The following is a 128295-nucleotide window of genomic DNA, read 5'->3' as shown; positions in this document are numbered from 1 at the left end:
GCATTAGTAGAAGCAGTCTCAATCCTTGTTATTATTATTTTAATAAGATTTTCATAATAAAATGTCATAGTATGTCTGTTCAGAGAATGTCAGTGGCAGGTAAAAGAACAGTATTTACTCATTATGGCTCAGATTTTGTCCAATCATTTTTTACTTTTATTTTTAGTAAAGTCAAGTTTTAAAGAGGTAGAAATACTTTAACTTGTATAAATTAATATAAAAATAGAGACAAACATTACCCTGAGCTTCATTTAAGGCTAATACAGATATTGCTACATCAATGGATAAGAACCTTGGGTAGAACTGGTAATGAACAGGTTAATTCTTTTGTTGCTGAGCCTGGTACACAAAAACGAAGCACAATAAATGGTGCAAAGCACATTCAGTTTTTATACATCTTTCAGATTCATTGATGCAAGATTTTAGTGCTAACTTTTTTGGGTTATTTTTAGAGAGGTACTTGAAAATTTTTGTTTAAGTAACTGTTTTCAAAATTTGTTTCTGAATAAGTGCCTCCCATTGGTACATCCAGATTCTTTCTTTGTGCCTTTTAAATATGCCATTTTTTAATGCTCTTTTTTTCTTTTCTTTTCTTTTCTTTTCTTTTCTTTTCTTTTCTTTTCTTTTCTTTTCTTTTCTTTTCTTTTCTTTTCTTTTCTTTTCTTTTCTTTTCTTTTCTTTTCTTTTCTTTTCTTTTCTTTTCTTTTCTTTTCTTTTCTTTTCTTTTCTTTTCTTTTCTTTTCTTTTCTTTTCTTTTCTTTTCTTTTCTTTTCTTTTCTTTTCTTTTCTTTTCTTTTCTTTTCTTTTCTTTTCTTTTCTTTTCTTTTCTTATACTTGTAGGCAAAGCTTTGAGAGCACAAACACCTCACACGCCCTGTGCACAGGCTTACCTTCTGCTGCTGGTTATTTCCATTTCAGATTTGCTGCTGCCATGCCTGGGGAATACCCTTTATGAAAGCTTTGTCAAAAGCAGGCAAATGAGGTTCCCCCAGAGCAGCCCACAACAGGGCTACAGCTGGCTGCTGGAGCAGAACTGACCTGCGTCAAATGTACGGTGTCGTCAAGAGACAGCAATATTCCTCTTTTAGAAATTTTATGTCCAATCTGAATAAGGTCAAAAGATATGGATGGAAAATAGCTCCTGATTTTTCTTCTCTTGTGTTCAATAGAGAGAATCAGGTCCCTTCCTGATATTAGTGTTCCTACATTAGAGTGAAACATATAAATAACCATCACACCTACCTGATATACAATGAAACCGTCAGAAAGTAGCTATCAAAAGGGCACACAGCAATTTATCCGGGGCCCATATTGTATTTATCCTAATACAGTTAAAATCTTGCAGAAAATACTAATTGTATTATGAAACAATGACACAAAATTTTTATTTATTTATTTTTTAATCACAAGAATCAAACAAAATACCTCAGCCGACCAATTATATTTTTTTAATTAAATGAGAACTTTTAAACGATAAACAGAAAAATTATATGTCTGGTCAATATCTCACAGCTGCTTTCTTTTTATAACTGGTCTTGGTAGAGGATTGGGCTGATGATCACAATGCACATGCTTATTTTAGTTTCAGTTGCGTGTTAAAAACCACTTTAGACCTGAATGCTGTTACAGTAAGTCCCATCACAAGAGCAAAGTTTCTTCTGTTCATGGAAACTGCATGCACGTGGGGGGAAGAGGTACATTACAGTTAGAGGGGAATCCAAATTATGCAAACTGCATGCAAATGGGCGAAAGGGGTATGTTACAGTGAGAGGGGAATCCAAATTATGCACTGATTATGAAGGTCAGTAATTATGATCTAAAGCATTTCTCACCTATATAAGAAATGTCACATTTCAAGTGGTTTAGTAGCGTTGTGCAATGAATCCCAGAAGACCCAGCGTAAAGATGGTAAGCAAATAATTAAAAGCTGAGCAAGCCACGTAACATTCAATTGTAGTAGAAATATTTTCAGCGGTAATTATAGAAGAGGAGTCTGTCATTGCCTAACTGAGAGTAATAGAGGCAAATGTCAAGAAATTCAAGGGTCACATGGCACTTAATTAGTATGAATGGAACATATTATAAAGACACTGATCAGCTCTTTCTGACTCATTTAAAATGAGATTAGTTTTGGCTTTAAATCTGAAATTCAATTTATTTGTTGTAGACAAAGGTTACAATGCATCTTCCTCAGTTTTAATGTTCCTAATGTCCTTTGTGTTCAAAACGGGTGTTTTGAGAATCCATAGGGATTCCTATTTGTTAGTTTGTTGCTTGTAATCTAAGTGGTGAAAATGTAACTTGGGATCAAACAGAAACCCGACAGGATTATTTTTAACCTCCTCAGACACAAAAATGACTAAATACAAAAATGTTCTGAGGGTCAGTGTATACAAAAAGTACTTGATGCTGATTTTCCCGAATGTTTCAGCTAAGTATTTTCAAGGAGCATGAAACATTTGGACATTTGTGGAGAGACACATTGCTTTTCAGTTTGTTAGATCAAAGGCAAATGTTTCATTTGGACTTAGTTTAACATTTTATGTGTACCCTTGAGCTGTTGAACAGCTTCCTGGCATTTATGCTCCATGTTCCAGTTCTTTCATGTCCTGGGTCCCTATCCCAAATTGTACTGTCTTCAATGGTAAAGACATTTCTGCATCAGTAAATACAATAATGCTTTGTTTTTGTCAGAAAGCAGAGGAACTTTGGCAAAATTGTTTCCCATGGAAAATTTAACTTTTACAGAAATGATATTTTCCCCTGAAAACACCACTTTTTTAGAAAACTTCCTACCAACTGTGCTTATATTCCAGGAGCGTCACTTTAACACTTAGGACTGTTAGCCTCTAATTTTTATTGTAAATAATCTTGACTACAAAAATACTTTTCAGACTCTGTATAGACAAGATTCATTGGGATTCCATGCACAAGATATATTGACCAGAATTTAGTTGCAAGTACAGCAATGCATTAGCAATTACACCCCATTATTACTAATGTAACTCCAAGCTTGTAGCCAAAATCTGAGAGTCTGTAGCAAAAAGTCTATTGCAAGGGGGAGGAGAAAATGGTGAAGTCAGCTGTGACTGTAATGCAGTCATGCCAATTTACAAGGAAAACATGACGTCTTGTTTTGCTGTGCAGAGGAATGAAACCATAGGAGGTGATGTTGCTTGGAGTTGTAGGGTTCTCTCAGCTCTCCCCCCAGCAGTTCTTTGATGTCTTTCTGGAGCTCAGTTTTAGGTAGAAATGGTTTTTGCACATGGCTCCAAGCTCATGTTTGAGGAAACAGCTTTGAGGAGAGCCCGTGGTCCACCGCTGTCCTTGGGAAACCTCTGCATCTGGATGAGCTGGGAAGATTGCTGCTCACAGCCATTGCCTGGGCACAAGCACAGCCTGCATGCCAGGAAATGCATTTTCCAGTCAACACATGCTTACCCCGTGGGAACCGGAGCTACCTTTGAACAGAAAAACTGGACGTCCTCCGTCCTTGTGGCAGCTGAAGTAACACATGACATGGCAAAATGGGATTGATGGCAGACAAGCTGTAGGTGATCTACTTGACTTTCTCCAAGGACCGTACTTGTGTAGATTGTTAAGACGACCACAATTTACTTCTACAGATTTTGATTTCAGCTTCCTGTTCTATCTATAGTGTGAGTAATTTGGCCTGCATCACGCTCTTTTTCCGCCCCTCTCCTAGAGTTACACAAATACATACTCATGCACATATGCTGCGTTGGTCAGATGTCTGGGTTTAACCCAGGCAGTAAGAGTTTCAGATCAAAAGTCTTGGTTAAAGCACTCTTTCTGCTGTTGAAAGTTCAGGTTTCTGTGTTCAGAGCAAAGAGATGAGACAGCCAAGTGCAACATTTGCAGGGCTGAGGGAGATAAAACTGGCGCTGTTGGGTTTGTGCTCAGGAATATCTGGCAACCCTAACAAGTACACATGCATATGCAAACAGTGCTAAGCAAAGGTCTCCACCCAGGTATTTCTAATTGCTTTGTTTTGTATATACCTCTGTTTTGGCTAGTAACACATGCCTGGGTTGGGGGGCTTTTCTTTTCTTTTCTTTTCTTTTCTTCCCCCGAGACTGTATATACTCTTCTTATCAGTTAACCCAGAGGAAAGGTCACTGTTACACTTGCTAATGTAAAACAGTTTATTACAACGCGACGATCGATTATGAACCAGGCCAGCCAGATTGATAACTTGGGTCCTTTAATGGAAGGCAGTAATGATGTGAGATCCAAACGCAATAAATTGTGACCATTCCTTCCCTCCTATCAAGGCCTCTGTAATTCTGTTGTGTGGACACATGAATAAAGAAGACCATACCACGTTCAAGACTTTTCTTCATCTGGTTGCTTAGTCCCAGCTATCACTTTTCTAAAATTACATGCCATCTGGCACTGTGATCAGGTTTGCCAGGGTGACTGCTGAGCAAATGAAGCAACCTTCCCTGAAGCAGAAGGAAATCAAGCAAGGTGCCACAAAAAGGTTATCTGATGATACCAGTCACAGCTATGCCCTTTTCTTCTGTACGTGCCTTTAACGTTGCTTGTTGATGGAGGGGAAAGAGGAGGCTTGGAGGAAAAGGAGAACAAAGAGAGGGATTAAAGCAAGAAAAGCCGGCATCTTTGGGGCTCTTTGGGGCTGATACTTATGGAGAGGGTGCAAAGGACATGAAGAGGAGCCTGGGCGCTGACAGCTGATGTGCTTGCGTGGGATGCTCAGACCTCAACATCCAAGTGCAGTGGAAAGGAGGTTCCAGTGCAGCGGGGAGCTCTTCAAGCCTCACTGCCTCGGCACAGAACTGTCTCCCCTTCAGCAGTTCCTTGACGTGTCCTTAAGTCTGCCACACGTTAGTCTCCATGAACATCAACTGCTAAAAACCAACCCTCTTACAGGAGGCTGCAGTCTCTGGCAAACCACGCAAGAACGCTAACCCTCTGAATTTTCCAGCCTGCCCTCTGCCAGAGATGACTGTTTCTGTAGCAGATGCAGCAGAAGGAAACGTGTCCATGCACCGGCAGCTGCAGTTCAGAGCCTGATATCTTATGTAGCTCAATACCTTCCTTCACTGCGAAGCTGATGTTAACAGGCACTGAATTGGGCTGAAATTGGTAACATGCTATTTTACCAATTCTGTTGTAAGGACGGTGATCTCTGGAAGTTGTTCTAAACCAGTAACACCTTCGACCACCACAGGAAGACCAAGCTAATCCGTAGGCTTGCTTCTGTAGCAAAGCCAGCTTAATTGAACCACCTAAGAAGAACAAGTAGCTTTCCTGTGGAATTGTATCGCAGCTCAGTTCCACGGCCTGGCTTATTGCAGGGTCCCACAACAGCACCGCGCTGCAGCAGGTAGGAATGATGCTTTGAAGGGGTAGGGAAGGGGTGATTTGGCAGAGTGTTTCAACCGGGTAATGCTTCTCAGCGTGGAACTTCGTCATGAGTCTGTTATAAGGTTTTATGGGACCAGCTACATCCATAAAGGCCACGCACCTCTTCACCGATGAAATTATACCTAAAGAGACTTTATTCTGTATATTTATTATGCTGTGAGGCTTTATACAACATACCTCAATTTGCCTTTGCTGAAGCAGAAGTTGTGATGAAGCAGAAGTTACACATGTAATCAAGGCACCAAACATGAAGACAATGCTCGATGAGGCTAATTATTTTTTCCTTATAAAGGATAGACACATATTTCCGCGTACAGAAGGTGTACGGAAGATATCCAGTGGCTTTTTTTTTTTTTGAGCATGGTAAGACACAATTTCAAAAGAATTTACTTTAAAATCTCTCTGTTGGGAAGCACTTTAAAAAAAAAATAGACTTTGAAGTTTAATTTTTCCTTTTTGATTTTATTGAAGCCCGATACAAAAGCTGAACAAACATTTTAAATATAATTAATACTAATAACAGGTGACATTAAATTAACTTCTTAACGTGGAGAAAAAGGCAGAAATAGCGCCCTTTCATGTTGTTGGCTCTTAATGCTTCGACCCTGCCAAAACATCCGATAACAGAAGGAGGAAATTTAAGATATTTTCTGGTCAGGACTGACCCCGAGGGCACCCCCCAGCAAGGGGGCACAGCCCGTGCCCCTCAGTTGTGTGCCCAGCTCCGCAGCGGAGCCCCGCGGTACGAGTTGCCGCTGACACACGACCCCACATAGCCCCGGGCGGCGTTTCGGCGTTTCACGAGGCGATTTTTGTTAAAAATAGTGCAAAAACGGCTGCGGGGAGCGCTCCCCTCAGCCCCCGGCCGCCATCTTCCCGCCGCTCTCCACAGCTCGCCCGCCGCCCTGCCCGGCCCCGCGGGGCGCCCTTCGCCCCGCCTCGGTCACTTTTCCCCGGCTCCGGGCTTCCCACCCGGCACGGCCCTTCCCCGGCGGGCCGCTCCGGGACAGGGGGGACGGCGGGCACCGCCGGGAGCCGTCCCTTCACCGGGGGTAAGCGCCGGCTGCGCCTACAGGTCCCGGCATGCCGCCGCCTCCCGGCCCCGGGGCCGCCGGCACCCACCGCCGCCCCCATTGTGCTCCAGCCGGAGCGAACGGCGCCGCGCTCCGCTCGGGCTCTCTCCCCCCCCCTCCGCCTTCCAAGTGGTCCCGTCCACAGCTCCGCTCGGCGCCCGGCGGAAGGTCCCATCCGTGGGAAACGGGAGGGGCCGGCGCGGCTGGGCGAGGCGAAGAGCGGAACGGAGTTCTCCCCCGAGGCCGGGCTAGGCGCTGATTAGCGCGACGGACGACCAATAGGATGTGGGAACCGGGGGGGGAAAGCCAATGGGAGGGACGCGGGGGCGGGCCTCTTCCCGAGGCCGGGGCGGCGGGTGCCGCGCCTGCGTAGGGAGGGCGGGGGAGGGGGCAGGAGGAGGAGGGGACTACGTCGTGTCCCTGTGGCGGCGGCGCCCGGGGAGGGTCGGGCTGGAGGGAGGGGAGATGGAGGGGGCGGCCGGGCGGCTCTGAGCGGGGTGGGGAGCCGGGAGCCGGGCCGGCAGGGCGAGGAGAGGCGAGGGAGGGCGGCGGAAGGGGGCTCGAGGCGGAGAACGAGCGAGCGAACGAGCGAGCGGCCGGGGCTGGGGGGCTCCCGCCCGGCGGGGCAGGATGAGCCAGGAGGAGATCCTGAGGAGGTTCATCCGGCGGGTGCAGTCCATGAAGGACACGGACCACAATGGGGAGGACAACTTCGCCTCCGACTTCATGGTGAGGGGCGGCCGAGGGGCGGGGGCGGGGGGGTCCCGGGGGGGCCTGGGCGACCGAGGGGGGCGAGCACCGTGAGATGCCGTCGTGTGGCCCCCGAGCTGGGCCGGGGCCCCCCACACTCATAGGGGTCGGCTGAGGGTACCCCATAGCTGGGGGGGCACCCCCATAACCGGGGGGCTGGCCCCATAACCGTGAGGGTACCCCAGTAACAGGGGGCTGGGCCCATAGTGGGGTTATCCCTATACCTGGGGCTGGTCCCATAACCGGGGGGGATCCTTATAACTGGGGGGGTTCCCTATAATTGGGGTTGGCCCCGTAACCGGGGGGGATCCCTATAATTGGGGTTAGCCCCATAACTGGGGGAGTAACTGGCCATAACTGGCCCCTATAACCGCCCCCCTGGGGGAGATGAGCCCCCGCTCCCCCCCCCCCCAGCCCCTCCCGAGGGGGTTGCTCGCGGTGAGAGACAATTAAACGGGAGCCCCCCCAATTAAACAGGAGCCCCCCAGCCCCGTCCTTCCCCCAGCAGATGAAGGGGACAGAGGAGGCTGGGGAGGGGGTGAGGGGGAGCCCCTCTCCTTGCGGGGCTGTGCGGGGCCAGCCGGCCCCCCTTGTCTGCCCCTTTAACACCCCCTGCTCCCTCCCAGCAGACGGGTTAAATGCCCTGAGCGTCCCTGGGAGGAATATTCCCCTTCCCTTCCCACCGTCTCCCCTCGCTCCCCATCCCCCATGGCAGCCCTGGCTGCATCCCTCGGCCTTTCTTCCTCCCAGCCCAGCCCAGCCCAGCTCCCCGCCAGCCCCTGCCCAGCGCGGCCGTGTGCTGGGGAAAAAGGGGGGGGGGGGGGCGTTTATCGGCGGATTTCCCCCCCTCACCGAGTCCGTTTCCCCCGTTTGATCGGGCTGGGAACCCGCTCGAGGTGATCCGCCTTTTGAATCGCACAACGATTGGGATCGAGCAGCCCCTGTTAAGTCCCTAAACAGCACAGAAAGCCCGGCTGGACCCGCAGGAGAGGGGAAGGCGAGCACCGCGCATCCCCCCCCCCCCCCCCCTCGGACTCGCCTTATTATTATTATTATCCTCCGGCGCTGTTTGGGATCAAACCCCTCTGCCAGCCTTTGGAGCTGTCAGCCTTCCCTAATGGTCCGGGAAGAACAAAAAAAAAAAAAAAAAAAAAAACGGGATGGAAATGTCGCATCGGGGCTGCGGATGTTGCGCAAGGGCTGGGAGAGGGCTGCGGGAGGAAGCGGGGCCGGGGAAGGGCAGCCCCGGGCCACCGAGCCGGCAGGGGCTGGGGCAAGCCCAGGGCAAGCTCAGGGCAAGCAGCCGGCCCGGCCCGGCCTGTGGGAAAAGCAGGGGGAACGGGGGAGCCGGGGGGCTGCGCCCGAGGGGGGGGCACAGCTCTAGGGCAGCAGCATCCTGGGGTAACGGGGAGGTTTAGGGATGGGGCAGAACCCTCATTAAGGGATGGGTTTAGCGATATAATTGCTATTAAACGCACGCTGACATCTAGCACTGGGGAGTCTGGTTCACGTGGACTAGAAAGGGTGGCCTAGGAAATGCAGGGCTTCTAATATCTCTTCTGTTAAACGCTGTGTGTATTAGATCTGGTAATCAGCTGCTACCATTTCGGGTCTGAAACGTAGCCTAACGTATGCAGTTGGACTGTAACAAAGCTTAAACAATAGTTTTGTCATCCTTTCTCCTAAATAGTCCCCGCTCTGCAAGGAAAAGTAGGTTTGGTTTCTGTTCTGTTCCTGACAGCGCATTGTTTGTGCAGCTTTTGGCTGTATAGTCGTAAGCTTTCCCTTTGCTCCAGTCGAGCAGTAAGGAAAGAATGCTGCTAAAAATGGGAAAACAGGGTCACAGAAACCAACTAGTGAGGCGTTCCGGGAAAAAGGTGTGTTACCTGCAAAAGTGTTGAATGCTTCGGAAAGAACTGCGTTCAAAATTTCTTTTGTGCTCTTAACGCTTTCTGTTTGCAACCCGCATGCTGCTTCTGCATAGGAAGTCATAGGAAAACCAGGAAACCGGGATGCTGCTCTTTGACAGGAATGTTCCCGTCAGTCTCAACGTTCACCTGCACGTACCAAAGCAGATACAGATTAGTGTAGCAATGAGAATCGTAATTACCAATTATTTTTCACTAAGGGCATGTCATTTTTGCTGTTGTTTCTTGTTGTTTTTTTCCAGACCAATGCTTAGATACTCATTAAAATGATCGGGGAGAGGAGGAGAGATGAAGGGGGTAAAAAGCTTCTGTATTATCTTTTCTGCAGGTTCCAGTAGTGATTTTCTGGGGAGGAATGATGTTCTCATTTAAGCGCAGGATGTATTGTTGCTGCAACGCAACGGCAAGTGTGTAGAAAAGGAATTGCTGTTACTCATCGCTTCATTTCCAAGTCAAAATGGAATCTAAAAATAGGAGAGGAATACTGAGTGAATGCAATTGAAAACAGTTCTTTATTTTCATGTCTTTATCGCCTTTGACTGCGTTGAGTAGTTGACTTAGAGAATTATATTTAGGACCGAGTGAATGAACTGAAGGTGCTTGATAGACAGGTGCCATGGAGTTCTGAAGAGGTGGCAAGAGAGCTACAGCTGTGTGCAGGTAGGCTCTGGTTGCCTGAAGGCTTCTGATTAGCCTGGCTGAATATTATTGAAAGGCCGTAGCTTAGATAAGTGTGACTGCTACTTAATAATGCCGTTGACATCCCTGAGAACATGCTCCACTCGGAAGGTGGAGAGGTGACTTAATTATTTATTTTCCCGCCTGCAAGATAAATTATATAGCGTAGGCATCAGTAACGAGTCTTTTACTGGCAGTCAAACGTATTTAATTTTAATTAGTTTGCACTGGAAAGTAAGCAGGACTTTATTAGTAGATCACTTGAGTATTATGGGTGCACACAATAAGGTGGAAATGAAGTGTGTCGTTTGGCAGCAAGGTATCGCTCGTTTGCCAGTGGGTCTTGCCAGTGAGCACACGTCTGTGGCTCTAGGGGCAAGTGGGCATTTCCTAAAGTAATGCACCTTAGGTATGGTTAACGTGTGGTTAAAGTGCATCGAAGCTGACACCATTATTAGGGCAAAATGGAGTACAGATTGCTTCCTCGTGGTGTTCTGTGTTGTGTCGTGCGTTGTATTGTTGTGTATTCACAAGCAGCCTGGTCTAGATTCCGGATTCCTGTAATGAACGTGTCTCGTCTCAAACAAGGATTGGAAATCAAAGGTCCACGTGGAGCAAACAGTTTTTCCAGCTTCCAGATTTTAGGAAGACTTCTGTAAATACTTTCACTGGTTTACATTTAATATGTTCATAGCTAACACATTTTTTTTTCTTGTGTAGTCGTCCAACAAAAGCATTGTTGCATTGCTAAAAAAAAAATTGCATTGCTATCAGTTCTCTGATGTAGATTGACATTGTTACAGTACAACTGAAATATGAACAGTATGAAGCATTTTGTTTAAAAAATCAATTTTTTTTCAAATGTTTTTCAGAGTATAACAATTTGACCTACTATTTTGAGTTACACCCTTGGAGAATCTGTTTTAATGGAGCACAGAGAATGGCTGAAGGTGTTTCTGGCTTCTGTTTTGGGTATTCTGTAGGAGACCCCTGTCTGTCTTCTGTTTAATCCATCTAAGCTCTAACTCGTAGGTTTTGAGATATTGAAGGGCTTGATGTGCTGTATTCTGAAGTATGAAAGGGATTTTGAATGGGTCATCCATTTGAAGCAGATAAAAGGTTGCCTTTATGATAGGTGTCCCTCTTAATCTCTTGGTTGTTTTATTTTTTGGATTTTTTATTTTTAAATACTGCTGCCTCACTTTTTTTTGTGTGTGTGAAAAAAGGGGAGGTGGGATGTGCTTGACTTCTAAAATACCCGAGACTATTAAAAATGAAATAATAATCTAGGCTACTCTAAAATACCAATCAAGATGACTGAGATATGTAGTAAAAGTCCATGTAATAATGATAAACACGCCATGGATTTTGTTCTAATTCTTGTACGGTCTAATACAGCATTAAAGAGATCACAAATAATACATTCAGTTTCAACCATAGCACTTATGAAAGACCCTTCTTAAAAGCTTGTCTGTATATTAATGTGCATTTGTGTGAACTTTCTCAATTCAAATACCACTAATGTACCTCTGGTGTATCTGTGAATGTATTTTTCAAATTTATAGAGCAAGTACACAATCAGGAAAATTAGTGGAGGAGGGTAAGAGTACTATGCCTCCAAAATTACATCATCAATTACTTGTAAGTTCTCTTAAAAATAAAAAATCAATGTCTATATGCTTATTTTTTATGTTGTTTTCTAGTATTTACTTACTGAATGAGTTCCATGCTCGTAACATGATCTGAAACATGAACTCTCTGCTTAGGCTTCTTCCTCTGCATTGTAAAACACACGGTGCCTTTTGAAGAGAAATAATTTCTATCTGCTAAGGCTCGAGTAGGAAAAACACTTGCGTAGAGTCAGCTAGACTTTCAAAAACAGGTTAACTGATATATATATATATATATCAATATATACATATACACACACACACACATGTACATATATATATATGCAAGATTTTAAAAGCGATTGGTGTAAAAACAGGTTTGGGGGGAAATTCACATAACCTGGGGGGATTTTGACCAGCCATCACCAGTTCTGAGCACTTGTCTTCCTGCGAGAGTGCTCCCCGGGTTGGTGGCCTTGGGGAGAAGGACCGTGAGCGTGCGGTGCAGCGGCACGTTGCGAGGAGCTCTGCTCTTACAGCTGTGCAATGGGGCACAGGCAGCTGGGGCACCGCTTTGAAGGGCTTTCAGCCTTAAAATTTCAGAGTCGAAATTGTCTCTGGTCTTGTCGGTCTTCCATATTAGGCATTACTTTGAGTGTTAATGTGTTTTTGAAGTGTATTCCTGCTAGCTGCGTTTCATTGACTGCTGTCGGTTCGGTCGGGGGTGTGGGGGGAACAGATTACTTCATTGTGAGCAATGCTAAGTCATACGGGCCGGCCATAAAGCTCCATTTATGTAGGCTACCTCTGGCTGGAGCAATATGACCGAATAATATTTTCGGTAACCCTTAACTTCAGAAGCTTCTGGAATTTCGTGAAACGCTGTTCTTTAAGTGTTACACAAAACGCAACTTTCTATGAACACCATTACATTTAAACCTTTTTTTCCTTTTGTCGTCTCCTGAGGAAACGAGTGCTGCTGCTGTTGTTTCAAAGATGCCACTCTGAATTTTCCTAGGGGTGCCTGAATACAACGGCGAAGCTCCTGTAGTCGCCCTGGGGTATAAGAACTTGCGAACTTGGCCTAAAGTTGCCGTTGTTCTTTCAGGCAGATGAAACTAAAACAACGCGGTTGGGCAATGCTCTGGGTTTTGTCAAATAACTTGCGTGGTAATAAGCTCTGTTTGCTCAGCCTCTGAAGACAGCAGTATGCAAGTCTCCTGTTCTTATGTTCTGAAGGTTCGTGTGCTCATTTTGGGTATTATTAAATTCTTCAGGAGAAGCAAGTGATAATCTTGACCTTGTACCTTGTGGCATACTGCACGCATCCTAAATAATTTTAAATGGTGTGTCAACTACTTACTTAGCTTTTATTATGATCTCAGTCCTGCAATAATTTTGGTGTGTATAAATATACATATATATATGTACACATACATACATGGCTATATGTAGATAGATGCATAAAGAGAAATCCATAGGTACATGTCTCAGGTGGCCATACTTCCTCTATGCTAGGCTCTAATCTATAGGTCTGTAGCTCTACATATGTGCAGATACATGTGTATATATATTATTGCACTTATATCTATATAATTTCTGCAGAAACAATTTATATTACACAGAAACAATTTCTTGTTTTGAGGTATACGTAACTAACCTTAAAGCTCTGATACGTTCGGGGTGTTTTTGCCCTGTAGTGTTACTGCGAAATGTAATTTACCAGCTCTGCAGCCCAGGAGAGGTTAATCTGAATATCTGCTTATCTAATGTGCGTACATTTGCTAATAGGAAGTTTTTGATAGTTAGTCCAAAGCTTTTCAAATTCATCTTAAAGGCATTAATTTGTCACAAACAGAAAACAGTGTTTGATTTTCTTCACTGTCAGTATATAAGACTGATGGATCTTGTGCTGAAGGGACTTGCACTGCTCTAGTAGTGCTGTAATACGTTTAGTATGTAGGGCACTTCAGCGCGGGGAGAATAGTAATGCGTTTGTTAGTGCTGGGGGAAGACAAAAACTGTAGTAGTGCCTTGAGTACACAATCTTAGAACTGAAGTCAGAGCCTAGATGACGATTTTCTTGGTTTCATAAAAATCCCCTTTACTTAGGGAGAGGCATCAGCGTTAAAGGTCAGATGTGGAATTGAGTAGAGCATAAGTTAACGGGTAGAGGAGAAGCTGTTTGTGCTGCTAGGAGGTACAGCGATTGTATCCTGGTGTTTTCCCTGGGCTGGTGTCACTCCACCATCGCTATGGTCATATGCGTGCAGTCTGGGATAGCTCAGCTGTGCGTATTTGCCGTAAGCGAGGCATGGATATGCGTTTCCATTACTGTTAACTAGTACGTGAAAGTTGGAAAGGGACTGAGCTCCTTGTTTTCCTGCTTCGTCAGACAAAAAAACTTACCAGTAGAAACTTAACTCATTAATTTATTTCAGAGAGGTTTGGTCAGAATGCATCCGTGGAAGGAGAGCGCTCTGATCCCGCTGCCGAGTTCTTGATCCGGAACCAGGAGTCACGGGGAGCGCTGCATTGGTGGGTCACTGTCTCAAATCCTTCTGCACCTCCCAGGAGCGATGCCGTGTTCTGACCCGGTGCCACCAGGACAGTACAAGAATTAAGCTAGAAGCCTGACGAGGAAAGCTGAGAGCACAACAGCAAGTTAAGCAAAAGATTAGCAGGAGAAGAGCATGGGAAGCCCATCCGAGTTTAGGACCGTCCTTCTGGGCTGGGAATCATTGTTTCATAGTATCTTTCAATAGCAATGTCAGGATGATTGAGTCACTGTGAGATTTGCATGGAAAGTTACAGCTTGTATCTCAGAGGGCCTCTGCTAGCTACTCTTTTGCCATCCACTTTAGCCGTGTAAGAATTTCGTTCATTCTAAAAAGATAAGGTAGAAAAAATTCCCCAAAGGTACCGGATAAATAGAGGTATAAGTGGATGACCTAGTTTGGTTGACCTAATTTTTCCTGTTATCTTGCTACAGACTGAGATTTTAATTCCTTTAAAAGGTAATTTTGTTGGTGGTAACCACTTTGTGGGAAGGCTTACAGCCATCGTGGCTTTAATGGGAGTACCTTGTGAAAGAAAAGCTTAGAAATATCAGCTGTAAAAAGTAGCAAGCTGATGTAGCCAGTAACTTCAAGAAGGAAAAATAACTAGCTATTATAAGAGGACTGAAGCTATGAATGATGTTGTCTCATGAACTGAGAGGTCCATGAGAACAAAGGAACAAAACAACTAAAGATAAGTTTCATTCATTCGGATTGCTAGAAGGAAGCATCAGCAGTTTTGAAGGAAGTTCTGCTGTGATACTTCTGACAGTTAATTGTTTTATTTATTTTACTCTGAGCTCCCTTAATATAATAAAACAATTGAATTGGCCAGCTTTATTAATGTGCCATGGGCAACTAAATGAGGAGACTGAAATTAGTAAGTGCTGTATGAATTGGTTGTCGTGTTCAGTTTTTAGTTCACTAACAGAGACATCCAACACAGTTAAGTGGTCATAAGCTTATCCATGTAATTTGGGTTCCTTTCTCTTTGGAGGAAGAGTTATAGCCTTAGTTTTGCATATGTTGGAGAGCAAGCCTTGATTCTTAAATCTAATATATCTCAGTAACATTTAAGTGTGTAGTGCTACTAGTTTTGGTGTCTAAACTAATGGGCTGGAAAGCGTCAGTCTCCTAAGGGGTAATTAACTTAGTTAAAGCCATATTGCTTTAAAGAACATATGCACGACTTTAATCTCTTACTTAGTTAAAATACTGAACTTGCAAATTTTAAACAAACTCATCTTACATTAACTTCCTTCTTAAGTAGTCTTTTAAGTTCTAGCTGGTGGTGTTTATTTTTCTAAGGTTTTCAGTGTTTCAGTAATTTTTCAGTGTTTCAGTGGCGTCCTCCTGAAATATTTTGTGTCTTGTTGCATTTGTCTAGTGGATCTGTCTTGTCTTGTCATTCTTATTGGCACATGTGGATGACATCTGCTTTTTCTTTTTATCTAAAAACACACAGATGTCTTGTCCCCTTTGTGATCGCAGGAAACGCAGCTTCTGCATGGATCAGTGAGATTAAGAGCAGTTCTTATTTTGGTTCTGGAGAGGCAGATGACCATCTCTCAGCTGTGCAGCAGGGCTACAATGGAAACGAGGGGTCAAGACTTCTTATTCGGGACAAAGCTAACAAAGGAAAATCAATGGGAGGCTGAAAAGATTGTGGCCCATGATTGGCATGGCCTGATCTTCTTGCTTTTGTTGGGAATGGGCTGTTAGCAGTGGTAGCAGAGATGTACTGTATATATCTGCTGTCAGGTCAATACTGGGGAGGAGAACTCCATTTCTTGTGCTGAGCTGGATGTCTGCAGCTGTATAGACAAGATTCTAGTCCATGAAAGTTGGGCTAGGCTTCAGAGACCAGTAGGCATGACTCCAAGCTACTCACCACCTTTGAGAGTTTCCAGGGGCAGTTAGTCCAGAATTTTTAACTTCTGTTCATTGTTTGATTTCCTGGATAGATGTTGTCTTTCCCTGCTGTTAGTACGGCATTATTCTTAACTGATACTTCCTCTGCTGGTACTTGGAGGACACAGCTGTCTGTGAACGACTGATTCCCAGTTCAGATGATGTTATGTGGGTGTCCCGACCTTAAGTGTTCAAGGGACTTGCCACGTACATAATGCGACATGTAGAAATGCCTGACTGCTGTGGGAGCTGCACAGCTCTTGAGAAGCACAAGTGGTGTTCCCCACTGCTTCTAAAAGCACTTTGTTCCACTCCGTTCCTAAGTGTTTCACTTCTTATTTGACTGCATTTGACTCTCTAATGCATAACCCTGTGGTGGAGCAGTGCCTTTTTTCCCCAAGGCACTCGGTGTCCTGGTAACACGTATGGTGCCTGCGTATAGCTTCCTCCTCGCACAGATTTTATTAGGTTTGTTGCCCAGTATTTGTTCAGTCTTTGCACAGAACTGAATAATTGCCATAAAAAGCTCAACAAACAACACAAGTGATATGAATAGGGCACTGCACTTAGATCATGGCCACCTTGGATTCATGAGGTGGTGACTGGCTGCCTTGGTGGTAAATGCATTAGGTTTTGCATTTTTTGCAGTGTACAGCTTTTTTTTTTTAACTGATTTTCTACATGTAGAAAGGCAGTCTTAAATCTTTGTTTATTTTGTACTTCAGTCTTTGCCCTCCCGTATAAAAAACGGGATTGCAAGTCAAAGCTCAGCTTTCATTATTAGTTACTGCCTCTTACATATTCTGATAATTTTAGCAAGTAGGTAATTGTTAATTGAAATGAATACAGTTGTCCTGTAGGAGCACTCAAGGGAACAATTTAGCTCAAAATAAAACTGGAAAATGAAGCCCTGTTCTAGAGGGAAGGGTATATGTAGGTTAGTTTAACTGCTTCAAGAACCTGGGAATTCCTGCAGAAATGAATTTATTCTAAATTGCCTCTCGGGCAGCAGCCCTATTGCACAAACTGTTAAAGGAAGGAAATAATCTGGTAGATATTGCGAGTCTCCCCAGATCACTGTAAGTATCTTTTCTTTCACAGGCTTTTTTTGAGACTTCCATTTTTGGCAGCATAGGTGGCTACCCAAAGATGCGTTGATTTTTATTATGACCAGACTAAAATGTAAAACCACTTCTAACTTGTTTCCTGTGAGGTAGCATAAATATAGCTGCGTGCGAATGTGAATGGAGAAAAATGGCTATGATTTTAGGCGGGTAAAGCACTTGAGCCACTCACTGCAATTGATTTTTAGTGAAGAAATGCCTTATTTTTATAAAAAGTTTTATTTTTCTGTTACTTCCACTCTTAGCAGAGTAGGCCCAGAAGGGGGATGTGTGACGTATTTTGCTTTCTTTAACAGCTTTTTGCTATAAAACTGCTACACCAAAGCTCTGGGCACAAGTCAGTTTTTCAAGCTGAATGTTCTGGTGTAAGTTGTTGTTAAGCTGGACATTGCGCCTGACAGTCGCAAATCAATAATCACAGCCTTTTTATATTTTTCTTTGTAAGTGGAAGAAGTTTTTCAAAGGCTATTCCATAGAACTGCTGTGGGAATTACCATGAAATTGTCGTAATATTCTGCAGAAACATTGCACCGGATGCTCTTTAAACTGGTGCCAGATATTTTCTGAATATTTTTATTAAGATGATGAAATTTGACCTTTCAATTCTTTTTTTAATTATAGTGAAAATGCTGCCTCCAAGTTATTTAGGACTTCAACTTACTGTTTCTGTTGCTCTGAAAAAAACAGGTAGAAACCTGAATACATGAGACTGTGGCAGAGGGAAGAAGCCTAGCTGTGTTTTTACAAATTACATGAATCTGTAGCTTGTAAATAAATTATTTAGACTGAGAGACCGCTAAAACTGCAAAAATGTGCGTATCATAATGTCAGCAGGCTGTTGCCATAAATCCATTTACAAACTGCCATTTCCTAAGGGGAAATATTTACTGTTAAAATGCTAGCTAATTCTGTGTCCAATTCTAATACAAAATATCCTGAACGAGAGCTCAGATTTGGCTGTTTATACGTTATTACACATGACAGCATTTTGGGTGCAAAGCTATAGCAACGCATCCTTCGAGCATTTAAAAAAGCATCGCGCTGTTTAAGTTGGTGATTGTGTGAAAACGAAGGCAGCATCCTGTTTGTACAGCCGTATAGCATACATAATAGGCTTCCCTTCCTGTATTCTTAGAAAAAAATGCTCCATGGCTGGTAAAGCAAGGCAGTATGATCATCCCGTGAAAAAACTGTGTGCGTGTCTAAAACCTCGGTGATTATTACGTTGTACTTCTGGCTCTTACGGATGAAGATAACTTCCAAACATGTTAAGTGTGCATCAGGCCAGGGTGCATTTAAGTTGAGAAAAGCAGTAGCAAAGTAAAAAGAGAATTCAGTCAGGGATATAATTAAGTAGTGAACTGACTGACTGAGAGAGAGACAGTACCTTTGAATTAAATGCAGCCGTGGTTTTGGTCAGGTGAAAGGGTCTTGTAGGGCTCGTCAGGGGGTCACTGGAATTAGTTCCAGTAAATAAATGTAACAGCGAGTTCCTTCTTGCATTTCAGTGCCTTGTCCTTTAGGTGTGATGTGGCTGCAGTAATAGCACTTCAAAACCTGAAGTCATGAGTTCCTTGAATTGTGCTCGTGTAGATTTTCCAGCTGCCGTTCCTTGCAAACTCTTCCAAGAGAAGTGAGAGTCACAGAATAGTCAATATTTACTTACAAGATTTGTATGATTATTTTTTCCTTTTTCTGTTAACATAACAGATTCCTGCTAGTGTGCTGGTGGAATTTATTGTTGACTGGCAACAACTGAAAACATGAAATGCTCTGTTGATAGGAATGTAGCTCACCAGTTCTACATGCTTGAAGTGAAGATTCGTTTGGATAGAGCTTGCGATTTTCTGTACTTCCTGTGTTAGGTCAGCTTAGTGGGTATGTGAATGTCACAGGGAGTGGAAAGTATATAAAAATAATGTAACTTATAAACTGGGCTTGAGAATGCCTCCAGAAGAAACAGTTTGTGGGGGAACGTAGCTTATGCCAAGTGTGTACTTTAAGGGCATCTCCAACAAAAAATTTTCTTCTGTGGCATGGAGGAAATGCTGGTGCTTGTGGGCTTCCTTTTGCATTCATCTACGGCTGTCTCTTGATTTGTCTTGAGGTTGTTGGATCTAGCTTCTGAACACTGTATAAACAAGATACCCTCTAGGAATTGTACATTTCTGTCAGCCAGCAGTTGGATCGCCCCTGCAAAGTGCGTCGTTTTCCACTGGGCTTAGTACGTGTGTCAGATCTTATGCAAATTTCCAACGTGTGTATTTGATTCAGCACATCTCAACTCAGATCTGTCTTGGATATCTTGTTTTCATTCTGCTTCTGAAGGCTTCTCTTTTCCTTTCCGCTATACTCCTGTTCTCCTTGCCACTGTAGTGCTGGGATGGTTTCCTCATATTTAAGCCATCTGTTGTTACTGTTTTGGGAATACTGATGCCGTTGCAGGGTGGGTGGAAGAAGAGAGTGGAAAACCATGTGAATGAGTTAAATGTCTTTGTCCATCCTCATCTTTGTCTTCCTTTAACCGGGAAATTCTTCAGAACAAGCACGAGGTTATACAGGTTATGGATTTAATGAACTGAGGGCAAGTAATTGTAGTGTAGTTTGGTACCCTTTTAGGCGGTGCAAGCATTAATTGCTTGATCAGTTGTTGGGTTATAACAAGAGGGAAGGTAATGAGTCTTTTTTTTTTTTGTCCTGTTTGTTTTACTTAACTAAATGGCCCATGTACAGCTGGCTGGTCTGTTTGAGTCTGGTTTTAAGTTCAGTACAGAACAGCTGAGCCATGCGTTTTGTTGGTTTTATTGTCCTCTTCAACAGAACGGTAGTTTGCAAATGCTGTTACCTCTGATCAACGTGTTTAATAAGTAAAAATCTTAGCGTATGGGCTCTGGACAGTGAGGCAAGAAGCCTGGGAAGCAGGACAGTGAAGCTTAACCGGACTGGTTAAAAGCAGCTCTAGGGACTGAAATAGTTTCTCCAGAGTTATTGTGAATGTAAGTCTGTTTTTTCTGTCTCGAAGCTGGGCTTTCTTTATTTGCATTGGAAAGGGCCTTGGTAAGAATCATCATGCACACTGTTCCCTATCGCTTTTCATGTTATGGCCTGTTCATTTCACCAGGATTAACCTCCCAGGGTTAGCATTGGACCAGTTGCTTCTGGATCCATCTCCTCCCAAAGAGGAGCTGCAATATTGAACCATATCGTCCAAGCTTGGTTTTCACCAAGGTTCCCAGAGACCAAAGAACTCGTTTGAGTATCTTGAAATAAACGTGAAGTCCTGGCAGCTATAAGGGTGCAGTCGACACTCAGAGAACGGCAGCGCAGTCTGCACTGGGGTGGTGATGCAAGCTTCTCGCAAGCAGCGTGTGCATCAGCGTTCAGGCACGAGGTGCTGCTCGCCGTAAGGCGTTCTGTACGGAGCCCTTGTGTCCTGGTGAGACGCTGATAAGTCAGTGCTGCTGTGGCTGGATTCATTTTGGCCGCCCTGTATGCCTTTCTGTATTTTGCATTTTAAAGCCAGGAGGTAGTAATGCTGCGTGTCTCATGCTATTACTTGTCATGCACTTACTGTCTCGTAAGGACAAATGTGTATTCCTGTCTGGGCTCATTAGCATTAATCGCCATTCTACTTACCCCGTGGAATACTGATGCGTGATGCTAGAAACTGGGAATGAGAAGAAGGTAGCCTTTAGGGGAAGGCACCACACAAGGATTAAGGAGGCCAGACCTTTAGAAAAACGCTGCTGTTCTTTAAAGTCAGGCTGCAGCAGATGCTTAACTGACTGTTGGAATTAAATTGAGACATTTTAAAACTATTGATTTTTGTTTGGAATTCTGCCTCTTGCATCAAGGGAAAACAAGATTGAGAAACTTGTGTCCTACTTACTTAAAATGTTTTAGTAAGTGTGGGGTGTTCTGGTATTTGGAAACAATTTTTTCACCCCAATCCAAACTGCACACAATATCTAGCTCGTTTCCTTGCCAGAAATATTGTAGTAGGCAGTAACCTCGTTAGGATTTTAGAAGTTTTATATTTTGCTGACTGAAGATTTACCTGTTTTCACACTGGAAAGCAAGTAGTTTTCATGGATGTAAGTAGCAATGCAATCTCTTCCATCTAAGTTATTCAGTACTACATAGCTTCACTTTCCCAGTTGTTGTTTTTAATGTAAAAAAGAAACCCATGCTTTGCTTGCTTTTACTGTTTCCCATCTTAGTCTAAAATTTTAGATTCCATTCTTGTCTAGCCTTTCCCAAGTGCAGCTGTGATAGATCTGTTCTGAGGAAGTAACTTTGTAATGCAACTTTCCTCGTTTGCTCTATTTCATCTACTTATTTTGTCATTCTGAAGAGCCATGACTAGTGGTTTCACAAACTTTTCCGTTGACTAAAAGTGTAATTAAGTGGTGATTCTCTAATTTTGACAGCTGTAAGTTCAGTGCTCTGTAAGATGCTGTAAACTATAGCTGTTCTTGCAGGAGATCAAAACTCTGTTGATGGAGAAAAAAGCAGCGAAGAGCAAAAGCTTTAGGAGGAAGACACTCAAAGGCAGGAGATGCCTTCCTATTTTAGCTCGCTAAAATGCAGCGTCAACTCCACAAGGTATTTGCAGCTTCTTTGCGTTAGCAGGTTAGCAGCCTGCTGCTCGTTCTGCAATGTATGTTGAGCAATGTACCGAGTTGAAAGAGGCAGCAAAAGGGTAGCAGTTCTGTTTGTGCCAGGAATTGTCACCAGTATTTACAATCAAACAAGGCATAACTCCAGTTTCTGCAGACAGTGAGCTTTGTGATGCTAATCTGCCCAGTGTCTCTCTTCTGATTTGTTGGCGGCCGTAGTTTCTCACCCTGTCACCTTGTTAATTCTGTATCTTTGGCTTCCGTTTTTCCAGAGTTAGAATGCGAATTTGACCACAGCTGTAGTATTTTCTGAGAATTTTTTGAAATGTATCTATAAACAGAGAAAGGAGGCATTTAGTATTGAGCAACTTCCCTGTTCCTAGATGGGCCAGCGTGGGCTGCAGCCAATGTCAGTAGCAAGTTAGAATAAAGGCAGTATTTGGGCTGATATGGGGAAAGAATTGCAATAAAGGAGATTAGTGTTTTAGGAAAAAAAAAAAAAAAGATTAAAGAGAAGTGAAATAAAAGGCTGAGGAAGAAAATGTTAAAATTGTCTGGGGCAACTAGTAAGTGATTGATATGTAAAATCTTAAAATTATTGTATAAATAGCAACTGTAAAAAACATAGTAAAAAAAAAATCCAGCTAAAACCTTTGCCTGCTTGTGGGTATGTATGAAACTGTGTCCTACCAGTGGTTTGTTGTGGCAGGAGCTGACCGGTCTTGAATTGAAGCAGCAGCATGGCTTATACCAAACTTAAAAAAAAAACAAACTACAGAAGTAGGACATACCTCTGTGCATATCTTACAATCATGTAGATCATCAAAAACTGTTCTTCCCTGTATTCCATTTTTCAGCTCCATTAACATAGGAAGGAGAGAAGTGGGTAAGTGGAGTTTGTGCACTTACTGCTATAGCCACTGGGAAACTTACCTAAAATATGAAGTCAGTCGTAAGAGTTGTATCTGAAGTGGTTACTTTCCTTTAGATTACTTCTGTGATGTGCTTTTTGAAATGTTAAGGCCTGGAATCTACTTCTGCTGTTGTATCTTATTTTGCAATACCTTAAAATAGGAAACTGAAGAGTTCCACCAAATGTCATTAATCCATTCGCGTTTGTAACTTACAGGGTTTTGATGGCATCTAAATATTTAAATACAGAATAATTAGTAAGATAATTATATAATAATAAGCTATGAAGGAGAAGTATTGCTTTGTGAAAACTACTTTTTGCTTTGTGAAGGCTGAGGTGATAGGCCTATTATTTGAACAAAGTAAATGAGTTGAATATTAACAACTCTAATTGTGGTGTTTGGGACAAAGGAATAATACGAATGAAATTATCTTACGCTGCCTGGAAAGGATCTTAAGATGTTATAAATATTTTTAGTTCTGGCTTGTTTAGTGGTGTTTAAATAAGAATCTGTCGTGCATTGCAATAAGTATGTGCTTAATTGGGGAGAAAGGTGAGTGGGTGACTACTGTTCAGCCGTGCCTCTGCTGCCTTTGACCAACCACTGGTGGCAGCATGGTGGATGAAGAGAGGGTGTAAATAAGACTTCTAGGAAGTGTTATTGGAGTTGGTATTTAGTCAGGATGCTTCCAGTATTGCCTTTGTTTTAAAGGGCCACTTGTTCATTGAAATTGTCAAAATAATTAGCTCTGAAAAAGAGAGAACAGCAAGCACAGCGTTCCTGTGGTGTGTGTATGCACCAGGGAAGAAAACCCAAGCCCTGAAATATTTCCATACTGAGGGCAGTTTGGGGATTTCTTTGGATTGACAGCATACGAACAAAGAGGCAAAACGGTACAAGATTGCTCAGACAAATAGGAGCTGGGTAGAAGGAAGGCTTCCTTAGAAGTAACTGCCTTATGGAACAATGAACAGTTGAAGTGGTATGAAAACTATCATAAGTACACCTGTGATGTTCAGGACAAAGCAGCATCATGAAGGAGACTGTATTATGCTGCCTGGAAAGGATTTTAAAAAAAGAAATCTGTGCATATAGTTAGCAATATATGTATTGCACTGAGGAGGAAGGGGAATAGATGAATTTTAGGATCATAAGGTATTACACGGTTTCTTTCAGAATACTAAATATGTCAAACGTGCTCCTAGCCTAACACTTTATTCTGACTAGTGAATACTGAGAGAAAGAAAGAAAAGAAGTATCCTCAGTTTAGTCAGTCTGCCACTGAGAGGGGTCCCGGGGCAGCGGGAGGTAGCGCTGCCCAGAGCATCTGACAGGCCTTGAGCTGCTTGCAAATGCTTTACTTTTTTAGCTCTGTATAATTTCCTTTCATTCAACTTCCTCTTTTTTTTTTTTTTTTAAGTTCCCATTTCTAAAGGGAAAAGTTGTGGTAAACTTTTTTTTTTCTTTTTTCCTGTCTGGCAAGGATACCAAATAGCACTAGAGTGGTTCTGCTGGAGCTGTGTCTTTAGCCGGGTCCTGTGCCTGCTCAAATGTATATACTAAAGGGTATTTTTTGCTGTGGGATGGAGTGAGAGATGTCTCTGGGAAACCAATGTGATACCTTCACAAGGAGAAGCCTGTACCTTGTAACCCACTGGGTCCCTTCCAACTTGGGGTGTTCTGTGGTTCTAAAATTAATTTATTGTTTTCTCAGCTTCATAGCCTTCCCAGTCACCTTCACAAGACCTGCAGGGTTTCTTGTGCCTGCTGTTGTGCCTGCTTCCTTGATAGCATAGGTCTTGCCCAGTGCCGGGTATGTAAATGTCTGTATTAACAGCAGCTCAGCCTGCCTTGCCTCCACACCTTGTCTGTGTCTCTGCCTTTGTAAAGTGTGTTGCTGCTTCCCTGCTGGCCTGGCAGTCTCATACAGCTTGTAGGTTGGCATTAGCTTCCCGGTGAGCGGTCTGACCATGAAGTTTAATGTTTCTTTTATATCGCTGTTCTCCTTTCAGACCCAAACTAAGAGCTGGTCTGAATATCTAGATTTAGTGCATGTGAATAGAAACACCCATTTCTTCCTCCACCAGGCACATGTGGGCCTGAACTTTGACTTCTGCTCTCTGCTTCTTAGGGTGTGGTGGTTTTATGCCTATCACGGAGGATTTCACACTGTGCTATGATCATATAACCTATTGCTTCTGACCTCTTCAGGCCTTGTTTCAGTTTGGTATAGGTAGATCCTATTCTTTTTTTTTTTTCTGTACAAAAACATTTTTTGTTGTTGTTGTTTTCTTGGGGGCAGGGGTGGGTAATTTAGGAACTGGGAAGCAGAAGTTTCTTTATCTTGCAGACTCTTTATTGCCAATTTTGAGTGCCTTAATATCTCTTGACCGCTGTGCTGTACAGTTCCTCAGTAATCGTCCGAGAAACAGCTCTTGAGCTTCACCCTCTCACCTTACTGGCTAAACCTGAGGACTAGGGCTATATTTATGTCCTGTGTACTCCTACTGCTGCCTCTGCCGTGGCCTAGGTGGCCATAGGGATGCTTTAGAAGGATTTCCTCCTTTGCAGTTGACCCCAAAACCAAGCAGTCTGGGCTGCCTTCTTCTAGGTGGCACCTGAGGCCTTCCCCTGCCGAGAGCACACTGACACCTAGTGGATGGGCTCCACAGGCACCGTGCGAGCCAACTGCCGCTTAAGCCCGTCTTTCTTTGGTACTCTTGCCTAAAATGTGCTTTTGTTTAGGTTCTTAGGGTTTTTTGGTAAGGAAAAATAAAATACAGAATAAAAAATCAGCAGTTTTTGTGTAACTTCTTCTAAGGTTTAAGGGTTACGTTGTCAGACTCGTTGCTGTTGCTTGTTGGGGATATTTTGCTCAGTCAAGTTGCTTGCGTATGAGCCTCAGATGTTTGTAAGAAGCTGATCCGAGGTGTTGCATTCCCTGGCTGTCCTCCCAGGCCACGGAGAAGATCAGTTACCTGCGCAGCCAGAAGAGGCAGAGGTACCAGTTCCTCACCTCTAGGCTGCCTTCAGGTCTGGGCCTATCCCCGTACCGAAGTTGAGGCCTGGTAACACGTGGTGCTGGTGCTCTGCAGCCTGTCTGAGGCATCTCTTGGTTTAACTGGGAACCAAGCAGCAGGACAAGCTTTAACAGAAATGCATTTTTTTTTCTAAAACGTTCCTAAGCAGAGGACAGCGTTTAGAAGATACTCATCAAAATGTTAATTCTGCTTAAAGATAAAAACGGAAATTTCAGGGGAATTAATAAAATCCAAACCTTTATGCGGTGTTCATTTTCTTTGTTAAACCTAATAGTTCAGTAGTTCGGTGTGGTACCTTCAGTTGATGTGGGCTGAGTGAAATCATTGTGCTTGGGAGCAGGTAATGCTCCTGCTGTGGGTCCCTGTTTGATCTCTGAGGATTTAAGGCATTCTGTACAGTAACATACCTTTTGGGGGTTTGCTGACCGTATAGTGACTTTCTAAATGAGGTTAAAAACTACTTTCGAGGCACTTAAAATCAAAAATGAAACCTCCTGGGCCATCCGTCCATGTTCAATGGGTGGAAGAGTTGTCAGAGAAAGTGTTGCCTGACACTGCTTAGAATGAGGGTGTTAGACTTAAATGTTTGGTGTCAGGATTTAAAAATGAAAATATTGGTTTCTCGTCAAGAGAAAGCATTGATTTTTATGCTGAAGGATGCTAAGATTATTTTATGAATTGCTAGACTGGCATTCATTGGTTACAGTAAAAATATCTTTAAGTAAAACCAGGCACTGACAACCAAAAGTATCTATGTGGAAAAAAAGTCATGTTTTATATGAAATACCAGGAAAATGAAACTTAAACACTACTAATACTTACATGCTAAAGGGCATTAGGCAATGCAAGCAATAGATAAGTTAAAATTTGCACATTTCTGTCCTAACAGGAAGACTTCAGTAGTTTAAAGTCGAACCAAATTTATTTATTTTGGACTCTGAAGAAAAATAGCATACGGTCCATCAAAAAAGAAGAATCACAGCCTCAGCTAGTCAGTTATTGAAATTGAGATGGAAGAAGAAAATAGCTTCTGCCTCCTTTTGGCTATTGAAAACTTAGATTGTCTTGTCTCTAGAAACATTCCAGCATGCTGGGCATAGTAGTGAATGTAGCTTGTTTGTCACTAAATATCCTGTCTTATTTCTTTGGGTGACTGCTGTAAACACTTAGGAATTGTCACTTAGTTAATTTAATTGTATACATGTGTCACCTTCATTGTTAGCTTCTGGTATGCCACTTTTTCAGCATGTTTTTAAGCTTGGTCTTTCTATTGTCCCAAAAGTCTACTTCCTCTCTTTTTGTAACATTGTCATCTTCCTCTTTATTGATGGCTTTCTGGCTTCGTCACCCGAAAGTCTGTTAGTATGATCTGCTTTTAGTGAGAAGTCATGAATGAAAATTCCAAGAAAATGCCCGAGAAGGTATTGTTTGTTTTTTTTTTTTTCTTTCTGTTTTTGAGAAGCCTCACTGGAGAAATTCTTCCAGTCAAATGATTTTTCTTTTAATGTTTTTCTCTGTAAAAGCAGACTGAAGAGGCTCAGGTCTTGCCTGAGTTCTTGTAAAAATTCACATACTCTTCTTTTGAATTGGCACCGTATCAAATCCTTACTTGAGGCTCGGATTAGAACAGCTTCCTTTCCCAAGAAAGGAAATGGAGTCTTATTGCTTTGTCACTTACCCCATAGATGAGGATTGTAGATAAGAATCTTGAGGTTAGATCTGAAGGTATTCCTGTACATTTCTGAAATACCTGGAAGTAAATCTATCATCCAGAACCTGGGGGTGGTGAATAAAGTTGTTTGTATTTCAAATAGAATACATAAGAACTAATGAGGGCTTGGCTATTGTTTACCAAACAAACAGTCTAGTTCTACATCCTGAATTGTAAATATGCAGCTTTTAAAAGTGGCAACAATTGAGGTTTAGTTGGAAAAAAAAAAAATCTCAGCGCCTTGATTGACAAGGCACTTGCCTGAACCAGATTCACTTTACTTGATGACTTTAGTACCTTTTAATTTGTTGAAACTTGGCACTGTAGAAGGGCTCTATTTGGCAAATTGTCTGTGTGACAGACGTATCCTGCAGGGTACAAACACGGAGAGGCTACTTGAGAATTCTTGCAGTGATTGAGTGTATACTTGGTATGAAGGAGACATTTCTCTGGTCTTCAGAATAGAAGGATTTCAGAGATAATTATAAATGCAATAAAGGCAACCTACAAAAGGTTTGGAAATTAATTTCAGGTTTGACTTGCAGCTTTGATGTACAGAAGGCAAGAAATATATATGTAAGACTTGACTTTAGAAATGTCAGGGATATAGGTTGTGAGATTTTTTAAGAAGACATATAGAAAATGTTTGTTGCTTGACCCTTTAGTTTGGTGCAAGCTTTTATACATTTTCAGAATTTAAAATTTCCTCTAGAACATTCGTGGTTTATAACAGTTAAACTATCAGACTAAAGCAGTATTTTCAATTGCTTTTAGTAACTTCACTGTAAGGTTCCAGCCTCTGAGTGTTCCTGACAGAAGGCTGCAGAACAGTCAAGTGTTTCTTTTGCTAGTCACTTCTGGGTTTACATGGGTAAATATAAAACCTGAGAATACCTGTGATTAAGGTTACCACTGGAACTTTAAACATAGATGGCATGCCAAAAATATATTTGAAATCCTTATGTTCAAGGATAAAACTGTAGCCTCTTCCTCTTTTAGAAGCAGCTCGTCAAACAAAATGAGGCGAGTATTTCCTGAATGAGCAATAGTACTCTAAGCTGGTAGAAGATGCTTCGTATACACTTACATTGCTTTTACAGAAGAGAACTGCGTATAGTAAGATGTGTGTGCACTGTTTAAGGGGTTTAAGGTGTTGTTTTTTTTAATTTGGCAAAACAATCTAAATCAGAATTTGTATTATTGAAGCATTTAACTGTGATACTTCCAGCTCTTGAATGTTCAGCCATTAAAACAAAAACTTTAATGGAGAGAAATAGCAAAAATTATTCTAGTGAGTAACTTCTTGTCTACGTTTGTTGTTTCTGTACTAGCCATTGCTGCTTTGGTTTCATCTGGGTAGTTGCTTTATAGCTTTGTGTTGTAAGTATGAGAATTTTGTTGGCCATTGCATACTCTGTTCTATCTCGTCTTGAAACCAGAATTGGCATCGTCTGGTTGAAAGGTGTATTCTTTTGAACTCACAGGGATACAGTAGTTAGCCAAAATTGGAGAGATGCTACAAATATGAACTAGGATACAAAATTCCTTGCCTATCCATAAATATTGTGATGGTTATTAGCTAGGGTCCCTACAATAGAAGTCTTAGTACAAGTTTGTATCTTTAATAAGGCTACTTCCTGGCTCTTAAAATTCTATTGAGCTCCATCGTAAATGACCTCTTTATAACTAGCACATTCCTTGGCTTCCAGACACAGCCTCAAAGAAGGGGTGAAAATAATTTTAAGCATGTTTTCTCCAGATAGCAAACGTATTTTCTCTTTGGTACCTTCTCCCCCCTCCTTTTTAAAAAAAAAAATTTTCGTGTCAACTGCATATTTACATCAACTCAACTGTAATTGTACGTGTTGTTGCACGGATGTACTGACTTGGTGCCTGTCAAAAGCTTTCTTGTTTGTGTTTGTCTGGAAACATTCTTTTTCTTGTTTTTGTGTTATTGGTTTTTGTTTTGTTTTTGAGGGGGGAGCAATCCTTGAAACCTCGTGGGTGTTCCACTTGCCAATTATAAACTAACAAAACTGTATTAACAGCATCCTCATCTTGCTTGCTGTTCTATGCATTCTAGGTTACTGAGATAGATAACTGAGATAGATACTGTATTTCTAGGTAAGGGTCCAGCCTGCTTCTGGGGGGAAAAAAAAAAAGACTTCTGGCAAAAGATGAAACCAGCGCATTTTTATTGGAATTGCTTGCCTGTCTGACATGAGTGTATTTCACCCTGAGCTCATGTCGTCGCATAGCAATTCAGCTGTATGCTAAAGGACGTCACCTAACAGAAAGGAATAGCACCTCTGAGTTCCCCAGGTGTTTCAGAAAGGTGATTTCAGTAAGGTAATTAACCCCAAACCAGATGTTGGTTGCAGTGCTTCTTAACAGCACAAACAGCTGTGCTTTTTGCCAGAGCATGTGCGAGGCTCCAGCTTTTCAGCACAAAGTCATTCTCAGTGGAAGGCTTATGGGGCAGTACCTCTGTTTCAGAAAAACAAATAAAGCCCAGCTGATAAAAAGCCTGACTGTCGTTTTGGAAGGCGCATGGCAGGACGTGCAGCTATAGCAGACTTTTTGTGGGGGCGAGCAGGGACAGGATGTAATACAGCTCAACGGCGTGGTAAAGGCAATAATGCAGACTGAACATCATGAAGCTGGACTAAGTATTTATTAAGTGTTGTTACTTGTATTGCTAGGGGTATAGGTTTAATAAAAGCATTACGGCTGTTCTCATGTGCCTTTATTTATGGCAGCTTTGGTACTGGGGGCCGGCAGGTAGGAAATCCTGGTTTACTTTTGTTGGAGTGAAAGCGCTGTGTTTCCTGTTCCAGTTGTGATGCTTTTCTTTTGCCTAATATGAATTGAACTGAAAACAATCACTGAACTCATGGAAACGTGTTCCAAGGCGTGGGAAAAGAGGAAGAGTCTTCGGCTGTATGAAGGAAGAGGGAGAAAAACTTTTGAAGTGTTAACTCCTAAGTAGAACAGATAACTGAGCAAAACCAAAAGCAAGATGTATCACCTGTGGCATCTGATGCCTCCTTCCACATACTGTGATGTCAATAGCCAGGGAATGGTAAAGACTGTCAGGAAGAAAACTTTGATGGTAATTGTGAAATTTCTCAGGGAGAAATAACGTGGTTAAGCTAAATATTCTCCAGCGGAAGAGGTTTAGATGATACCTATTTAGTTCCTAATGCTCCTTGTTTGAGTTGCACGTGGTTTGTATTGGCTGCATAGCTTCTCTGTTGAATGTCTGTCACCGTGTGCTTTTTGTTCGTTAAGGGTGTAGTGTGGGTTAAGGTGGAAGTGCTGAAATGAAGGAGCTGGGGAGTCACTGCCAGTGGTGAGTGGCCCTGCCCCTCTCAAAAAAAGCCTTGCTTGAGTTCCTTCTGGCTGCCTGATTGAGCTGCAATGAAACCTCTCACCTTTGGGGCGTTCTCAGTGGAGAAAGCCTCAAGCTGTCATTAGACACTTTCTTCTACACTTCCGTGACTTGTTCCTGGTAATGCTGTTACACCAGTGTACGTTTCTGTCACATCATAGCTATCGGGTTTTGACTTTCCCACCAAAGCTGAAATCTGACATAAGGGAGGTAGGACAAGTCTCTGCTTTGATCTTTATGTCTGGTGAAGGGCACGCTCCTTAGGAGTCTTCACTCAACTCGGATATTATGCTGACAGTGTCAGCATCACATCCAGGACCATCGAAATTTAAGTTGGACCTGAGAGCTAGCTCTGTCTCGATAGTAGGCTGTAATGTGGTCACCTCTCCTGGATCAATGAAGAAGAGGTGCCTGTGGAATGTTTGCTTGGACTTGTAATCCATTTCTGTCTTTCAAGCAAACAAAAGGCCCCCTCTGGCATCAGAGTGGGAAGTTCATCCCATCTTTCTCACGCTTGCTCTGCGATGTGCTCCTGGCAAGGCTTTTCAGCAGCCCTCTGCTGTGCTGGTGTTGGTGCTGCAGGTTTACTTCTCCTTGCTTTCGCAGACTGAGATGAGGGGATCTGTCAAACTGCTGTCTACATCTTTTCATTTTTGGTAAAACTCTGCTTAATATTAGCGAAACCATTTCATACTGAGCAGCTCAAATCACTGGGGCTACAACAAGATCAAGCAATCTTCCTTCTGGTTTTGGATGTCTGGTAGCAAGACGTTTGTATCTTGATTCAAGGTATTTGTGTACGCCACAAGCTGACCTGTTGTTGTGTTGTTGCTGAATCCCCCAGAGATTCAGAAGGCGCTGTAACCCTCCATTGAGTGCACGTATAGATGGCATCTTGCATAACAGCCACAAGAAATAACCTTTCCTGTTGTCCCCCTAGCGTGCCTAAACCCGATTCCGTAGGAAGCCCCGGGAGGTGGATGGGTTATTCATCTCTGTACCCTTGTGCAGTGGTACAGGGTTTTCCTGCTGCAGAGGAAATACGCATGTAATGAAACTGGACTGAGTTTGCCAATTCTTTTTGCGAGTTATTTATAGGCATTGTGTGATAAGACCTTACATTCCTGGCTCTGAGCTGAATGCGGATTCAACCTAAACGAGACTTAAAATGTGCATCTGTCAGTTTCTTGAACAGGTCAGCTAAACTGTTGAAATGCTGGCAGTGAAGTTGTACAGCACTAATAGAGCTGACATCTACAGTGCTGTGAAGAAAAGGCTGCAAAAAGGTGTAGAGGTGGGAAAGCTATCTTTTGCTTCCTTATTTCAAGATATATGTTGTATTTAGTAGGTTGGCATGCATAATTATTCAGCAGGCTTTAAGAGGTCACATTCGTCATTCATTCATCCAGAAGTGAATGGTATTAGTTCTTTTGAAGACTTGCAGAAGGCTCTATGAAGGACAGCTCAAGCCTTCACTTACTGTCTTAATTTGTAAGTTCAACTGCTTGTAAAAAATGAATCAGTGAGAAGATCTGGTATAGAAGGCTTACACATGAAGATACCTTAATTTATATGCTACAATTAACCTAGTTTTGTACTGTATTTCATAGCTGTTTGTTTACTAACAAGCTCTTGGATCTTTTTGGGGGCATGTGGATTGATTCCATTGAAACACTTCATTGACTGGAGTGTGGTTAAACCATTCTCTTAAAAATTATTCACCACAGCTTTCTGTAGGAGCATCTTACCTTTGTAATCCTATAGCAAGGTAAGATGAATCAAAGCTCTGTGTGTTCAAAGAGACTTGAAGGGGAATTCAAGATTAAATGTGAAGTTTCTAACATACTAGTGCTGTCAGCATGTAAAAAATACTGGAACCTAGGACTCCAGGAATAAGAGGAAAGTAGCAAATCCAGTAACTTGGAAATTACGCTCTTAGGCAGGAGAGTTTATTCTCTGCATGTGAGCCTTGTTTATTCAAGTGTTTTGTTTCCTTATGCTGCTGTTATGATCTGAAAAATCATTGTGGTCTGTTGCAAAAATTGGAGGCTTATTTCTGTTAAGAATTACTCCTGAATTCCTTCAGCACTATGAAGAAGCATGTTATGGTGTGCACGAACTTGAAATGCGTTTTCTGGTTTCACATTGAGATGTGTTTCCCAGACTTCAAAGCGAAGCAGTCAGACTATTTCCTAATCAGATGCTTTCAGGTTAATAGAAACCTTCACATTCTTCATTCATAGCCTGTAGCCTTCGCTGCTGGTGTTCTGTCAGCTGTGTTGTCCTGCACATTTTCACTTGGTGTGATGTGTTTATAGCAGTCCTTGCAATAAACTGGTTGTGCTAAGGGATCAGTGTGGTTCAGGGATAGAAAACAGGAGCGTGTGAAGGAATATGCAGCAGAGCTTTCTAAAATACCGTAAAGCATATGTTAATATGCTTATTAACTAAAACTTGATTATGCTGCAGTAATTTCATGTTTTGCTTTTTCTGCTTGGTTACTTGCTCATCAACAGGCCACGGACCTCTTCAGTCTTCTCCATCCTTGTGAAACTAGCCCATCACCGACAGTAGGTAGGGTGTTTAGCTATTAGGCTGAATATGTCAACTGTAATCGATAGTACTGCTAATTTAAGCAGGGATTAATATGCAGGTAGTATAAAAATAGTTTCAGAAGTAAGAGAGGAAAAGGGAGGCTTTTGAAGCAAACAGCCCAAGTTTTGACAATACATCTGCATAAAGCTATCCGTAGTTGTTAGTGGTGCGGGAGACGTGCTTGGCTCTAATATTTCTGTAAAGCAAAATGTTTTATGGGTTTGTAAAGATGGAAAATATTGGTCTCACTCTGGCATTACCTAATTCTTGAGAGCATGCTGTTCTTGTGTTGTTTTCTACCTGTTTCCAGTTTCACTGTGCTACTGAAGAAGGTAGGATGTACACCTTAGCTGGCTCCTCTCAGTACTGGCATTTGGATTTTTTGCATGGACCTGACAGTGCTGCCTGCTGTGACTAATGCTCTGTATTGAATCTAAATCTCTAACGAAATAACACAAATTCCCCTCTTTCTTGGGAAAATACCAACCTGAGTTAAGATGACGTAGAACACAATATACCATCTAATGCTGAAATACTGGTGTTGCCAGTTCCCTAGGTAATTTTGTGGGGGACTTTTATGGAGTTCACACCAGCTTTCTTCAGCACAGTGGTGTATTGTAGACTAGTCGTTGACCTGCTATGAAACACAGAAGATGGAGTGCCCAAGAAACCCTAGTTATCAGCCTCACGTGTTAATCACTGCAGGAGATTCCCTTGTAGGAGCGCCTAGAGCTCAGGAGCTGGTAGGCGTTGCTAGAAGGGAGTGCTAGGGTAACACACTTCTCTATCTTCACTTTTGTTCTTTCTATCACTTCAGCTTGCAATGTCCTGTCATGGCTTCATTTCAGAGAAATTAGTTAGATCTGGGCTATTCCTGGTAGCCAAAGGGGCTAGGAATACTCAGAAATAGCTGTTATTTGAAAGCTGACAGGAATATCTGGGGAAAGACTGACATTTACAGTCAGACAAGTATAAGCTGTTTTTCAAATACTCCTAAGGCAGAGTGGTAAAAGGGATACTCTCAAAAATTAAGTTTATCTGTAATTTCATGTGTGTGTTAAGTATTGGTATCATAACTATTTATTCTTTTTTTCTGTAAGCAAGGCATTTAAAATACGAATGTAAACCACAGATGGCTGGGAGATGTAGATGAAGGCATGATACCTGAAATTCTGTGAAACTCTGCATTGTTTGTGCTATTTAGCAATATTGGGTAAGCAGTGATGTGCCATGTGGGCCCTCCAGCCGCGTTTATTAACATCAGCTTGTCCCAGTGCTTTCCGGAGCTCTGAGTGGAAAGAAGGCGGCCCAGCAAAGGAAGCACTGGATGGGCTTGGAGGGACTCCAGACTAAAATACTTCTGAAACATCTTGGTTTTACCAAGTCAGAGTCCCGTTGGAGCGGTGCTGTGTCGGTCCGCCCTCGAGTTGCCTTTGGATTTCTGGCATCTTTGTGTTGATAACGTTGATACAGAATGTGAAAGCTGTTGTCTGACCATTGATTACCAGAGGATAGTCATTTTGAAATGTTTATGACAGTTTGGTTGACATTGCTCCCTACAGGTGTATTTTTCTCACTCTGTGGAAGGGCTAGGAATTGTATTCTGCCCTAGGAATGTTTATTTAAATTATTAGGATGAGAGCACAGCTGAACACAGTGCATGTTTTGCTTCTCCTGCTTCTAGTAAGCACAATGAAAGGTTCAAACTATGCTAGAAATAAATGTCTTAAGAAATGGGTGCATTAATGCAACATTTTTTAAAGTGTTTGCCAGTATCTTTTTATGCTTTGACTACTAAGTGAATTTTTATGGAAGGTTTTCTTCAATTTTCAGTTTTGTTTTTTTTTCCATGTTTAATACATTGAAGTGAATTTTTGCAAAGCAAAATATGTTTTTGTGTGATTGGTGTTATCTCACGCCTCCGCCGCCGTAGCTGTCCGTGGAGGACTTCCGAGGGCTGGTTGGTGCCCGCTGTCAGGCAGCGACCGCGTCGTGGGAGCCTCGGAGTGCTCCAGCAGCTGTGGGTAACGCTGGTGCACGCCGCTCCCCCAGGGCAGGCAAAACGGAGGTGTTTGCTCAGCTCTGCCTTTTGTTAACTCAGGTTCTGATGGTTGGAAATGTCGGATAAGTCTTAGGAGATTATTTGAGGGCTTTAAATAAGTGACATTATTTGTCACGCTTCCCTTGCAAAGAAGCCCGGAGAGGAGGCAGAAGAGCTTTTGTATCTTAAATAATGCTCGGGCTTTTAAAGCGAGTTCTTCAAATCTCAATAAGCAGTATAAATATTTTCTTTAATCCACAAACAGCATTTCTCTGGCATTAAGCCGTGCATCTTGACAGGCTTTCTAAAGGGTGAAATAGACAAAAAGGCTTGACTGGAACTCAGATGAGCTTCCTGAGCTGCCTGGACTATGTTCTCTTTGATATAGTGTGGTTCCACTTGCTTGATGTCAAAAGTCGGTTTGTTTTTTTCAAAAGCACTGTACTAATTTGTCATAATAAGCTGCTGTGGAGGCTGGAAGCGTGTTTCTGAAACTCAGGCTGCTTCCAAGGCTCGCCCCGACATCCTGTGGTGTCTGTCGCTGTCCCACAGCCCGCTTCGTAGCACGGTGAAACTAAACTCAGCACTTCTAATGAAATGAGACTGGAAGTTAAGGCCTTGTGAACATAGTTCTTAAAGTATGCCGTGAATATTCAGTTCCTTTTTGACCGTTTCAGTCCTAAAAGGCACCCAGGAGAAGATTTGAGGTGCTGCACAGCTGCTGTGTGGATGTGGAAGCACGAGGGCAAGGCCTGCCGCTGCCTGTGGAGGCACTGGGCTCAGTCCTGTCCCGGCTCTCTCTGCCCGGGGAGCTGCTGGGGAGCAGCCTGGCGGTTTTACTGATTCAGCCCAAATGTGAGGGCTGCTTTCTGTTGCCCACAGTTGCTTATTATGAATTAGCATGGAAGTGGACTGTGACGGATCTGGCTGGATATCTTGTCATCGGCTTAATGTAGTCTGAACAAAACTCTTTCTTCCTCTGCCCTGTCATTACCCCGCTCTGTTCCTGCTCACATGCGCCTTTTTCTGGTCACTCCAGGCTGTAGCCTGGGAAGCACCGAACCTCCCTTGCATCTTACACCAGCAGCATGTGTGTTTTGCTTTCTGCAGAAATCTTCTGCTGCATGGAGTGTGAATTCTGCTCCTGTAGTCCGGCACTTTTCCAGGGGTAGTTCATTCAAGGCTTGGTTTTCAGGTTTCTTTCCTTAATCTAATCAAATCCTTCCCTTCCAAAGCATCCAGTAGCTACTATTCTGTGTAGCAGACACTGCTACAAAGCATAAACATGCTTATTCTTTTTTGGTTGCTTTCATGACTGTCCTTATCTTCTGTTACCCATGTCAGAGAACAGCTGACAAGCATTAAAAGCATGGGTCTTAAAGTATTTTAGGAACAGAGATGTCTGTTAGAATCATACTGTATTTCATTTCTAGTCTTTGCCTTGGAGCTGGCCTGTGCTAATCCTGCTTTCCACTCTGTTTTGCAGACTTATAACAAGTGGCCCATGCAGAGGAGAGGATATGCTGAATTCTAATAGCATCAGTTGCTAGAAAATGGAAGTTGGTATTAGGTACTTTTGGTGTTCTGGGTTTACAGTAGAACTGTGTTGTACCCTTGACACCGGTGGTTTTTTTGTGTGCCTTTAAAATAGGCAAAGCAAAAAAGATCATCTTCCTAGGGTGCTTTTTGTTACCTACTGTTTTTCCTGTATCACTTCCTCAAGTATCTCTTCTCATGCAAAAAAACTTCTGCTTCTGCTCATGGTTTTCAGAGGCTGTTTTTTCTCTAAACTTTTGTTACTTTTTTCTAAGCACAGTCAGAGCACTTGGCCCAATAAAAATAAGATGAATAATATGAAAAACAAAAACCCACAACCAGGTTGAGATGGGGAACAATATACAAACTCATATTTGTGGCTATGCTTGGGAAGTATCACTGTTTCTCTTTGTGGGGCTTGGTGGTTTTTGTTCTTGTTTTCTTTTTGTTGGATTGGAGGTTTAGAGCCTATTTCAAACTACTTCAGTCTTGCTGTTGTTAGCTGATATTTCTGAATTGTGTACTTATTTTGCTATTTCTAGACTCTGGATTCAGTGTCCAGTCTTAGTAGCAGTGTCAGCATTTGTTTTCCTTTGACACAGGTGAGGGCAGCGTTATGTAGCGTTAGTGTAGCCAGCAGGACCAGGGAGGTGATCGTCCCCCTGTACTCTGCTCTGGTGAGGCCGCACCTCGAGTACTGTGCTCTGTTTTGGGCCCCTCACTGCCAGAAGGACGTCAAGGCCCTGGAGCGTGCCCAGAGCAGGGCTACGAAGCTGGTGAAGGGCCTGGAGCACAAGTGCTGTGAGGAGCGGCTGAGGGAACTGGGGTGGTTTAGTCTGGAGAAGAGGAGGCTCAGGAGAGACCTTGTTGCGCTCTGCAATAAGAAAGGAAGGTGTGGGGAGCTGGGGGTCGGCCTCTTTTCGCATATAACTACTGACAGGACTAGAAGGAATGGCCTCAGGTTGTGCCAGGGGAGGTTCAGGTTGGAAATGAGGAGACATTTCTCCTCAGAAAGAGCAGTCAGGCATTGGGACGGGTTGCCCAGGGAGGCGGTGGAGTCACCACCCCTGGGGGTGTTCAAGGAAAGGTTGGACGTGGTGCTTAGGGACAGGGTTTAGTGGGTGATGGTGGTAGGGGGGTGGTTGGACCAGATGGTCTTGGAGGTCTCTTCCAAACTTTATGATTCTATGTAGGACCATGTCTCCCACGTGCAGTTCACCGCTCCGTGGTATTTTGTCTGTCACACGTTACAGGGGAGCTTTCTCCAGCTGCCTGCTGTGTGTGGAGGTGTGCTAGCTCTGCCTGGGATGGAGTTAACTTTCCCCGCAGCGGCCCACGTCGCGCTGTGCTGTGCACTGGCAGCTAGAGCAGCCCTGATACCCAGCCCGTGTTGTGTCTGCTGCTGAGCAGCGCTGGCACCGCGTCAGGGCCCCTCCAAACCCCCAAGCCGGCAGGCTGGGGGTGGGCAGGAGGTGGGGAGGGAACATCCCCAGGGCAGCTGACCCAAACCAAAGGCATATTCCATACCATGTGGTGCCACGCTCAGCGATAAAAGCTGGGAAAGGGGAACGAGGGGGAGGCTCTCGTTATGAAGATGTCTGCCCACCCGAACGACTGCTGTGCATATTGAGGCCCTGCTTCCTGGGATGTGGCTGAACATCGCTCATTGATAGGAAGTAGAGAGTAATTTTCTTCCCTCTGTGCTTCCATGTGGCCTTTGCTTCCTTTTCTTTTGAGGAGGGGGGAGCGAGAGAGCGGTTGTGGCGGAGTCTAGCTGCCCAGCTGGGTAAAACCACCACAGGAAGATAGGTTGCAGATTTGGTTTTAGCGTTGCAAAGATCAGTGTAGTCTGCATGGAAGCTTCTTGCCTGGGGCTGTTAAGATGTCTTTTCAAAAACTGAATCTTTCTGCTCACTGTGGTAATGTTTTCAGATAATGTATCTAGCACTTGGATCAGCATTTGGTCAGACTTGCTATCCCACCTCCAAATGTTTACTGTTTTTTTTCCTGCGTTGACTAACGCTGCCAGTTTTTCAAGAGCAGTGCTTTTTAAGAAAAAACCCGGTGTGCTAATTTTGTTGCTCTTTTTAGCATTCAGTGGTTTCATCGGCAATAAAAATCCTTTGGGAATTACCTTGAAAACGTGTACTTCTTGATTTGCTGTAGTTTACATTGCCATTGTTGTTGCTCTGTGAATACTGCTATTATGGATTTAGATGTTTAGTAGTCAACAAAATCCATGCAGAGTTTTGTCCACTTTTCTGTTTTCTCGCTACATACAGACAAATTTCATGAAAGCGTTTTTCTCTAAGTAGTGGCAGAAATGTTAAACTTATTTCTTTTTTTTTTCTTTCCGTTTTTTTCTGTAAGAGTTATTGGAGAGCTTGAATTACCAACTCAGTTGTACTTCTTTGTTAAATTGAGTATAGTGAATCTCCCAGGTGCGTTGGTAATTTTAGAAGAATTCAGGAAGAGAAGTGGCTTTCCAACCAGGTCAAATTTTACTTATGATGTCCTGCCTGTATGCAGTTGTGCATACTGTAATAAACAAGATGGACGTTTCTAATTAAAAAACAACCTCTCCTAACTGCAGCCCCCCCCCCCCCCCCCCCCAAAAAAAAAAAAAAAAAAGAAAGCCATGAATGTTTTGGGTCTTTAAGGGTGATCATTAAGCATCAAAGTTGGCGGGAAGGGAAACACGAACAACCTCTGTCCTTCTACCTGTGCAGGATATTTCTCAATGGAAATACTTCTTTTAAAGGACTCCTGTCTTCCTCTTGATTATTTTATATGCCACTATCATGTCAGTGTGTCAGTAGAGTGGCTATTTTTACAACCAGGTAGTTCTAGCTGGAAGAGAGCATTTACTTTTTGAGGTCTTTCAAGCTCCTTTTTAAGTCTGAAGGTCTATGCAATCTAACAGGAGTACTCTTCCTCCTCAGTTGAAGGCTGTAAATGTGTAACTTGAGTGGGATGAAATAAAGCTGTGTCGCTTTTGTTGTTTCCCACATTGCCAGAAGGGATGGGCGGGCTTTTATTATTAGATGTTATGCCTGTTTCAAATTTCCAGGATTTGAAATAGATAAAGGGGATTTTAAAAAGAAAAACCATACTGCTGTGAATTCAGCAGACCTCCTGTCACTCATCTTAATTGGGAATAGCTTATACCTGAGTGGCAGGAACCCTCTTTTTCTGGATGAGCTTGAAACTCAACAGGAGTTGAGTGTTAGGAATCAATACCTGCTAAAACCTAGGTTCTGCTTCCTGTTCAGTTGTGTGTGGGAAGCCATGAGATTCAAAGCAAAATAACAGCCAGCCTGCTTATTGGTGTTCCTATGGATATTGTGGGCAATAACGCAGTCCCTACTAGCCCTACTTAGTCCCTACTAATTACTCGCTAACAAGGCAGCCTATGTTCTAACTGAAGTATAGCTGTAGGACCACATTGTAGTGGCTTTTCAATAGTTCCATGTATAATGAGCTGGTTTCCACTTGATTGTAAACTGCTGATGACCTAAAAGTACCAGATAATTAGTTTTTAAAATATAAGTATATATATCATATTGAATATTGTAAAAGGATAGATGTTTTCTTAAGTGATCTACTTATTCTTCATAATTGAAGCAGATGCCTAGTGATGTTTCTGTTACCTTCAGACTTGAAAACATAATGTAAATGTCTTATTTCAGAGGTTAAGAAGATTATCCACAAAATACAGAACAGAGAAGATCTACCCAACAGCCACCGGTGAAAAGGAAGAAAATGTTAAAAAGAATAGATACAAGGATATATTGCCATGTAAGTCTGATTTGTGTATTAATAGGGGATAAAGGAAAGTGTTTGTTATTCTTAAGGTATTGTAAATTTTACGATTTAGTTATTACTGAAAGGCAAAATTGGAGGTACTTTGAAAGATAACTTAGATGAAGTTTTTAAATGAGAAGGCAAAGTAAGTAAAGGCTAATATATTTTGTCAGGAGATCTATCACCTAAACAAAATGTTAGCTAGGTGCCGAGATGCATAGAGCTGATGCTTTCGTTTTAACTTGGAATAGTCTAGAACTTTGCTATGTGCTTAGCTGTATTCTTTTTTTCTTCAGAGCATGCTGTTAATGGTAGAAAATACACACGTGTCAGCATAAGATCTAGATGAAATTTTTAAGAAGTCTGACGGAGCCTGGGTTTGTGGTTTGAAGTAAAATAGATCTATCTTTTGCGGGTTCATATCCTGCAAACCATGTCTGAGAGCATTCAGTGCTGGATTATCTTCTGTTTGTATTTTGCTAGAGCCCAAATGAAATTGTTTCATGTACAAACATAAAATGTGAGTCAGAGCAGAATTTAAATTTTAAAACCACCAATGTATGGGTATAACAGATCTTATAAGATTGCCTGTTGCAGGTTCACTTTGTTTATCTCATGAGACCATATATCTCAGTGGCTTTTACTGTGTTTCTTAAGATGGACAACTGACAATAAGATTAAAGGCTAATCTTTTGACAAATGCCATTTTTCATATCCCAGAAGATTAACAACAGATACTTTTTACTCTGCTTAGCTTTCTCAGAAGTGTTTAGAGGCTTATAGGCTATTTGAAGTTGAAAATGGTCTCCAGCATCATTAGCTTTCATTTTCAAGATGTATTCTGGTAATAAACTTCAGAGAATGATTGTGTTTCAGACTGTTGTGTACTTGTTGGTTCTATTTCTCTACTGATGGAATCCTTTTAACATTTATCAGAGCTTGGAGCCACACTTAGAGCAGTAAATTTTGCCCTAGAGCCACAGGCCCTAGACTGTTTAACAAGGTGGGTATGGTGTCCACTGCTGCATTGAGAAGCAGAGACACATGGTATTAAGCTCAAATGCAGAAAAATAGTTGAATGCCATTGGTTTTTTTGTTTTTAATTGTGAGGAAACATGTTTAATTCTGTGAAAGAAAGGGAAAGTTATTACCATGCATTTATCCTCTTTCTTCCATCTTCCATGCCGGTGTTTGGGTAGATCATTAAAAATACAGGAAAGTATCAGTAGCACCTAGGCTGATTCCATGGGATACAATAGCCACTGTGGCAGTAAATGACCGCAACCAGAGTGGGGGATGAGCTTTGCTTTCATTTATATAAAAATAAAAACAGAGGCATTGGGATCTAAAAGCATGCACAGTGAACAAACCTCAAAGCTGACAATGAGGAAAACTGAAGGTACATCTTCAGTTAAAGCGAGGATATCTTCAAATACTGAAAACTTCCAGCCATGAAGTAATGGGAAACCAGCTTGACAGAGAAATGAAAGCTAGGAGATGTTTTGGAGGAGGAAGGGGAATGATTTTTTTTTTGCTTATTTTCTGTAAATCTAGAAGATTACAAATGTAACTTAATCAGCGATTAACACTACTTATCAGAAATTCTTGCTACTACCAGAGAGATCGGTACCTTAATGCTAAGTCAGCACAGGCTTCAGAGTAAACGTGTGCATGGTCATGTTACAATTTATGAAGCCCTTCTAAGTGATAATTCAATCAACCATGGTGTTCACTGACTAGCTGAAGACACCAATTAGTATCTACATACAAAGACAAAAAGTAAATAGCAAGCACTTGATCTTCTTGGAACTTGCAATGGAGTTTTTCGTGGAGAATTCTATTTTGGAGCTAAAACCGTAGAAGAGCTTGAGCTGTGGCAGGTAAAGGAAGGCTATAAATGCTGAATTTTGGATTTACTGTGTTGAGAAGATAGAAGCTCTCTTTAGCTCTACTACTTTAATTATTCTGATCTGTCATGTGAAAATACATGTTAGTATTAAGTTTGTAACATCAGTGCATGTTCATAGAGTTCACACTTTTACACTGAGTGTGATAATGTATTACAGGGTAATATGCTTTAGGGGTTTCTCTGGGCTGTTATTTAAGAGTGTTGTATTTGTGTTAATCTAGGCTTGTTTTTTAGAAAGCATTACAAGGTAATCAACTGTTTTTTGCATATTATCAGGATGCTAGCAAAAAAAAAAAAATCATCTTGGAAGCTTTTTGTAAGAGCTTTCTGTATAGCAGTAACTCTTAACATATACTTTTGGGCATTTGTTACCAGTGATGTTTTTGGAAAAAAAAAACAACAATGAAAACCAAACCCACGAACCGTATTTCCTCTTTAGGAATAGATAGACTTGTTCTTTATCAGAGCTTCAAGTAAAGACGAAACATAAAAGTTTCAGCAGCTGCTCTGTGGTTGAGGGAATTGATCATGGGAACAGAAAGTAACAAATTGCTTGAGCAGATGCTGCTTCTGCAGACACTCGTGTTCCCCAGTTCAAATCTATAGGGTAATTTTTGTCAGTCTTGATTTCCAGTTTAATGTAATACTAAATTAAATAAGAAGCCTTTTATTGTAGAAACAGTTTGAGTGATATTTTTGTATTGGTATCAAGAAGAGCTGGAAGGGCTGGCAAACATGATGTCCGCCTACTGTCCTCCGTAGTAAGAAACATCGAGTTGCTTCTGTATGAAGATGCACCGATTCTTCCATCGCTGAAAAGAATGCCAAGATGCTTAGCTTGTTCTGTCAACAAGTAGTAAATATTTTTTAAAGATTGCTGAGGATTTTGATCTTGAAAGATCTGTTGTTCTTATAGGAAACTTTTTTTTTTTTTGAGACAGTCACTGAAGTTCAAGGTGAAAATTTAAGTCCAAACCCTCTAAATGAAGCAATCGGCTGCTTCTTGTTTAGCAGGGACGTGTTCTGTGCCCCAGCCAAGTGCCCAGCCTAGTGTTTGGTCAGTCTGTGCCAAAGCAGTAAGCCACAGTGCACGTTTCGTGTTTGTAATAGTTGATGGACTCCTCCTTGGCAGAGACATTGAGACCTGCCCACTGCTTTAACTATGCAGTGGTGTTTGACTCTTTGTGCTTTCTGAATGCAGTAAGCTTTCCTTTAATTCTGGCTATCGTGGTCTGTGGTAATATTGTGTAACTGCCATTTTGCCTGCTTCTGATAAATTGAGTTTTGCCTCTTTGTAACGAATCACGCTTGGATTCCAGTAATTGGTACTCTCTAAACTTGAGCATTAGAAGCACCTAGCAGTAGGAGCTATTCTGCTTATCCCTACCTGAGCTGGGTTATCCGTAAGTTGATTTCAGTAGCTGACTGACTTGCTTCTGTGACTTACTTTTTGAGGAACATTACTTGCTTCTATGACTTGACTTAGGGAAACATTTTTAACGCTTAACTTGTTGTATTCACTTCATACATACTGTATATTTGCTGTTACATACTGCTTTAAATGTTCACATTTTTAATTAAATATATATATTCTTCTTTTAGTTGATCATAGCCGGGTTAAACTGACTTTAAAAACTCCCCCCCAAGATTCAGACTACATTAATGCAAACTTTATTAAGGTATGTATTATTATCTTAACAGTTTTAAAATTTGTTCTAAGCTTTTATTTCAGATCAGTGCAATTTTAATGTTATAGTCTGAGATTAGAATTCAAAGCCATGAGGAAAAAATTTCTTTCACTATGGCTTAAATAATTTTACAATCCTAATGTCATTATATAAAAAAATTTAAGTTCTAATATCGCTCTAAGTTTAAACATAATATGAAATACTTTAAAGTCACAGTCAACCAAATTGGGACTTTACATCACAGCAAAGTTAAATATGATTGTTTTAACAGATCATATCTTTAAAAATACCAGATTTTGAGAAGCTGTTTTTAGAGATCCTAAATGAGGCATTTGACAAATTGCTTGCTAGTATGCACTTCTTGTTCATTGCAGAAGTATGGCAATGGAGTTGTACCTAACATTCTTAAAACCAAGCCAGACTTTGGCTAAAAAGACTTTTAGACTTCAGTTTCAAATGGTGAATTTCCTGGCCTTTCTCTGTAGTCTTATTCTGATGCTGCTTCTAACAGTAATGCTTATTCAGAAACAGGTGTTCATGTAAATCTCGTTTCTTGAATATTTAGCTTCAGAAGCTAAATGTAAATGTCTTCAAGTTCTATATACAACAATCTTTAAAATTTAGTTTTTTTGAAATATGGTATTCCTTACATTTTTTTTTTCAGGGAGGGTGCTTTAACAGAAATAATCAAATTTTGATCATTAAATGTGTAATAAACAATGAGGACTTAAAGAGAATGTTCAGAATTGGAATATAGAGAAATTATTAGCTTAATGGTTTCTGCTGCAATCTTTCCCAGCGCAATATGTTATCTTAGACCCACTTGAAATCAGTAGCAAAATTCCTGGTAGTGCGAATGGGATTCATATTTCATCTTCACCCTTCCTGTTGGATCCAAAAAGATCTAATTTTACATAATTACAAATGAAAACTTTTTATTCAGTACGGATAAGTTTTCTTTGTAAACATTTATGGTTCCTTTATGTAATTTTAGGGAGTACATGGGCCGAAAGCATACGTTGCTACCCAGGGACCATTAGCAAATACAGTAATAGACTTCTGGAGGATGATATGGGAATACAATGTTGCTGTAAGTACCTACTTAAAAACAAAAATTGTGTATTACTCTATTTCATGGTACAGGGATTGTGTATTTTGTTGTCTGAGCTAGCTATTATCAAGAATATTGATGGTGATTTAGTCAATTTTTTAGCAGTAGTTCATCACAAATTTGAATTTTGTAGCTTAAATAGCATTCTGTATGTCATTATTGAATTTAATAATGTGAATGAAATGTATTAATTTAAGTCTGTCTGAAATCGTGCATTTTTTTTAATAGGTCAGTACTTGATTATGTTTCTCCCAGTACTTGATTACGTTTCTCCTTTACAAGACCTTACAGCTCTGACTTAGTGTGGTCCGGCAATGTCAGACATAGAAGCATTTGAAACAAAATAAAAGCCTACCTTTCTAGTTATGTTAATTTGGGGTTACTTGCTGGTTTATATTTTCTACATCTGTTCAAACAGTTAGTGTCAGGTGTTAACTTGTAAGCATTATTCAATATGGACTTGCCTAACAAATTAGTATTTCTGCAATTAATTTTGTTGTTTTGTTTTCTTTTACCTGACACGTAAAATGTGGTTACTTATTACTGTAACAAGTAGCATATCTTTTGGTGCTTTTTACTGTATTACTGTTTATTGTATTTTATTGTGTTAGTGCTGTGGATTATTTTGTATGCGATAAAACTTGGATATTATTTTAGAATTAAAAGAACATGCATCCGCAGGTAAGAAGATACTATTAATTAGTCTCTTCAATAGTTTAAAGTGTATCTGTGTTTCTCAGTTAGAAGCAAGCAATAAAGCATTCATGAATTTACTTAATCTAAAGCTAGCTAATGTCAAGTGTTTTTTTTTCTTTTCAGATAATTGTAATGGCCTGTCGGGAATTTGAAATGGGAAGGGTAAGTGTGTTAATATGAACGTAAGTGGGCATTGTCCTTCTAAGGCAATATGCCGATATCTGTGAAACTGTGCAAAATCCATACCTATAAAAGCAATCTGCCAGACTGAATTAGAATATATATACCCTTATATTTCTGTGCACAGCAAATAAAGATGTGACTGCTCTTCCTTGTTCTGTTCATGGTGTTACATTATTATCTAGGAGTTCTATCAATGCAATATACATTATATCTTTGTATGAAGAACTGAACTAATTGTCTGTTTCTGGACATGTTACTTTTGGATAAAAGTCTTACTCTTATTGGAATGTAGGCCAACTATCAAAATCCTGAGTCCTTCAGAATTTCCTGTCAATTGATACAGCTGCAAAAACAATCTATCTTCTTAAATCTCTGTTGTATTCTTAAGACTGAGAAGGAAAAAAATGTGGTCCGGAATTGTTAACTCTGAACTTACACAAACACTAGATTTGCTTCTGTAGCTTCCCACTGTATGACGCATGCTTGCACATATGTAGGTAGTCGTGAAGTTTGTGTCCTGTTTTGGTTTTTTTGTGGTTTTTTTTGTTTTGGATACCAAAAGAAAGGACATTTTAATATCTTAAAAGAAGTTCAGCTACCACTTAATCACCAGGCACGAGTAGCCAGATGTTAGGAAGCACCAAATAGACAAGAAAATAAGGCAGTAGAGATTATCATCTTGTCTGTTTTTTCTCTTGTTAATCATCTTTCAATATTACACATTAACTAAGAATTCTTTGTTTTTACAGAAAAAATGTGAACGTTACTGGCCGTTGTATGGAGAAGCAGCAGTAACTTTTGGACCATTTCGTGTTTCATGTGTAAGTATAAAGCTTTGTAAATTAATTTTGAAGGATTTAATGCTTCTGTAGCTTAAAATAGCTATTCAACTTGTATCAGACCTTGTATTACAAACAAATACGTCTTTAGTTGTTCAGTACCAAACTTTAAATCAAGAATCTCAAAAGAAATCCATGGAAAGCGATGTGTGCCTGTAAGCTTCGTGTTTTTTTTAATGCTCCATGATTTTAAATAAAAAAGTGGGTAACGTACGTGCACTGGTTTTTGTTTCCTGTGTCATTTCTTTAGATTTAAATCGCATAGTTTTGAATGTCTATACCATGCTCAAAAATTTAGATAATAGTCATGCAGTTGTTTCTCTCCGTTAGCACTTGTGCATTCTGGATGTGCATGAGAAATGAAAGTAACACTGGAATAGTTTATTTTCTTTAAGGTACGTGAAGTTAAGTAGCGTGAATAGAGAAAATGGAAACTATACTTTTTTTTTTTTTTTACTTCTGTTGGTGATGGATATATCTGAAAATATTTCCTTTGCTACCATTCTTCGAAGCAAAACAAAAATGAGTAGCGTTAAGGAGGTCTGAAGCTTTTCCTGGAGAATTCCCAAGGTGAACTGCTTAAGTAAGCTATAAATCCAGAAAGATGAAAGAAGCATGAATGTTTCCATTGCATGTTGCATCAGTGTTTTCAGCAGTTCTGATCTCTAAGCATAACTGCTAGAACATCTAGCTTTGATACTAGCTTATAAATGATAACTTAAGGATTTCTGAGAGATTAAATATGCAGAAAGAGGGACTGTGGATAACTCTTACACTAAGCACAACAGGGAATTGAAAGCAATCATTCTTTTGGCACATTGTCATCTCAGTATTACACAAGAGCACAATCTCTGAAACCCCAGTGCATTTTTGCAATTACCTATCATATCTAGAGGAAGTTGTGTAGTAAAAGAAGTTATAATGTAATTATCACTTCACAAAAGGGGACCACTTACATAGCAGACGTTCACTTTGTTGCTTGTGAGATATTTAGAGCATGGGTGTAAATAAGGTATATGGAAGCGTAGCCACAAAAAATAAATTTGGGAGTTTAAGATCAGTGTTCCTTGGATGTGGAATAATATCTGGTTGACTTCATACACACCCATTTATGTATACTTGTTCTTTCCTGCTTTAAATATGTTTGTGGCCGGTTTTGTCCCACTTCTGGCTCTTAGAGTTGTGATCACATCAAGATTTTGCTTCCAGATCATACCAGGGTCCCACCATTGTGAGCACAGGGAAGAAGGAGAGAGGTGGTGATCTCTTGTTGGTGATCTGGATCTCTGAACAGTCGTGCAACTGCACCTTTAAAATGACCTTAACTGTTATAAAAGCTATCTTTAAAGCTGGAGGATCTACTCAGGAGCTAGTGATTCAGTATTCCCTGGAGCTTCTGAAACAGTGGAACTGAAAACCCCTAAATGGATTGCCAGACTGTTCTTAATTCTCCATAGCTTCAAGTTATGTCCATTTGAGGCAGAGTTGCTGCTATTTTCTAGTTGATGTACTTTAAGAAGCTCAGTTACAGCTAACATGCCAACTTATCAAGTTGTTCTTGATTCTGCCTTGAAGTGGTCTACCAAGAACTAAGGACACTTCAAGTCAATCTTCTTGGGAAAGCATGTATGTAAAAATTTTAGTCCATAAAGTTTCTGAGTAGCTTTTTCTTACCTCACATTGATTTAGAAACCATTAGAGGGAGTTCCTTTCCTGGGCCTAGTGGGTGATGGCCACATACCTGACAAGTATTTGTGAAAAGGAACAAGTGTGCATCGTAATTGACTTCTGAGGTGTAGCTGAGAATGCGTCACCATTAGGTGCAGTGGTGGTGTACATGGGCTCCGTTGTTGCTAGCTGTGCAGTATCTCCTTTAAACCTGCAAGATAGTGCAACTGTTTTCTTGACAGAAAATGGTAAATTCCCAGTATGAGAAAGGAATGCATTAAGACATGCATGCAGTCTCTTAAATTCACTATGGAAAGCTGGAGCACTTAAGCTTTTTAAGGCATCTTCAACCAGTGCTGTTACTGATGTTTTAAAGTACAATAATACTGCTTGATATGTGCAGTATAAACCTTCTTTGGTGTTCTAAAGGTGGATTTGAAAATCCTAGGAGCCTAGAAGCTCTGCTTTTTGGTCACAATCAAGATAATTATAATGATCCATTCAGATGCACCCCTAGTTGAAAATAATCGAGGGAGGGGTGGGTGGGTGGAATGAAAGTGGATATGCAAGGACAGAGTGATAAGAGGCTGAAGCTGATGGAACAGAAGTGTTGGAAAAGGATGGCTGTTGGAGGAAAACTGTAAATGAAAAAACGTATGGAGAAATAAAGCAAAAGTAGTGCTTTGAAATACTGTTACAAGGACTTACAGTTTCAGGTGCAGCCTATTCACTTTGAAAACACCCCTTTTTATTTTAAATAAAAGCAAAGTCTTTCACAAGTGTCTTGTGTACAGCAAGCTATGCTGTTGCTGTTTTAGAGTTAACATTGATTGCCCCTTTCTGGGAAAATCATAGATATGCAAACAGTAAATTAAAAAAAAAAATTTGAATTTTAGTTATTTACTGCGTGCTTCATATCCATCTGTTTATCCATTCATTATTGTTTTCTCTTATTTAGGAAGCTGAGCAAGCAAGAACAGATTACTTCATTAGGACATTATTACTTGAATTTCAAAATGTAAGTATGCGAAAAAAATTTCATCTCAACTTTGATTTAGTGATTGGTCAGAAGTTCCTTAAAATTGTATGATGGAGAGAACTGATGAAATCTCTTCATTTTTTTAGGTACTGGTTATGTATGTAAATCATCAGTGTAGAGGTGATGTTGAAAGCTTAGTACATGAGAAAAGCATAGTGAAACTGCTTTTTTCCCCCCGTATGTGTGTTCTTGGTTAGTCAAAGCAATATCATCTTTAATAGCATGCATTAACAACTAGAAAGCTGCTGTGAACCTCGCAGAATTTTACTCTTTACACAAGCTGAAAATATGACTACAAACTAAATCGAACTTGTCAAAAGAAACTGTTTCCCTTTAGTCAACTTCTTTTTGGGTAAAGTGTAAGTATTTGTTAGAATTCGTCCCATAATTGTCCATTCGTCCCTTTATTGTCCAGAGGGTTTTACAATGTTAAAGGGTATTTCTGATGCCTGTTAATACGTTTGTACTGCCAAATAAAAATAAAGCAAGAAGGACAACGTCATGATTTATTCCAGGTTTCTTTCTCTTAAAAAAAAAAAAAAAAAGTACTCTGCTGTATGGAGTTCAAATATTTATGAAAATACAATATGTTCCTACAAGTTAAGTTACATTATCTTTCTGCTTGGTAAACTTCTGCAAGGGAAACAGGAGAATCGTGTGTAGTTACATCCAAGGGTTAAGATAGAAATGTACTTTTAAAAGAGAGCTCAAGACTTCTGAAGAGTTTTTATCTTCAAGAATGCATGTTTGGTAAGCCAATTCACATACAATATCTGTTGGCAGTTGAGCATGGTTATAATTAGTCTCTTTATGGAAAAAAAAATAGTTTATTCATCTTGGTTAAAATCTTATGTCCCAAAAAACTACTGTAAATCATGAAACCGACTTGGTAAAACTAAGTATCGTGTGTGTTGATTGTATATAGGATTTATCTGTTCAGTGAAATAAGAGCACTTGCATTCTCTTATAAGGGTTAAGAGTGAATGAACTTAAATCCCAAATTTCGGGCAGCAGTTTGTTTTTCTGAAAAGTAAGCCAGTAAAAAATAAATGAAGAGCTCTCTTGCAAAACCACAAAGGTTGACGGTCTGCTTTAAAGGGTACCTGTCATCTTGATTGGCATCCTGTAATAAGCAATTGCTTACTACAAGTTAGTTTCAGTTGGGCTTATTTTCTTTAGCAGTACTTTATTCCATGTCAATGGCTGAGATCACAACAGTTGTGAAAACCACTTAATAATGAAGTGGAGTTTAGGAGTAATTTGTGTTAACTGCAGCTTCCTAGGTGTTTGCAGTAAGACACATGTATTTAAGCAGTTCATCTCGTAGTGTTTCCTGAATGGTCATAACTGACCATGCTATGAAGCTTTTTATGGCAGCAATTCTCTGCGTAACAACTGTGGTTTTTGCAACATTTACTGAAATGGTGCACTTAAAAACAGAACTGAAAAGAAATTAAAAACCCCAAAGCAGAACCAATGTTATTTTTAATACTTGAACTTTATGAGAACTGGTTACTTCAGAAACTGTAGCTTTTCTTGTGTTTTGCTTGCATATACTGTAAATGCAAAACATATTCAGCTGTTTGACTCCTCTAATTTCGTAGGATGCCTGTGTTACATGCAAACTGCAGCTTTTTGTTACTTAGTTTTTATATGCTTTTGGTCTTAGCACAGAGCCCAGAGTTTACTTTCTCTTAAGGAGTAGCATAAGGCTTAACAAGATAGATTGACGTTCAACCTATGCAGCTGATAAAATGATCTTTCTTCAAACTTACCTAGCAAATTCGTTTCAGTATTTCTGTGAGGTTTTATCTTGTTAGGAACAGATCTATGCTGCATAGATGGGCAGCGAATTGTAGACTTTTCATCTTATCTTGAAGAATTCTAAATATAGTCTTGAACTAGGGAGGAAAATATGTGTTAGTGGTATAAATATCCTTTTAAGATCACTTTCCAGTTTTCTAGAATAAGAGACAAGATTTGTCCCTTCTGTAAGCTTTTCAATGGAGTAGCATTCAAAATACTATGGGGGGAAAAAAGTTATGACTATATAAAATTATTCTAATTTCTATGAGAAAAAGCAGCTTGAAACCTAAAGTTTATTTTAAACTAAAATACCAGGTTCTTTCTTAAAGTTGCAATAAAAGAGGACTATGAAGATTCCTCTTCATTATTAATTTTCATATAAAAAGTATAAATTCAGAGTTGTTTCTGACAGTTCTGCAGATGTGAAAAATCAGTCCCTTTAATGTAGTTAACTGGAAGTTCTTGGTGAACCTTAATAGGAAGCTGTAATTTTTCTTCTTCCCTGCTGATGACATTGGCTTTGCATAATCAGTTGCATTTCTTTTTAAATTTATTTTCTTAGACTGGGTTTTCTTTTGATTTTACTAGCTACAGTGTTTTCACTGGTCTGATAATGTCCAAAGTAGCTGTTTCAGTTGGAAGCTAAGTTTCTGTGCGCAAAGACCCACAAGTTTGCTTTAAAATAAGTTCAGTGGAGGAAGGGGATTTACTTCTGAGTGACAGAAAAGAAATGCCATGGAGCATACCCCTTCTGATAAACGAAAGGGGACAACCGGTAGCAGCAGACATGGAGAAGGCTGAAGTACTCAACAAGTTCTTTGTCTCAGTCGTCACTGCCAGTCGGGCTTCCTGTGCCTTTCGAGCCCCTGAACTTCAGGGCAGTGGCTGGGCAAGCAAAGTCCTTCCCCCTGTAAGTGAAAAGCAGGTTCAAGACCACCTGAAGGAACTGAACAGGTACAAGTTTATGGGGCCTGGTGCCATGCATCCAGGGTCCTGAAAGAACTTGCTGATGTAGTTGCTAAGCCTCTCTCCATCATATTTGGAAAGTCCTGGCAGTCAGGCAAAGTCCCTGGTGACTGGAAAAAGGGAAACATCACTCCCATTTTTAAAAAGGGTAGAAAGGAGGACCCAGGAAACTACAGACTGGTGAGCCTCACCTCTGTGCCTGGGGAGATCATGGAACAGATCTGCCTGGAAGCAATGTTAAGACACATGCAAGACAAGGAGGTGATTGGAGACAGCCAGCATGACTTCACCAAGGGCAAACTGTGCCTGACCAGTCTGGTGGCCCTCTGTGATGGAGTGGTTGCATCAGTTGTCAAGTGAAGACGAACCAGTGTCATCTACCTGGGCTTCTGCAAGGCCTTTGACACAGTCCCACGTGACACCATTATCTCTAAATCAGGGAGAGATGGATTTGAAGGGTGGTTATTTGGTGGATGACGAACTGGCCAGATGGCCGCATCCAGAGAGTTGCAGTCAATGGCTCCATATCCAGGCGGAGGCTGGTGATGAGTGCTGTCTCTCAGGGGTCCATCTTGAGACCAGCGTTGTCTAATACCTATCAATGACAGACAGTGGGATCAAGTGCACCCTCGGCAAGTTTGCAGGTGACAGCAAGCTGAGTGGTGCAGTTGATACAACAGAATGGAGGGATGCTGTTCAAAGGGACTTGGATAGGCTTGAAGTGGGCTAGTGTGAACCTAATGATGTTCAACAAGGCCAAGTGCAGGGTGCTGCACCTGGGTTGGAGCAGTCCCAGACATGAGCACAGACTGGGAGAAGAACTCACTGAGAGCAGCCCTGCAGAGAAGGACTTGGGGGTTCTGGTGGACGAAAGGCTCGACATGAGCCATTAGTGTGTGCTTGCAGCCCAGAAGGCCAACTGCATACAATATTTTCATACAATAAACAGGTTTGATTGTCCAAGCTAATCAAACAAAGTAAGGAGCCTCACAGAAGTACTTATTTCATAAAAGATTCTCAAATAGGTATTATTTACGCATTTCTCCTTCTATCTCCCTTAGGAGACTCGTAGTGTCTATCAGTTTCATTATGTTAACTGGCCTGATCATGATGTCCCATCGTCTTTTGATTCTATTCTGGACATGATCAGCTTGATGAGAGAATACCAGGAACATGAAGACGTACCAATTTGTATACACTGCAGGTATCAAGTACATTTATTTTTAAAGCTTATATACTTTTTTAAATTTAGACTTCTGGTATGAGATGTGCTAGTTTGATTATAAATTGCAATTGTTTTAGTTTTCTAAGAAGGAATATTTCCTCATGTCAAAACTTAGCTCAAAACAATATAGTCCTAAGATACTCCTAGGACTCCATAGGAGTTGGACTTCATGATCCTTATGGGTCTCTTCCAGCTTGGGATATTCTATGATTCTAGTCCTCATTGTCTGAAAAACTCACGCCACGATAAAATTGGATTCTGTTTCAGCTGAAGACAGAATACTTATGACAGAATTACTCTTTGAAAAGGAGGTAGTTCAGTGGTTCTTAAGACATTTAAATCATCATTAGGACAAACTTTATAAGGATCATTGCAGGTTATATATGGAAACAAAGGCTCCTTTTGCAATATAGTAGGCTATGGGGCAGGTGCAGACTAATCACTATGCTGTAGCTTCTGAATGGCAAGCCTTTGCTTCCAAGCAGCAATTTCATCCTTGACTTGAAATTTGGCTAGCAGAAATACTGCTGGAACTAACCTGCCATAAAAATGTTTTGGCAAGGTGATGACAACTAATAAATTCTCTGGGAAGTTTTTGATTGTGATATTTGATCCTTTTCTTTTTTTTAAACAACAAAAGTTGATGTATTATATGTGGGAAAAACTGAATTCAAATTAATAAGCCAGGAAATAATGAATTGTTGGAGGCTTACTGACTCTCTATAGCTTGGTTGTTCTCTACAAATGTAGAAATCTATTGTTTTTTGCCTGCATGCTGTTTTAAATTGTCATTATAAGTAATTGGAGTCTAAACCCAAAAGGAATTTCTTTAATACTGAGATCCATTTCACTTTGTCCTGTTTTTCTTAAATGTTAATAAAACCTTATAGCCATATAATTCTAGTACAACAAATATATATCATTATAACTTTATCTGTAACATAGATGCATTCATGCCATTATGAAGAATAAATGTGATAGTTAACTGTCATTTTTGTAACCTACTTGTTATTTTCTGCTTTTTACCTAAAATTATAGATATGATACTGAATCAGGAAAATGTGGGAACTCTGTGAATGTGTTGTACTTTTCCTTTGACAGAATCCCTACTGCTGAAGTAGTGGTAACTAGGAATAATATGAACAAAGAAGCAATAAAAATGTCAACACGGAAACATCTTCCACGCTTATAGTTCTGACTGGCTGTGAAAAACTTACATTTAAAACTCATGTTCTGTTTTGTACTGCTAGATTTTTGATTTTACAGTGTTACAGCGTTAGATTGAGGGAGTTTACAGTAATAGTCGAGGGATTTAATTTTCTTTTCCATGTGGACTCTAGAAATATGAAACTTATAGTGTCTTTTCAACCATTTAGAACAACCTCTAACATATCTAACTGTTTGTGTTCGTAGTGCAGGGTGTGGAAGAACAGGAGCCATCTGTGCCATAGATTATACATGGAATTTGCTTAAAGCTGGGGTAAGGAATCTTAGAAGAAATTTTGTGACATTCCATCGTTTCATAACAGCGATTGAGCTCCCAAATGTACTAAAATTGTGAAATGTTTCAAAACATTCCAAAAATCTTATAACAGATTGGATGTTTAGTTTCATCTTTCATCATTTGTGCTTTTGTGTGAACTTACTTTGTTTTGACAGCAAGTTTTTATCTTACAAAAAAGTAGTTGTAGATCATACTGTTTGAATATATTTCAATATAAAGTGACTCTGAATTGAACCTTTTCAACGGCTCTGCTTAATCTTGTAGCTTCTGAAGTCTCAAGATTTCAAATGTAGAGATAAACAAATTCTGGGATTATGCAACATCATTATTGTTCAAGTGCCATATTAATGCCACTTGCCATCAACATAAATTGGATGTCACATTTTCAAAATTCTTTAAGTGATCTTATCTCATCTAAATCAAATGTTTAAAACCAACTCTGGATAAGAACTTCTTTTCAAAATAGTTCTGAATAGCTCCAAAGTCAAGAGAACAGATTGTCCATGCCTACATAACTTAGACATACAAAAGCTGTTAGACAGCCAAAAGTGTTGCTATTCTTACAAATAATTATGTCAATATCATTAACTTCCTTCTATATTTCAGAAAATACCTGAAGAATTCAATGTATTTAATTTAATACAGGAAATGAGGACGCAAAGGCATTCTGCAGTGCAGACAAAGGTATAGTTTGAAATGGTTCTTTGAATAAGATAATATACCATCATTCTTTCAAGGATCTCATGCACTAATTTTTATCTGATGACCTACTATAGGAGCAGTATGAACTTGTCCATCGAGCCATAGCACAACTGTTTGAAAAGCAGCTGCAAAAATATGAAAGTTGTGCAGACTGGAAGATTGCAGATGGAGTGGTATGTGTCTTTCCTATATGAGTTTCAGTTAGTAGAGTTTTTGTTCTAAAGGCAAATTTTTAAGATTGTGTTCAATTGTGTTAGCGAAGATGCAGAACTTGTTTGGACTACAAGTGTTTTTTACCTGAGTATGAGTTACACTGTGCTTAGCTTATGCTGAAGACTTGATTGTAAAAGTTATGTCAGATAATTGAAAGAATTGTTACTGTATATACCAAATGCAATCGCATTGGGGAAAGCAGTAGAAAGAATTTTAGTATGAATGAAACACAGGACTTCAGTGCAATATCTAAATTGAGAAATGTGCTCCTGCCTTGGGGAGGTGATGCTAATTGACAGCTGATCTTTGTTCTTTTGCTTTGACTAGCAGTAGTTACCCCAAAACTGATATTTTGGTAACACATGAAACTTTGTCTAAGCATGACCTTTTGGAATTCATTTGTTAAATAGTATAATGAAGAGCAAACTGAAATTAAACAATCTATGTGTGTGTATGAACTCTACTTGATCAATGTTTATCTTAAACTCTGTAGTGGCAAAATCTTCATCCAGGTTTTCTTCTCTTGCTCCCTTTCCATAGTAGTGCTGCACCCAATTTTAAACTAGCAGTTGAGCATTAATCTGATTTTTCAGCTGAGAGCTGGGTATTGCATGGTATTGTGTGCTACGTTGGTCTTGTCCCAACACAGCCGTGGTGTAGTTGAGCAGGACTGGTAATGAGTGATCATACTAAGATGTCACATTGTGTTGAAGTCGTGTTTGCACTGGAACACATTGGGGAAAGGAAAAATAACTTAAACGCCTTTGTCAGGAAGTTTCATACTCTACCCATTTAACAAAAGCAGAAAAACTCAAAAACAAATACTAATTAATGATCATGGCATTTGAGGATTTTTCTTTCCATATTTCCTCTTTAAAGTTCATGGCCCCTGTTTTATTCCTTTTTTTATTAATGTTTGATATGTTTTCCAGTTTACTGCTGGGCACTATGGGAAAAATGGCTTGTAGAGTCTGTGTTTTCTTTCTTCCTACAGTCCAAAAATGCATACTGCCTTTTATCTTTGTTTTTATTCAGGAATTTTAACTGTCCTTGCAGTGTATTATTGTTGTAGCTTCTGTAGCTCTTTAAAGGGACTATTAGTAGTATCTTGAAGACCCTTTGAAATATCTGGAAGCGTGAAAGCAATTTTAAATCTGAAGTGGTGAAGACTTTTTTTGACCCTTACAGTGGATCACGAAAGAAGAGACTGCCTTTAACACTCAAATACAGTATTCTGATGTCAACATACAGCTTTCTCAAAGGCTGGACATACTGCCTTTATTATTTCATCATACTGCAAAAAAAAAAGTTTTATTTTAGGGGGTTTAGCTTTTCTATATTGTTCTTTCTAGAAAGTCTGAAGCTTTTCTCATTCCTGGAAAGAAAGGCATACATCATTTTATTAACTCTCTTTAGAATCTATCAATTCATGCAATAGTTCTGAGGTCTGTAGTCATGATAAGAAACTTCATGGGCTAAATACAATAGGATAGGTTGTTTTAATTTAAATGAGTGGAGTTCGATATTCAGCCTAGCTGGATTGTGAATTTTCATTTTATTTCTGATGAATGAGCATGATAAAGTTTGGAAAGTGCAGATTTATTAGCTTAGTACAGAAGCTTCCTTCCCAGATCTCACTCTGCCTGTCAGAAGTGAGCCTCTACTCTTTATAACCAAATGTACAGGAAGCCATTTTCCTGTTAGTAGGTTGGGTGAGAAACATTAGAGTTAATATATAGGAATAATCGCGTTATCTTAGGACAATTCATCTTGAGCAGGTTTTGGTGGTAGGAAATCAATAACCCAGCAATGAGTTTGTGGATGGTTTGGTTTTATCTTGTCTTCTGGCTTTGGAACTACTCAGTTTTGGAGTATATAACAGTATCTAAGTGGTGGTTTATATCGGTAACAGTTAAAAATCTGAATCACAGTTTATAGTGGTTGCATAGCCTAACTATATAAATTAAGCTGTTTTAGTGGAAATCGTCATGACAGCATGGTGGCTGCAATGTTCTGGTAGTTTTCTTGTCTACAAAGTACAGTTTTAGTGTGTAGGGAAGCTCCAGTTGCTTTTTTCCCCCCACTGTAGTTGCCCTAGTCCCTGTGCTGCGTGCATGTAATAGAAATAGTAGCTAAGGCTAATATATTGCAATTCTTGATCATTATTATCTAAGCTCCTTTATTTGTTACTTCCAAATAGTGTAGCAGTCTGTGCTACGCTGCCAATAGAAGCGATGGATTGTCTGGATTGTTCTGCTTCTCAAAGGTCAGTCAAAAAAACAAGTAACCATTTAAATGGTGATTAAGACGATGCTATTAAGAGTCATTAATGGGATCATGTTGAGGGTGAGGTCCTTAGGTATCTCTTAAAGATGGACAAAAAATATTTTTGTAATTAAGAAACTTTTTTGGTATGAATCAAAATTCATACTTTCTCAAAGATGCTACAGTAGCCGTGGAATCCTGTACATGTGAAGGGTTTTAATTACATTCCATGAAAATGAATTAAAATAAAAGAACATGCCTACTTCAGATATAGTGCTGTTATAGGAGGCACTACTGAAATGTGAAAGGTGATTTCCTCTTTTGTTCATTCGATAGATTTCTGATAGTACTCTGAAGAGCTGAACTACTCTGTAAGGTTTGTTCCATGGTTTTATAGTCCAGTTGCCCTTCCTGCTTCTAGCAGTGCTTGAAACAAATTGAGTTACCTAAGCTTAGTAAGCAGAGTTTGCCAGTAACATCACAGTAAAAAGTTAATCTGATTGGCAATGGGTAGTAGCATTCATAGGGAAGTAGCTTAGACACAATGCTGAACGTGTGTTCCGGTGAACTTGCCAACTCTGCCCTGCTGGAAACAATACCATAAAAAGTCAAACAAAAACAAACGAGCAAAACAAAAACCACACTTGGTGGTTAGAATTCCGCTAGAATTCTATTTTATAAATACAATTTGATTGATGAACTCAAAATAGTGTAGAAAATGTACTTGTGAAATAGTGTAATATAATAATTGTATACTATTACAGTACAGTAGCACTTATTGTGAATTGCTAGCACGATGCAAGTGTGCTTAAAATAACAGAGTATGTAAAACACAAATTATATGAGGAAAAGCCTTCTTCAGATACCAGAAAGCACTTTGGACTGTCACAGCAACAAACAAATTTCAGGGCAAAGATTCCTTTGCTGCTCAGAAGCAGGGAATTCCCAACCAAATAAGAAAAGACTCAAGTGCTAAACTTGATATTCATAACTATTCCTTCCCTCCCCCAAATAGTAGGACTCTTAATTTCCCAACTGATTAAACTGGAGCAGAGTCTGGAACTTGGCCCTCTCTCCACTGAAACTCTTTTATCATATTGCCATGTATTTGGAAGTTGCTCCATCTGTTTTTTCTAGTATTGCTGTAAAAATATTACACTTGGTTTTGTGTTTGGAAGCTGAAACAGATGTGAGCTGATTGGTGTTGATCATCTGATAAGATCTCAATCAGAATTGAATCAATAAAATATATATGCTTCTTGAGGGGCATCTCCATGACCTGAAGTGAACCATGGTTGTCTTGCAAAACGCGAATCAGATGGAATTCCATAGAGCTGGGTGTCCTGTGTGTAGGAAAAGGAAAATTGATTAAAGGAGAAGCAAACAACAAAAATTCTGTCTGTTGAGAAATGCTTCTTGTTGCATTTTGTCACTTGCCAGTAAGAAACATGTTACAGTACTTCAAGTCTTTGTGTTGTACCCTCATCCACTAAAAGAAACTTTATTAAATATTTTTCCCCAAATATGGCATTTCTAGTACGCTATCTCTTGCACTTCTTCCTGTAAAAGTGACACAATTACATTACTGTAGTGGTTTGTGCTTTTAGAAGCTGTGGAAAAATCAGCTGCTATAAGAAGAATGGATGTTCAAAATATTAGTGGTTTGGAAACTAAGTGATAAGTCTTCACTGTTGAAATTCTCTTTGCTGCTTTGCATCTTGGTAAGAGATTTTTAGTTATTATAGCATTGTAAAAAATTTTGTGTGTCTTCAGAAACACTTATCTTGCTGCCTATGCTCAGAAAGTTGTATTTAATCTGAGTTATTTAAGTGTATTATTTCAGTCTGAAATATTTCTTTTTTTATCTGGTGGTGCTCTGTGGTTCCCATGCTGCTATATGATAAGGGCAAAAGGAAAATCTAGATTCCTTTTAAGGGAAACCATGAGATGACTTCTGGAAGAGTCTTCGTATTAAATTTTGTAGTATTTCACCAGCACAAAAAGCTTCTGAGTGACAGTAAAGGTTTCTATGGTGAGTTTCAAAGGAAAATTATGTATTGCATTTCCTGGGCAAAGAGTTCTTGAATTGTAGGCAATGCCTGTGAAATCTCAGTTTAAAACTGATCTTCTATTTACTCAAAGTTAGTGACAGCTCAGTTTTGTAATTCAGCCACTGGAGGAGGCAGATGGAGAAAGGGACCCACCCTTGGGAGGAGATGATAGCAAAATTTAGGTCATCTGAGCAAGATGAATTCAGAAACTGCATTTGCCGTGAGAATTCCTTATTCGTTTGCGTGAACATCGGAACATGAGTTATTCTGAATGTATTCTTGCAGACAAAATAACCTATGCTTCCCGTCCAAGTATTTGACGTTATCAAATGCTACAGTGACAAATAAAAAGCTCATGCATATATATGACTTAACAGTATACCTAGAAATTCCTAGCTACCGTGAGCACTTTTCACTTAGATACTCATATCATGGGACCTCCTGAACTGTTCAGCATCTGATCCCTGTAGAGGTAAACATGCATAAAGCTCCTATTCTTTTGTTTACCCACGTATCGTTTATGCTTCTATTTTCTTTAAGTGAGAAGCCTGCCACAATATGATAGGTAAGAAAGCTGTCTCTAAGAAAGCAGGACGTTTTGCCAAATTGAATAAATTGCATATTTGCTAATCTAATTAAAAACACTAATAGTTCTGCACAATGACCCTTGTAAAATATGTACGCTTTACTTTTTTCCTAAGCTGATGCTTTTCAAAATTGTATTCTGCCCTAAAATGCAACATCTGCTTAGAGAACCAACAGAGTGCTGACTGATGCCAATAAGCTGTGATTAGGAAGGCTGGAAGGCTTTTTCTTAATACTGCCATCTGCTCTTCTTACTGGCTGAGGTCATCCCTGAGATACCCTACATTCGCTTTTCGAGTTGTACTTCTCCTCTCTGTGCTAGTTGTTTGACATGCTTACCGATACCCTTATTTAGACATATGACTGAAGGAGAAATCTGAGAGTTGGTATTGCTGAAGTATGCTTAAAATGCTGGTTGTTCGCTGTCGCTCATGACACAGAACTGAGAAGTAGCAGAGTGGCTCGGAGTTCAGTAAACAGTATTTCTTAAGATAAAAACAAGGAGAAGAGGTCCAGTAGTAACTGAGCACAATTACCTAAATGCTGCAGCAGCATGAAGTTGTTGTAAAGACTGTTTTTATTCCTACGTGAGTTAGTGCATTTGGCTCCTACTTTACTTTTTGTCATCTTCACCCTTTTGAGTAAAAATCCTTTACCTACTAGGGTACAAGTTGTATAAAAGTAAATGAAGCCTTCACAGAGTCATCAGTCAGTTGAGCTAATTAAGAAAAGCAGTGAGGTTCCTCTTTTTTTGGTGACAATTGCTGTGACATTCTTGCTCCTGACATTCGAGGTTGGACACGTTTTTGCAAAGAATATCTAACTGTGTTTTACGGCTAGTAGCAAAAATGGCGGAGCACTGCTTTGTCTCTTGGGTTACTTTTGCCTGTTTCAAGCAGAAACTGAGCTTCTCGCTGTATAGATACAGAGCCTAAAAAAAAAACAACTGACATATGTTAGCTTCTTTAATAGGCTCTTCCTTCTGCCTGGGAGAAAAGTGTATCTCAGGCAAAATTCTGTTTGACAAATGTTTCACTTTGCAAACAGAAAGAACAGGCATGCAGCTGCTGGTTTGTATTCTGGACAAGTTGGTCTACATTGCAACAGGCACACCCTCTCCCTTGTCAGTAACTTAAAAAACTAGTGCTTAAACATGCTATTTGCGTTCCTTAGAACTTTTCTGCTGGTGGAACTGGACCAGAATACTTTTCTGATTTGTTGTAGGGTGGAGAAGTTAGTGGCAAGGGTGGGAAACCTTTTCTGTGGTGTCTCGCTCTTTCTAAATTCTCTGTGCCTGATGAAGCTTTAAAGTGCTGGGGTGAAGCTAAGCAGAACATCATGCCCTTCTCCAGGATGCAGTTACATTAGTTGGTTATAACTCTGGTTGCTAGTACAGGGTCTTTTTATTGTAATATCTAATGCATTTAGGGCTTTCCGTAGTAATGACTGCATACGGGAGAGGATCAGAGATAAATTTGTACGTCTTGAGCTGAAGGGGACACAACCGGTGAACTGGAAACCAAATTTCTCTTTTGGGATACTGCGAGCCTCTGCATCTTTGGCACCGCCCTTCTGAGTGGTGCTGCGCCTGAATGTGGGCAATCAAGTTTGTTTTTATGTAGGTTAAGGACAAAATCAGTCTGTATAATTGCTCGCTAATCGAAGCCAAAAATGTGGAATTGGCTTTTTTCATATGTGACAGGAGGGTAGTAGAGGGATCAGATGTCCCTGTCACGTGGTAGTATTTCATTCCATCAATGACTAGAAAGAGGTAATAGATTTTATATTTATTAGCATGTCTGGAGTAGTTTGTGGCTAAATTTCAGAAGTCCTCTGGGTGCTTAATGTTTTTTAATGTCGTGGAATGCTGACAAAAGACATGCAGGCACAAAGATACCCTTTTAAAATAAATGAGGTCCTGCTTTAAATTTACAGATCAAACATGGCATTGATAGTACTTTTTCCTTACTATCTCATCAGCCATTTCAGTTGCTGTATTTTCTTGAACAATGACTTTTTGGGCAGTATGTTGTATCGTCAGCATTTTTAGCTAAGAATAGTGATTGGTGAGGTAGTGCTGATGTGATAAATCTCTGAAGATGTTTGACTTGATACTGATGTAATCCATTGAGAAGCTAGAATGATACAAAAAGCAGTGCTTTAAATCTATTTAAACTTGATTCATAGTGCGTTTCACTTTGAGAGCCATTCAATGGTTAATAATCCTTGTGTACTAAGGTACAACATGATTAGTTGATCAGTTACAGTTCTTATTTTTTTATGCATTGCCAAAAATTGTTACTTACAGTATTCAAGTGGAGGTTTAAAGAGGAACAATTCATTGTGATACACTCACAAAAGATCTGGACTATTGGACAAGTTGAGCAAGAGTCGAGCAAGGTGGTCGCGCACTGGAACAGGCTCCCCAGGGACGTAGTCACGGCACCGAGCTTGTTGGAGTTTAAGAAGCGTTTGGACTGTGCTCTTAGTCATATGGTCTGAATTTTTGGGTAAACCTGTGAGGAGCCAGGAGTTGGACTCAATGATCCTTGTGGGTTCCTTCCAACTCGAGACACTCTGTGATTCTAAGAGTATACTTTAACATTACAAAAAAAAAAAAAATCTGGAAACCAAAAGGAGCAGAACTTGGTTTGGAACTCAGGGTTTGCTTGTAATGTAGGTGTCTAAACTCCAACTGTAGTCAGCAGAGCCAACTGATCTGTTCCCTTCATCTCAGTGTTACTGGCTGGTTGCTAGAATAGTGCCATGAGGTCTCCTGGCTCAGCACCAGTCAAGCTTGGTTGGCTATAATGGGAGTTTCAGTTCTGGCCATCTAAATGTAAGTGGCTTTTAGCTACTCACTCCAAAAGAACTTGATAGTTACAGCAGTGGTCACCAGGACAATGAACTCCCTGTGTAATTTGCCTGAAAGGGCTAGCACAATCCACCGATGCACAAACAATGGGGTATCTCTTCTGGAGTACTTCTGGAATATTGTATCTGGCAACTAATTAATAGGAGTGGGCAGGGGGTAGATTTCAGTGAAGAACAATAAGGATGATTAGGAGATTTTTTTTTCTTTACAGGAAAAGTTTCACTTGGGTTATTGTACTGCAAAATAGTATTTGATGATGGACTTCACACTAGCAGCCAATGATATGGCAGTCATTTTAAAAGGCTAATAATAGGAAGGAGAAATATGTGACATGTTGAATCTAAATTTATGTGAAGGTAGTTAGCAGCTGAGATAACTTAGTTATGATTTATCTTTCAAAGTTGAAAATATTTATCAAATGCAACAGCAACTATTGGATTTGAAGCAGAAATTAACTCGGGGTTCTTTTTGATTGTTTTATATGACTGGAGAAGGTCTGTCTGTCACCCAGTATAAGCAGGTAGTCTGAAAGAAGGCAGAAGCCCCATTGTATGAACTTGATATTGTGTGTATGAACTTGATATTGTGCTTTGAAAAATATTGCACTGGTACACGTTGTTTTTTTTTTAAAGCACTTCTCAAAAAAAGCTCCTTCAGGGGAAAGAAAGTGAAATGTATATTAAACTCAAGATAACACTAAGGTCCTCCTTGGTTTTCTTTGATCTTTTGCCATGGCATGTGTATGGAAATGGTTTATCAGCCTTAGACTCTTGCATGCTCTGTTTATATATACATACATATATATATATATCTACATAACTGTAGATGTATAAATATGTACAGATATGTACGTATATATATCTTATTTACTTATCGTACTCCTGAAATGTGCTTTGCCAAATAAGTTAAACTTATTGAAGACAAATGGGAGATGATTTGAAAGTGTTTTAGAACTATACATTAAACCTGACTTGTAAATTTATGGTTAGTCAAAAATTTCATTTTGTTACAGCATTGTAGATTAATTTTATGTTAAATTAACTGATTGTACAAGTGAAAATTATTAGACTGACTAGAAAATAAATGTTCTCAATAGGAATAATTTGAAGGGCATAAAGAACCTTGCTCACTACTAACCTGAAAGATTAACTTTTGAGAATTTGGTGGATTACACTATTAAACGTGAAATGTGATATTTGGTCATAAACATTTGAAAACACATAATAATACTGCAAAATTAGAGTTGAAATTAATCTATATGTAATTTGAAGTCTTTTCTATATGATAGTCAAAAAAAGTATTGCCATACACTATTTTCATGTATTGTTGTGGATCTTCAGACCCTAGAGTCAAGTGTTGCACATATCAGCTTTACAACTATGAATGAACGCTTTTTCTTTTAATCAGGATGAAAATAACACCGAGAATGCTGTCAGTTCTTCAGATGCTCAGAAACAGGATTCTCCGCCACCAAAGCCTCCACGGACCCGCAGGTACTTTATCATGACGACACACTATTTCAAGCTGGCAGATTGACCTGCTTTGTAAAGAAAAAATAGAATTAAACTGCTGATAGTGTGAAGACTTTTAAGATGGTTTTTTTTATTTATGAACAGAAACACATATAATACAAATATACGTCTTGTAATTGGCTCTGTAAATATAAAGCTTTAATATCTTTGCAGATCAAAGTCTGAATTTACTAATCTTGCAATAAAGAAAGACAAGTAGACAAGCATACCCTTCTATTAGACGGATCTGTTAGATCTACTACGCACTTGAAAATAAGCTCAAATAATGACTTAATGTTAATTTCTGGAGTAATAAATACAATGAAAAAATATCTGTTCAAGAAAATATTACCTCACAAAAGGACCATTAGTGACTAGGGTATGCCATCAAAACATTTCTTCTTTTAAGAGGAAAAATAGTCTCAGCAGCCCTCTCTTTCAAAAGAGGAAAAAAGAAAATTCTCTCTAGTTCTTGAAATACATAGACTTGCCTTTAAAAAAGTTAAAGGCAAAAGTGAACAGACTTCATCTACCTGAAATGAGTACCCAACCTGAGCATTAGGCAGCTGAAGAAGCAACGATCCTGAGTTGCCTTGCTTGTATCTGGAAGGATGCCCACATCCTGATCTTGCCTGTGCTAAATTGTCTATAGTCAAATATATGGGATTTTCCTTTGGTGTTCCTTCAGTGCTTACCATGTAAGCTAAGCACTGGGGTTTCCTGAAGTTGTATAATGGCACAAGAAACAACCAGCCAGTTAATACTCTTGCATAGCATTTAGTCATATAAGGAAAGCAGTTTAACAGTTTAAAAATATAATCTAACTGCAGCAGTGCAAGGTCATCTCAGTAGTGGGAATTCTTTCTTTCCAGTTTTGCATTTGACAGGGCACAAGTGATGTCAGAAGAAGATTCTTTTTGAGGGGCTGACAAGAGCAGTGATTATATAATAAAATAAATTTTAAATGTTAAAGTTTTTAAGGTTTGGTAGAGGCCTACATGTGTGTCTATGTATTTAAAAATATAATTGGACGTAAACATTTGAAAATTGGTGACTCAAAATGGATACCGATGTGCATGTCCAATATCGCAACATCCTTGTTTAAGGAATAAACATAGTTTAAAACTTGGTATCTAAGTGTTCCACTTTGGACCAGATCTAGAATACTGCATGCAATTCTAATGCCCATTTACTGAGGATATCTACAAAGTACTAAAGGCTTTTTTTCCTGTAAGATAGACAACTTGCTCAGGGACGGATAACTTATTCTTCTAGTATTTACCTTGACTTGGAGATGTCTGGAGGAAGGAGTACTATACAATATAACTTCTAACTGTACTTTTTAGGCTTCTTTTATGCCTCAAATCCTATTTTTGGAGGTTACAAGTATTTTCGGGCTATTGATACTAAATCAATATTTAATTGGAGATTTTTTAGTTTTATCACATTGGCATGAAGCATCTAGCCTCACTTCTGGAATTGTATTGCCTCCCCTTTAATTTTATCACCTTGTAATGCTTTAGTGTAATTCATGTTTGCTGTACGACTTGTGAACATAGTAATTTAGGTTGACATATATTTGCATTTGATGTCAACACTACATATTTTATAATATATGCACATATTTAATATATATTATTTCTTGATTATTACTGAGGTAAACAAGAACAACTCATGCTTTGAGTGCATGCATCAGTACCTTATTCTGGAGACTGGTTTTGCAGCTTGATTCCTTGTGAAAATCACCTTGAAACTTAAATCTGTGTTAAATTTCTTTGGAAGACTGGGCGGACGGAAAAACATTCTTTTGTTCTTTGTTAGACATGTTTGAGTATTTTCAGGTTAAGGCAGGAAGAGTGTATAAGTAATTTTTGTCTTTATTGTTAGATAGAAGTCCATAAATAACCCAAGTTTTTTTGAATTTGCTATTTAGGACTGTACATGGACAGTTGGAGCTTTTTATTTCAAGTCCACAAGAGACAATGGGTACTTCAGAATTTGGAGGGAGTATCTTAATACATTTAGTGAACAGTCCTTGAAACATTTGTGTGATCATTAGTTCATTCTAATGTATTTGGAAAAAGGATTAATTTTAATCAGGTTGGCTGTGGAAAATTCTCAGATGCACACAAAAGATAAGGCAACTTGAAGGAACTGGAGAAACTGAGGCATAAACTCATTAAAAAAAAAGGTAAATTTCTTGCAGTACTGCAGTGCAGTGAAGACTGATGTGGTACTCTCTGAAGGATAAAAGATGAAATGCTTTAGCAGTTTGACTTTGCTTTCAACTATGCTTGCACTTCTGTCTAATGACATTAAAATACAGTACAAGCAATGTGTAATTCCATGTCATCTCAAGTCCTGCGGAACCCTCCTCGCATTTCCTAAAATCCAAGATAAAAACCACTGATTGATATTCCTTATTAGTTAGCAGTTTTTGATTTGTATGTCACAAAGAAATACACAAACAAAAAGAGCCCCATAACTCATTTTTTCAAGAAAAATTCACCAGTTTTTATTCATTTATTTTATATTCTATATATATATTATCTGTAGTATAGTTTGACAGCTTCACCAAACTGCAGCTTTTCTCCCACGTGGATGACAGAAATGCACTGCTTAAGTAGAATAATGTGTTTGTCCAGCTTCAACCTGCTTACGCAGAGTTTAATTTTCCTATTTCAGTTATGAGGAAGGATGTAGAACTTGGTATCTATTTTTGGTTGATCATAGCAGCCACATTCAATGACCTTGGCATTGCTCTTTTATTTGATAATAAAACACTACAGTATGCTGCGCTAAATGGTGGATTATTAAGTTGTTTTTTTTTTTTCTTTTGAGCGCAGGCCAACCTTCATTTAAATATGAACCCTATGGTGCACTACTTTAGGGCACCTACTTTATAGCCCTTTTACATTAAGGCTAGAAGGGCCTTTAAAATGTTCTAAAGATTTAGAATATATTGCAGAAAAAGCAGAAATCAAGACTGTCTCCATTATTTCATTTGGTTTTGTTTTTTCCTGTACATTTTTGGTGTAGAGTTGTGGGGTCTCTTATTTCTTTTGTTTTTCAAACTATTCTTTGAAGCATTCAGCATGCTCCGAGACACAAGCTTTTGGGAATTTTTCATCAAATTGCAACCTTATTTGGTTTGCATATTCCTTTTTTTCCACTGGCTTTCTGTCCTCCTTCTGACCACATCAAGCCCGGAGACAGTATCTCACTTTCACAGGCTACTGTGAAAGTAGCTTGTGAATAAGTCAGCGTTCACAAATGATGTATTTTTAGCTATTATGTAAATAAACAGCACTCATCTCAAGACTATATTTTATAGTGAAGTATATTTAATTAATCGGAAAGGTCCTAAATCTTTCTGTTGGATTGTTTAAAATCACAGTGGCTAACATCAGAAAGTATTTTCCCCATAAGAAGTCTTTTTGTTGTTGTTTTGCTACAAGCTCTTATTTTGTTACCAATATATCCATTTTTGTGACTTCTAAAAGGAATAACTATGTGCCTTCAAATTTCTTACATTCTTTTAACAGTTTGCTTTAAGATGTTTTTTCAAGATTTTGGGGGCGGGTGCCAAACTGTCTGAGTGCCAAACTTTTCCTGAAACAGGAAAAATATTCAACCGTTCTTCCTACCCCCGTTCTGTGCTGTCATTTAGCAAATAGCTAAATGTCCTATGCTCCTAAGCTTTTATCACAGCTGTTCAAATTCTGTTTCTTAAATAAGTCTTTAAATGGTTTTCCAGAAATATGTTCGCAATTTCCACACACAGCTTCCCACCGTTCATTTTTTAGGCCTGACCATAGCTCAGAGATGGCACCCGATGGCTGCACGGTTTACCTGAAAGCTGAGAATCCATTAATTTTGAGATAGCAAGGCTTGATAGTAAGGCACTGTGCAATAAAAACACTTTTTAAAACCTGTCCTGGTCACCTAAGAAGAACCCATAGACAGTTATATATGTGGAAGAGGTAGTGGAATTACAAGATAATCAGTAACAGTTGCATGTGCAGAGACCTTGTCGAGGTCGAGTTATGAGAAGGCTTTCTGTTTTTTGTCACACAGTGTGGTTGTACAAATGTACTTGAGAAATGCTTGCTTTTGCAGTATGTAAAAGCAGTGCAGGGTTAATTTGAAGAATCTAATAGAGGAAAGCTTATTTTCTTTTTCAAATGGTCTGACATTCTTCAGTTCACTGATCTTTTCTGTCTCAATATCCTCTTTCATGAGCTTTCCATTAGTTTCCCGGTGCTTTTGGTCAAGCTATTTTTACTTTACTGTCTCGTGTTTCCCGTTGTTTGGAATAATATTAGTAGTTCATCTTCAGATAATTTTCTGCCTTTGGGGGGTAGAAGTGTCTATAGAGCGCAGCTGTTGAAGGAAGGGCCCAAAGAAAGCATTATGCATCAGACCATAATGCCCAACATTTTCTGGCAAGAATTCCAGAAATAGCTACTGCCAAGCAAAGACCTTTTAAAGGTATACATATCCCAATGTTTCTGCTTTCTAAAAAGAAGCAAAACCATTATTTGTAGTGCAGAATGTGTGTGGTAATAATACTATGATATTGTTAAAACAGAAACAATCTGTTACGTGCCCAGAGAAAACCAGGAAATCCTGGGTGGCATCTATTTCCTTTAAGAAGAAGAAAAAAATCAAACGCTATTTGGTCATCTCGTTTTTCTGAGAATGGGTATTCTTCATAGTAATAAGGCAAAGAATTATTTTTATACGGAGCATTTCTCATTTGATCACTCTACACTCTCATTTAGGAGTGAAGAAAATTTAAATTAGGAGTCAAAGAAATTGAAAGTGGAAAATGCATGTAACAGCTCTGTTAAGCTGTATATAAGGCAGATGATTAAACGAAGGTGTGAATTTTGTGTTACTGACTGTGTAGTATTGTCTCTATCATCTGTTCTGTGCACGACTTTGAGAGGGCAGTTTTTATACGTGTGATTCTTTTTATTAGGGAATCAAATGGGAAAGATTTCATTAAATAATCAGTGAAGAATGTAATGAATTTTGACCTGTATTATGGGCCTGTGATCTTGTCACATTTAGTTTAATACTAGTTTGGTCTTTTTATAGCTAATTGTAACAATTAACGGTATGTCTGTACCAGATAACAAATTAGTTTTGTTGATTATGAATATAATGAGGGGTCAGGAAAATGAGGTCAATAAGGGAAAACCTCGTTTTCAGTAGGAGGAATTAGTGGCGATTCCTTATAAGCATCACTGCTGGTAAAAGAGCATGTAACCATTTAAGCAAGTGAACTCCCTCTCTTCTGGCATAGAGAGAAATTGAAGGGAAATTCTCCTTTTGTCTTAGTGTGTGTTAAGTTGGAGCAGAACTCTTTTTTTTTTTTTTGCTTAATTCAAGCAAATAACTTTATTCCCAAACTTGTCCATTTTTCAAGAACATCTAGAGGAAAAGCAGTTCCTAAATGCTTATTTGATTAAAATGTTTTGATGTTCTTTGTATTCCTCCTATCTTAAAAGGTAGTAACTTTTGGGACATAATTGGAAACTGGAGAGCTTGCAGTGCTTTCAGTGGGTGGGGAGGTTGGTAAATTGGAAATTTATCAACAGTTCTCTTCAGTTTGGAATCCCTTGCTTGAGGTACTTAAAACCAAGCCCAGTGTATTTTTTATTCCAGTGTAGTAGCATGTTTGCTTATGAAGTGAAACATGAAAAAGCACATGTTTAAGGAAGAGGTACCAATTCAATTTTGTAGCTGTTGGGGTTTTCTATTTTGTCTTCTGTGTTCTCCAGTAAACTTTCTGAACCCATGATCAAGATTTCTGAGTCTTTTTGCTTCCTCTTTTGCTGTCCGACAAAGATAGGCATATGTGCCCAATATGTGACACGAGAGCAGTATCAGAAGAAACCTTACTATAGATTGCTGGGTAATACAACACTGGAAGGATACTGAACACAATTTGGTACTTTGCATTTGCCTTATAAGACTTTTTACTTGTTTTGTTTTCGTTTTCATTTATTTAAATTAAATTTACTTTCTTAATCTTGGCTCGGGAGATAGAATGTTCTTTGGCCTTTGGAGCATGTGTTACTAGTCCGTGTTCTCTCAAAAAGGCTTTTTCAGCCTTCTGATCACAACAAAAGGAAAACGAAGACTTGACTTGTCTTGGAAACCTGAATGCCTTAATCAACAAGTGCAGGAGACTGATACTAGACTTTATCAGTCTTTGAAGTGATTGATTTATGAAATTTCGGAATGTCTACTTCAAAATATTTTTTGTTGACAGCCAAGATGTGATATAAATAGCAAGCCTTTTTCTGGTCTTGTCTGTCCGTGGATCTAATAAGCCTTGAAATGTTTTGGTAGCAATGACAGTCTCTCTGTACAGGTAGTTGTCTGATTAAGAAGGACTTGAAAGACGTGTTATTTCTGATCATTGTACATGAGTGACTGACTGTGATGATCCAGCCAAAATTTCTTGGAACCTTTCCTGCAGTTGCTGAAAAGTATTTACATTAGGCTTCTGATTTTGGTCAGGGCTCCTGCCATACAAGATTGTTAGGAGCAAGAGAGCTACTGGTAGAGCTGGACACTCTCGGACAGTTGAATAGCAACCTGTATTTGGGTAGCAGACTACACCTACAAACTCCAAAGGCTTTGTTTCATTATGTTAGTTGATGGTACATCATGAATTTTTCTCTTCTACAAAATCTTTTAAGTCTCACTCTTCATCTGAGTTAGCAATGTATGATTGACTGCTACTGATTGGATAGCAGTTTAATTTAAATAGCCTAAATGCAGAGGGTCTGGGGAATGTAATCTGCCTATCGTTCTGCTGGTCCTTACAATGTGAGATTTATCATTGGCACACCTTCCAGGTCTGCTAGATATGATCTCCTGGGTTTGGCACAAATGCAGTGGGACAATACTAGCAGGTAGTAAGAGTTTTTTAATTTTTGAAAGCCTCTGCTTTATGGCTTTTGGTTTGTAGCCTTGTAGATAAAACTGTATTTCACGGGAGTACTGTGAATACTCTTCTGAATTGATTCAGTTCTTCAAGATGTTGGATTACAAAAGGAAGGTATAGCCCAAGGTTTACCGTTGACCTGATTTTCAAGGGAAAAGAATGCTCTGCTATAACCGTATCTCCAAGAGGAGGTTCCAAGTCTCCTGCTGGAGAGCTGGATCTGGGTGATTTGTAGTGTCTCTGACATAGATTACCCCCCCCCCCCCCCCCCCCAAAACTGAACGTATACAGGATTTGGCTGACTCTTGCTTATTCAAGGTTATTCTGGTGCAGGGATGACTTGAACCTGTCAGTAAAGACCCTACCCCCCTGGGAACCACATGGGGGGCTGGAAACATCTGTCTTCTAAATGCCACCACCTTGGACATTATGTGCTGGCCCATGCAGGGGTTTATTACTTCCTCCTGAAGGGTGTCTCTGCCAACACTGGGCTGGTTTCTCAGGCCACATCGAAACCCTCTGCAAACTGTAGTCCATCCTGCTTTGATTTATCTGCCTGGGTTGAAACTGTCATTTTGTTAAAGTACTTCACTGAATTTCTGTTTTTCTCAGACATTTATTCTGCACTGCAGTTACTAGTCTCACATTATGAAAGGAAACTCTTGAAAGGTTCTGAATGAAAATGCTTAATTCTGGTTTGTGGACAAGACCTTAGTTGTGCAAGATGTTTGTAGTCAAATACTCTGTATCTAAGCTGAAAGTAAATTGTCTGTATGCCTGCAGAGCTTTTCCTTTTAAGAAGCTGAAGATGAGCTGCAATAAGTGCTAATAATCTTGCTAATATGCACTATAATTTGGATCATACTGTGAACAATTTTATACAGTGTGTACCTCATGTCAGCTAAGTTTGGTCTGGATCATTAGCCTAACAGCTGTGGAGAAACTATTGAATACACAAATATCAAAACAAAATCTTCCTAGACATGTGGAGAAAAATCAAGAAGATATTTGGTATCAGACAGGCTATATTCTAGTTCACACAAGGTCTTTCAAAGAATTTTTTCACGGCTTTTTTGAAAATGGGATTCCGTATGTTGAATTCCTTTGAGCTGCTGCTTCAGAATAAAGCAAAGAACACTGGAATCCTGCCACAAGAGGGCCTGTCTGACATTCTCTGAAAGAATGCTTCTGGGAAAGGATGTGAGCAATCTTTAAAGTATCAGTGAGGATTATCTGTGTCCTGAATGCATGTCTCTGTTACCCTGAAAGACTTTTTAGAGTGTCTTGGCTTAATTTTTGCCTGCCACATTAGTCATATTGTATAACCGTTGTCTTTGTGTAGTGCAAGTGCGTCTTGGCGTTTGGTATTGGTATCAAAGCGTTACTGCTGCAGACATAGATACCTAAAATGTTGTCAAAATAAAGAAAACTCACACCATTGTTTTTTGCAGTTGCCTTGTAGAAGGAGATGCTAAAGAAGAAATCTTGCAGCCTCCAGAGCCTCAGCCAGTCCCACCGATCTTAACGCCATCTCCTCCGTCAGCCTATCCAACAGTCACTACCGTGTGGCAGGACAATGACAGATACCATCCAAAGCCAGTTTTGCACATGGTTTCGTCAGAGCATTCAACAGACCTCAATGAGAATTACAACAAGGCAACAGAGCATTCAGGGAAGAACGAACCCAGTGAACGTGCGGAGAAAAGGCTGGAGCGCAACTTAAGTTTTGAAATCAAGAAGGTGCCTCTTCAGGAGGGGCCCCGGAGCTTTGATGGGAACTCCCTGTTGAACAGGGGACATGCGATTAAAGTGAAGCCTGTGTCGTCCTCTGTAATTGATAAGAGCTTTAAGTCACAGGAGCAGTTTTCAGGGGATACATTTGTGGATGCTTCTAAAAACTCATGCGTGGAATGCAGCGTGCCACAGTCTAACACAGCCTTAATACCTTCACTGGAAAGTCTGCGGAGTCAGCAGGTTTCTGATACTCCACCACGACCAGATCGCCTGCCTCTAACAGAAAAGGGACACGCCAGGTGGTCACTGCACGGGCCTGAAAATGCACTGCGTACTTCAGTGTCCGTAGACACGTCTTCGGACGTCTTGTGTCATGGAGCTAAAACTCTCTCTCTAGTATCAAACACCGTAGTTGAACTTCCTTCCAGTGATAAAGTTGATCACAGTGCTCTTTCTGTTCGAGCACCCCTCTGTTTTACTAATCCTCTTCATTCAGATGATTCTGACACAGATGAAATGAACTTTGAAGGAGCCATGAGCAGAAGCGCGTCTAATGTTTCAACCGCAAGTGCCACAGTTTCTGCTGCCACTCACACTGAAAACATTTCTGCCAGAAAAGTGTTGCCAATGTCTATTGCTAGGCAAGACTTAACAGCTCTAACATGTTCTGAAGATAGCAAAGGTAGGTTTTACTGTGTTTCGGAAGTGCTATTCTTTAACCTGCTTACATCTGTAGAACTGGACAATGTAAGTTTCTTTAGAGTGTGATGTTGTAAATTTAAACAGTATAGTTTGGCAGCTTTGGAAAGGGCATAACTCTTCTTCAGTTTTTATTTTGCACGTGAGCTGTATCTGTTATGTTATTGAAACTAGGGACCTTGATAACCTGCTTCAAAAGCACTATTATGTGGTATGATTGTACCGTTAATTGCTGGTTTCTGCGTTATTGGTGGCCATGTTTTTTTCCCTCACACTAGGATTTTATTTTTTCATCCTTCACTGCTGTGATTTCATGGAGGTGTCTATAGTAATGGCAGTTTGGGGTAGCTGAAGTATGGTGTATGTGAAACTCCTGCTGACTACTTGATGCACTGATCCTAGCAATGTAGATGTAACTTGTTTCATTGCGTCAGTCTTTGAAGTTGCTTGTGATTTGGGCCCTGCATTTTCATACTGTTGTACATATTTAGCCCTGCTTTCCTCTTTTCCTGTACGTGGCCAGGAGGACACACAGTAATGTTGCTATTCATGTAAAAATCCAAGTTCTGTCTTAGTGACTGTTTAAACTGCTAACTTATGCAATGCTTTGAAAATTTTACTGCTTTGGGGGAATTTTTGAGCAAGGAAGGTTTGCTCAAAGTAAGGCACGACTCTTTCTGCAGAGTGTCAGTATTTTGTATTGAAGGTAAAAGGGTCTGAAAATGTGCAGCTTCAGTTTTCAGTCAGGCTGGCATGCTTAAACCAGATGGAGGACGTAACTGGGAAGACAAATTAGGCCTCATCAGCTGATTATGCAGAGTCCATCAAAGCACGTGGTAAGGCTGTGGAGCTCTAAAAGGCTCCCATGTGCTCCTCTAACTAGATCAGACTCTTGCACTAGAAACTCCTTACATGATGGCCTTGCTTTAGGAACCAGTGTAGAACTACGTGACTTTTTCTGGGGTTGGAATTGGATTTAGTCTATGATGCTAGATGCTGTGGGCTGATCTGAAAATACTTTGTGAACTAAGTTTTTGTCAAAGGTCACATATTCAGAAATGTGAACTATTTCCAACTTTAAAAACAATCTGTTTCTACAGATTGTGATGTTATTAATACGCACAAAACAATATGAGCACATGCAGTTGCAGTTTTTAACACTGAGACACATTAAAAATGTTCTACATGTAAAGGGCTTTGCCTTTGCTGTCATAGTTACTTTAACATTTATACCAAGCAGTCGTCCTCAGATAGTTTTGGAAGATCTACATGATACGTTATCTTTCTCGTACTGATTGTTTTCCTTCTTTCCCAAGGCAATTGTTATTTATCACCGTTTGAAAAATGCTACTTTCTATACATCTATACATCTATATACATATACAGTCCTATACATCTCTTTATGTAGGTGCTGCCAGAACGTGCAAATATGTATTTTTTTAAAAAGTGATATTTCATAAATATGATAAAGAATGGGAAAAATGTCACTCAATAATTTTTCATGTAAATGCACATCAGAAACATTCTGAAATAACAGGACAGCCTTTGTGCTGCTGGTATGTGGTTGATTTCACAGGAACAGCTTAACTTTTCTTAAATTATTATAGTTTCTTTTTGTGTTCAGGGTCAACCTGTTTCTTTTTGCACTACATTGATCTGTATTATTGAACGCTTCTCATTTTAGTTTAGGGTGATCTCTCATATCAAAACATCAGCTTCAAAATGTGTTTTTTAACTTATCTAAATGTTGCGTTTGATTTAGATGCTGATACTAGTGAAGATTCCTCTCCCCCGCTCCCAGAAAGAACACCAGAATCGTTTATATTGGCAAGTGAACCGAGTGAGTTTTTGTTATGTTATGTGATAGTTATGGATAAAATGTGAAATGCATTGCAGTAGTTGAACGCCCCTGGTTTTTGGTTAATTTTGAGGTGTCAAAATTGAATTTTAACATAAAATCAAATGAAACCTAGCATATTTAGTGGCATATTTGAGCTTGATTGATAACTTTCGCAAGTGCTTGAACACAATCAAATAATTTCTCCATTTCTGACTAAGCATGCTGTTACGTGATAGTTAAGTATATTGGAGACTTCGATATTGATTTTACTGTACCTGGTTTTCAACCTGAAATACTGAATAAGGTAGTATTTCCATTTAGAGGATTCCCTAGCTTACGGTAGGCAACATTCCTACTGCTCCCAGGTAGGCAACTGCAAAACCCAGGGCTCATCTAATTCTCCTTTTCTGTGCAGAGAAAGAAGGTGGGGAGGGAGGAAGGAAAGATGACAGGTCATGCTCTACTGCATCTGCTGAATGAGTCCAGTTAATTTAAGTTTTACATACTTTACAGTTAATAAAGTCAAAAATTAGGATGATGTTTGGTATCTTCCAAAAACAAAACAACAACAACAAAGCCCTGGTGCGAAGTAGTTATTTACTGAGGTTTTTTGTTTAGTGTCACTATGTGAAACTTTCAAAACGTTTTAGTTGAAGAAGGTAATACAGGTATTTTCAGCATACAAGTATTAGTGTTGTCAAGCATAGATAGTTCTGAGTCAGTGACTCTTTCTTTGGATATTATATTGTGGTAGAGAAATACTGAAAAGAAGCAAATCAAAGAATTATGTAAGAACGTGAGAAATTAAAAAAATCTCCGAGTCTGGAATATTTTCAGTTATGGTTGTGTTTTTTCTTGATGTCAGCAAGGGCTGACTCAGCAAAAGCAGAGTATGACTGTTCTGTTTTGTGTATTTTCTTTGCATACTTTACTTTTTTTTTAGATCTACTATTATTGCAGAGCAAAATTCTAAAAACGTTATTGAAGAAGTAGCTAATTCTTCTATTGGTTAGGAACCCCCAAATGTAGAAAATAGAAGTCCACAGTGAAAACGCAGGACTGCAATGTTTGCACTTACATCATGGAGCCTTCCCGTACCTTAAACTCTTTCATGCTTGTCCAAACTTCTGATTAGAATAAGTTGCTTTTAAATGACGCTTCTAATAGCTGTGTTCTGATGCCCCATCATGCAGAGAACTCAAGTATGATGAGTTTGATTTAATTTTTCCTAGGCACACCCTTGCCGAAGCCAGTTGTGATTGCACAGTCTGAGTGGAGCATATTGCGTGATCAGCATCTCCCTGAACAAACAATCTCTACGGTAAGTAAAGGAGACAAGTCTGTCATAATCATTCATTTCTAGTTGGGTTGGGAGCCACAACAGAGAACAAAATATAGTAGTGAAAAATTAGAGCTGTTGAGTATCTGCAGCTACCTACCTAATTGTTGCCCTGCTTTAGCTGGTGAAACAAAGTGTTAAGAGCATGTTCTATTTCCAAGAAAATTATCTCTTTTTTTTGAAGTCCAACAGTATTTTAAGAAGTCATCCTTACTATACCTTAGATTACAAGTTTAAGAATGTAAATATTGCTATTTATGCAGACCTTGCTCCTGCCCGTAAAGGATTATAGGATAATTCAAGCTGCAAGGGAATTGCAGGCTGTTGTTCAACTTCCTGCACAAAGCAGGGTGTCAGACCAGGCTGCCCAGGGCTTTATGCAGTTGGGCCTTGAAAACATCCAAAGATTGAGATCTTGTATCGTCTGTGGGCAACACATTCCACTGCCTGAAAAATGTTTTTCATTATATTCATATTTATTTTTAAATAATGCCTTTCCTGCCCATTAAATGTCACTTTTCACCTCAAGTCTACTGGTTGCTCCAAGTCATCCAACTTAAACGCCTGGTAAAATTTCAAAAACACGTAAATTCTCTTTACATTCATGCGTTTTTTTCTTGCAGGCCCCAAACACTTCACAGCCACCTTTACACGTTATTTTAAATGTTGTCAGAAAGGGTAGATGTGAATTTTCAAGAACTGTACATTTAGTACAAGAAGTAAACTACCTGATTCTGCAAATCGTCCATAATGTGACAATTTTAACTTCTTATGAAATTATGTAAAGCTCTGATAGTGAAGTATATATAAACTAGCATAGCATTTTCAGTGTTATAGTAAGTCATAAATGTAGGAATAAGTAGATATTCCCACATTTTGTATTTCTTGAAGACTTATTCCATCATCTTAAATTTCTGTTGTTCTTTCAGTAGTTTTGAAAATATTTTACCATTTTAAATATTTCTCATTAACAGGGTTTGAAAACTACTTCACCTGTACTACCTGGTAAGTGATGGAAAAGGGTTTTTTTGTTGTTGTTGTTGTTTTGTTTTTTAATATGAAAAAGAATGTTTTTTCCACTTATCAATTTGTCAAGTAATCCCATAAGAGTAGAAAGTTTGAGTAACCTAGGCACTTGAACTGATAGCGTGTTGGGAGTGTTTTTATTAGAAGATTGGAAAATAAGAGGACATTTTTCTTCTGGAAATTCAAGTATTTTATGATCTAACTTTGGGGAAAAAATGAAATTACTTCAAAAAACTGTTTCCAAACCAGGATGCTTTAATTTAATGTTAAAATTTCTAAAAATGATAGTAGTCTTGCAATAAACCAAGCTCTTACTTCAAAATACCTATTTTCTACTGAACAGTTTTTTTTTCTGAACTTGGCTTTGGCTCTCAAAATATTTTAGGCACATTTTCAGAACACTGGCGTTTCTGAAAGGGCTATCTATTTCTAAAGCTTCTAATGTTTTCTGAGGAAGCAAGTTATAAGTCAAATGTAAAACTTATTCTAGCATACCAAAATTGTATCAATTAAGACCAAAATTACTGAATTTTCATCTACAATAAAAATATTTTTCACCCTAATTAAATCCTTCCTGTATTATGTTCATTAATTTATTTTGTGTTTATTCCTGTCTTTACAAAACAAAGTTCAGCGGTGAGGATTTGTGGGGGGGTATGTGTGTGTTGTGCATGTTTACCAAAACGTTAAATTTATCTTTTGAAAAGGCTTCAATAAGGGGGCAGTCTATCAACTCATGTTTACTTTTGCCACAACCTGATTAAACAAACTGCTTCAGCTGTAATTTTACTTTATCTGCCATGTATCTTATGTATATACTTGAATGGGCTAGTGCAGTCCGTTTGGACTGGCATGTTAAATGCTTGTTAGATAGATATTTTTTAATGAAATAGCTTTCAAAAGTATTACAGATTTGCTAATAGGAGGTTATACAAGTAATGTAACACAAAGTTACTTACCATGTACTCTTAAGCATCTTTAGTTTAGAAAGAACATGGACAAATGCATTTATATTGATGTGTAAAATGGTACTGTGAAGTCTTGGAATTTAAAATATCCTTTCAAACTTGTTTAAAAATAATTTTTTTATTTGGTAAACGGCAACGTGTCACTGGAATCGCTGAACATCTGCATCATAAACAATTTTGAAGTGCATTTTTAAGAAATGAGAAAAATGTGCTGCTTAATGTTTATTTTTGCAAACAGTATTTGATGCAAGTTGTATTTTAGACTTAGCTGTTATTAAAAATAGCATTCATGAAGTGCCAAAGAGAAGAATGTTACATTAAGAGGTGTATATATTTGTGTGTGTGTCTTCCAGGTCGTCCTGAAATAAGCAACAAAACACCAACTGATACTTTACCTCAGACTTCTTTTTCTGGTTCCACTGATACAAGAGGTCAAATTTCAGAATTTCCTACAGAAATAACAGATATGGGTAACTACAATTTATTCAAAACTAATTGCCTGATATTTTAAACAGAAGATTCATTAACAATATTAGTTTGGATAGCTGCTACCAGTACCTTCCTTCAACTTACTGACCTGCAGAACCCAGACAAATAAGCCTGCTTTGTTTCTTCAGCATCATTGACTGTTTTACCCAGAATGAGGAATTCAGGGATTTTTCACTTTCAGATTTTTAGGACGTACAGGATAAGTCAAATAGGATATAACTTCTGTAGAGCATTCAAAACTTTCGGAAATAATATCTGGGAAAAACTACTTTGTTACACAGGAGGGGAAAAAAAATAATAACAAAGGCTGTAATACTGTGTCTTCCGTAATGTACCTCCCAAGTGAGGTTTAACTAGTGGCATATAAATATATACATTTTTTCATGTTTCTATTTCTTATGGCCATAGTGCCTTTAGAGCTCTTAATACCTACAAAGTAGATTTTTAGCCTTGAGGGTAAACCTGTTATGTAGGAGTGGAACATGTCTTATAGTGATCCTTCTGTCAGTGTTTGTGAGGTTTTGTTGTCTGTGCAGACAGAAATATTAAATACATGTGTTTCTTTAGGTTTTGGAAACCGTTGTGGAAAGCCTAGAGGACCAAGAGAGCCACCTTCAGAATGGACATGATCCAAGAACCAATGGACATGCTATCAATAAATTATACTGGAAAACTCAAGTGCCACTGAGAACTAGAAAAATAGTATTCCACTTCTTTGAGGGGCAACTAACACAGAGCAGTGTAGATCTAACTACCAAATGGTACACTTTTACAGTACATCCCACGCAAAACCTTAAACATCATTCACAACAGTGGATTCCAGTATTACAACTTAACTTTTTGCTGGGGCCATCTACCTGCCTTATTACACTTAGGAGAAAGTATTACATATGATTTATTTTGTAACTTCAAGTATTATTGCCTTAATGTCTTTTAACCCTGTTACACGCTGCTTGTAGACATATGTTAATATAGTAATACTTTTGACAGATTGTGTTTATGGACTACTTTTTGCTAACGTTTGATTACCATGTATGCATTATTTTGTATATGTACAGGGCAAGTAAGTATATAATTTGATAAAGTTGCAATCATAAAATATTAACAGAAGATGTAAGAAATCTCTGCATGATCTAAATTTTTGTGTACCTTATTTGTAAATTATTTGCCCTGAAGTTTTAGAAAATAGTTTTTTTGTTTTGTTTGTTTTTTACAAAAATTGCTGGACACACACATCCAGAGTTGCAGGTTAGCAGAGATAAAGATTGTAATACATTTTGTAAATTGTAAGCAAAAGGTTATTTTTATATTATATACTGTTTAATTGTCAGACCTAATTTGTTCTGGTTTTCATCTAGTCATGGAGATTCAGTAAGTGCCTTGGAACAATATTGAATTCTCTTAGCCTGTGTATGTTACTTCAGTGTTTTGAGTTCATCTGGAATTAGATTATCAAAAATATTTGTAAGTTTCTAGTATATTTGACCTGCCAGTAAAAGAGAAACCGTTCTACATATTCAACACTCCTTAGTTTTCATTTTAACGTTTGATCAGTTGCAATCGATGGAAAATTCATCTCTGTCAACTTTCTGTATAGTAGTTTTACAACTTCAATACAGCGTATTTCTAACTTGGGGAAAACCAGAACACACTGGTAAAAGGACTGTTTAGATACCACTGTCTTCTCTCACAATGGTAAATACCATTTTTGTTGTTCAGCGACTGTGTATGTAAAAAGCAACTTATATGAAGGTTCACGTAGAGCCCTTGCAGCTACACTGTATCTTGGCAATATATTATGTCAAGAGTTAATCCTTATAAGGATTCCTTACTTAAACTTTTCTGTAATAGAATCTTTAAATTAAAGAAAGTCAAAATCTCAGTATGGGTGTTTTTACTCTTAGGAGAAAAGACCGTATTTCAGAAGCAAGCCAAAATGGATTGAAGGATGGCAGTCTGGCTTAGCTTGTAGCTTTTGTACTTGAGCACATACAGTGACCCTCAGGACTTTAAGTAACTACTCAAAGCTCTGGCTAGCAGTAATGCCAGATACGTGAAGAAGCATCTTCAGAGGAAAAATGGTTATTTTAGCTAGTGGAACTATCTATTAATCTAAACTTTAGCCATGGAAACACTGGGTCTAATTTGCTACTTGTACCTTCGGGCATTAACTCTCCTTTGGCAGAGAGGCCCTAGATAGCTAGCCCATTACCACTTTCCAAAAAGTGTGTATCTTGCAGATACTGTTTTTGATTATGGAATAATCACCATACATTTGGTACATATGACTGCCTGCCTGGCTCAGGAGCTCTTTTGAAGAACCAAGCGTGCTGTAAATATTTAACTTCCCCTGGATATAGTTTTACAATTGTTTATTAAAAAAAAATCAATCCTATACGCCATTTGAGCTAACCTGTGTCAACTGGCTGCCTCCTGTATAAACAGTTGAGAAAGATGGAGTGTCTTGCAGCTGGCAGAGTAAAGTTGGCCTGAACTTTGTTCCCCTTCACGTGCAGTGAAGATGAGTTTTGGCTGTCTCAGATCTCTTAGTTCTGCATGACAGGCTGTCCTTACCACTGGACACTCCAAATCACTAACTTTTTTGAAACAGCTGTTAAGTAAGACTTCCAAATTTTAGATGTATACTTTTAAAGGAATATTTACACTTTTTTTCTATCTCAGGAAAATATAAAACTAGAGATCGTAGATAATCTACTTTTCATATTAGGATTTCACTTAGAGCAATGGCTGACAAAAATCCATGTGTAGTATGTCCAGGCCACCTTGGTAATGTTTAATTATGGTACATCTAGGTTTATATTTGTACATCTAGGTTCATATTTTTCTGTAAATTTGCATGGATTTATATTAGGAGGAAGAGATTTGTATTATTGGGAAGAGTGGCTGGGAAGCTGCCTGGCAGAAAGAAACCTGGGGGTATTGGTCAATAACCGGCTGAACACAAGCCAGCAGCGTGCTCAGGTGGCCAAGAAGGCCAACAGCCTCCTGGCTTGTATCAGAAATGATGCGGCCAGCAGGACCAGGGCAGTGATTGTCCCCTTGTCCCCCTGGTGAGGCCGCACCTCGAGTACTGTGTTCAGCTTTGGACCCCTCACTACAAGAAGGACATCGAGGTGCTGGAGGGTGTCCAGAGAAGGGCGACAAAGATGGTGAAGGGCCTGGAACACAAGTCTGAATGAGGAGCAGCTGAGGGAGCTGGGGTTGCTTGGGCTGGAGATAAGGAGGATGGGGAGAGACATTATCGTGCTCTACAGTTGCTTCAGAGGAGGCTGTAGTGAGGTGGGGATCGGTGTGTTCTCCTGAGCAGCAAGCTGTAGGACAAGAGGAAATGGCCTCCAGTTGCACCAGGGGAGGTTTAGGGTGGATATTAGGAAAAATTTCTTCACTGAGAGGGCTGGGAGGCATTGGAATGGACTGCCCAGGGAGGTGGTTGAGTCACCATCCCTGGAGGCATTTAAAAGATGTGTAGATGTGGTGCTTAGGGACAGGGTTTAGTACTAAGTTAACATGAAGTTGGACTTGATGATCTTCAATGTCTTTTCCAACATAAATGATTCTATGGTTTTGTATTGTATTCCAGATTGAGTCCATCGTAGAAACTCCTCAGCTTTTCTTTGCTTTAGCAATACGAAATGGAAACTGTCCTATGTTTTTCCGTCCTTTGACAGGTCTATTTTGCAACTCACTGTTGTGTGCTTACATTCATCTGAATTTTATATTTTTACCTATTTTATTTCACTTAAACTGACAGTTTTAAGTGTAAGGCAGGGCCTGCCCAGTGTCATACCATTTGTGGGCGGTAGAGATAGGCTTAGGGTTGGGTGCTGCATGCTGGATAGTTCCACAATGTAACTTTGAAATGTTATCCAGTCTAACAACTGCTTCTTCAAAAGAAAAAAGAAGCCCTTTCTTTGCTGTGGTTTAATTAAAATTGAACCAGAGAGGCTTAGAATGTTACACAGGAGTTTGCAAATTATCACTGAAATCCAGTTCTGGACCAAATAATTTCTCCATAAGTATTGAAATCAGTCATAGACTATTCTTTCCCCATAGTTTAGCTCCAGTCTTTGTTCCCCCACACCCCACCCACCCCAAAAGCACTCTTCAGCCTAAGTGTTAAAACCATTTTTATTTCTTTTTGTTTGTTAGGAGAGTCTGCGTTCGCATGCAGTTTTTCTTAAGGAAGTTTCTGACTTGGCAACTGTGCAGAACAGTGAAAAATCTGAAAGGTTTACCTCCGGGTTTTAGTGTATTGAAATCTTGGATTGGGTTTCTTTGGTTCTAAAAGAACCAATGCAGATGAAGCGGGACATAACGAGCAGGCAACGGTAACTGCATGCTGCTGGAGTAGTTGCTTTTAGCTGGAGCTCATACTGCCTTCAAACGGTGTTCTGATGCCTGAACACTTGGATATTTGGATCTGAACACTAAAACATCCGTTTAAAGCTGTAATCCCTACTGTGCCACATAGCGCCTGGTATGAAGTGGTGACTTGTGCTTAAATATATATTAAGTGCAAATTCCCTGTTTTTATTGGAGTAACGTTACCATCGCTGGTTTACTGCCAGGTCACTTAACACAGCAATGTATTTTGTCTATTTCACTGTGCTGTTCACATTTCTGGTAATATTGTGGTGCTGGTGACAAATGGCTCCCCGTGTGTTATTTGGAGAGCTGTGAAGCAAATGAAGCTACGTTGATTAAAGTCTGGCAGGGCTTGGGGTTGTGAAGGAAGAGCTGGGCAATGACAGTATCTCAGAGCACCCACTCCTCAGTGAACCTGAGGACTGAGAAGATGGTGGTAAGGAAGGGGAGATGGCAGCGTTAAGGTTAGGGAAGCTCTGTGGGCACCCTTGGGACTCTTTGGCCCAGTGCTGGGCAGGCCACCCGCAAGCCAGCTGTAGCCACTCGTAAGTCATTCAGCTCCTGGCTCGTGTGTGTGTCCGCTTCATGCGCGGCGGGTGAGGCGGTCCAGTGACACTTAGAGCAGTTCTGATCGTTGCAGCAAGGAAATAGCCTGGTGAAAAGGCAGCTGCGACACTGGTATCTGGGACAAAGCAATATAAAAGTTGGCTTTTAGTGTTTGCAGTCTGCAGATATTTCCACTGCTAACTCTCAGGAGAAATGAGAGCTAAGCCCGAGGCTTCCCAGCTGGGAGGCGGACGGGGGGGACCACCAGCGTTTAGCAGGAGGTGAGCCCCGACCCGCATAGCGCGCTGCGGACGCGGCCGTGTTCCTCCCAGCCTGGTTTGGCAGCTCAGCTGGGTTGGGAAAAGCTTACAAACCTGGCAAAGTTATCCCAAGGTAAAACAACCCAGGTAGAAAGGCTTTTTTGTTATTTTTGTGTTGATTTGTACTTGGAGGGGGAATAGAATAAAGAACTTTGGATTTTGGTACATAAGTAGTTGAATCAAAATACGGTCATGTGTATGAGTAGCTCTTAAAATAATTTGCTTTAAAATTAAAATCTGTGTTGCCGCTACTTGGTGTCCCAATTTTATACTTGGCCTTTTGAAAATTTTCTGGCACGGCTAACAGTGAGCAAGCACAGGTTGCACAGAAGTGTGCCCGTGTTGGGCGGTAGCTGTCGGGGAAGTGGGTGAATTGGCCAGAGAAAAATCTTAGAGGTAATTTTTAATGTTAGCTGAAGGGTTTTTTCCACTGTTAGCCTCTCAAAATAGTTTGAACAAGTAACATCAAACAGTTATGAATGCGAGCTGGCGTTACATGCGGCAAATTATTTAAAATTGATGAAATCGTCGTGCCACAGAATATTTCCCTTGAGAATAATACCCAGGGGCAACCCGTGGATTTTAGGCCTCCACACCACCTCCACCAGGAGGTGCCCCTGCCCCGGTGCTGCTGGTCGCAGGGATGCTCCCAGCGCTGCTCCTCCTCCCGCCTGCTCCGGACTCAGCTTTTTCTCCTAATCCTCTTGTTCGCCAACCACCTTGAGGGGAGTGCCTTTCTTTCTAGTAGCTCTGTTGTCTGAGTTTTAGTTATTTGAGAGTTTGCTGTGCCGGTTTTCATTTAGCCTGAATCTTGCACCTGCATCTGTGTTTTCCTTTTAGCCGCCTGGTGGGTTGCTTGTGGCTCCTGGTACTTGCTGGCCAGGTTATAACTCGTTTGGGCAGGGCAGGTGTGATACCTGATGTGATAACGGAGCAAAATCTGAAGTGCAAGAGCTTTCTTCTGCTCCGATCTTATTTTGCTGACTTTGCAACAAGGAAACAATCCCACATGGGGTCAGTTCTGCCATGGGGTCACTGGGACAGAGCTGTTCAGGGAGCAGGACTCGGATTTTGGGGGGTTTTACGTTTGGGTCATGGTGCGAATATTGTGCATTTTGTGCACAGTATAACATCAAATCAACAGACAAATGAAAGAAGCCAAATAGAAAACTGACACTCTGTCCTAACAGCATTTATTTTTATATTATTATTTCCAAATGTTATTTCTCACCCGTGCAGGTCTGAACTGGAGAGGGCAGAGATAACCTAGTCCTCAACAGAGTTTAAATGCAAAGCGTAAATACTTGACACAAGCGTCCTAGTGCTTTGATTTTTTTTTTTTTTTCCCCAGGACATCAAATTACCTAAAAATGAATTTCCTTAGCCTTATAGGAGCTCGTGGGCTGAGAAGTTGCACGTGAATCCTAGGTAGGAAGGCAGCTGATCAAAAGCTGCATACTTTTCCCAAAGCCATTCCTTTTGGTTTGAATTCGTTCCTCTTTTGGCTAGGCTGTAACTGTGGGCTGATTTAACTTCAGTTTGGTGTTAGCGTGCTCTTCCTCAGCTTCCATATAACACCAAGGATGTCGTCACTGTCTATAAATAGCCGAAGGGAGGGGACAAAGAGGATGGAGCCGGGCTCTTTTCAGTGGTGCCTGGTGCCAGCAAGGGGCAATGGGCACAACCTGGGACACAGGAGGTGCTGCCTGAACGCCAGGAGCACTTCTGTGCTGTGCGGGTGACTGAGCACCGGCACGGGCTGCCCAGGGAGGCTGTGGGGTCTTCCCCTTGGGGATCTTCAGAAGCCGCCTGGACGTGGTCCTGGGCAAGTGGCTCTGGGTGTCCCTGCTTGGGCAGGGGCTGGAGCAGCTGGCCTCCAAAGGGCCCCGCCAGCCTCACCTTGCTGTGATTCTGTGATTATTTGACGTCTGAATGAAAAATACACCTTCAGTCCAAACTTGAGGCTTCTAAATTGAGAACTTGGCTCTTCTTCCCTCCACCCCCCATTCAAGGCACCGTGCCTTTGGCCGGTGGATGGCTTCTGGACCCATTGCTTCAAGGGGAACAGCTATTTGCTGCAGTTGTGGCCGGGTTTGCTTTAACATGTCCCTAACCATAACACATGATTCTTTTTCAAGCTGCAGTAGCTTTTATGCTAATTATTGCTTGTTAAATCTTCTCTCTAAAAAATATTTGTCTTTCAACTGAACACCTATTCTTTGTCCTTGTCATGTAGGGCCTAGAAAGCTTATAAGATACTCACGGATGTTGATTCCACCTCGGGTCATGCAGCGGTTAGATGCTACTACCAGGCTTTGGACCGGGACTCATTGTGTTGGAGGCTGAAGAAAGCCAACAGGACGTGGGTTCCCCTACCTAGAGTCGCAGACAGGAGCGCAGGGTGCCCATAACAGTACTCTGTGGTAAGAAATAAACCGATGTGTGCAATCTGCACGAGGTTGCGTTGTAAGTGTCTCAGTGAAGGAAAGTTCTTAAACAGTGAAATGGCTTTGGGAGGACTGTGAAGGAAACTTGCAAACTTGAGGGGCAGCAAGGAAGACATAAAGCTGGTGTTAAGGCTTGGAGAGGGATCATGAAGGCCTGGCAGGTCAGTTATGCCAAAGCTGATCTCTTAGAAACACACAAAGGGTAAAATTAAGGTTGTGGAGTACATTGGAGCTGAAAACAACACTTTTGTTAAGTGTGATGGACAACGGCAGAACAAGGGGTAAGATGAGAGTCAGAAAAATGAGGCCGTGATACACTTGGCAAGTCCGGAGGGCAGCTGTTCTCATGGGTGTCAGCAAGACAATTTTATTTGTGCAGGTGCAATGAGATGGAAGATGGGCAAGAGCTCTGAGAAGATTAGATCTTGTATGTTCAGCAGAAAAGACTTGCAAGATCTGACTAGCCTAAATCAGAGCCTGGAGAGAAGTCCAGGTGGAAGGGAACGGGCATCAGTGGTGGTTGGGGTGGTGGCAGCAAGCACAAAGGTGGGAAGAATGAGCAGAATAAGGAAAATGGAGGAGGGAAGGTCCAATTAAGCCAAATGGAGATTCAACTGATGGCTAGGTATCGGTAAGGAGAGAGAAAAGAAACTGTGTAACGCCTTTGTGCAGGAGGAGACGGATCTGGATGATGAGAGCACACCTTCGTGACACTGGGGTTTGTTAGAGACCGCGCAGAGTACCCACACCTAGAGGGGCTGGGGGGAGAAGCCTCCTGAAGGGCACCGAAAGGGTTAAAAAGAGAGAATTCAGGAAAAGGGTGAACCCTAGGAATACGGATTTTCAGGACTGCGAGGAGGAAAAGGACCTAGTGTTTGGTGCATCTGAAGTCAGACTTTAGAAATGGTTCCAAAGAGTCCAAGAAAGAAGCCGGTTGGGACCAGGTCCTAAAGGAGGTGTCAGGAGACGGACTGAAGAAGTGAGCGCAGAAAAATGCTAAACGTTTAGAGAGGCAAAAACCTCAAGCATTACGTACACGTGCACACACCCACACAGACATAAAGAGTGTGCTGTGAGGGAAAAGAAGAGCTTTAAGGGAAAGACAGAGCTTTAAGGGAAAAAAAGACAGCGAGATGAAAGTTAGGATGGAATTGAGGGCAAACAGAAAAATGGAGGAGGAAAGCAAAAATACATCTGCTGAGAGATGGGTGACATTTGGAAGAGGTAAATGAGTGGGAGGAAATGGTGCGCTTAGAGGTTCCTTATAATCGTCTGAGGGCAGAAGCAGAAAAGTTGAGGAGCTGAATCAGAGTTATTTCAGCTTCTACAGGTCCCCACCCTTACCTGTCATCATTGCTTTTGTGTAAATCTTTATCCCTGCTGCATTTTCCCCTAAAGATGTGCATGTGAAGGTTTAAGACAGTTATGAAAAGTTTCACCTTTCTTTCTGTAAGGATGAACTTTGTGGCATACATAGGCCTGCTGTGGAAAACCTAAATAAAAGAAAAATGCTCAAGGTCCAAACCTCTTCCAACCTGACCCCAGGTGAACCTCAATGCGCAGCCCACGTTGACCTCTGCGCTTTGTTGGGGATGTAGCTATGGAGATATGCATATGGAAGGTCTGGCTCTTTCGAAGGTTTATCATAATCTTTGGTGTCCACAACAAGCTACCAATGTGTAAATTTGTGTACACATTCATTGCAGCCATTAGCTCTCCCGATGAACATCAAACCTCTGAAAGAACTTCTGCAGAACTTCCGAAAGTCAGGCGTTGTGCATTATCAGGGCTCCACTTTGTTAGCGGAGCTGTAATTCGGTCTGCAAGTCCTAAAAGCTACACCTGACATGAATGTGAGATTGGTGCATGGCTATACAATAAAGTATTAATACAATAAAACACAGCTATACAATAACATACAATAAAATCACTGCCACTCCTGCTGCTGTTGCAGCTCCATTTGAAAATGGACGGGTGCTTGCCCAGCTTTTTAGGAGCCTGCTTCTTTCCTGCCTGATGTGTGCAAAGCTGCAAAATCAGCTGAGCTCAGTTGCAGGTTCTAGGGCACGGTGTTAGGTTTGATCAGAGAGGCTTTGCTTGCTTTCTGAGTAACTCTCTGCCCCCAGGCATGACAAGCAGCTCTGAAGAAAGGGGAGCTGGAGGAGGAGGAGCTGGGGGCTAAGGGCTGTGCACAATGCAGTATTCATGTAACCGAGTATGCAAGCATAGGCGACCATACACAACTGTCATTTGGGGATTTTTTGGCCTTAATAAATATGCTTGAGAGAGAAGTGCCATTCCAGCAGTGTAAACAAGCTGCAATTGCTGCAGCCCTCTGCCAAAGGAGGTCCTGAAATGCTCTTCCCAACATTACCTGAGGAGCTGAAGTGGCTTCCTGGAAGGTTTTGCTGTGTGGGCTAAAAAGCAGGGCTAAATGCAAGGAATGCATGAAATGAGGACACGTACGGCTGGGGCAAGCCAGAGCAATGCCCTGCCCGGCTCCTCGGCATGCTCTGAGCCTGTGCAGTTGGTTACAGCGTGCGCAGCAGTTAGTAGCCGCCCTCAGCAACACTTGGTGGAAGCCAGGCTCTCTCTGGTGTGACTTTCTGACCATTTCAGTTCCCTTCTGCAATCCTGTGCTATCCCCAATCACCCTCCAGATCTGTACCAGACCTGGATCCATCCCTTCCCACACCGCGCGTGGCACAAGCGCAGCGTTCTTGCTCCCGGTGCAGTCGGCGAGCGAAGGAAATCTTGTCTGCCTGTGTGCTTGCAGCTCACCGCCCGAACTTCTGGGGTGAGCTGGCTTCTCTTGAAGAGGTTTAGCTGAAAACATCTTCTGTTTTGCTCCAAGTTGTCGTTACCGTAACAGTCTGCTTTACCCACTTGACTCTCTCCTCCGTAGATCCCTGGAAATGCGATGTGTCTGCATGAAGAACTTACTGTGGCGATGCCAAGCCAAGAAACGAGTTTTGCATTTTGGCTTAAATCCTGCAAACAGTTTTGTGAGTGACTTCTGCATGTAGGCAGCCGTGGGGAGCTCAATGAGGCCATTCATCTGCAGCTAGGCATGCGTGTCCATGTTTGCAGGTTGGGGCTCTAACAGGGCAAGCGGTTAGCGCTGTGGGCAGCGCGACGGAGTGCCGTGAGTTTCAGCCGGTGAAGTGGAAATTCCTTCATATCCACGCTTCCCGCTTTGATCAACAGAGTTACAGTCCTCAGTGCAGATAGAGCACAGTCTTTCAAGAAGGTAGGGCCAAAATCCCGTGGAGGACTTGACTGTCAAGTCAAATGAAGACTTTGTTCCAAGAGCATCCCATTGCTAGAACACGGAGCACCAAAGTCTGCGCTGAGCCGCCCTGCTGCTGGCTGTGCTCACCCATCAGCAGAAGGTGGCTGGCGTGTGGTTCCCTCCCGGAGCATGTTTTACCTGCTACATCTCTGGCCTAATGTCAAAAGGAACAAAATTAGGTTCATGAATGAGTATTTTTAAATCTTTTGCTATACTTGCTTCAGTTTTTATTAGTTAAATGTCACTTTTTTTTTTTTTTGGTGGTGGTGGTGTTGTTGGTTTGTTTGCTGGTTTGGGGTTTTTCTCAAGTGATGTATTTATTGTCGGAGTGAGCCTGGAGAAGCTGGCAGGAGGAGGACAAATCTTAGGAGGAAGCCTGCCAGCTCTCTGCTGTCCCATGGCAGCTGCTGAACATCTTGCTGCATCTCTGAAGCAGTCTCACGACTCGCTGTGTATACTTTATGCTGAACACAACCTTACAATAATACTTGTACGTTGTGTTCTCAGCACTGCCCAGGACACTTCTCTTTTTTCAGAATTTCATTCCTATTAAAAGCCTACCTTCCATGCACTGAATGCAATTGTTTTGTTGTAAGTGAGGGAGGGCTGGGTCTGCTGGAGCCTAATTCCACCTGTTCCTGTGATAGCCGAACACAACTGACGCCGTCAGTTGAAGGCTAGCAATTTAAAAATAAAAATAAAAAGCTTCCGTTCTATGTTTCATAAGATACAGTTTAAAAACTGAAGTAACCATCACTGTGAACTTCAGTAAGGAATGCAGTGTTGCATTTCCAGTGGTTGGGAACAGTCCGTGCCACCAGGGTGCTCTCGAGGCAGCCCGTGTGCAGTGGTCTGTGTAACGAGTTCATTAGCAAGTGACTCCTAACTGGGGTCACGGCGCTGCTGGGGGGTGAGCTGTGAGAGCTTCAGAAGCAAAGCAAGTTGCCTGGAAGGAGAACCTCGTCCAAAACACGTTCATAAATTGTCGTGGTCTCTGCTTGGTGCGTGGTGAGAAATAAATGTCAGAGTCAGGAAGAATGAGGAGTCCGGGGAGAAGTGGTAAAACTGAATCACTGAATCGCGGCGAGTACGGGAGGGAAGTGTCAGTGCCTGTGGGTAATGAAAGGCTGAAGTGAACCCGTTCAGCAGGTTCCCAGTTTTGTAAGATCCTCGAGGGGCAGGAGAGGTGTGGTTAGGTAACAGGAATGCAGCACAAGGAAGACGCTGCTATTAAACGAACGGCTGGGGGTTGAGTTTCTACAAAATGTGCACTTGTACACTTGCCTTTTTTTTTTTTTTTTTTTTTTTGCCTGAACAGGCCCTGGGATAGGTTACTCCCCAGGGTGGGAGAAAAAAATATGGTGGAGTTAGTATGGATAAGCTGATTCATGAAACGTCCTGGGGGAGGTGGAGAAAGGAAGAATGACGATTTCAGGAGTAGTATGTTGCCACGTGTAGGTTTTGGGACCTCAGTGTGGCACCTGAACAGTGGCAATTTGATATCATTAGTCTGCAATGAATATATGTTTTTCTAAATGCCTGCTAACGTGCCATCCACTGATAAGAAAGAAGCAATACAAGTAATTCCTGTGATGTAAATCAACCCGTATTGTACTTTGACTAGTGGAACAATTGGCAGTTCCCAAAAGTGTTGCTGGCCAGCTCTTTCCCCTTCTGTCTCCAGAAAGCAAATAAATACAAGGTTAGTGATGCTGGAAAGAACACTGGATTGTGGTTTTGTTTGTTAGTTTTTTTGAAACAATTTTTCAGACCCTACAAAACTACTGTCTACGGGTAAATTAGTTTTTCATGTTGTGGATGCTGTGTGGTGCCCTAGCTTCTCCTGAATTTAACTCTCCCCCATCTCCCCCTTTCCTTTTCTCTCCCAGAGCCCCAGATGCACGTAGCAGTAGGCCCCAGAGAGAGCACGCCGGCGTACACAACTTCCCGTACACACACGCTTCAGGTGCGTTACTCAGCGGGCGAGCCGGGGGCAGCTCCTGTCTCCGTGGGGTTTGTGCAGATGCGCCAAGCAAGCACGTACAGCAGCCCTTCGCTGCGTGACGCAGGTCTGTGTCTGCGTGAAGCCGTTCCTCTCCATTTCCCTCCCTCCCTGCTCAGCCTCCACAGAGGCCCGCAGCAGCCCGGAGCCCGCCAGGAGCAGCCTCCGGGCCTGTCTGTGGGAGGTGACGGATCCTGCCTGAAGCGTGGCTGCAGTCTGGGGCTCACTGTCACAGAGCTGCTGGCATTCCTGCCTCGAAGCCACGGCAAGACCGTGCAAGCACCGACCTACCCTGCAACTGCTCTTTTACCTGAGCTGGCTGGGAGGAGCCAGAACAACACCCGCCCTCGAGACAGCGACCCGAGTCCGATGGTGCTGTGTGAGACTTGCATTAACGTTACTCGTTCCACCATGACTGGATTCCTGAGCCTTCAGATGCCATCCAGTACATACATTGAAACATTTTGGATGACCTTACTCAATGTAAATACGTCCCAATGAGATGTAAGCTTGGTATCTTCTACTTAAACCCAGACTGCAGTTCTTGTGAGGTGCTTTTCTAATGCTATTGTCTCAAAACTTGGCGCACAATTATCCAGCTACGTCGATGTTATGGTAAATGTGTTTCTACTTGTGTTTGTCTTGAATTAACTGTTTCCCAGAACCACCAAGGCTACGGGCCCAAAGAGCTGCTGCTTCTAACGTGGAATAAAATTTGTGAGTAAAGAGTAAAGCTCTTTATGGGAGGATTTTCCTTGTAGATATTTGTTGCTTATATGAGTGAGAAGCTGAGGTGAGCAGTGAAAGGTTAACTGCTACTCACAAGTAGCCACTTATACATATAAACTTAGAAATACAAACTACTACTCTACAATTACGTGTTGGTCTCGAAGACACAAGACCTGCATTTCACAGAACTAAAGGTACTGCAAAAATTGTCTCTGAAACAGCAGAGGTATTTAGCCTCTAGGGATAGGAGGACAAAAAAGATGAGCAAATCCTTTTGGACCGCAGTTTTTAAAAGAAACAATGGCAACCTACTGAGAAATAAATCACCACTTCCATCACAGAACGTGCTCGTAATGAAGGGAAGAAAGGAGTGCTTTTAAATGGGTGGTTTTGGAGGGCTGCCTTTATTCCACCCCAGACACACGTGCACGTGGTGGCCAAACTAGCTGAGGCTACTTCCTCCCCAGCTTCATGCCCCTTGTACAGGCACAAGGACTCCAAACAACCACTGCCAGCTCCTTGTTGCTGAAGCTGAGCAGCTCTTTTTTTTTTTTTTTTTTTTTTTCTGTAAGAATACTAAAACCCAGAGTTTTGTTTGTGAAGCGTATTTAGACACAATTCTTGCACAACTAGCTGCTGCCTTTTCTCTCGGGAAAATACCCTCACGCACTTCATCCCCGGAGGAGCCATCTGAGCTTGAGAACGTCTGGCTCCGAATCAGCCAAGCTCAGTCTGTCTTCGGAGGGGACATTCCAGCTTGGACAGCACGTCCGTTAGCATTTTGGCTTTTCTTGTTCCCAGAGCCACAGCAACGTGCACTGGACACTCACCAAAGGGCTCTTCCTCTGGGTGGCATGGGTGAAAGGAACCAGATTCAATTTGGACAAAGGTAGGATATTAATACTCAGGATATTAATACTCTGGTAGCTCTCTCTGTGGCCTTCGCATTGGAGCTGTGAACCTGCTGCCTTACTGGGGTCATGTCCCTCGGCGTTACCTGGTCAAGGCTGCAGTCGCCCTTTCCTGGTTCTTCAGCTGCTTCATTCTGAGTCAAACACAACGTGAAAATGAATCAGCTGTTGTCATCGCGTGAAGCAGCACTTTGTTCAAGGGACTTTAACTTTTCTAAAATCTGCAGTGGACAGCAATGGATTTTCCACGATTTTGCTCAGGAAAGTCCACAAGTCATTGTCTAGATTTAACATTATTATTTTCCCCCCTGCTTTTCAACTCTATAGCACCCTACTTTGGTCACTTTTAAAGACAGATGTGAGCAAGTGCGGGCTACAGTCTCTATAAGACAAAACATTAAACATGTCTTTTAGCATATGCTATCACATCACATCTGGTGCTGAACCTACTGAGTATTGCTTCTGCATATAGGAAAAAAGTTATTACAACAGTTAAAAAAAAAAAAAAGACAAAGTGTCTTGATTTATTTAGATAAAACTGCCTGTAGCTCTTTTCTCCAGGACAGCAGCAAAAGCCTGAGATAAAATATTGACATTCTGAACTAGCAAAGCCTGGTAATTTCAACTCAGCCATAGAAAAGAGTTCAAAGGTTTTAAGAGAGTGGATACTGACAGTAAGAGCTCTCCAGGGAGTTCTGGGTGTGGAAGAAAAAGAATCTGGCATCCGAATGCCAGAATTCTGGGGTTCTCTGCAAAACCTTTGTAACTTAAAAAAAAACCACACAAACAAAAGATAAAATTTCTTATGGTCTAGACATCTTTAGTATAAAAGCTTCGGTTTCCTTTTACTTGCTGACAGCTACTGGCTTGTGCTTTATTCCCTTTGGGGCACATGGAACGTATGAAAAGAAAAGATATTCTCTAGCTTCATGATAAAACCTTTCAGATGTCAGCTGCTTTTCCTGAATGCCATCAGAGGCCGAATAAGCAATCTCTTTGGATGAAGATACAGTTTGCCTTGATCACACTGTCATTTAAGCAGGTTTGTTGGGAATCGTTTATAACTGGGCGGTAGCTGGGCACTCTTCTGTGCGTGACACAGTGCATGGCAGGGCTGGAGGTTATGTGCAGCCCCAATGAACTCTGCAAAGATTCTGATTTTGGTTTTGACGTGGGGTATAATCCAAGTACTTACTGAGAATGGAGAACGCATTTTGGAAGAGCTCACATCACCGTACCTCTCATGGTACAGAGGGCAAATTGCTCTTTTGCTTACCAAGCTCTGCCTGTGTGTATGTCACAGAAACACAGCACGGCTGAGGCTGGCAGGGCCCTCTGGAGGCCAACTGCCCCAACCCCTGCCCAAGCAGGGACACCCAGAGCAGGCTGCCCAGGACCACGTCCAGGCGGCTTCTGAAGGTCTCCAAAGAGGTCCAAATATCTCCACAACCTTATCAGCTTGGTTGAATTCCCGCTGACTACTCCTGATGATATGTATATGTGTATGTATATATGTACATGTATATGTACATATGCATATGCATGTTTTTTAATGTCAGTATCATAGCTACAAAGAACTTCATTTATATACAAAAAAAGTGGTGTCTGCTAAGAATTTTTTATATCTTTATTGCAGCTCCAACAGCCTTTGAAAACACAGGCCCATAAGACAACATTCCTTCACCCTTCAGTGTCAGTCCTAACCCAGCTGGTTACCTCTAAGAGGACTACCCATCTCCCTTCAGCCTTGTTGATCATTTTTCTTCTCATTTCTCCATTGCATTAATTTCTTGCAGATAAACTCAGCTGAAGCATCAATTTTCCTCAGGGGTAGGTATTCTCCTTGTTGCTTTTACCACTACAGATTAAATTCAGCTGAGCTGTAGCTGAGGCACGGTTAGAAATAGTAAGAAGGGGCAGGAAAATGCTGAACTTCATGAACTTGTAACTCTATCACTCCAGTCTTTGTGAAGGGACTGCACTTCAGGAACAAAAGAAGAAAGTGCTGGTTGGAACATATGACACGAGAGAGTGCTGACTGCAGAGCTGGGATTTGCGGCCTATACCGTGCAAGAATTTTACCCCCTACAGGGGAAGGCTTGGAAATCTACACTCAGAGATTAAAAAAAAAAAAAATAAGGAAGAGGCTATAAAGAGGTTGTAGGTTATGCAGGCACACACAGCTGACTGTTGGTAAGAGGGGCTGTAATTGACTGTGGACTGACAAGGGAGAACATGACTAAAATCAAAGTAATGCTCAACTTTTTAGAAAGATCTTGGGAACACATCTTATTTTTGAAAATATTTTGGTATTTTCACTGTCAGTAAACCAGCAAACGATTAGATTGAAGGACACGATGATATGCAGATGTTTGGAAAAACTAGGATTTACAAAATCATTCCTCATTTTTATAACAGAGGTTGATAAAACAAGATAGTCAAAACCAAACTAGAGCCAAAATCAGCTGCGAAGCCCACAGCCTCTCCTGCTGCAAGTCTCCTGTAGAATTCACAAGCTGATATTAAAGAAAGGATGAGGTATGAGGCTATTTTAAGCCCGGGCAGACACGGTTCAGCTTATTTGTTCCTTGTTCCTGGAAATGTGGCCACCGCAGCTCCAGTCCCAGGGAAGAGGTGCTGACTCCCGTGCCTGCGGGAGCCGAGGAGATGACCCGCGGCTCCTTCTCTCTGCTGCTTTCGGAGCGGCCTGCAGCAGAGGGAAGGCTGGCGACCTCCAGGCACGGCGAGGCAAAGCCCTGGTGGCACGGCCCGCAGCGTGGGTGCTTTCCTGCCGCCTCCTTTTGACTAAGGACAGGGCCACGTACAGTCTTTCCCTAGCAGCCGCGGTACGTGTAACACAGGAAGGTTTAGACTCGGAGGCATGTTCTTTAAAAATGGCGATAGGGTATGGGGAATAAACCTTACTGTGGCCAGACCCTGAAGGAATTTAAGTGAAGGTAGCTATAGAGGTAGCGGTCCCTAAGGGAGATGAGAACATGACTGGCAGTGTAACTATCTGTACAGGGCTGTCCGGACCAGGAGAGACGGCAGGGTACCCAAACGTCAGTGAGGAGGGTGGTAACCTGTAAAAACTCCACAGTCACAAACCAGCGGCTTCTAAACGAGTATTTACTGAAACAATAAATTGAGTAAGACTTCTGTTCCACCATCTTTTCCCTAAATGTAAAGAAATAGAAGTTTACTTGACTTGCATCCTGTTGCTTCCACACTGATGTTTTAATCACTCATTTTCTTTTTCCTTATGAAAAATCCTAAGGATGTTTCAAATAGTCTACATTTTTGGGTGCTGTGAAGACAACAGCAAAGCAAATAATCTTTTCAAGTGTGAGAAAATATAATTGGAAATTGTGTATATCAATACCTTCCAAGTCCGCTCCATTGCTGTGACTGTTATTATATTTCAGAAAAGAAATACAGGAGCTAAGGCATTTCATATGTTAAATACGAGTGAGAAGGAAAAAAAAAGCCATCATAAAGATTTAAGAGGTGTTAGGCAGTAAGATGTAGGTATTTGAAAAAAAAAAGTAAATGATATGATTATTGTAGGTCCTCTCTGAAGTGTAAAATCCCTTCTGTGGTTTTTATGGATTCTAAAAAGTGTTGGCTGATGAACACTGCAATAAAAAGCATTACTGGCCCCAGCTGTCTCGTCTGCCCCTCTTCCCAGCGCCTAGCCCTCTGCCCCCTGAGCAGCCAGAAAGGAGACACGTTCCTCAGCTGATCCTGTGAAAAAACACTTTTTAGCATAAACCCAGCTTTGTCACCTGTTTCACCGAAAATGCCGGGCTGTATGTGCACACTGCTTCAGCAGGGAGAAACTGCCATTTTTTCCAGTCTGTCGTGAAGGATTTGAGAGCACAACGGTGGATGGAAATTCTTAAACCACTGCAGCAAGACTTGTTACGCTGTCAACAGCTCCCAGTCAAAACCCAAGTCAGTCCCGATTGTCTCGTGGAGTTCAATTGTTCGGGTGGTAATTACAAAAGAATTTGGATTTGCCACTGGTTGTCCTGAAAACTTTGACTGTGGAAAATTACGTTTTTCTAGTCATTTTTTTTTAAATACATCACACTTCTACATGATGAAACTGCCTTTGTAAGCAAATTTTGGACCCATAAGAAGGCTAATTTTCCCCTCCATTCCCCAAGGTGAATATGTTTACTTTTAATGAATTGTAAGGAAAATTAATAGCAGTAATAATTACATTTAGCTTATTTTGCAGACAAAAACCAGCATAAAGATGTCTAAGTGTTATCAAATGTTTTCAATTTACTCTTGGCACAATTATTTCCATGCTTGAATTAGAAACTGAACAGATGCCAAACCAAGGAAATAAGCACATGGAAAGCAAACTGTTGAAACTGTAAAGAGATTAAATAATGTTTCTCAAAATGGTATTTTCATTTGGAGACCTTAGCAAGGTTCTGGTGCATCACTTTGGTGGGCAGCTAAGAGCACAAAGCCACAACAATTTTAACTTGATCTGTCTACAGCACTTATACATAACGTTTTCTTTTACGGGGTATGTCTTGAAATTTAACAAAACTTATACATTTGCATATATACTAACTTAGTTGTTGTAACAAGACATATTTAAACAAATGTTTTGATTAATAATCAATTATATCAGCTCTTAATACTTCATAATTCTAATTAAAATGACAACACAAACTGACATTTTTACTGTTACGTTTTTTGACTCTTTGGGATTTTTATACTCCAGGAAATGTTCAAAGATGTCCCTAAGTGCATATGAAAGTATAGAGCAAAGCCCATTGATACAGTTTCCACAATCCATTGAAAGTCTTCTGCTAAAACTAACAAGCTTCTATTGTCTCTGTGCTTACGGGTTCTGTGTCCTGCTGCAGTCGTTCCGCAAGCAACTGATTTCCACAAAGGCTCTCGGAGTTCATAAATCCCTCTGCAGCCACGGCGGAGGGCTGGAGCTATGGCACTAGGCACTGTTCCATCACCCTATAATAGTTTGGTTTTAGGGGCAGCATTTTTGACAACGTTTATCATTTTACTATAAGCATTTATATTCTGCTGTTTCCTCTTAACGTTGGAATGAATTTGTGGCCCTAACCTGGCATTTATGCAGTGTGTGCTTTAAGTAGGGCTCTTTCATTGCTTTGTACAGCTTCTGCATTCCCAGTATTTTCAGGGTGTAGTAAAACATTATGTGTAATACCGAATTCAGGCCTGTCTTTTTAATGTCACGTTGAAGACAACACCTTTATGTGGTCTTTTCCCCATAGAAGATGGCTTGTATTTACAAAGAAAGACGCACTGACATTTGGTTTAAGTATTTTAGGATTGCCTTAAGTACGGCCTAGCAATTTGATGCATCCTTGTGATCACTGACAGCATAAGTGACGGGGCCAACACCTATTTCTCGTGTGAGCACCAGGCTAGCAGCCACACGGAGGTAGGACTGTGGGAACTTAAGCACAGAACCGGCGTCGGAATTTCCAGCGTCATGTAATTTTCCTTGCTGACAAATGGCTCTGAGATAGCAGGAGCAAACCTCCAAACATTAGTCACGCTTCTCTCCAGCACGCAACAATTACACATAATTGGGTACTATGTCACCTTGCTCTGCTCTTGCATTTCCTAAAGAATGAACTAATAAAAACTTGGCTGACATTTATAAGTACAGTATACTACCTGGAAAAGCAAAGAAAACAATAGTTTGACTTAAGTTTAGTAGCATATTGTCAACTGTCAAAGTCTGCTGTACATTTACTAGTTTAGGTGTCGCTTTTGAAATACAGTTTTGGGCTATGACTCCCCCCACACAACAATTTTATCTTCATATACGTTTTCACATTAATACATTGCATTATGATTCAGTGCATTGTTTTTTTAGATATCCACCATGTCTATTAAGTTCAGAAGCATGAAGATTTGTCTCAATTATCAGCATCATTAATGGAAGTGCACATTAAAAGGTATTCTGCTACTGGCATAGCTACCTAGACTAATTAGTCCTATAAATCTTGGTAAGTTTGCAGCACAGAGAAAAGTGACGTTGTGCTGCTAGGTGACTTCAGCGTTTCACAGGGGCTGTGGTCAACGCAGCCGTAAAGGCCCCGCAGAGCTCCGCTGGCTGGCGATGGCCTCTGGCAGCCGCAGCGCTGTGCTGACAGCTCGGGCTTGCTCTGGGCCGTGGGGGAACGTGACAGCTGTACGTGGCGACTGCATCGCTGCTGCAGGCCCAGGTACACTCCGTGAAAAGACTCTGGGTACCCTGCCAACTTTCTTTGGCCAACAGCACAACTTAGCATTTCCTCTTGCTAAAGATCAAAGCCCTGGGGAAGCGCTGTTCCGTTTTTTGAAGTTTCCAAAGCTGGGTGTGAAAATATAGTTGTATCTCACGCATAGTGAAAGTTCATTCAATGAACTTGACAAACCTTTGATTTGGTGTCAATACCAGTGCAGGAGAAAGATGAACTGGGTTTTAAAGTCTGCAAAGTTGCTACAGTGCCACAAGGTGCCTACATTTTTCTCATTGTAGCGGTATTAAAATGCACAGGCTGTTCTCACTGACTTATGCAGGTAATAAACTTCTTTCTCAGGAAGCTGAAGACGACCTTTGTAATCACAGGCTGGTCCTAGTTATGCCAGCCTCTCATAGGTACATTTATACCTGGATTTTGGTCTGGGATTGGATGGTAGTTGACTACGGCTAAAGTACACGCTGCATTTTTTCTTCCTGTTCTTTGATATAGATGCCATTTTCCCCCATCATGCCCAGAAATCCAGCTTGAAGATACCCCCTTACAGCAGGAAATCACGTGAGGAAAAGTCCTTTTAATAGAGCTAGCTGGATAGAGAACTTGCTCTTCACTGTTTTGAGATGAACGTTGAATCCTATTCACCTTGGATTATAACTTGCAAAAAAAAATGAAATAAAGGAGAAGACAGCAGGACTACTAGAAGCAAGCTTATTCTGAGGCTGATCAGTTGTAGCTCACATGAAAATAGGGTGTGAAGCAAAAAAAAAAAAAAAAGCAAAGGTAATCTCCAGACCTTATTTGTCCACTAACACAGCATATACAAAACTTCATAAAGCAATTTGATTTGTAGCAGCCTGACAGATACAACCCGATTCAGTAGCTAACCCTTTCTTTCCACTGAGGAAAGAACGAAAGTTTCCAAGGACGAGTGAGATTAATGCGAGTGGGACACCGGCAGTGTAGCAACTCCAGGCACCAAGGACTCATCTTCTGTTTATTCCTGTGACCTCTGCTTGCTTACAACAGATCTCAGGATCATTTCAAGCTGCCATAGGCAGGGCTGGGAGAGCTCCCACTCGGGACAACAAGCCCACGTTATATGCTGTGCTGCCTCATGCAGTAAGGCCATCCCTTTGCTGCACCAGCAGCGGAGGGCTGAATGGTCTTGCTGCTCCTGAGGGCTGGTAATTCAGGTGGGTTGCCATCTCTCACAGCCCCAGCAGTACTGGCCGTCCTCCCACCAAGCCTCCAGCCCAACCTCTGACGACGATTCGGGAGCGTGCATGGCGCTCAGGCTCAGCCCACAACGCCGCCGCCATCTCACCCTTCGACGCCAAACGCGCGAGATCCCACCCTCACCACCCCGCGCCAGCCCTCCCGAGACCTCCACCCCCTCAGGCTGCTGGGGAAGCCAAAACCCCGAGAAATTAACACAAAACGCCACCAGTCCCCCCTCAGGTCACCTTCCACACCCCCGCCCCGACCCCCGACGAAGCGACCCGACGCGCGCACCCTCCCCGCCGACCCCCCTCCTCCTCCCCAACTGCGCACTCAGCCGAGCCCGCCACCCCCAATCCCCCGAGAACCCGCCCCCTCCCCGCCATCCCATTGGTCTATCGCGCCGTCACTCCGGCTTCTCTTGGCGATCATTGGACGAGGCGGAGGCTGCCCCCCCTCCCTCCCGCCCCTCCCGCCGCCGTCGGTCGAGGCGAGCGGCGAGTAAATAGAGGCAGGAGCGCAAAATGGCGGCGCCGCCGAGCCCCGGCCGTGGCGCCGCGTCGCCGGAGCCGTTGGGCTCCAGGCCGGGCCCGGACGCGAAGGCTCCCCGCGGGTCGCAGCCGGCCGCCAAGAAAATGAAGGGGACCGACGAGAGGAGCCTGAAGGGCTCCAAGCGTGTCAACGGCGAAGGGGGCGGCGGTGGAGGAGGAGGAGGCGGCAACAAGCAGCCGCCGGTGGTGCCGAGCTTCAGCGGCCCCGCGGCGTGGGGCTTCGCCGCGCTGCCCTCGGGGAGCTCGGGGGGCTTCGCCTTCCCCTCGCCGCTGCCCAGGAAGCTGCTGCCGCCGCCGCCGCCCGCCGTGCTGCTGCCGCCCGCCTCGCCCTCCTCTTCCTACCGGCAGCACCAGCACCGCCACCACCGGCACCGCCTGGCTCTGCCCGCTGAGAGTGGTGCTGGCGGCTGTGGTGGTGGCGGCGGAGGGGTGGCCGTCGTGGGCAGCGCCAAGGCGAAGAGGCCGAAGGAGAAGCGGGACAAGGAGAGGAGGAAGCACGGAGCCCTGCCCGGGGCCGGGGCCGCCGCCGTCGCCGCCGCCGTGGGGGGAGATGGCGGCGGGGCGCTGAGCGCGGCGGCCCGCGAGGAGAACGGGGAGGTGAAGCTGCTGCTGCAGAAAGGTGAGCGGGGAGGGCACCTCATGGGGGGTGGGATGGCCGCTGAGCCCCCCCCTGCTTCGGGGAAGACCCCCTGGTCGTGGGGGGGAACTCCCTGTTTCGGGGGAGACCCCCTGTTGTCGTGGGGGGAGCCCCCTGTTTGGTGGGAGCCCCCCTGGTCGTGGGGGACAGCCCCCGGCTTTTGGGGAGCCTCCTGCTTGGGGGGAGCCCCCCTGTTTGTGTGTGGGAGTCCCCTGATTTTGGGGAGACCCCCCCCGTTTGTGTGGGGCAGCCCCCTGCTTTTCAGGAGCCCCCTTGCTTTTGGGGAGACCCCCTGGTCGTGTGTGGGAGCCCCCTGCTTTTGGGGAGACCTCCTCTTTGTGTGTGGGAGCCCCTCTTTTTGTGGGGGGGAGCCCCACTGTTCGTGTGGGGGACCCCCCATGCTCCGGGGGACCCCTGCCTCTCTGCAAGTTCCCGGGGAAGGCAGCGGCAGCTCGCTCTGCCGTCAATCCTGTCAAAAAAAAGGGGGTGTGGAATTAGCTATGGCGTCAGCCAGAAGCTGCCAGAGGCCTTAGGTTTTCTTACCTATTAGGGAAATAAGGGTGTCCGGGGGTTTTCTGGGGGTCTGCCGAAGAAATCGAGTTTCTGTCGCTGCTGTGACAGAGACCGCGCGTTATGAAAATACGTGTTTGTTAAAAATTGGAAGGGACCCTCGGTGAGCTCATTTATCGGGCTGTTCGTTTTTACAGGCTAAGTCATGGAGTGTCACGGACCATGCACTTGAAATCTAGATAAGCAGACTGTCAGTGTCTTATTTAGGTGCTTTTTCAGCTTTCCTTTATTTTCTGAAAATTACTGGGCTGTAAGCTTCCAAGAAATGCGCCAGGCCTTCAGGAGGAAGGTCAGGAGTGCTGGGTTAGTTTATTAATGGATTTGGCCAAAAACGGCCACTCCAGGTGAGATAAGATATTAGGCTAGCTTGTTGCTGACAGGCACTGACAATAGATGCTTAGGAAATATAGGGCAGTACAGGAGTATGGTTGTTTTTTTTTTTTACCAGCATATGGTTGCCGAGTCTCCAGTGACCTTAAATGAGATGTTGATGCCTTTGCATTTATATTAAAATGCAAAGAACTTCAAACATTTGCTCCATTACCTAGTTGAAGCAAGTTTCCTTTCTTTCTTTCGAAGAAAAGATAAATTGCAGCGTTTGTGTAGGCTTAGGTTGCTTTGATTATAGGCTATTCCTTGTGCTTACAGGATGAGCCAAGCATGCGAAGACCAATTATTAATATCAATATACCATTTTCTGTCTATCGATTACATCGTCCAGCTGCCTTACCGCATTTTCTGCTAGTTCCCACTGGTATCTTAATCTGTGCTGTAGCATTAGGTGTTCAGATTTGCTTACCTTTGAGTATTTATTGTTTATTTTTTTTTTAATTATTTGCATTCTCTTGATTCAATGTGTCCTGTGCATTTTCTTGTTGGGACCTTGATTGCTGCTGAACAAGTGGGCTTTAAGTACATCATTTCAGCACTTCCAAGCATTTCAGTTTAGGTACGTTTATTTTCATTCTTCTGTCCAAAAGATGACTTGGGAAAAATCTTTGGAAGTTGCTTTCAGTAAACATTTAATGATGGTGAAGTGGTTTTGCTGTTTTTGATAGCTACCAAGAAGCTCACAGTATCTTCATTGCGAAGTTATGAAAATAATAACCATATTCGCTCCCTTTGCCGTGGCGTCCTACCAGTGTTACCCAACTGTGGCAATAAATCTCCGGGAACAATATTGTAATAACAAGATGAAATGTTTTTGCGTGCTGGTAAAAGAAATGATGACAGTGATGGTGTCAGCTGAATAACTGTGAATTGAACCCTCCTGGAAGTAGGGATTGGCCTTGTAGAGGCCTTACGTCCTCCCGCTCTTATCAGGGGAGGGCATTTTCTCAAATACAACCTGTGTGCTGGCAGGTACAAGTACTTGAGGTTTGAGCTGCTGTTTGCTCAGAACAGGTGTTTTTACGTTTAACTTAGCTTTGAAAGCCTGAGAACAGGCCGGGACGTTTTCCGAGGCAAATGATCCCTTTATGGCGTCAAGGTCTTTAGATCTGTTTCGAGGAAGTGATTTCTATCGCCATAGCTGCTGACGTAGTTCTGTACGTCGTCGAAGAGCTTCCGATTCACTGGGCTGTGTGCTTCAGCAGAGAGGGCCGCAAGAAAGCGAGGGATGCACCGAGTCCTCTGCTGAGAGCAGCTGGCCTTTGAAAAGTGGTTCTGTGTTTGTCTGTAGATTAAAGAACAGGTTTGTGCTGTTAATCCTGTGAATAATTTACTTTCCAGAGAGGGAAGGAGAAACGCAGTTATGGAGGGAGAAAAGAATGACCCTGGGGAGGAAGGGAGGGCATCCCGAATCCTCGCGATGGAGGCAAACAAAGACCGATGGGTTAAGGCAGGAGGGTGGGGGCATGGATCAGAAGATACCAAAGGGATGCGGGGTGCGGCAGTGTTTTTGGAATGAGTGGATTTGGGAAGAGAGGGAGGAAACAGCATGCAAAATGGTGAGAGGGAGGTGATGCTGATCTTGGTATGGGGCAGAAGACACAGGTAAGTGCTGCGGAAAAGCAAGGAAGGATAGAGGCAGGGTACCTAGAAGGACAGTGAAAAATGTAGGCAGCCTACAGGTACGACATCGGGGCAAACTGAAAGGATTTCATATAATAAAAAGAAGTCTAAGCTGCTTGCATGAACAGAATACGTAGGGGGAATGCAGGAGTAACACATGGCCCTCTGTGATGAGAGAAGTTTGCGGAAGCTGTCGTATGTGCAGCTGGTAATACTTGCTAAAAATCAACCTAATGCAGGCAAGCGCAGCGTGCCTCTTCTGCAGCCTGCCTCTAGCCAGCCTTTTTCGCTTTCAGCGCGTCGGAGAGCGAGCAGCAACGCAGAACTGACAGTATCGATCGCTTTGTGCGTAGCCTTCAGAGCTGGTGCGCCTGTCAGTGCCTCACCTCAGAAGGGAGGTGGGGCGGGTTAGAAGGCTACAGGTGCGGAGCCCTGTACAGGAAAATAAAACTACCGGAAGATAAGTGGGTGGAACAGGTGGGACTTGCTTATTTATAAAAATCTGAAGGTGGAAGAACTCCACTGCCCCCTTCACGGTCAAAGTGGAGATGGATTGCATGTAGGCACGAGAGGTGGAAGGGGTTTCCAAATGAGCTTGAGGAGGGTGCTGGTGGGTTAGGAGGACATGTGCTCCAGTCGGTGAGCTGTGTGCATGCTCTTCTGCATACAGCAGTTATGGTGCCGGGGGAAAAAACGTTGCTCTGGTGAGAGGGGGAGGGCCTGCATGTACAGGAGAAGATGAGGAGTGCAGCTGGGGAGGAAGGGCAGGACCTGTGCCGTGAGGGGCTGTGGTGCACCAAGGCAACGTGGGCACGTGGTGATGTGGGGTGGATGAACGTGAGGTCTGGGCTTGGAAAACTGGCATCGTAGGGCTTGCAAACTGGGGAGTACCAATAACGTTTTCCTAATTCTAGTGCCGATAGCATGGGGTGTTGACACAGAGCAGGAAACGGTGAGAAGTTTCTCCGCCTGCCATCTTAACCCAGGCAGAAGAGCTGAGCGTGAGGGCTGCCGGTTGTCCTTTGCCTGTGATGACTGCTGGGCCAGAGCACCCGGTTTTGAGGCACCCTTCTGTCCTGAGTGATAGGAAGGTGTTAAAGGTGGTTAACAGAAAGCATGATGTCTTTAGACCCGTTAAAATTTGTCGTGTTTCCTTCCTTGAACAACTGCTCGCTGGGAGATGTTTGTGGCCGTTGCATGGGCAGGGCCTCGAGCTTGGAGGATCGGAGCCAGGCCTTGCAGCTCCAGGCTCACCTAAATGGGTTGGGTGAGCCCTGAGATGAGGGCACAGAATCCGGAAGGCCGTGTCGCCCCCTGCGTGGTTTATCCTGGAGACGTGAGGTTCGGACCGTTCAAAACAAACCTGCCATTTACTTGGCGGGTTCGCTCTGGCCAGCAGCACTGCGAGCTGTGTAAGTGGCCGTGTTTTCACATGCCGTGCGGGTCTGAGGGAAGTGCCTGCCGTTCCGGGTTATGACTATGCCGACCCAGTTGTTTCACTGATACTCCGCTTTAGCAGTTCCCAGTTGAAATTGTTTTCCTAGCAGCGCGAGGCTCGGGTCAGCCACTCCCCGCCCCATCAGCTCGTTTGGTTTGGTTCGTTCCCCAGGCGTGCTGCAGGGTGGGAGCCAGGCTCCTCAGATGTCTCCTCTTTTTGCCATCTCCGTGTACAGTTTTCCTCTCTCCCTCCCTTCCTCCTTCGTATTTCGTCTTCAGTGATGGCTTTGCTGATAACACTGCCTCAGTGTGCAAGCCATTACAGAACGAGATTGGTATTTTTAACTTGCTGCTGGGGGTTTCCCCTATGAGCAGGAAAGCAAAGCTGAGCATGGTACCGTAGCCTTTTGCTTTTACTTCCAGTCTGATGTCACTGAAAGATAGGTTAGGTGGTATTTCAGACAGACGTTTACCTTTGATTCCTCTGGTAACGTTGTCGCTTTGACTTGCGTGCCACTTAAGGGTTTTTGAACTTTTAAGAAAAATCACATTTCAGGCTGCTGCTGAAGTTCAGTTTGCATCATTGGGAAGCTCGTTTCATAGTCTAACTTAGCAAATTAGCTTAGGGTATTCTGTTTCCCTTCTTTAGATCTGGGACCGTCATCTTGTTGGGTAGGTTGCCTTTTTCCTTCTGCTAAGCATTTCCTTCTGTTCGTTTCTATTTATTTTCCCTTTTTTTTTACTGTCCTGCTTAACCCGACCACCCCTCTCCCTGCTCCCGACTCCTTTAAATCCAGAGGCCATTTTTGTGCTCACTCCTCTGAATTCTGCAATATATTTCTAATCAGATACCACATTGTAGTCAGCAGTGCTCAGAAAGTGTTGAGGGCTTTAGGTGTGAGACACAAGAGGAAGAAGCACTTCACGAATTTCTTGAGATGGTCAAGATTTATTTGCAGCTTACATAAATGTCACTTCCAGGTCTCCAAACTAAGCATCTGATGCTGAGGTGAGTTTGAGGCAGTGTATCTTTGTCCAGAGGGATCCTGTCCCCTTTTGTTTCTGTGAAGTTACCATGAAGCCTTGCTGGAGAGAGCAAAATCTTTTGTTTTTTAAGTCAGGGAGCAAACGAAGCCTCTCCTGTACCCCAGAACCAGCTCTGCATGCCAGTTATACACAGAAATTTACTCCGGTTGTAGAATCGCAAACAGCTTTTCTGAGCTGAAACGAGATCAGCACAGCAGTTGGAAGCGTCAGATCTGAAACCTCTTCTGGAGGCCTTGTTTGCAGCTGCCACGTTCTCCACTGCTGCTTTCTGATGCAACTCCCCAGTGCTTGGGCTTATACTTGGCTTGTACGGCTCTGCACGTAGGAAAAGAAACTGCAGAGATTAGAGGAATCAGAGAGATAAGGCTTACATTTCTCCAAAGTATTTTAATTCTGAAAAGGGGCTTTCCTTCCTTCCCCTTCACTGGAGGGCTTGGGGAAAAGTTTGCAGCTGTCGAGGGGTCGTCTTTAATCGTACCTTGGATTTTAAGCTTTAATTGCTGAAAGGGATGTCTGCCAAGTATTTCTTTGTATTTATTGGAATGAGAAGACTATTGTGTTTTTTTTTCTTAGAAATACTGTCTGGGTTTCCTCGTGTGTGAGACCTCAGGAGGGTTGGCTGTTTGGATGGATGGATGTGCAGGTGTCAGGGCCGTTACCGTAGTGGTGTGAAATGTACTGAACGCATCTGCACGGCCAGATAAACACGCCTTCTTGAGGCTTTACTTTATGGGTGTTTGTATTAAAGGGAGGAAAGGGCGATGGAAGGGCTGGTGCCCGATGTGCTCCCCTCCTCCTCGCCCTTCCCTCCGGCACAGCGCTGTGGGCGCTGGCAGTATTGACGGCGGCCGTTAGCAGTGGCTTGTAAATATTTTGCCTGATGTGCAGTGACAGCCCTTAAATCAAAGGGAGGGGAGAGAGGCAGAGCACTTTGAACATAATCTATGGCTGACTACTGATGTGGGTTACCATCTGGAAAACCGATGCAAAGCAGCTGCAGCTTCTGGCATCTCTCTGACGAGGCTCTGAAGCTCGGCTCGGGGTGAAAGCCGCCTCGCTCGAGCTCCGGCTTCAAGGTGCGGGTTGCACAGAGCGGCAGCTGCTTTGCACGTAAGCCAAGACAAAGCGTTTCCTGCTCGACCTGTTCTATGTGCACTTGATTTACCTCTTTCTTCCAGGACACTTGCAGCAGAGGTGAAGAAGGTCTGGCTACATTTCTGAAATCTGATTCTGTTTACGATTCCTAAATTGTTGCAACCGTTACAAGAAGGTACCTAGTTAGGAAATCGCTTCCTATAGCCTTAGGTGCACGTGGCTGTGTACCTTATAAATACAGTTCATCCTCCGTTTCTTCTATTTTTCCACTTGGCCCAACACCCAGAAAATGTTGGAGCGTTTGGGCTCGAGGAGGAAGTACGTGTGTTGTGCTGAATTAATTCAATTAATCGGGGGGAGTTAATTGAGTGAGAACATTCTTTAGATGCCATTTAGGAAGGTGAGGTGGGAGATAGCTTTTAATGGAGTCTTCCATCCGTATACAGCACTTCCTGAGATATACTGTTGGGGCTGCTTTTTTTTTTTTGTGGGTATGCTGTTCCTGTAGGACCTTAAATCCAAAGAAAATGGCACTTGTAGTGACACTTGTATTGGGAACGTGAGACACCCAGAAATCTCTTAATTCACTGGGTGCTGTGATTACTGTAAACAAGGATACGTATTCCCCCAGATCTCCGTATTTTGAAAAGTTTACTCATGCCTTTGGCGTATTTAGTAGAGCTAAAAATAACTGTACTAGAGGCTTTATTTCTTCGGACAGTAGAGCTTGAAAATGAAGGAGCAATCTTCACTGTTGCTTGGACCTTCCATAGCCACGTCCTGCTGTGCTTGGCATTTATTTTTTGAACTGCAGAAGATATTTTCAATCTGTTTAGTCTGTGAGCAGTTATTTCCTGAGCAGTGTATTTCTTTGTCAAAGACACACAAAGCAAAAGTACATTTTTATAGGGAAGAATCTTTGCAAAATGGTGCAGGGTCCGTCCCTCTGTACCCTGTGATACACTGAAAGCTGAAAGTTTGATGTAACGTGTATTTAGGGCTATGTACAGGAATAGGAAGTGTGTGTGTGCATGCAGGAAGAGCATGTAGTAAAATTAGTAGCCACGTGAGAAGACTGGTACGGGTTTGTGCGCTGCAGTAATGAGAAGACAAGTTGGTATGTAATTGCTTGGGTAAGCTGCAATTGCTTGGTTAAGCTGTTTTCCCCCACTGTAGCTGTTAAAAGACAAAAGTGAGTAAGATGCCAGTATGGCTTAATGTGAAGCGGGACCTGAATATTTCATCAGCTCTTTGGAGCCGGTTCCTGGAAGTCTTCAGACGAGCGGTAAGATAGGGAAGTCAGCGTGTCGTGGAGCACCGAGCGGTGGGTGTCACAAGAACCTTCCTGCAGCAGTGTAAGTGTGGGCAAGTCGAGATCTAGAGCATTGCGTAGGCTTCTGGATGGCTTCACGTCAAGGATTTTGGTGTGACTGATGTGCTGACAAACCAGCAAGTGTTAGTTGAAGTCTCCAGTAGAGGAGCTGGTATTTTCCCAGAGAGGCTTGCTTCACTGCATTTTTGTTGGCATCTTAATACCCATATAAGTATTCTTTGCTGTCACTTCCGAGGTGATAGATGGCGACATGATTGACTTTCCCCCTCAAGGCATTGGAATAACAGCTTTTAAGATTTGCTATTTTCTCCCTCTTCAAAATAGACAGAGCAGACGTTACTTTTTTCTTAATAAATGGATCAAAAAGTTGAACAAGTCCTGATATTCATGACTAATCTCCTGATTATCCCTTACCAGAACAACCTTGGTAAAAGCGGGAGCACCTAAATCGGCTGAAGTCAAACTGAAGTTTATATTGCTGGGATATCAACTGAAATGGGAAAGCAGTTATTAACATGTAGGTAGGCTCAGGTGGCTTCATGTAAAAATAACATAGAACTTTGATGAATTTTGAAAGGTTTATTATAAACCTTCATGTGATTTGCTGCAGAACATATGCTGTACCTAGTACTTAATTTGAATTAATCTTTTATTTGGACTAGAACATCTCTTTATTATTTTTTAAGCCTACTTTTAAAAAATGTACTCCCACCCCCAAAACCCACCCTTGTGGAAAAAGTTCCAGTAATGGATCACAGCTCTAAGTCGTGCCTTTATTTGAACATACCGAACACAAGGCCTTTCTGTGTACAACTTGACGCCCCGCTTTGAGTCAAATTACCCCCTAACCTTACATTGAACTCAAATGGTGTCCTCGTTAGCATGTGCAACTTGAATTCGTTAATTGCTTTTCTAAGTGCTCAGTAGTTCGTGGTGCACGCAGTCTGTTGCAGCTGCTTGTGCAGTGCTGTGACGTACAGGGAGGTGCTGCCTGCTGGTACTTGATGTTCTCTTGTCCAGAGTCATCTCCGTGTGTGTTGCAGTGCCCTGGAGACTCGTTTCATCCCTTACCTATTGCAGCTCAAGTTTTTTTTTTTTTCCTCTTCCCCAGTTCTGTTTGTTGTCAGTAGTATTGTTGGGAGGTAACTGCAGAATATCCCGTGGACATGGGAAGATTGCTGTAAGCGTCTCTGCATCCTTACTGCTTTGAGACACAGCTGCCCTGCAAATGAAGTGGGGAACCGAAGGTTTGATGTCAGTACTGGTTGCTACCAGTAAATCTCCAAAAGACCATACTGGAGTTCGCAGGTTTTGTTGACTTGTTCAACAGGACAGGCTTTGTCTTTTATTGGTCACTTATTGTACAACACCTAGGTTGTAAATTGCCCAATGCTGGGTGCGTTTGTTTTCAAACAGGATTTTCTTGTTTGAGAAAGTGAGATTTGGACTGAAATGGTGCATGGCTAGAGGGCAGTGAAACTTTATCTTGGAGAAGCCACTCAAAGATGTTCTGTGGTGTTTGGGAAACTCTCAAAGCGCTCTAGAGCCTGTGTCAACCTACACCGGCTTTAGTGTTACTGCTACGTCAGCAGTTAGCATGGAGACTGTGTTTGAGGAACTGCACTTAGCATATGGCATTTAACAGGGAAAGGTGTTTTAATTCTGCGTATGGGCTGTAATGACTGTTGGATACTCTTAAACTTACTGTTGTAGAGCCAGCGTGGCTAAGTTGTGATAGATTTTGTGGTAAACTCCATCTTAAAAGAATTTGGTTGAGTTTTATCTCTGCATCCCACTGCGAGCTGTGAAGTGGGACGTGGATTACTGAGGAGATCCTTCTGCAGAACTGTTCGGGAGCTGTGTGTCAGTTCTGCCAGCCAGACTACCCCAAAAAAAATTTTCCTCATAAACTGAAGCCGTTTGAACTGAAAACTCAAGAGGGAGGAGACCTGAGAACTTGTACGCTTAAACTGGGATCCTCAGCTGTTCTTATACATGCCTCAGGCTGTACACGGGTCCTGGTGTAGCACCGCGATTTCTACAAGGGAAATAGTTGAGTGTAATTTATTTCAAACCTTCCTCAGCTGCCTTTACGTTACATTTACAGTCACTTCAGGTATGAGCTGCTTGTGGATGCTGCTGGAGGGGGTCGTAGGACACTTCCATTGTTTCTTTTGTCTGGAATCTCTCACCATTGTCTCAGCTTTCTAGAAGTGAAAGTAAACTAGAGGCCCTTTAAAAGGCTTCAGCTTGTTCTCTGTCCCTACGTAGGCACTGCTGCTGTCAGAGCTGCAGGATTCACCGGCCTGTGATGCTATTCACGAGCCGGTAATAAAAGGTTCTTTCAGTCCTTCATTCATCCTTGTTCAGCCAGGCTCGCCGCTTGTGTGTGCTCTTCAGTCTCACTTTGATTCCGAAGTGATAGCAGAAGTCAAGTGTACCTCTTAACACCATGCAGATGTCGAGATAAAAACCCGTCCGCGATGATCGTGTAATCCTGGCTGGGCTGAGCATCCAGCCCAGGTTACAAATCAAGCCCGGTGCTGCTGCCTCCGTGCTGAGTGAGTGAGTATCCGCTTTCATGGCGCTGCTTCTAATCCTGTTGTAAAATTTACTTCCTATCTCGTGCTTCCGAGGTGCAGGGGATTTGCAGTTTTGGAGGTTTTGTCTGGGGGGGAGGCGGCTGCTGAGGAAGGATCCTGTCTGTTCAGCCTGTCCCTAGGAAGTCCGGGCTTGTGCTGCTGAGAGCAGCTTGTCTGGGCTCTGCGCTCTGCCCTGCGGATAAATCTGCTTTGTCATCCTGCTGCTCGAGTCATTAGAGCGCTCTTCCTGGGCATGGCTATTGCAGTGGCTGAGAACTAACATTTCCAGACAGTTTTAACCATGGCTGCCTTACTACCTTTTTTTTTTTGTGCCAGCATAGTTTTTTTCTCTCTGTTGTCTGGCCTGATCTGTGTATAGGCAACAGACGTAACTCAGCTGTTATCTGTTGTTGTTTATTTTCATTCTTTATGCTTGTCCATCCTCTTTCCAAAATGCATTCTTCATTGTAACTGATGAAGATTCAAATTCCATAGCCTTATTAGAAAACTCCTAAAAGGAAAGATAGGAGAGCTGCGGAGTTGTTATTGCACTGTCCATTTAGGTGGATTAACCCTCGCGCTTTCTTTACTCTTACGTCAAGCCCTCGTACTTCTTATTTAACCAAACTATTTACAAAGCATGTTAATAGTTATCGATGCTCTCTGTTCCATTCCAAAATTGAAGGCTTCCTTTTGTTTGGCTTTGAACGTTTGTTAGTGAAGATACCTTCTGCTTTCTGTGAATGCTCGAGGAAAAGTAAATAATTTCTCCTTACGTCCACGTGGGGTCTATATTGCAGCCGCCATAAATGACACATCAGCACCGTCTCTCAGCTTTATTACTGAGAAGCCATTCTGAAGCATACAGTTCTGTAGAAGCTTGAAATGAGGTTTACTCTTCCCCTGTGAAGGTTCAAAAGCCCAATAAACACTTAGAGCAGGTACTAGGCTGCAGGCCAAGAAACCAGACGTGTGGTGTTGGTTGCAGTGACTGTAGAGAAGCTGGATTTAACTAGGCCTCAGTGCTTGGCCTCAAAGGTAATTCTAAGCTCAGCTTGAAAAGAGAGGTCCTAGAACTCATGATTTCTGTGGGTCTAGTATTTTTCATGTAGAAAGCGTGCTAAAAGGGCCTGCTTTCTACTGACAGACTTAAAACCTGGAGTGATGATTTGTCAAAGTAAATGAATAATGATGGCTCAAATAAGCTGTTGCTGATGGCAGGAAAGCAAGGGAAACACCAACGCATTATAGCTTCTTTGCAAACACAGGTTTTTCAACAAATAATGAACTAGCATACCTTTTTGTATTGTCTGTTAATTACATATTGCTGCTGTTAACACATTAGTGTGGCCTGTGAGCTTAAGGTAAAAGATTTTGCAGCTGACAAATTAAATTTTCATTCCAAGATACCTGTGAAAGCCTTTAAGTTTAGACTATGTGGAGTCTATGTGAAATTTCTAGTGTATGTGAGCATCCAGGAAAATACGCTGTACTTCTTCCTTCATTTCTAATCTATTTGTAATATGTAATATTCATGTAATTTGAATTTCACGAAATAAGAGCTGTATATGAGTGGAAAATAAGAGCAGAGGGTACCATAAGTAAAAATTGTTAACTGTGTGCAGTTAACGTGCTGAGTTGTTGATACAGTTCTAGTGTAATAGAAATGAAACTGGTCTAGGTTCACTAAGTTTATGTTGAATTATGCAACAGATAAATATTAGCTTTTCATATCATAAGTCCCGGAATTTCCTTGTAACTCTTTTTATCCTCTTAATAGGGCTTGCATAATAGCAATATGAAATGTGCATGTGGCAGTTTGCTGCTCTCGTTTAATTGTAAAATATTTGCATTACAGCTCAAATCAAAGAGAAAATGAAAGAAAGGGAAAAGAAACAGAAAGAGAAGAAGAAGCACAAAATAATGAATGAAATCAAGAAAGAGAATGGAGAGATCAAATTATTGCAGAAAGGTATGTTCAAGCTGCTTAGTGTTTTTTCGTTGTAGTGCTTTAAAACCTTTGTAATTGGATTGAGTGCTGAATTTTAATATTATGTCTTTCATTTAACTTAAATGCCCTTTTCCAGGAATAGCTGGTATAAGGCGTGGAATTTAAAACTTAATTATAAATGTTAACTTTCTTCAACTGCAGATACTGCAGTTTAAAAAATGACTATTGCTACAATGCCAGTATTCTTATGCAGTAGCAGTAAAGACATTGCTTTAAGCAATGACATTGCCAATATCTATGCTGTCTCAACAGTTCCTGAAGAAGATTGTAATTTTGTATATCAGATAGAGGAAAAATGAATCCATGTCATTAAATATCTAACACTAAATGCACAAAACTAAAGAACCAAGGAGTACTAGTTCAGGAACTCTGTTACATAATGAGAAAATAAGTGTGCGCAACAGGCAGTTGTAATTTTGGCTAATTTATCCAACTCCATTACTGCAGTGGAATGTAATGAAAATGTTCCTGCACTTGCTTGTACACGCACTGACTCGTAGAATCGTACGGAAGTTGAGGATGGAAGGGGCCTCTGCAGATAGTCTAGTCCAATGCCACTGCTTAAAGTACAGCTGGTTGCCCAGGGCTGCGTCCCATCAGACTCTGTGTGACTGCAAGGATGCAGACTCCAGAATCTGCACAACCAGTACCAGCGTATGACCACCCTGGTTGTCTTATGTTGGATTGGACTAGATGATTTCAAGAGGTCTTTACCAGCCTCATCGATTTTTGTGAGGTATCTACATCTTTATTCCTTCCTGTTAGATGTTTATACATGCTGAAAAAAAAAATAACCTCATAAAGCCTTTTCAGGCTGAAAAATCCTGCTTTTCTCAGCATCTCCTTTTGTGAGTAGTGCTCTGTTCCCTTAGTCATCTTCCTGGCCCTTTGCTGGAGTTTCTCCAGTATGCACATGTCTGCCTTGGACTGGTGAGCCCAGAACTGGGCACGATACTTCCAGATGTGTCAGTGGTGCTGAGCAGAGGGGAAGAATCGCTCCATCAGCCTGCTGGTGGAGCAGTTAATGCTCTTCCTAATCCTGTCCAGGAGACTTAGCTGATGGCTTATGGTCAGCTTGGCATTCATGAGGACTCTCAAGTCCTTTCCTGTCAGGCTGCTTTCCAGGCAGTTGGTCTCCAGCCTGCAGAGCACAGGGTTATTCCTCACAGCTGCAGGACTCTGCACTTCCCCGAGTTAACCTCGTGAGACTTCTGTTGGCCTCATTTTCTCCAGCCTGTCAAGGGCCCTCTGGCTTGGCAGCACAATCCTCTTGTGCATCAACCACTTCTTCCAGTTCAGTCTCTTCTGCAAACTTGCTGAAGGGACACTGTTCTGTCATCCCTGCCGTTACTGAAGAATATCGAGCAGTGTTGGCCCGCGGTATCAGCACTGGAGTACTCCAGTATCGCTGTCCTCTAGATGCACGTCGTGCTGCTGATCACAACCCTTTGAGCACCGCAGTTAAGCCAGTCCTTGGTCCACCTCCACTCTCTATTTATATGCGTCATGCTTTGCCAGTTTTTCCTCTGAGGATGTCAGCTTGTTTAAGTAGACCCAATATTTTTTATCTGTTATTTTCAGGCTCTGCTTTTGAAGTTAGGCATAAACTCCTGATAAATATTTCTGTTATGACTGCTGTGGGGTTTAATTTACAACAAAAAAAACCTGAATCTCCCAAAACAAAGCATTATCTACAGCACATTCATGTGAGGTAGCAGGCGTGCAACTCTGTAATTACTGCATCACAGTTTAGAGTACAAATATGGATCCAAGTGATTGCAGTAGAAATCGTGACAGCTTAAAACCTGTGCCGAGCAGATCTCTAGGTATCAGCCTGCAGCACGCAGGATGTTTGAGCTGCTGACTTCCTGTGAAAGATGAGACTTGTCTCCTCCAACGTGGAAGGAAGTTGGTGGCTGAGATACTGAGCAACACTTAATTGCCTTGGTAGTGACAGTCTTCAGGTCTTGTTTCTGTACCAGCACTTCCTACCTCGTGTGATGAATGGCAGCAGAAAGAGGGCACGGGGTAGGAAGCTGCAAAGACAGCACGTTGTTAACCCTTCTGTGGGGCAGCAGTGGCCTGTAGAGGCTGTGCCTGGTTTTGCCAGTGTCCTGCAAAAACTACTTCTGTTTCAGGGAAAGAAAGGAGTGTGTCAGGAGAGCAGAAAGCAGGCAGGACGTAAACCTCCATGGGGTTTATATTCTGTTCAGAACAGCAGTTTGGGATGTCTCCTGTGGGCCTCCCCAAGTCTATCCAGATGTGCTTATATGTTCTGTGGTGGTGGTACAGCATTTCCTGACTGCTTTGCTGGTGTAGCTCCATGTCCTAACAGCTGAGGGCTAGAGGGCAGAGGCCTTACAAGATGTAACTTGCGTGTCTAAGTAGTCAGTGCCTCTATGACCTTCTGAAATGCTAGTAACCCTTCAGCTGAGGATATCTTCTTCTTGAAACAAAAATTAAGCTCTAAGCCCTCTTATTCTGAGCTCACAATTCAGTGCATGGACTTACGAGCAAAGGCTTGGAACCTCTAAGAATTCAGTGCCAGTCTGTGGGGACTGATTATGTCTCCTCCTAGGCATTAGAACCAGATCTTGTTTTAAAAATGTCACTGGCCATCTGCTGAATGCTTTTATTATGTTGAGAATATTATTAGTTTTTTCCTTTTTTCTCCTTCGTTTGTGACTTCCTTTGAGGGAATGGTGGCAATAGCCTGTGTAACTGCAGACAGTAAAACCAGGTGTCCAAGGTTATATGAGAGGAGGTCAGCATTGAGAGCTTGAGGCCTTTTTTGGGGGAGTTGCTGTGTAAGCCTGATTTTGGTGCTTTGAGCTTAACACTGGAAGAATTCACCTCAGTTAGAGAAGCTTAGGGATGCAAGCAGTTCATCTGCCTAAACTGGTGTTGCCTTTCTGTTGAAAGCAGCAATAAACGTGCCCTAGATAGAGAAGGGCAACTTTGGAAAGGGGTATTTTATCATGTTCGGACCTGCTAAAAGAGATATTTAACTCTTTCAGTGGGCCTGGTGGCTTTTCTTACACATTTACAGCTCAACATTTGTCATCCTTTTTCACTAGCAGATAATTTATGCAGAATAAATCCATATTTATTCTCTTTCCTCTTTCTCTGTAATCTTTATTTGGAAGTGAAGGCTGTGTTTTTTGGAAACAAAACTTCCTTACACAAGCATGTTGTTTAAACTGCTTATAATCCCACTGTACTGATTTGCATGTACTAATGATTTGACTTCACCATCCTTATGCACCAAGTTACCAACTTCTACCTGTAAAATAGATCAGTATAGGGTAAACCACAGATGTAAAATACAGGTAAGGTATGTGTGATGAGATGATCTGAGAGCGGAGCTCTTAAGTTCCAGTGGGCCTCAAACACTTTTCAGAAAGAATGCAGTCAGTCATCCGTTTACCTCATGCTGCTAGTGGGTCGCTGCTTTCTGAGTTCAGCGGAGACATCTTTGCTGCGTGACCTTGCTTCCTTCCCTTCCCCAACTGCCTCATTTCTGCCGCTGCAGTTGTGGCTGTCTGCATTGATCCTCCTGTCTAGCTAATGCCTTCTGTTGGCCAGGCGCATCGATGAGGATCTGACGCCGGAGGTGAGCAGTCCCTGCTGCTGTGCAGGCAGGGTGAGGGGCTGTCAGGGTGCGCTGCCTCGGGATGGGAGCTCAAGGAAGAGCAGGGCTGTGCTCCAACGTTTCAGGGGACGTGGGGTGGGACCAGCCCACGCTCCTGCCTGTGAGTTCTCTGCGGGCTGGAGAGGTTTTCATACGGTTTCTTGGGCTGGAAAAGGTCAGAGGACTGGCGTGAAGGCTGTGGGTATGAATTAAGCAAAATAAGGATAGTATGTGGGTGGCATGTGCGCATGTATCACTGTAAAATAGTTACTGGGTTTTAGTGCTTATATTTCAAATACAAATATATAAGACTTCAGTGAGAATTGCTATGCTGCCCCATCTATAGGAGCTATTCCTATGAGAATGGTGTTTCTGCCCCCAGGCTCTTCATATAACTGTTTTTGGCTAAATTGCTGGATGAGTCCAAGCAGGCTGGGTACACACACAAGATTTCTTTCACCCTGTGATTGTGTTGTATATGTGAAGTGGATTTTGGTTCTGGAGACTGGAGAGAATCCAACACAGGACTGTGAGGATGATGAAGGGACTGGAGCAGGTCTGTGAGGAGAGGCTGAGGGAGCTGGGGCTGCTTGGCCTGCAGCAGAGGAGGCTCAGGGGATCTCAACAAAGTCTATAAATACCTGAAGGGAGGGGATAAAGAGAACGGAGCCAGGCTCTACAGCGGTGCCCAATGCCAGGACAAGAGGCGGTGGGCACCAACGGAAACAGGAGGTTTCCTCTGAACGTCAGGAAGTGATTCTTTACTCTGCGGTTGATGGAGCACTGGCACAGGTTGCTCCTGGGGGTTGTGGAGTTTCCCATCTTGTAGGTCTTCCCACGGCCACCTGGATGTGGTCCTGGTTGAGTGGCTCTGTGTGTCCCTGCTTGAGCAGGGGATTGGACTCCAGCAGTGGGAAGACGAATAGCTTGCTGCGTTCTTTATACTTCTGTAAAATATGTAGAATAGTAGCTTAACAGTTACCCGTGTGTTTTTAATGCAGTAACTCAGGTGACCAGAGTCCAGAGCCTGTTTGCAGACTGTCTCTTCAGGATGTTCTAGAAGAACTTAAATAAAGGTTTATATTTTATCACTTTGTAAGTTTCTTCTCATCTTACAACATCCCAGTGAAGCTTCCATGATAAAATGCAGTTGTTGGAAAGGGTGTAGGAGGAAGCGCGTTAGGATCTTCCTGGGAGGCACTGCTGGGTAAGGGTTTCCTTACTGAGCTGGGCACGGTACAACTCGGTGTGCATCAGCGCACACACTTACTTTGCATCCTGTGTTTGCGTGCTTGCAAGCTTCATTTTCTGAAAATCTTGAGCAGTTGTTCTCAAGGTGGTTGCAACTGTTCCCAGGAGGGCTGAGACAACTTGAAACAGAATTATTTTATCCTCACAGACTTTTCTGATGCTTAATATTCAAGCTTTCAAGCCTTTGACTAGAACACGATAGCTGTCAGTTCTCCGTTTACTCCTGCTGCTTGCTTTGGTGCCTGGGCTGTGTACTGAGACACCTGGAAGCCGTGTGTGCGTTCAGCACACGGCCTCTTAGCTTCCCACCTGTCAGCAGGTGATGGTGGTCATTCTCCTCAACCGTGGAGTGCCTGTGTGCACTCTGTCTGTTCAAATTCCTTCCGTTGTTTTAAGCCTTCTGAATTATTTAGTAAGGGTTTTCATTAACTCGCTGCATTACTATATTAAACCATATTCATTACATAATATGAAAGAAAACTGTAATACATAATGGTAAAATAGAAATATGAAATTCTGTCATCTGTTTAACTATTTGGCTGGAATGAGCGAGTCTTTGTAAGAGCTGAAAGGTTTTTCATTCGTGTGCTGGGTGCTGTGGGGTTTTCTTTGTCTTTTTTTGCTACTGTAAGTGGCTGTGCCTCCAATAATCCTTGTCCTAGTGCTCTCTGACTGCATGTTTTATTTATTTACTGGTCAGTGAATGGGCTCTTGGCTGCTCCAGTTCTAAGCTACTTCTTAGTTGCTTGTGGCTATGAACTTTGAGTTCATTGAAAGACAGAGGGGGATACTTCATCTCTGTTTCTGTGGTTTGAAGTGGGATTTCTGTGTTTACTCTTTGAAGACTCAGCCTGAAGAGATCGAGCAGAGCTGAATTGTAATAAATTCCTAACGCCAGTAGCTTTTGTCTGAGTTGCAGTGAGGATGGCAGAAGGCACCTGAGCCCTGGATTTGGTTGGCAAGGTGGGACTGCGTCTCAGGAGCACTGCCATAGGAGATAGTTGGTACAGGATGGAGCCAAAGACTTAAATAACATTTTGCAGCTGCTGGCAGCAGTAGCCAGGCGGATGTTTTGCTGCAGAACAAGCAGCATGCCAGTGGCTGCTTGATATTTCTGTGACTTCTCCTGTGCCATAGAACGAGCGGTGAGATGCTGTGTTTCAATCCTTCGGTGTAATTGAAATAAATCCAGAAAATGTGGTCCCTGCTCAGGCTCCTCTGCACCGATGGCCCTTCCTCTGTGTCCTGCCCCTCACCAAGTGCTGCGCAGCTCTGTTCAATCCTGCTGACCGACTTCTCCCAAAGCGGGGAAGTGAAAGCTGACTTGAATGACTGCCTGCAGTTATAAATGGCTGTTCCTTGCTGCTACTAGCAGTCAGCCAGAAAACTGCGGGGGGAGCAACTGAACCTCATTGGGAATGTTTTTCTGAAGTTCCTGCAGTACCTCCTGCCCCTGGCTGCTACCTATGGGGGCTGTGACCCCAAAATTGAAATGCTGCTCTAGTTGAGACAGTCAAATAAAATAAGAGCTCGGTGGCTGCTGCTAATGTGGAGCTGCAAATAAATGAGCTCATGGACAAAGCAGGATGCTTTAGGTAACTTCAAGTTCTTTTATAGAAGCTCACACTTGGAAGGAGTCAACTTGCAGTTACCAAAATTAAGGCTGGCTAGCATAGTTTTAAATCACAAACAAGTATCATGTAATAATAACGGTGCATGGGATTATTTGTGGACAATTCCAACAGTTCTGAATTTCAGTCCAGTCCATAGGTCCTGCGCTGTGGGTCAGGGATACTGTGGCACTGTTCTCAGTAAGTTCACGGAGCCTCTTTACAAGATCTACCTCCCATGCAGATGCTTGCAGTGGGTTAGTTTTGTGGGTTATTTTGGTTGTCCTGTGTTTGTGTAATGTAAAGCCTGATTTGCATAGAAGGTGGCTAAAAACGTACCCAGAGGGAGTTCTGTTACTGCTGAGTGAGTGCATGGGCAGGATGAATACGTGGATGGATTTCCACTCTTCTCATTTTGTTACAAATACAGTTCAAGCTCCATCCTCATGCAGATATTGCTAGCCAAATATAAGCAGAAGTGAAATTCAAATTTTTGCTGTTCTTCAGTCTTTTGCACCCCAGTATAAAGCATGAGCTCATTGTGGTTTTTAACACCGGATGAGGGGAAAGGTTGTGGAAAAAAGTGCTGAATTGTCCTCCCCCATCCCATTCCTCCATATCCTCCCTTACTGCTCATTCTTAAGTACTTTAAGTAAAAGACTTCTCTGAAGCACTAGTGAAACTTACTTCTGAATCGTGTTTTTGACTCATGCAGTGGAAAAAGTTTTTTGTTTTGTGTATAGGTGTTTCAGTAGCTGTGCTCGTTCAGATGCATCTCAGAATATGCAGAGACAGAAGATGCCATGAACTTCAAAATATGTAATGTCTTGGTTGGCACTAGACTGTGCAGTTCTGTGTCTGTATGTACACACGTTTGTTTTGATTGCTGGTGAAGACTCAAACGCGTGTCCTGAAGGCTTTGGGTTGTGAGAGATTGCCTTGATAGCAACTTCTAGAGAGGTGAAATAAGTTAGCACTGGCTGTAAGCTGTACTGCTGCTGCCAGGTCTTGCTTAAACCAAAGATAGTTTGGATATCTTAGTGTTTGGATCTTTATTTTGCCTTTTGGATTACTGTGTTTTTACCAAATTTGATATCGTCTGCTGTGAGACATCTTGATTAATGTGCTAGGGAGACACTGCATGCAACTGCTTTTTTCAGCTCTCCTTTAGTCAGGTGTCAGAGAAGCACCATCGCTTTTGGAAGAAGCAACACACTTTGCTTTAAAGCATTTTTATACGTGCAGCACAGGAGTGACTGAGCGTGTTCTGCTCCTCTCCACAGCTAATGCAAAAAAAGATAAGATGAAAGTACTTCACTGGGCATTGCTGATAGCAATCACAGTATTTCAGCAAACTAATTCCCCTTGCTGTAGAGGTCTTTGCAACTTCTGAGTAGCTTTAACCATCTACTTGAAACACCTACTTTTGGATCTTTGAAATTCAGCAGAGGAGAAGCCTGAGGCTAAAAAAATGCCGCATTCTTCTTCGAAGTTCTGTTCAAGAAATCATTGTTTTCCATTTGGTGTTTGTATTCCTCAGCAAAATTTTAACTGCATGCTAAAATAATTGAACACAAATACTGAAAAGTTGGGCGTATCTTGATGTCAAGACAAGTAGCAGGAACAGGCACTGTGCAGTGAGTGTGTGGGTGCTTTTGTAAAGGACAGAGGGAAGAAATTGTGATTTGATCCATGATATTACAATTAAGTGCACAAAAATGTTGCCTTTTTTTAAAAAAAAAAAAGGCAGGCTGAGAAATTACGTAACTTAAATGTTATATTAAAAAGTTCAAGCTTTGGGTTTGGTGTGCAGGGAATTTGGTTGTACCTTGTGTGGATTTTTTTCCACCTAAAAATTCAACTTCTTTTGCTGCGTGGTGTGTGTGTGTGTATTTGTACTTGGAGCTGAACAGAAAATCTCCCCAAAAGCTGGAAGGACAACTGTGTTGGATACTAGGAGAATTATTATTTTTATCCTGGGGCTAAGAGCGTTTTCTTTGCTTCTGAAAGCTTCATGGAGGTGGTGTGAAAACAAACACAGAATGATAAATGTTCTTCACTTCAAAAACGCTTTAGCGTAATCCCTCTTAAGAAGGTTTTGAGTACTTACATAGGTGTATACCAGGATAATGAAAGCTTGTTTTTACAGCTGGTGTGAGTGTGAACCTTTTTGGATACGTTGAGTAAGATACCAAATGATAAGAGCTTGATCTAATGTGCTGATTTACATCCAGTGTGTCTGACTCTGATTGTGTATATTACAGTGATCTTCTGTTTTTGTGTGTTTTATAGGTATCTCTGCTTCTGAGGCTCAGCTTTGCTCATTGCACTGCGGTTTCCTGAATTTTTGTAACCTGACAAATCCTTGTTTGTATAGCTTCTGAAATACATTAAGTGATGGATTAAAGAAACATGGCGCATGACGGGGAATTGAATGAAATTGATTGTTACATTGAAAGACTTCTCAGAAGCTATAATCAAAGGCAGGGAATGGGACAGGTTGAAAGAGGAAATAAGATTTTTCTTGTACTGTAGAAATAGAAGTCTGCAATTTTTGAGGTAGCTTTGCAGAGATACAGATTCATACACATTTTATGCAAATACTTTGCTTTCCATTATTACTAATTGAAATGTAACTTAGGAGCTGGGTGTTTAGCAAGGACATATAGGTGACAATCTCTTTGGTTTTAAGGTGTTTTTGGTGATAATGGAAATGCTCAAGTATGACAAAGCAAGAAGCCGTTTGCTATGTGCTCTAACTTAAAAAGTTGATGTATTGGGTTGCAAATGATATTACTGCTGATAGTAACTCTGATAATGCACGTTTCCATCCTTTCCCTGTCATGCATTAAGTCTGGGATCTGAGTTACTAGTGTGAAAGATCGGGGCTCCGGATGAGAACAAGTGAAGTAGGTGGGCAGGCGATACCTGCTTCCTCCAGCCCCACTTGGCATTCAGTGCTGGGACTCCTTATTTTCTACTTCCAAACTGGTGTAATGTTGGGATTCTTTCTGTATCCTTCAGTATAGCAACGAATTCTCATGTGTAGAGTAAAAATAATTTTAAAATAGTACGTTAAACCGCTTTTAAGAGTTAGCAGTACCTGTTGGCTTTTGGATCCTCTCTAGTTGTGTGTGGTTGCAGAGGGGAGGAGTGGAAAAAGGCTGCCAGGTTGGTAGTACATGGTGTGGAACTGTCCTAAGCCTTTCCTGGCTTTGTTTTCCCCACCTGAAAGTGGTACCATCATGGCACCATTGCAATACCACCAAATGTGAATGGTAGTTGATATGTCAGGTAATGACACTTTCCCCAGGTACGCTGGCATCCTTGATGACTTATTTTTGGGGATTTCAGTAAGGATTAGGTAGCTGGCTGTATGTGTCTTGCTGCTCTTTCTGTTCTTTCCATGCCTGATAGATTTAAACTGTGGCAGAAGGAAGACAGCTGTGAAGTGGTGACTGTTGCATCTACCAGGTGAAGTAGTATTGCTGCAAAGGGCCGTGCTGTTTTTACGTTAAATTGAGCCTGCTCAAAAGACAGATTTTCTTGAGCACACTGTGCCTTTTGGCAGTTGAACTTAGTTACCTAAAACTGATGATGTGCTCACAGAGTGCTACGTTTAAATCTGATTTAGAGGGGAGTCTTTGTAGCTCTCAACTGAGTGGATTAGGTTAGGAAATCCCAGCGCCCACTTCCTTGTTCAGGCTAAATAAGGAACGAGTGACCTCAGGGCACTTCTTCCCCCACGAGATGAGCAAATAGAAGCCAGTGAGAACTGGCTTGCCTGCCCGTGCTTGAGAAACCCCAGAGGTGTGTGGCTGCTGTTGTGAACCTTGGGAGGTTCGGAGGCAAGCCTCTTGCTTGTTGTCCTTTCCAGCATCTGTGCATATTCCAGATCCAAGCCTCTTAATTACCAAGAATGTGTGATTCCTTACACCAGCGGTTGTGATCTTCAATGTTTTTTTCCTTTTTACTTTTTAAAGACTATTTTTATGAATTACTTGGTCTGAGGATTGCAAGGTGAAATCAGTCTACTGCAGCGTAGTAGTAGAGACTGGCTTGAAAATGAGCGTGCTATCTAACTGGTGTGATTTGAGATTACTTACAAGTTGTGTATGTAATTGCAATGCTTCACTAAACTTCGGTGTCTAAACCTGCTAATCTCGAATTGCTGGTTGTGAATGTAACTTTGTGCTCTACTGTGGTAAGTAATTTGGTTTTATCAAATCATGAAATGAGATGATATCAACCACTAGACCTCAGGGCAGTGTCGTGACACTGACACGTCAGTTACCCCACTTATTACTTGCCATCCACTCTTCCACCCATCTCCTCCCGAGCACTAGAAGAAAAACACTTGAAAAGAAAGGAGGATGTTTATCTTGGGAATCACTTGAACACAGCATCCGCAAATGAGTACTCTTAGCCTTAGCCCCTTATGTCTTACATTAATATGCAAGCTAAACTGAAAGTCAGCTTTGAGCTAGTTACTGGGTTGTGAGTTTTTTTTTAAAGAAAACAAACTCAGTGGTCAGTTTTTAGGTGTTTCCACATGCATTTCAACAAAACTTGTTTTTGTTTCTGGAAGAATGACTGCGTAAAGCCCTGTGATGAGGTAGGTCCTGGCAGCAACATTTGCCAACAGCTTGCTGATGGTTTATGTTCACTGACTGTTTATAAACCCCTTGTTTGGCAGTGCTTGTTGACAGCTGTCACGTAATGCCTGAACTTTCCGGTTTAGTGGTTACTGACGACCAGTTAGACAGTGTGGTTATGGACTGTGTTTATAAAAGCAGCCTTAGCCAACTTGTTTTCTGTGTTTTTAATTTTCCCCCTGTAGATTACTTTTCAGTTGTAGCATGATTATGGCAGGTGTCTACTCTTTTCAATAAGATGTGTTCACTGAAACTTGGTGGTGTTCTCCGTGTGCCTTTTGATGAGTGCTTTGGTATCCTTAATCCTGATCTCTAAACAAGTGTTTTGTATGTCAAGGTGCTTAAGAGATCTTTTTTTTCCTCTCAACAGCTGGGAAGGAAAAACCAAAAACCAATGCGGAAGAGCTACAGATTAAAAAGGTTAAGAAGAAAAAGAAAAAGAAACATAAAGAGAATGAGAAGAGGAAGCGCCCAAAAATGTACAGCAAATCCATTCAGACCATCTGCTCAGGACTGGTTTCTGATGTTGAGGATCAGGAAGCCAAAGGCATCATAGATGATCATCTTAAGGATTTCAATGGGAAAAATATGGATCCCAAGAAGGACTGTGAGTCCATGATACCAGAGAACAGTGAGTTTCCATTTGTCTCGTTAAAGGAGCCACGGGTTCAAAATAAACTCAAAAGGTTGGACACATTGGAGTTCAAACAGCTGATTCATATTGAGCACCAGCCTAACGGAGGTGCATCAGTTATCCATGCCTACAGTAATGAACTCTCCCACTTATCTCCTGTGGAGATGGAGAGATTTGCAGAAGAGTTTGTGGGTCTGGTTTTTAGTGAAAATGAAAACTGTGCAGCTTACTATGTAATGGGTATTGTTCATGGGGCAGCTACTTATTTACCTGACTTTTTAGACTACTTTTCATTTAATTTTCCCAATTCGCCAGTGAAAATGGAGATTTTGGGAAAGAAAGATATAGAGACAACGACTATGTCAAATTTTCATGCTCAGGTAAGAGGTTATACATTTTACTTTCTAAAGTCATATTATGGTTTCAAACAACTGTGAATGGTTTTTTTAGAACACATTTACTATTAGCAGTGCTGTGTAGATGAAGCAGAAGACTAGAAGCACGGTTGTTTAATAAGTCGGTTCTGCGTTATTAAA

At 41.7% G+C, this 128295-nt stretch overlaps 2 protein-coding genes across 3 annotated transcripts in view; both read left to right on the top strand.

Moving 5' to 3' along the window:
- The first annotated feature begins 6928 nt into the window (after positions 1 to 6928).
- Positions 6929 to 82473, top strand: PTPN12 (protein tyrosine phosphatase non-receptor type 12). Its single transcript, XM_080575326.1, has 18 exons — positions 6929 to 7214; positions 40582 to 40690; positions 44208 to 44284; positions 45288 to 45383; positions 46224 to 46262; positions 47033 to 47104; positions 49749 to 49808; positions 53663 to 53805; positions 55240 to 55306; positions 55937 to 56014; positions 56107 to 56205; positions 65429 to 65514; positions 73948 to 74912; positions 76692 to 76769; positions 78002 to 78090; positions 79083 to 79113; positions 80456 to 80572; positions 81159 to 82473. Exons 1-18 carry the CDS (start codon positions 7116 to 7118, stop codon positions 81218 to 81220), a joined length of 2367 nt encoding a protein of 788 aa, XP_080431452.1. The 5' UTR covers positions 6929 to 7115; the 3' UTR covers positions 81221 to 82473.
- Positions 82474 to 103173: 20700 nt separating this feature from the next.
- The window catches only part of RSBN1L (round spermatid basic protein 1 like), a 49078-nt gene continuing 23956 nt past the window's right edge, over positions 103174 to 128295 (top strand). Inside the window, exons 1-4 of one of the 2 annotated variants that reach the window (XM_080575323.1) lie at positions 103174 to 103872; positions 115826 to 115939; positions 127496 to 127756; positions 128075 to 128139. In XM_080575323.1, the coding sequence (XP_080431449.1) occupies positions 103227 to 103872; positions 115826 to 115939; positions 127496 to 127756; positions 128075 to 128139 (1086 nt within the window). In that variant the 5' untranslated portion in view covers positions 103174 to 103226. Of the gene's footprint in view, positions 103873 to 115825; positions 115940 to 127495; positions 128140 to 128295 lie in introns of both variants that reach the window. The other variant, XM_080575322.1, reaches the window with a different exon arrangement.

Source organism: Anser brachyrhynchus, assembly GCF_964034855.1.
Source record: "Anser brachyrhynchus genome assembly, chromosome: 1".
In the NCBI taxonomy this organism is placed as follows: Eukaryota; Metazoa; Chordata; class Aves; order Anseriformes; family Anatidae; genus Anser; species Anser brachyrhynchus.
Note: the sequence above shows the minus strand (reverse complement) of the source record. Positions and strands in the feature narration are given on the sequence as shown.

Coding starts and splice junctions, on each gene's coding strand:
- PTPN12 (XM_080575326.1), top strand. CDS start 7,116: ATGAGCCAGGAGGAGATCCTGAGGAGGTTCATCCGGCGGGTGCAGTCC. Junction 56,206..65,428: donor GGAAGATTGCAGATGGAGTG/GTATGTGTCTTT, acceptor TCTTTTAATCAG/GATGAAAATAACACCGAGAA. Junction 78,091..79,082: donor CTGAACAAACAATCTCTACG/GTAAGTAAAGGA, acceptor TCTCATTAACAG/GGTTTGAAAACTACTTCACC.